Source organism: Dryobates pubescens, chromosome Z (assembly GCF_014839835.1).
Source record: "Dryobates pubescens isolate bDryPub1 chromosome Z, bDryPub1.pri, whole genome shotgun sequence".
In the NCBI taxonomy this organism is placed as follows: domain Eukaryota; kingdom Metazoa; phylum Chordata; class Aves; order Piciformes; family Picidae; genus Dryobates; species Dryobates pubescens.
In genome coordinates, this window is record NC_071657.1 from 41771687 (window position 1) to 41903127 (window position 131441).

A 131441-nucleotide genomic window follows, 5' to 3' on the forward strand; every position below is an offset into this window, starting at 1 on the left:
CAATGTGAATTAATAGGCAGCTGGCCTTGGCCCCAAGAGACTTCCTTCCTAATGCTTCCTAACCTGACATAATTGCTTTTTTTCAGGATCCTATGTGACAATGAGGAGTAAAATAATAAGGTGTTGACAAGAAAGTTTAAAATATGTTCCCATTGGAAACTAAGCTTTAATAGCAATAGAAACACCCAACCCCATCCCCTCCCCTCCTCAAAAGCCACCCCAAAACACCCACAAAAAAAAACCAAAAACCCTGGGCAAAAAAACCCAACCAAACACACAAAAAAAACCCAAACAAACCCAAACCTTCAGAAACTGCAGATTGTTTTTCTTGTGAGTATGAAAGATGGTTTGTGTAAAATACTGCGCATAGAGTACTTTCCTAATGTCAAGCTGGAGAATGACTTGCAAACAACATGGATTAATTATATAATTAGTCTTAAGTCCAAATCCCTTTGCATAGCTGCAGTTTCCTGTCATCTTCAGGCGATTGCCATATTTTTCTGCTTTAAATAGTCTTCTCATTAGTTACTCTATTTGACGTCTTTTATTCAGATTCTGCTCTGACTATGCATTTCCTGGACATATTAGTGATAAATACACTGGGAAAGCAGAGTATAAATTATCCTGTTAAGTGCTTTTTGAAGAGTTTGTGTTCACTGTGAAGTACAATATGGAAGTTTTCCAAGGTTCATGCTTCTTGAGATGCTGGCAGTTTCAACTATAAGTTACTGCCTGTAATTATTAAGTTTAATTATTTTTTAATGGTTATTTAAGTTGGTAATCTTGATGGGCAAATGTGTGTGTCAGAAAGAGGTAACCATGGATTAAAGCCACTTTTGTCATTGAAGTTTTTAATGCTGAGAAGATTTTCTGGATGGCAATTAATGGGCCCTCTTGGCTGTGGACAGAGCTGCTTGCCTTGTTATTTCTTGTCCCTGTGGCTCCATTCTTCCTGGTGGCTCCTACCTGCCCAGGCTTGTCTCATCTCTCATCTCATCTCTCATCTCATCTCTCATCTCATCTCTCATCTCATCTCTCATCTCATCTCTCATCTCATCTCTCATCTCATCTCTCATCTCATCTCTCATCTCATCTCTCATCTCATCTCTCATCTCATCTCTCATCTCATCTCTCATCTCATCTCTCATCTCATCTCTCATCTCATCTCTCATCTCATCTCTCATCTCATCTCTCATCTCATCTCTCATCTCATCTCTCATCTCATCTCTCATCTCATCTCTCATCTCATCTCATCGAATAAACCAGGTTGGAAGAGACCTTCAAGATAATTGTGTCCAACCTGTCATCCAACACCCTGGCCTGCATCAGGAACAGTGTGGCCAGCAGGAGCAGGGAGGTCATTCTGCCCCTGTACACTGCACTGGTTAGGCCGCACCTTGAGCACTGTGTCCGGTTCTGGGCCCCTCAGTTTTAGGAAGGATGTTGACTTGCTGGAGCATGTCCAGAAAAGGGCAACAAGGTTGGTGAGGGGCTTGGAGCACAAGCCCTATGAGGAGAGATTGAGGGAGCTGGGATTGCTTAGCCTGGAGAGGAGGAGACTCAGGGGTGACCTTATTGCTCTCTACAACTACCTGAAGGGAAGTTGTAGTGAGGTGGAGGTTGGTCTCTTCTGCCAGGGAACCAGTACCAGAACAAGAGGGCACAGTCTCAGGCTGCATCAGGGGAGGTTTAGGCTGGAGGTTAGGAGGAAGTTTTACACACAGAGTGATTGCCCACTGGAATGGGCTGCCTGAGGAGGTGGTGGGGTCGCCGTCACTGGGGGTGTTCAGGGCGAGGCTTGACAGGATGCTTGGTTGCATGGTTTAGTTGATTGGGTGGTGTTGGATGATAGGTTGGACATGATGATCTCGAAGGTCTCTTCCAACCTGGTCTATTCTATTCTATTCTATTCTATTCTATTCTATTCTATTCTATTCTGTTCTGTTCTGTTCTGTTCTGTTCTGTTCTGTTCTATTCTAATCAACTAAACCATGCAACCAAGCACCCTATCAAGTCTCCTTCTGAAGACCTCTAGTGATGGTGACTCCACCACCTCCTCAGGCAGCCCATTCCAGTGGGCAATCACTCTCTCTGTGTAAAACTTCCTCCTGACCTCCAGCCTAAACCTTCCCTGGTGCAGCCTGAGACTGTGTCCTCTTGTTCTGGTGCTGGTTGCCTGGGAGAAGAGACCAACCTCGGCCTGTCTACAACCTCCCTTAAGGTAGTTGTAGAGAGCAATACGGTCACCCCTGCGTCTCTTCTTCTCCAGGCTAAGCAACCCCAGCTCCCTCAGTTTCTGTCTCTCTGTTTGGGCAGTTCTGATTTTTAATTTTTTCAACCAACTGATTTAAAAATATAGATTATGTTTTCCCCAGAGTTGGTCCCATTAATTTCTTTCTGCCTTGCTTTGGTCGGGCAGATTTGAAAGTTGAGCATTTCTCCTATGTTACAAGCCGAGGAAGTTGAGGGAGAGGGGAAATTCACAGGAAGATACTTACTGCTTTTAGTTCAGATAACTGAACCTGTAACCTGACATTGTCTTGTGAAAAACTTTTGTGTCCAGTGGGGAGGACTGCTATTTTGACAATACCACACACAAGTCTGAGAATGTTAGAGCTCTTAGGGTTGGTCTAGTCTTTTGTCTTATTTTCCTCCATTAGTCCCATTTAGAACAATTGCTTATCAACAAATTTTATAACAGAAGGCTAATCTCATATGTTGACCACATTTCTGAGAGCTTTTATTTTAACTTTCCTTTAATTTTTGGAAACTTTCTTAATTGGACTAGTTTTCTGAAGTATTTACTTTTTCATATCTGCTTTCTCTTTGTAGTTAGTTTTGATGGGATTAAAAGTAGGTAGTGCTTTTACATAGAAGTAATTGGCTAAGGGGGAATTGAAAAAGCAAAGGAAGAACCAGACAGTTCACCTTATCTATGTGTATGTAAATCACAAAGGGCCTCTGCTGAGTGCCTCACCTGGGATCTGGCTGTAAATCAGTAGGGGGCTGTCTGAAGATAGCAGTCACTGAACACAGCCTGAACTTCAGAACTTTTAGGACAGAGCGCAGGCTTAGTAGACTATTGAATATTAACTTCTACATGCAGAGAAGTGAAGAGCCTAGTTTAAATGAACATATGATGTATGATGTAAGGGGGTTACACATGAAGGGGTACATGTAGTAGGCATATTGGGGAAAAAACTGTAAATCTCAAGTACCTTAGCCAATGGAGAAAGGGATAGGGAAATTCACGCCTGGGAATTTAGGATAAGAGGGAAGCTGTGCCTTCCAGCAGTTTGAGAGACCCCACAGAGAATTGTCTTGTGGACTCTCCCTTTATTCAAATAAAGTATTACAAGACTCCTCTGTTTCCATTGTGAACAGGAACTTCAGGTTATGTTTTTTTATTTCTAAGTTTTTTCTTTCTAAGTTTTGTGTCCTCTTTTGAGCTTTATTTACTTGTATCCTATTGTATTCTTGTCTAATACTGAATACTTTCTTCGCTTGAGCAACTGAGTTGGGGAAATCAATACAGAGTTAACTGCTTTATTTAAATTTAGAAGGTCATTGTTGAAAAATTTTTTGTTCAGAATGACCTGAACTTTTGAATTTGTGTTCTCATTAGATGGTTTTTGGAGCAAAGAATCCATTCCAAAGAATGGAATAGGTTTTCTAGTAATATGTAGGATTTCTTCTGTTTTTCAGTGTTAAGACCCTGCATGTTCACAGAAGGGCTCACTGTAGTTATTTTGGGTTTTGGTAAATATTAAAACTTTTTTCTTTGAATGATATTCAAATCATTAAGATCTCCATCTGTGTCTTGGTTCATCTTGTATCCCTGTCAAGACAACTTGACCTCTGTACAACTCAGTAGAATACATAGAATACATAGAATACATAGAATAAACCAGGTTGGAAGAGACCTTCAAGATCATCGCGTCCAACCCATCAACCAATCCAACACCGCCCAAGCAACTAACCCACAGCACCAAGTACCCTGTCAAGTCTTCTCCTAAAACCCTCCAGTGATGGCGACTCCACCACCTCCCCAGGCAGCCCATTCCAATGTGCAATCACTCTTTCTGTATAGAACTTTTTTCTAACATCCAGCCTGAATCTCCCCTGGCGCAGCCTGAGACTGTGTCCTCTTGTTCTGGTACTGCTTGCCTGGGAGAAGAGACCAACATCCGTCTGTCTACAACCTCCCTTCAGGTAGTTGTAGAGAGTAATAAGGTCACCCCTGAGCCTCCTCTTCTCCAGGCTAAGCAACTCCAGCTCCCTCAGCCTCTCCTCGTAGGGCTTATGTTCCAAAGCCCTCACCAACTTTGTTGCTCTTCTCTGGACTCGTTCCAGCAAGTCAACATCCTTCCTAAACTGAGGGGCCCAGAACTGGACACAGTACTCGAGGTGCGGCCTAACCAGTGCAGTGTACAGGGGCAGAATGACCTCCCTGCTCCTGCTGGCCACACTGTTCCTGATGCAGGCCAGGATGCCATTGGCCCTCTTAGCTGCCTGGGCACACTGCAGGCTCATGTTCAGTCTACCGTCGACCAGCACCCCCAGGTCCCTCTCAGCCTGACTGCTCTCCAGCCACTCTGACCCCAGCCTGTAGCTCTGCATGGGGTTGCTGTGGCCAATGTGCAGAACCCGGCACTTGGATGTGTTAAATCTCATGCCGTTGGACTCTGCCCATCTGCCCAGCCTGTCGAGGTCCCTCTGCAGAGCCTCTCTACCCTCCAGCAGATCAACTCCTGCGCCCAGCTTGGTGTCATCAGCAAATTTACTGATGATGGACTCGATGCCCTCGTCCAGATCATCAATAAAGATGTTAAAGAGCATGGGGCCCAGTACTGATCCCTGGGGCACACCACTGGTGACTGGCTGCCAGCTGGATGTGGCACCATTCACCACCACTGTCTGGGCTCGGCCCTCCAGCCAGTTCCTAACCCATCGCAGTGTGCTCCCATCCAAGCCATGGGCTGACAGCTTGGCCAGGAGTTTGCTATGGGGAACGGTGTCAAAGGCCTTGCTGAGGTCCAGGTAGACTACATCCACAGGCCTCCCCACATCCACCAGGCGGGTCACCTGATCATAGAAGGAGATCAGGTTGGTCAGGCAGGACCTGCCCTTCCTAAACCCATGCTGGCTGGGCCTGATCCCTTGGCCATCCTCTAAGTGTTGTGTGATTGCACTCAGGATGACCTGCTCCATAATCTTTCCTGGCACTGAGGTCAGCCTGACAGGCCTGTAATTCCCTGGCTCATCCAACCGGCCCTTCTTGTGGATGGGTACCACGTTGGCCAGCTTCCAGTCAGCTGGGATCTCTCCAGTGAGCCAGGACTGATGAATAATAATGGAGAGTGGCTTGGCCAGCCCATCTGCCAGCTCTCTCAGCACCCTAGGATGGATCCCATCTGGTCCCATGGACTTGTGGGGGTCTAAGCTGCTGAGGAGAGCTCCTATCACTTGCTCATGGAACACAGGGAAACCATGCAGCTCCCTGGCTCCCTCTGCCAGTTCTGCAGGCCAGCTGTCTGGTAGACGTTCTTTCCAGCTAGTAAAAACTGAGGTAAAGAAGGTATTAAGTACCTCTGCCTTTTCCTCATCCTGTGTTACAACATTTCCTTCCATGTCAACCAAGGAGTGGAGGTTGTCCCTGCCCTTCCTCTTGCTATTAATATATTTATAGAAGGACTTTTTGTTGTCCTTCACATCAGAGGCCAGTTTAAGTTCCAAATATGCTTTTGCCTCCCTAATTTTCCTCCTACATGCCCTAGCAACCTCTTTAAACATTCCATGGGTTGCCTCACCTTTCTTCCAAAGATTATACACCCTCTTTTTTTCCCTTAGTTCTATTAAAAGTTCATTACACAGCCAGGCTGGCCGTCTGCCCCGGCGGCTCCTCTTCCGGCACACTGGCACAGCCTGCTCCTGAGCCTTCATAAGCTCTTTCTTGAAGCAGGTCCAGCCCTCCTGGACCCCTTTATTTTTAAGGGCTTTGTAATTTGCTTGGGAAACATTTTTGAGTTATAGAGTATGTTTGTGAATGTTAATTGAATATAAAATCTATCTTCAATTATAATGGTGTGTATTCAGTTATTAGTAATGAATTGACACATAGGCTGTGCCCTTGAAATTGATCTTTGAGGTAAGATCTTCACCAAACATTACAATTATCTGTTTATTATTTTTTATTTGGTGTTGGGTGGTTTTATTTTTTGCTGTTGTGGTTTGGTATGGTGTGGGGTTTTTTTTGTGTGTGTTTTTGTGTTTGTTTGTTTTTTGTTTTGTTTTTTTTTTTTTTTTAGCAAATGGCTAGTAGTTGTCAAGGGCAGAAATTATCACTTGCTGACATTACTTTGTAATGCAAGTATGAAATTTCACATGTAATTAAATTGACATAGTCGCATCTAAAAATGACTTGCTTTGTTTCTCAGCTGCATTACTACTTCAGTGAAATCAGAGTCTGAACAGTTATGTCATTAGCTTGGTGGAGTATCATGTGGGTTGACCTTGACTGGCTGCCAGACCCCCACCCAGCTGCTGTGTCACTCTCCCTCCTCAGTAGGGCAAGGAAGGAAAATAAGATGGAATAAAAAACAGGAGATTGCTTGCCAATTACAGGCAAACAGACTTGAGTTGAGGAAGATTAATTTATTGCAAATCAAACCACAGCAGGATAGGCTCACCATGTGCTGCAATTTCATTAAGGTTATATCCACCACCTCCTGTGCCATGGAGCCCTCTACAGGTTGCAAGGCAGATAGCTGCTCTCCAGGGGCTGCAAGGGAGTATTTGCTCCAGTGCCTGTGTCCTGGTTGGACATGACTAGGCCCAAAACAGGTTTAGTAAGAGCCCTGAGGAGCTGGGGGAGATAGACAAAGGAAAACATGTACCAATAAAAAGCCAGCCAAACCTGTGTGGCAGGTATTCTGACCACTCACCGCTGTGTTGATGCCCAGAAGGTGATTGGCAAAGTTTCAAATCACTTTTCTGCCAGTGGTCAGTTTTGTTTCAAAACAGCAGTTAAATAGAGGGGTTCTTCAGTAACCCGGCCCCTTTTTTTCCTTTGGCTCTGTCTTGTCTCCTTCCAGAGAGGTGTGTGCTACTCGCCAATCCCCCTCCACCAGCATCCACCATGTGTACTCCAGTTTCGCTTTCAGTGTTGGGCAATGTGCTTGGATCCTATCTTTTTACTGTTCCTTGGCTTTACAAAATTATACCAAGAACAGAATTCTGGATTATAGACTTCCCTAACTGCTGCTCTCAACACCACATCTTGGACTGATTCGAAATCTCTGGACTGAATATTGCTTCGTAAGTGATTCTGATTATTGAATTCATAAAGCATATTTGGACATTAATTTCCTTCTCACCCTCTGCCTTTGCTCCACCAGGGAGCAAAGGGGACCAAATTAGTTACTGAATCAAGAATTGCGGCTCCTCGCTCTCCCTTTGACTGTGAGTTTGATATCAGGAGGGTAGTTACTCTAGATTGAATCCTTCCTCCAACTAAAGTGTTCACATCATTAGAATTACCAACATTTTGTGTAAGTGATTCCCCACCAGATACCCGAACCTAAACAAATTGTAAATAAGTTTATTAACATTTGGCATGGAAAATTGTTATTAATAAATTAATCCCTTCTGTTAATTGATCATCCCACTTATCAAGCGTTAGTAGCCTTATTTTCTGAATTAATTCAGTTCAGCCTGGAGCACCTTCAATCCTCTGCTAGCCTTAGTGTCATTAGGCCTGCTTTCATAATTTTCCTTCACTCCTCTCTCTCATACTCTGCTCTGAAGCATTTTCACCTTTATTAAATTTTTTTTTCTGCGGGCACCACCATCTTGGCTCAGAGGCTCTGCTGTGATTCCATTGGAACCAGCTGTGTGGGGCAACACCTATTCTTACAATATATGCAGGGACCTCTGGTGATCATCTTGTCTAGCTACCCTACTGAGGCCCACCTAAAGCAGGTTGCCCAAGACTATCCAGTTGGATTTTGAACATCTTCAAGGATGGAAGCACTGCAGCCTCATTGGGTAATTGGTACCAGTGCCTGGTCACTCTCACAAGTGATTCCTTCAATCCTTGAGTATGTCTTCCAGTTGCCATGCTGTCAAATATTATCAAGAATGTCCTTTCACTGACATTGGCCCACTCTCTCAGCATTCATGGGTGTATTGCATCAGGGCTCAGGAATTTACCTGTGTCCCACTGGCTTCAGTATTTGCTGACAAGATCAAGGATGTGTCTTCCTTGCTCTAGGCTTCCCCTGTGGCGGCCTTGCCTGGTATGTGATGATGTGGTATTTAGTATGGTACTTCCTCTCATTTTCTAACATAAAAAGAGGTCAAGAGGTTGGTTCAAGTAAGGCCCATTATTTACATTTACATGGACATGAAGCAATTTATGCAGTCATTCAGTGAATTTCATTTATTTCAGTAATGGTCATTGCTGCTGTTACTATTGGCTCCTGCTCTGGGTTAGGTTTCATGTAGCTGCAGTCAGCTCTCCACCTTGTAGTACTCTTTTTCTGTTTGTTAGTCTAATATTGACCTACAAGAAAAGAATACGCTTGTAATGAAAATGTGTTATTTAGGCTAATGCACATGCACTAGGCAGATGGACAGGCAGTTACTTCAACCCTTCCAGCTCTTGTCAGTTGCATTGTTACACAAATAGCTGAGTTACTCCTTGCCTGCTCTGTGATTTCAAGCATAAGCGTTGTTTGTGTGTATTCAAAGAATGTCCTCTGTTCCCAATCAGAGGAAATATTACTACAGTTAGGATTTTTGTCTTTTATTTAACATAGCTTCTTGAAAAGGAATGTTATGGGTTGCGTTGCATCTGATGCTGATACTTAGTACCATGCTGCTGTCATGCCAAGATGAAAGCAGTTGTGCCACACTGTGGACATGAAGAATCGTCATAGTTGGAGCATATTGTGATGATACTTTTACATGAATTTAAAATTTTTATCAAATTCTAGGTAATGTTGTTTTCTGTGAGTTCTTGTGAGTTGTTTCAAACTTCCCTTTCTCTGATTTTATTAAAATTTTATGCGTATCAATATATCTAGTATTTATTCACATTAATTTTGTAGACCAAGTACATAGGAATTCTCTGCATGTATTCTTGATCTCTTTTGCAGAAATTGTGGGTGGGGAAAGACATCACCAGAAGAGATGCGAGTAAGTAGCTTGGAACATCTCTTAATAAGAACAGGACTAAATATGCTGCCATGATTGCCACTTATATGCTGTGCTTGCATCATTATTTGCAATGACATTCTTACCTATCCTAACCTTGTGCTAGTCTTCAGTCATATAAAAATAAAGTGACTGCTTATTGGTTGACTTTTGTTCCTCTTGGAACCCCTACTTTATTCAGCTCAAAAGAAGCATGCAAAACCAGAGTCGGGAATTTCTTCTTCTTCTTCTCTTTTTGTGGCAATGCCAGCGACGAGCAGTGTGAGCAGTCTGGCAGTGCAGGCCTAAAGCCTGACGTGGTGGTAGGCCATGCTCAGCATAAGGGCAGAGCCAGCTAGCAGTGTACCAAACAGTGCTGTGCCTGCAGCATGTAACTAAAACAGACACTGGTAGCTATAAACATAGAAAGTTATCTTGGGACAACAGGACACGCACCTGCATCAACAAACCTTGCGTGTCGTTAGTAGTTGGACCAATAATCTATAATAGTGCGATGTGTGGTCACTCACCAGTGAGTCCATGCCAACAAGGCACTCCAAGTTTATATAAGTTGTAGAAGTTCCCTTGCTATGCACTTCTGCCTTTCCTTTCCCTTCTTCTTCTATGCTTTAATTTACTGTGCTATACTCGCACCACAGGCTGCACCATAGGCCTGCAATACTGGAACAATAAAGGAACAATACTCGATCATATTGGTCAGCTGTATTGACTCCAATCTCCGTTGTTGTCTATATCTTTTTTTTTTTTTAATTAATGTATACAAAACCCCTTGGCTGACAGTGTCAGTCTTTAATATCAAGTTAAACTACTGTTCAAGGAATGAACAAGTTAGGCTTTATTATTTTTTTAAAAAGCAGTCAAGTGAAGTAGCTTGAAATGGAACAGGAAGTTTAGAATTGTCCCAGAGAAAAACTTTTAAGTAGTTGAAAAAAACCCTGAGACAGTCACTCAGCAACTAAATCAAGGCCTTTAAGGTGATCGATTTATTTATTATTACATCCTATGAGGGGTTGAATACAATTTACTAGACATGCCTCTTCCCAAAATGGAAAGAAGATTGTGGGAGAGATGTTTTGGCTAAATGCTACATTACAAGCTCTATGTGTCATCTAGCAGTTTGAGAGTCTACATGCTTTTTCATCCTCTGTAACTACATTTTCAGCTTTGTAATTGAGAGATTAGTGCATCAGTTCTTAAAAGAGCTTTTTACGTTTGTCTTCAGAATGATCTGTTTAGATTTGGTTTTGCTTGGGTTTGTTTTGTATTTCTAATCATTCATTTGAGAACCAATTTTAGATGATAAACATCTTTGCAACTTTCACGTCCTGGCTTTAGAAGGCTTTCTAAGGAGAGTGAACTAGCTTGTCAGTCAGTTTCTAAAGGTACAATTGGCGGGAATAGATTTGGTACAGTTTTCTGCTTTGTTGAGCTACTGTTTGTATCTACACACCCACACCTAAGTGCAGTTAGGTGTGCTTTAGCAGCCTATTACCTGTCTCAACAGAGAATCAACAGAAGAATCATAGTTACAGCTTTCTACATGACCGTGGCTACAGGGAATTTGAGTTGTATGTATAGCTTTGTGATATAGACAGTTCTCTCTGTTTTCTGCTTCTGTTTCCTGGCTGGTTTGGGGGTTTTTTTGGCCCTATAGTGTGCATAGCATTGTATGCATAATACAACAGACTGTTAAGGAGAGCAGTACACTTAAGTTGGTTTTGAAGCCAGGTGTTTGTGGAGGAAGTTCCTCAAAGCAGTTTATGTAAGTGAAGTATTCGAAGCATTTTGCACTTGTATTTGAAAAGGGGTCACAGAGTGTGTTTCTTAAAAAACAAACAAACAAAAAACAACCAACCAAAGAAAGAACCACCACACAACAAAACCCCAACAAAAAAAAAAGAAAAAAAAATTTGCAAAATTTAGTCTGCAAGGTTTGTCATGTTGAATGACAGCTGTGGAAGTGATTGTCCATTCTTAATCTACCATCTCATGATGAGAGTTTTCATTCTAACTATGCAAAGTGCAGCTTCTTTGCAAGGGTTTGATTAATGTTAGAATTGAAACAATGACATTTATTAAGCAACCAATTTGTAGCATCTCTTCTAGGTACTAATTGTGTATCTAGAATCTGTGTGTTGTTAAGAAGCTGACATCAGGCTCTTGCATAGGATTGAATGTTGATTTCTGTAGAAAGAAATAGATATGTCTGTATTGTCAGGCTGCAGTCTAAACAAAACTATACACTTTAATCAACGTGTTGTCCTTGATACTGAGTGACAGTGATCCGTACGGAGATCAAGTTGCTGGCTGTACAGTTTAGCATAGTGTGCTGTATTCTTTTCCCACAGATACAGTATATGAACTGTCTCAGCTACCATATTAAAGAACTTGTGTAATGAATCATCTTATGAACTGTTTTATTATTTGGAATGGGTTTTCCAATGAAATTTTTAGACTTCCATGTATAGGAATTAATGAAAGCACTGTAGCATTACTCTTGCAAAACTTCATATATTGATACATTGACAGCCATCTTTGGTTTATAATTGGTTTGTGGCTCATCTATGGTTTATGTTTGTTTTGTTAGGTTTTTGTTTGTTTGTTGTTTTAATGTCTTAACAGTTGTGGGAAGGGGTAAGTTACTCAATAATCTGGTCTGGCCTTTAAGAGAAAAATGAAACTAATTTCGTAATTCTAATTTGCAGCTTAGAGCAGTAGATAAAATGATTGATTCTGTCTTTTCTGAGCAGATAGTTCACATGTAAAACAACTGTCAACTGATCATATTCTCAGGCAGTGTGTTAGTTGGGGAGGTGATGTGGGGAACATGAGTGCTTAGGGAATTAAAAACTGAAGTGTCTGCATCATTGTAATTTGGATCATATTTGTGTTAAAGCAATGAAACTGCCCTATCACAGTTAAGGCAGCCCTACAGAGAGCAATTTCCTCTCTTGTCCTTCAGAATTGAAACCTCAAAATTGTTGTAACTGAAAACTAAAGCACATATGACTTGGAAGATTTATGTTATATTTTTTAGCTTTATCCTCTATGTTTCCATTTTGATTTTGTAATTGATTTTTGTTATTTGAGTCATGAGTTCTGTTATTAGTCATGCAGTTATTCTTCAGATTTGAAAAGCCTAGCTTTTGAAAGCCTAGCTGAGCTATTGTTACACAAAATGAGAAGCATTGCAGTTTTCTGGAAAGCTCAGTCAAAATGTCTTTTTTTGCCTATCCATTGGCCATATATGTCAGCACTGGTAGTATCTATTTGAACTGTGTCCTTCATAACTGATGTATGGGCAGATAGTTACTGAAGTTGAGAGAGACATCATACCAGGATAAATGTTTCATTGTACAGCATGCCACTTTATATTGTACCTGAGCCATAGTATTAGGACTTTAGGTTGTGTTGTCATCAATCTTTGACCTTACAGTACAGAATACTTTATACTTAAAACTATGCTGTGACTTGTAGAAAAGAACCTCTCAATATGGTGATATTAATGTGTACAAATAGATAAAACAAAATAAAAATGCTTATAAAATTGCTAACTGATGGTATTACTTCTTGACCTGTGACTGCTGGCAGATTTTGCAGCTATCAGAAAATTTTAGTAATGGATTCAGGGTATGACAAATGCCATTTAGAAAAGTCACAATTAATCAAGCCAGGATTCAGTGTTTTGCTTTTTTGTGTTGTGGTTTTGGTTTTTGGTTGGTTTTTTTTCTGCAGCATCACACTCTTTGCCTCTGTGATAACCTTCATTTCCTTTTGAGCAAATGAAAGTCCTGTAGCACAAGCCTCAGGAAGCTGTTAAGGCTATTAGGGGCTTCTCTCTCACTGCACATTGCATGGTTACCATAGTATCCTCAGCCTCCCAAGTCTTTACTGATGATGTCAGTATGCTTACAGGGGCTATTCACAGCATCTACATGAGGATGATTTTGTCCTTGCAAAAGATCATAAGCAATTCTCCATATGTTCTATAATCTAGTGCTGTTTAGGGATTCACGAGACTGGAAGGTAAGTGGATTTTGCTTTGTATTTAATCATCTTTATATATCCTTAGACTGAGAGATGTCGAGGATTGTAGGGTGGGTTTTTTGTCCTATACTGCATTGTTCACTAAATGCATAATGTGTGTTTTGGCTGAATCAATTGCATACCTTGTGTAATTCAAACTTGGCAAATCCTGGCTAATCTTCAAGTATGTGAAAAAAAGGCAAACTAAAAATTCCTAAAGTTAAAAACTGGTTTACTAAGTAGCTGAAGATTATTTTTTTTTAACCAATTAAAGTTGATAGATCTTTTTTCTGGCAGATGGTTATATAAGGAAATGTGACTGTTTATTGAAGTCTGTTGTTAGGAAAACAGAGATGCAATTGTTTGACAGGCTGGACAGATGGGCAGAATCCAACGGCATGAGATTTAACACATCCAAGTGCCGTACTGCAGTTGAGAGATGGAGATGAAGCTTGATGCAAGCAAAGTGTCTACTTTATTGTACAAAGTCATTTCTTTATATAGGCTAACATGTTCAGAAGGCTCTGCAGAGGGACCTCGACCAACTGGACAGATGGGCAGAGTCCAGTGGGGTGGCATTTAACAAGTCCAAGTGCCGGGTGCTGCACTTTGGCCACATCAACCCCATGCAGAGCTACAGCCTGGGGTCAGAGTGGCTGGAGAACTGCCAAACAGAGAAGGACCTGGGGTACTGATTGACAGCTGCCTAAACATGAGCCAGTGGTGTGCCCAGGTGGCCAAGAAGGCCAATGGCATCCTGGCCTGCATTAGGAATAGTGTGGCCAGCAGGAGCAGGGAAGTCATTCTGCCCCTGTACTCTGCATTGGTTAGGCCGCACCTTGAGTCCTGTGTCCAGTTCTGGGCCCCTCAGTTTAAGAAGGACATCAAGACACTTGAACGTGTCCAGAGAAGGGCAATGAGGCTGGTGAGAGGCCTTGAACACAAGCCCTATGAGGAGAGGCTGAGGGAGCTGGAATTGTTTAGCCTGGAGAAGAGAAGGATCAGGGGTGACCTCATTGCCCTCTACAACTACCTGAAAGGTGGTTGTAGCCAGGAAGGGGTTGGTCTCTTCTCCCAGGCAACCAGCACCAGAACAAGGGGACACAGTCTCAAGCTGCGCCAGGGGAGGTTTCGACTCAAAATGTGGAGAAAGTTCTTCACTGAGCGAGTCATTCGTCATTGGAATGTGCTGCCCAGGGAGGTGGTGGAGTCACCGTTCCTGGAGATATTCAAGAGGAGATTGGACGTGGCACTTGGTGCCATGGTCTAGTCATGAGGTCTGTGGAGACAGGTTGGACTCGTGATCCTCAAGGTCTCTTCCAACCTTAGTTATACTGTGATACTGTAATATAAAGAAGAATACTTTAGCTGAGCTAAGTAAGCCAACTCCCCTTCCGATGGTTGTATCTATTACTTTCATACTAATTATTTTTTTTAAGAGTCCATTTATGTACTAAATGCAGTCTCCTCTTGGTTGCAGTGTAGTCCTTCATTTTATGGTTTCAGTGTCGTGCATCTTTTCAGTTTTTATCTAGGTTACTTAACAAGGCCAACAAGGTGCATAAATTGTTCAGGAATAGATAGAATATTTAACTACATTAACTATATCTAACTATTAGTAACTTTAACATAGTGAAAATTCTTTCCAAGATTTTGGGGGAAAAAAACCACCTATCCTGATGGTTCTGTAATCAGAGCTTTGAAACTGCTTTGGCTAAACATCCAAAGTTTTATATAATTATGCAGAGGAAATAAGGACTAAAGATTGACATAGAATTTCCCCTTTAAGCTCTGAAAAAGAGCTGGTTCTGTGGATTTTGCCAATTTTAATTGATTTTCATTTGAGCAGTTCCATAGTTAGATGTATGTATTATGTTACGTAGATTTTTATGAAGTTGAGAAAGTTAAATGAGCTTAAATGCAAACAAAGGTTATGGTCTGATATATTAGGAATACCATTTTTGAGCCATAGACTGTTTTCGAAAACAGGTGAAGATTTTGGTTAGGCTAAAAAGAAAGTGTATTTGGGGTACGTGGAGATTGTACATTCAGTTATATGTTTTTCATATATTTGTAAACTTTTTTTATTGAACACATTTCTTTGTATTCTTTTGGCCTATTGTTTTTAATGGGCCATAGCGAACCTGTACATACAGAGGTGATTTGCAAGTTATCAGATGTACAAACACCTTTTTTTTAAAAGGAAAATCTTATTCTTCAGAATAATATTCTAAATATGTCATAAATCAGTGTAATTGTTGCTTTCCAGTTAAAAATGTGTGCTTTATTATAGGAGGTGTAGCCTGTTTGCATCTCTTGAGTAAGCATTCTAAATGTGCAACAGGAAATAAAAATGCTATATACAAACATAAATCCTTTATCTTTGCTAGTACATTTACTCACTAATATTGAATACCAGCTATATAAAATGTAAAAGCAGCCTGTGCCAACCAGAAGTCAAAGTTGAAATAACAGTTGTTGAAGTGGGTTATTAAAATGAGTTATTAATCAAAATATCTTACTTGGAATTTATAATTTTGTCATATTGAATATATATTATTTTTTTCACAGCGTATTTTATCCCTCAAATGTGATTAGCAGCTTGCAAGTTTTTTGTAGTATATGCTAGAAGTAGTGAAACTGATATAATCTGTAGGTTTGTATTTCTTGTGCCAGAAGATACCATTTTTTGAATTACTGCTTTAAAGATTTGTACTTCCTCTCAAGCTTATGTGACTTTAACTATGGTCCAACGAAAAATAACCTACTATAAATTATTTTGAAGTTATCAAAATGACAGCTATTGATTGTTAATACCTGAATTTGTTTTTAAGCTGTTTTGACGGTGACATTTTGTGTATGCAAATAATGTTACATGGTTACCACTGAAGGGAATAAAGTTTTGTTTGTGTGTGGTTGGTTTGGTTTTTTATTTAAAAAGAAAATATCTTGGCTATTGGAGAGAATTTGCTGAAGAATGATTCTGCAAAGACTAATGATGCAGCCACAGATAACATTGACAGCTTTCTGATGGTATGGGTACTTAGATGGAGATTAAGTTTCAATTTTAGTTCATTTCAATTCTGCATAATTACAGCTGGAGTAGTTCATGTGACTTTAGAAAAGCAAAGAAAAGCAAGCTGTATTCAGCCAGTGTCTGACACCTTGCAATTCCTGTATTTTTTATATATTTTTTAAATTTGCATTTTAAAATTTTCTAAAATTATTTTTCTTCAGGAGTTCTTCCTGCTTTGTATCATGGCATAGGAGGAAGAATGAAATTCTGTAGCCAGTGAAAACTGTTCAGTTTTGAGGAGCAGTTGTAAGAAATTTTTTTTACTTTGGCATTTTAGACAGAACCATCCAGTAATACATGTAGCAAAAGAAAAGTCATTGTCCAAAGCACCACTGTTTCTTTAATAACACTTTCTAATGAAATAATAGTAGTTTGGTGTTGGGGACTTCTTTTTTTTTCTTTATTTATAGAGGGTCTTTTTCACCACCAGGGCTTTTGACTCTCTGCGCAGTTCACATTCAAACAATTCATTAAATAAACAAGAATCCTGTTTGTTCTTCCACTGTAATCTGGCTAGGTCATTTATAGGGATGCGTGTCTGGGTGTACTCTTTGTATTGTAACGCTTGTAGAGGTATTTGAGATCTTCTGTTACAATGGTGTAATTAATCACTGGCATGTTTTTGCCATTCTGAGAAGAAAATAAGCAGGCTTAATGGAGGACTAGAGTAAGGATCAAGACTACATTGAATAAATAAACTTTTTTTTCAAGTCTGTAGTACTGGCCATACAGATGGACATTACAGGATTAGAGGGAATATCAGAAGGATGTTGGAGATGAAGAGATAGAGATAATTGCTTTAAAAATTGACTGAAAATGCTGTTAAAGAAAAAAGGTGTGCATGATGGTTTGGCCCACTAGCATTAACAAAAACTCAACTCAGTCAGAGAAAGCAAATGGAAGCTATATTTACAAGCAAAATCTACAGTCTACAATGGTATGCAATGAATATGTACAAATATACAGTATTTACAATATTATACAGGTATTTAAAAGGTGAAAACAGCATGGAAACTTCCCCTGGATGGGGAAAACTGCCCCACTTTCCCCCCTAAACTTCCCTCCCTCTTTTCCTCTGTTTAATTAGAAGAAAAGAGAAAGAGATGTTAGAGAGTTCTGTTAGCTTAAAAAGCAATATTAGAAATTCTTATCTGGTCAAGGTCAGAATCATTATCTTCCCAAAAGCCGTGCAAGTAACAGCAGCAGCAGCGAGAAAAAGAGGAACTGAACTGGAATGCAAGATTGTTAGAATACGTCCCGCATATCTGACCAATGACATTAGTTTAGAATAATCTTCTGGTTTCCTTTTTACACCCAACTGTGGATTTGTTTATATTTCTCCACTCTTCTGCTAGAAAATCTGCAGCTAACTTTTTAAAGGCATAGCCTGAAACTGCCACAGTCTGGAAGACAGTAAATTTGGAACTCTTTGTAATATATAACAAGAGAACAAGATTATGTAAACTAATGCTAGTAAGTTTTGATGATGTTAGGTCAATTCAGTGTCTGGACATTGCTGAAAAGAATAGTCTTGCTCTTTTCTTATCTACTTCTGGTGCTCTTTTTGGTCTACAGCAGTCATAGAGTGAGTTCATTGAGCTGACTGATGGAATAGACTAATCTGTAACTAAACAAACAGGTTTTCCTCCAAATTGCTGAGATTAATTTACTCCACTTGAAGCAATGGATTCATAAAACCTGTCACAGTAGAGAAGATGGGATCAGCTGCCTCATAGAGCATGAGCTGTGAGCACATGCCACTGCATTAGCTTAGCCATGAAGTGGAACTATACCCTAAAATTGTGTTGGGTTGTTATTTTTTGTAAATCTCTGCTTAAAAGAAAAGAGTAGAGAAGAGCCAGCTGGTATAGGAGATTTTAGTTAATCAATTTAATTGCTTTAAATCAACAACCTGATCTCCTGCTATGATCAGGTGACCTGCTTGGTGGATGTGGGGAAAGCTGTGGATTTAGTCTATCTGGACTTCAGCAAGGCCTTTGACACCGTCCCCCACAGCAAACTGCTGGCCAAGCTGTCAGTTCGTGCCTTAGACAGCAACACTGTGCTAGGTTAGGAACTGGCTGGAGGGTCGTGCCCAGAGAGTGGTGGTGAATGGTGCCACAGCCAACTGGAGGCCAGTCACTAGTGGTGTCCCCCAGGAATCAGTTCTGGGCCCCATCCTCTTTAATATCTTCATTAATGATCTGGATGAGGGGATTGAGTCAGTCATCAGCAAGTTTGCAGATGACACCAAGTTGGGAGCAGATATTGATCTGTCAGAGGGTAGAAGGGCTCAGCAGAGGGACCTCGACCGACTGGACAGATGGGCAGAGTCCAACAAGATGACATTTAACAAATCCAAGTGCCACGTTCTGCACTTTGGCCACCACAACCGCATGCAGCACTGCAGGCTGGGGTCAGAGTGCCTGGAGAGCAGCCAAACAGAAAGGGACCTGCGGGTGCTGATTGACAGCTGGCTAAACATGAGCCAGCAGTGTGCCCAGGTGGCCAAGAAGGCCAATGGCATCCTGGCCTATATCAAGAATAGTGTGGCCAGCAGGAGCAGGGAAGTCATTGTGCCCCTGTACTCTGCATTGGTTAGGCTGCACCTTGAGTACTGTGTCCAGTTCTGGACCCCTCAGTTTAAGAAGGACATTGAGACACTTGAACATGTCCAGAGAAGGGCAACAAGGCTGGTGAAAGGCCTGGAGCACAAGCCCTATGAGGAGAGGCTGGGGGAGCTGGGATTGGAGAAGAGGAGGCTCAGGGGAGACCTCATTGCTGTCTACAACTGCCTGAAGGGAGGTTGTGGCCAGGAGGGGATTGGTCTCTTCTCCCAGGCAACCAGCACCAGAACAAGAGGACACAGTCTCAAGCTGCACCAGGGGAAGTTTAGGCTTGAGGTGAGGAGAAAGTTCTTCACTGGGAGAGTCATTAGCTGTTGGAATGTGCTGCCCAGGGAGGTGGTGGAGTCACCGTCCCTGGAGGTGTTCAAGAGGGGATTGGACGTGACACATGGTGCCATGGTTTAGTCATGAGGTCTGTGGTGAGAGGTTGGACTTGATGATCTTTGAGGTCTCTTCCAACCTTGGTGATTCTGTGAAGAGGAGACTTGGGGGACCTTGTCACTCACTAAGGTGGGGATTAGGCTCTCCTCCCAGGCAACTTTAGACAAGATGAGAGGGCCTGGCCTGAAGCTGCACCAGGGGAGTTTTAGGTTGGGTGTTAGGAAGCACTTCCTCATGAAAAGGGTAATTAGATGCTGGAATGGACTGCCCAGGGAGATTGTGGAGTCACTGTCCCTGAAGGTGTTTAAGGAAAGATTGTATGTGGTACTTAGAGACATGGTCTAGTCAGTGTGGTGGTAGTATGTCATAGGCTGGGCTTGATCCCGGAAGTTTGTTCCAGCCTCAATAATTTTCTGATTCTGTGATTCTGTAATCACTCCTTTTCCTTGTTTCAGGCACATAGAAATGCTATGTTGAAAACAGTACTGTTACAATCACCCTGCTAATTTTTGTTTGCTTGTGGTTTTGTTTAGATTTTTATTTGCTTGGTTGGTTTTTCTTTAATTAAAAATTTAACATAACTTGAAGACTTTTGCTTTTCCTGAGTATCTTTATTGAAGTGAGCTGCAGTTTACTCTAGTGCTTGCTTTCAGAAATTCCCTTAGGGAAGTGAAACATGGATTTGAAGGGCATAAAAGTTAATATTGCCCAGCCCAAGGAAGCAAGAAAGAAATTGTTTTGCAAACTAAATCTTATGGTAGATAACTCTCCAATGGAATTGTTTAGAACTATTGTTATTTTCCTTTTTACACCCAATAGTGATTTATTTACATTTTACTACTTTCTGTTCAAGATCTGTGAAAAAATTTAAAGGCATAGCCTGAAACTACTACATGGATTGAGCAATAGACCTTCTGAATGTGATTACTTTGTAGTGAATGACTAGACTGGGATGGGATGCATTTTTGTTTTCTTTCTCTTCCTATACCCTCCACTGCCACAGATAAATTTACTAAATAATAGTTATGAGTGAATGAGAACTTACGTGAGTAGATATTTTCAACATACATTTTAACAGAAAACTTTCTTTGCTTTCAGGAAGCTGTTAATTTTTTCCTATATTTCAATATTTTAACTTTTTTCTCTGCGAATAGAATAGAATAGAACCGAACCGAACCAGGTTGGAAGAGACCTTCAGGATCATCACGTCCAACCCATCAACCAATCCAACCCACCTAAACAACTAAACCATGGCACCAAGCATGCCATCAAGTCTCCTCCTGAACACCTCCAATGATGGTGACTCCACCACCTCCCTGGGCAGCCCATTCCAATGGGCAATCACTCTCTCTGTATAGAACTTCTAAATAGTGTGTAATGGCTACTCATGGGACATGTTCAGTTAAAAGAGCTTATTTTTAATGTTACTAAATTGTAGAGCCATTGGAGGTATAATAGATGGCTTTGATGTAGTAATTAAAAGACAGATGGAGCTCATAGCTGAAATCTGTTTGAGTGGCAGTGTTGCTTGATGATGAACATGAGTACCATCTGCCTTTGGCCTGATTGAAAAGGTGTTGTGAGGATATTTTTTTGTGTGTGATTATCACAAGGTAACTGCTTAGCAAAGTAGGCATCTCCTGCCTGAAAACAGTAAAGATAACTGGAAAACAAATGTACACTATTGGGTTAGTAATATTTAATTTACTAAAGTGACAATTTCTAGTGATGTCATTGGTCAGTAAATTTATTGTTGAATTCTTAGTGTCTCCTGCTAGTAAATGGAGAGTTTGTAGTATAGTATAATAGCTATGATGGTGTTTCTGGTTTTAGGTGATATCATAGACTACCTTTTGTGTATTGTCTAGATCTTTTTTTGTTTTGTCTTGCAGATAAACTCTGCAGAAGGCAACTTTTCTGCGTGTTTGAGATGATTTAAGATCAAGTTTAGACTGATGAAAAAAGACATTTACTTGTTTGTGTTATGTTTATTTTTGTTTTGTTGTGATTTTTTTAAAAAATTGTATTTAATTTTTTTTCTCTGTAGGGAGTTGTATCTATTGCCTTTAAATTTCTCCCTTGTTAGTTTTTTAATTAACATTTCATGTAGACAAATCTCAATTTTTGTTTTATGACATAGTATTAACATTTTCTGTCCCTTTTTCTGCTTTTCTGGATGTCCTTAAAAGTGGGCATTAATTAAAAACAATTCAGTCGTTAATGCTGACAACCAGAGACAAAAGATTCACTTCTCATTTCAAGCAATTTCTGAACTTACTCTGGGGCACAATATTTTAGACTTCAAAAGTAACCATTCTCTTGCTGATCAAAACAGACACAAAATAGTTGCTATAGGCAAAGGTTCACACAGTTGGCCTGCAATTTCTTCGTTTGAAATGCGCTTGGTTTTATGGATTTTGGCTTGTAAGAGTAGTCTGCTATCTGGGCCAGGAAGGCAGACCTGTTTGCTCAGGTGGCTTGACTTTCACAGCTCAAACAAACATTTAATTTGTTATGGGTGAAATACAGCAGTGTAAGGGGAATAAAATTATTTGTGACTTTTAATGGGAATAGTTATAGCAATCAGTGAAATACGTTTTAGAAAAACGTTTGTTCTGGTAAGATTGTTTTGAACAAGGAAACGACTTTTTAAATTATATTTTAGGACGTAGTCTTAGCATAAATTGCATTAATAGATACATTTCTATGAATAACTGGCAGTTTTGCTTTATAAATCTACTTTTAAAGAAAGGTTTTGGATTTTTGTTACTTTATAGGCATTATTATTTCTTTTTCTGAGTCTTCATTTATACAACATTATGACCAACAAAACTGGATTTATGGCTGCTACTGAATACCTGGTTTCCCACTATGTTTAATAATGGATTTTTATGACTATGCTTAAATAGAAAGCAAACTTCAGCTACTGTATCTATTTTCAGAGCAGTATGTTGGAACAGCAAGTGTAGTTGATATCTCTTTACTTAAGTTCTGAAACTATGGTAGAAAAGCACATGGTGCAAGTATATGGCAATGTAAATCAGTTGTCTGCAGCACATCAGTAGGTGCTTGAAGCTCCCTGGGAAGCTGTCATGGTGTCCTGGAAGAGGCATTAACAAGCCAGCTAAATCTGTTTGAGCTACTGCCCCTCTCTCCTCCCTCTCTGTTGCAGGGTCTGGGTTTGAGGTCAAGGAGCCAATAGGCAGGCACCATTAAGGCTGTCTGGAGGGGGTGGAAGCTGGACACCAAGCCTCACATTGCAGAGAGGCAACTGCACGTGTCAGGGGCTATGAGACAAGGTGTGTGCAGTTTTGCCCACTAGACAGCATTTTGAACTGATTGGTGAGATTTGAGTAGCTAATGTACCATTGGGCTGTTCAGTTTTCAAAAAGGGAATTTATAGGGGAAAATTTCAAGAGCCCACATGTTCCTTGTTCTTGTCTGTCTCTTGTCTTCTTTCCCCCTGTTGGTTAATGGGATTCAAGATGGTGACAAACACCTGCTTGTGCCTGTCTTCGCGGCAATTAGCTGCATTTGTCCTAGCAGCATAGTGCCTAGACCTTTGCCACAGCAGTGTGTATCCCTCCCTCTCTGCCTCTAATTTTGGATACTACCTTTGGATTATTTCTGCCCTTTGGATTACAACTATGAACTCACAGCATTGCTTCATTCAGCAAAGGTTTTGGTAGTTAACAGCTCAGTGGTTTGAGAGTAACTTACGCTAATTTACCTGCTTATTTCTAAGGTTTATAGCTTGTTTACCTGTTGGTTAACTCTGTTGTGAACTTGAGGTGGTCTGTCTCACCACCTGAGGCAGTACTGCTGATTGTTTTGCATGTATAATAAAATTCCAGTTTGTTCTCTGTATTCCAAGTTTTGATTTTCTAGACTGTTGTTCTACTGTTTATTAGCACCCTATTGTGTAATTAACCTATCATCAACCGGGCATACAAACCTGAATCAAATTGGCTTGGGAAAATAGTTTTTCATATTTAATAAATAATATTAATATTTTATCATATTTCCAGCTTATCAATTTGATTTAAAACTAAATCACAGGGTTTCTATTTAGTACTGCCAGTATTGTGGTGAAAGAAGGCAGTACTGGCTTTTATTCATGCAGTGCTAAATATAGCTTGTATTAACACAGATGTGTTTTGAGGTTTGAGGGTTTCTTCCTCCCCCAAAGCATCACAGTGACACCAAATTCTCTCAGCCACCTCTGACTGTTAAATAATGTAGGAATATAGAAAATGTTTTTCTTTGCAACTTAATGCAGGATCTGATTCAATTCTTATTAGTACAGCACCAAGAATGATAAATGATACAGTTGTTTTGTCTTCTGAAACATCTGATACAAAACACCTGTGAAACTACTAGATCGGTAATTATAGATTAAATAGAATTGACTGTTTTGAGGAAGAGATGGATACGAAGATTGAAATGTGGGGAAAGAAAGAAACAGTATTAGAAAAATTGCTGTGTGTTCTTAGACAATACTTGCACCACCCTGTGTTTCTGTCGTCCCTTTTAAGACCTCAATGGCAATTTTTTAAGAAGTGTTGAAATATGTTAAAACTGTTTGAAAACAGTTTTGAGATAACTCAGCTGCTAGTCATGAGTTTCTGGAAGGTTGTTCTCAGTGCTTAGTATGTGGCAAGGAAATGAAGGTCACCTTCCATCCACTTTAAAAGTGCATGAACAGCTTTAGTGTTGTTTTGTTTTTTCCCCCCTGTACTACCTTTATGCTCTGTGTGCTCTTTCTCTGCACTGCCCATCTGTTTATTCACTGTGGGCAATCAGTGCTCTGTGATAATTCTTTATCCTTCATAAACAATGTGACTTTAAATAAAACCTTGCTGCTTAAAAAAAAAAAAATCAGAAAGAGTATCCTATCTTTCCTAAGTTTGCACAGACCCAATTTCATATCCATTTCCCCTACAGGTATATTTTTGGTAGTAATGACATTTATATGGGGACTAATACTCACATGGTTGGAGGCTAGGGAAGGAAGCTGTTGTTTTCCATCTCTGATCTTTTTAGTTCTAAAGTAACTGAATAGCATTTTCCAGGCAAGAGTACTTGGTTTGCTCTACTTTGGAAAAGAACAAGCTTGAGTGAATTGGAAATGCTTTACAGATGTGTCCTGGAATTCCCCATTCTTACTCCAGAAACCAGGATAAGACACACTTCTACAAGGAAACTTTGTCAGGAGCCCAGAGCTGGAGGCTGTAGAGGGGAGGAAGGATGTCCTAATAGTTTAGGCGCTAGTCTATAACTATCTGTTTCCCCTTCATGCTTATGTCTCTTTTGGTGTGTTTTGTATAACAGATGTAGTAAATATAACAAAACTAATTATGATTTAATGCTGATGGGCAGCTCTGTGCCATCCAGTCCCTCTCTCACCACCCTCAGTGAGATAGGGAAACAATCGTAACAGTAAAAATGAGAAAACTTGGATTGAGATAAGAACTTTTTAACAGAAATACCAAAAGCTGCATGCACATCAAAATAAGGAAAATTAATTCGCTACTTCCCATCAACAGGTAGGTGTTCAGCCATCTTCAGGAAAGCAGGGTTCCACCATGCTTAATCGTTACTGGGATAACAAATAGCACAACTCTGCCTGTCCCCCAGTCCTCCTTCATGCTGTAATAGGGTATCACATGTCCTAGCTGTGTCCCCTACCAGCCTGCCTGCTGTTGGGGCAGTATGAGAAGCCTGGAAATCTTTGATTCTGTGTAAGCGCTGTTCAGCAAATACTGAAACATCCTGGTGTTTTCAACAGTATTTTCAGTATAAATCTGAAACATGTAAGCTACATGTAAGCTACTGTGATGAAAAGTAACACTATCTTAGCCAAAACCAGTACTAACTCCACCCATTAGTCCATAATGTTTATATCATGCTCAGGTCCCATGTTATCCAATGTATCCTCATTATTCACACCTCATCTTCTACCCCCATTCCTATCCTTTAATATATATATACCTGGATACAATTTCCTTAGTCTGTGAACCACCCCTGTAAAATGCCTATGAAATGTCCATTGCATTAATTTAGTCTATAATTTTGGGCTCCATCTGAGTGGTGATAATTCAGCACAGGAGAGGTGCTGTATTGTGTGGAATTACTGGGCACCAATGCCAGCTCAGGTGAGGCCACTGCTGCACTTCGGGTGAGGATTGTTTGCTGTTGGTTAAGGTAGTCCCTGCTATAGCACTTACTATAACATACAACTCAAATAATGGCTCACAACATTTAAAGATATAGATGGTCATTAAGACATTGTGATCTCCACCCTGGTCCCTTCTGGCCAGGTTAGGGTTTAACATTAACTTACAGGTTTTTAACATTAACTTACAGGTTACAGGGTTTAACATTAACTTAAAGGTGTTACCAGAGCCTAGTCACATTACATCCATGTTAGAACTACTGCCATGAAGAAAAAAAGACAGGTCGTCATCACAGGTGACTCACTTTTGAAGGGAATGGAAGGACCAATATGCCAACCAGACCCCCTTTTCATGGAAGTATGCTGTCTTCCCAGGACAAGGATGTAAAAAAGAGGCTTGCTACTGTAGTACTGCCCTGATTATTATCCACTGTTGATCTTTAAGGTGGAAAGTGATGAGGTAACCATGAGAAGCAAGGTGGGGGGGCAGCCTCTTCTCCCAGGTAACAAGTACTTGATATGATGGGAGGAAATGGTCTCACATTGTACTAGGGAATGTATAGATTGCATATTAGGAAGAATTTCTTTGCCCAGAAGGTGCAGAAACACCATGCATAGAGGTGCATTGCAGTCATATGGCCAAATGAGAAGTTGTTCCCATCCATGCTGCCATCCAGGGGAGAGGATACAACTGAGGAGATAGTCCTAGGGCAGGTTTACCTGATGGCAGGTAAGCAAGTCTTAATCAAAGGCTTCTTAAATCTTTCTATGTTAGTTTTTCTTCATACACATTTTTTTTTGTTTGTTTTGACTAAGCTTTCACTGTTTATAAAATTAACTACTCTGAAAGCTGATCTAATCATGTCTGCTCAGGCTTTGACCTTTGCTATTGGTGTGAAGCACCAGGATTAGAAAAAATTATTTCAAACTGTGCCAGGAGAGGTTTAGGCTGGATATTAGGAAATATTTTTTCACCGAAGAAACATTGGAATGGCCTGCCTAGGGCAGTGGTCGAGTCACTGTCCCTGGAGCTGGAAGATAGCTGGTTTGGGGTGCTATTTTCCTATTGATGCTTATTTTTAAAGAAGTAGTACATAATACATTTAAAATATTCTGATTTTTATTATGATTTGAAAATTTTTTTCATACAGAATTGGAATGCTCAATAAAAGTATTAGTATATGCCTTCAGTAATACAGTGCAATTTTCTAGCATACCTATAACAAACCTTAAAATTTTGAAATTAAAATATCACATCAGCTAAAATGGAGAATTAGAAATAGTTGAAGGAATGAGGAAAGCAGTGGTTTATGCTGATACAATTTTATTATATGAAAGGATAGAAAACTGGTTGACTAATATAAAGCAGTTTGTTACTGCAATATATAAAATACAATTTTTGTCTCCATTTTCTGAAGTGTCTATAAAATGTAGCTGAAGTACTTAAACATATTTTAATGACATAACAGTGTCAGGTTGTATTAAAAGTAAAATATTCTCCTAGCCTGCAATACGTGCAAAAAAAAAATTGGTAATAGTAAAATGTAAAAGCCTTGATTCATGCCACTTTGGTATTTGGCTCTTTTTTTTTTTTTTCCTCTGCTTGTAGAATATATTATACTAGGAATTTTATGAGTGAAATACTCAATACTTTGCCTTTTGCATATTGGGGAAAGATTTTTAGTTTCTTCTTCTGTTGTAAATTGTGCATTTTGTATATCAGTATGGAATGTGTCTGTTTCTCACCCTGAGTGAATGGGAGGGGAGGAAAAGAAGTCATCAACAGGCTGGGCACACTCTTCACTGGGTTGTGCTAAAGCTTCTAATAGAATTTACTAATATGTTAAAATGCCTCAAAAAGGATTTGCTGATGCTATAATGTGTTAGTCATCCTTTATCTTCTTCTGTTTTTACAGATTCTGAAGGATGACTGATGCGTGTTTCTGTGATGCCACTTGGAGTCTCTGGCACTGTGAATTCCTAAGAAACGTTCAGATTTAACTGGACAGCCTGGGGAGAAAGCATCAGAAGTGCTACTTCTTCTCAGCTCTTTAAGTGGACAGAAGTACAGCGTCATCTATCTGCAAGTTTCTTCAATAGATTTGTACAGCTAACAATAAAAACAGTGTAGCATCACACACCTTCCTGATTTACAGTGCATTACCTCCCAAGACAGACATTGTATCTGAAGCTGAAGAATGCCTACAGACTACATAATCATGAAGTAGTGAATTGATAACTACTACTACTACTGCTGCTGCTGCCTAATTGTCAAGATCAGAAGCAATAGAACTTCACTGTCCTTTTTCTGCTTGCATAGTCAGGCCAGAATACTACAGGGTGAACATGGCTGGCGTCATTAACAACCTGCTGATAGTGTTTCTTGTTTTTCAAAACACCTGTTTGGGTTACAGAAGCCCCCTTCCTCTCTTCAAGAGGTGGGTTATGCAGCAAGAGCTTATGTATTGAATGAATGTGTGCAGTCACTTACGATGCTATGAAAGTGTGAAGATGCATGTTCTAGACAAAAATATGCATATTTATTCAGTTTTGTTCACTTACTCAGAATTTTCTTTCTGCAGTTTTAAAATGGTACTCTTGTTCTACAGAAGTTGTTGTTTTATCCATAAGTTGCTCCGTAAAATCTAAGTTTAGGATGATAAAACAATGATTAATAGGTAACATTTTTAGATAACGCCACAGGTGTATTTGAAACACAGCATGTATTTCAGCTGCCTGAAGCAGCTTGCTGTTAAAAATGGTGTTTTAAAGAGCAAAACCTGGGCCATTGTAGGACACTTGAAGGAGTTTTGAATTCAAAATAACAACAGTAAATTTTAATAATTGTGGACATTTTTACTCTTTGTGAGGTAAATGGGACACTACAGTTACTGTATCACTTCTGTATTTTTGTATATATGTGAATATATGTGTATATATGTGAATATTTAAAATTTTTATCAATGTTGCATCATGTTTCAGATGTTTTACAATTTAGTTCTTTACATCTATAATTTTTTACAACTGGTTTAAATGTCACATTCAATATGGCCTTTAATATCCATGTGAAGTTGAAAATCTTAAAAGTTTACTTTCCTACTTATAATAGGAGTTGCTATAATTGTGATGTTGGAGTTAAAAATTTCTCTTTTACACATTATTTAAATTTAATCTGTACTGAATTATGCATCAGGCACATAGTTTTAAAATGTGAAACTGTCATGAATGATTAACACTACTTGACATTTTCTAGTGAATTAATTCTCTGTAAATCTGTGTACCTCAGACAGTTATTTTGATGATATGACAGGTTAGTTTTCAGCTGTTTTCCACACTAGTCTGTCTGATTGCTCAGTGGAACTCCTTCAGTAAGTGCTGGAAAACTAAGATGCTTCACCATGGCACAAAATTTCTCGATCACTTCTGTAGCTTTCAGTATTGTCAGACTTCTTCACTAGTTCTGAAGGCTCTTCTTTTTCGAAAAATATAACAGAAGGCAATATTCTAAAACCTCTTTCCTTCTTCTTTTGAAGGTATAAAGATAGTACTGGGTCTCCTTCCAGTGAATGCCTTGGAACTGACCAGCCAGTGATTTCACTTGGTCTGTCAGATTTTACATTGGACATTCGCATGCCTGGGGTGATGCCTAAGCAGGTGAGAGAAAAGCAGTTTTTCTTTTCACCACTTACTCTTTTTTTCATAAACAAGGACGATAAAGCTTTGCCTACAATATCACTCACATAAAATTGACAGAAGAGACAAGAAGACAGGGTAACTTTTATAGCTACATGTGTGTCCAGAACAATAGGAAACAGGAAAGTAATCTCAGATGAGAGAAAAATCTTTTAATCTGATTGATTTTATTTGTAAAATGTTAGTTTCATAAACTGAATTGAAGTTTATTAGAAGAAGGAATACTAAAGTGAAATATTTCAAGCTCTGTTATTGCAGTTCACACCAAATCTCAGATGATGGCTATGGGAATTTAGTTACATTAAATTGAGCACTGCTACTATGTTGACAAACTGAGAGAAAGCAACCAGAAAGCATTTTATAAGGGTAATACTTTTGATCTCGTATTTAAAGCCCTTAAAGTTAAAATTGTGTACTCTTTGAGGTTTGAAGTTGATTATCTTCTGCTAAGGTGAATGAGTAGAAATGAAAACTATAATGAAGATTTTTAACATCAGCACTAGCATTTTTAAGATCCACACAAAAGTCAGAGATTCTGCTGTCATTTTCATTTACTGTTTCATTAAGAAAGTTGAACAATGAGTAATTGGTTAGTTGTTGTTTTTTCAGTGGTGCAATGCAAGAAATTGTATATGTTACTAAAAGACTGTCTCTTTTAGAGGGCTGCAGATGCTTTGGAAGAGCAGGATGTTTTGCTGCAGTAAATGATGACTCATTGTTGCAGATAGCTTTTTCAAAAAATTCTGAAGGGAAAACAAGGTTTTCAGTTATTAGGGAGCACCACCCCTCTAGAACATACAATTTAAGTTGCATCATTCCAGTGCGTTCAAACCAGAAATGTAATTTCTACTAGATCTTATTTATCTGCAATGAAATATTAAACATCTTTTTGAGAAAGAGTGAAAAGTACTGTCTGTTCATCCAGGTGCACATTTGTTACTACACTTTATAGATTTTACCTGAGAAGCCCATTGGTTGAAGAGCTAGAGAGCTCAAGAAGGAGCAGACACTTCACATTGCTATTAAGAAGACCGAAATCCCAACACCAGCACCAAAAGGCTGTGGCAGCTAATAAAAGGAAAACAGTACTTTTCATATTCATGTGTACCTGTAGCCAATAGCCTTTATATACACAGTAAACTGAAATGCTGTGATCTAGAATAGATTTAGGGGGAGGGTAGGGGAGAGCAGCAAGAAAAAGCAGCTTGCCAAGTTAATTCCTAAAAAAAGTAATTGAAAATATTTGATACCTAACCTTATGTACTTCAAAGCCTAGCTTTTATTTTCTTCTCTTGACCTCACCAGTACTTCTCCTCATTTCCCTTCCTTTTTCTGCAGTGTCCTAGTACAGGCTGATGAGAGCATAAGCTGGGAGTCGGACTCGATCCTATGAGTCCCTTTCAAGTTAAGATATTGTATGATTCTTTTAACATACAGGTTTCTGCTTCTGGGGTCTATCTTCAAGTTTATCTCAGTTCCTGAAAGATGCAAAACCAAACTGATGAGTAAGAGGAGTGCCCTTTATTAAGGGCTTTCTGGACATGCATCACTATTTTGGTCATGGTTATGAGGTGATTTGCCCCCTTTACTCTTCTTTTGTGAGATCCCACCTTCAGCTCTGCACCCCTGACACAAGAAGGGCATGGAACTGCTAGAGCAGCTCCAGAGGAGGGCTGCAAAGATGGTCAGAGAGCTGAAACAGCTCTCCTGACTGAGAAAGCTGGGATTGTTCAGCCTGGTGAAGAGAATGCTCCAGGGAGACCTTATATCAGCCTTCCAGAAGGGGGCCTGCAGGATAGCTGGAGAGGGTCTTTTTTGCAAAGACATGTAGTGATAGGATGAGCAATCATGGTTTCAAACTGGAAGAAGCTAGACTTAGATTAGACATCAAAGAGAAATATTTCACCATGAAGGTGGTGGGACAGTGGAACACGTTGTCCACGGAACTTGTGGAAATTCAAACCCTGTAAGTATCCATGGCCAGGTTGGATGTGGCCTGGTGCAGCCTGGCCTAGTAAGAATGTGTCCCTGCCCATGGCAGGAACTAGATTAATGTCCCTTCCAACCCACACTGTCCTATGATTCTTGGATAATTGCAGTTCTTGAGTTCTCAAGCCTCAGAATTTGTCTGGGAGAGGCAATAAAAGGATAACAAGGTAGGGGAGCAGAAATTAGTGGAGAAGATGTGGATGAATTAAATTTTAGAGAACAGTCATGTATTACCTGAAACTGTTATTAATTTTGGGTACTACCAATAAGTTTGTGCATTTGTTATGAACATTCAGATTGTTGTTTTGGAATTGAATTCTCTTAATTTAGAGGCATACAGCTCAAACTCTTATAATACCCACCTGTTCACAGTGGAAATATGTACATATTTCCAAACTGGAGAAGGCAGCAAAAGAAGAATGCTGCATGGTTAGCATCTGCACAGTAATAGCTTACAGTGGTGGAGGTGGTATAGTTCTTGCTGGAGTGATCTGCATGTGGCTAGAGCCAAGTTTAATGTTTCTGCTTGTACTGGTAGGTTAGTTGCAAAAATTGCAATTCATGTGTGTGTTGTATTGTAAAGGCTATGGAAAAGGTTACCAAAAACCCTGCTTTTTTTTTAACAAAAGATTTTACTAGACTTGTAGTGACTGTGGGTGTTGTGCAGGGGTGACAGAGCACTGGAACAGGCTGCCCAGTGAGGTTGTGGAGTCTCCTTCTCTGGAGACGTTCAAAACTCACTTGGATGCATTCCTGTGTGATGTACTCTAGGTGATCCTGCGGTGGCAGGGGTGCTGGACTAGATGATCTTTCAAGGTCCCTTCCAACCCCTGACATTCTGTGATTCAGTGATTTGTAACTGCTGTTGCTCTGTAAATCAATAAGAACCAAATCCTTACTCAGCTTAGGTGTGCTCTCACTGTGAAGAGATGCCCCAAGTTGTTCACTTCTTCAGCATAATTACCAAAGAAGAGCATTCATATGAAATTATTCCAAGCAACACTTATGAACAGGGTCACTGAAGCCTATATTCAAGCAATGTGTGGTAAAATAGTTCTCCAGCTCAGTTAACAAATGAAGTTTATGTTCCATGGTGCTTTTGAATGGTGCCGCCTCTCATAAGTGGGGGAAACATTATTTGCTGTACTTAATTAGTATGTTTTTTACTTAATAATTTCAGTTACACAGTAGGGAAAAATGAAACTAACATGTCTTGAAGAATAATAGTGGTGTGCAGCTGAAGGGTGGAGGACATATAAGAGCTGTGGAGAGGTAGATTGAAGGGCTTCGTCAGTTCTGAGGGAAAAATTACATACCCATTCTTTTTACTTAATATAATTAGAAGAAAATTATGCCTGTGCATGATAAATTAGCACTATATCAATAATTATTATTTAAATGGGAAACAGTATGTTTTGTTTTCCAAGAAGGGATAGGAATCTCATTTTGAGAACTCTAAATATTGTTACTATGTTTAAGGCTGAACAAACTTTTCATTGGTAAATTACTTTTTGTACACATTGTCTGAGTTCTTAAATGTCCATGTGAAACTTCATAAATACTGATAAAGACAAAAAAGTGGTAAAAGATGCTCTTACTTCATCAGATATTGTTTATGTGGAGGAGTTGGATATTTTTTTGTTTTGTTTTGGTTTGTTTTTTGGGGGTTTTTGGGGTTTTTTTGACACTGCCTATCTTGAGCTTCTTCCAGTATGTCAGCAGGGACTTGTAATACCTGCGTATTCAATTCAATAATTTTAATTTTTCATTTTAAAGTATTTGGTTAAAATGTTGTTCTCATCTCCAGTTTGCTTGGGTATACCATTCCAGATAAGAATACGTAAAGCCATAAGGAAGTTTCGTCATTCAGATAGTCATAAATGGCTGGCACCTCTTTCTTGTCTATCGCTACAATAACCAAGTTGAGTTCTTGACCCAAGATCTGACTTCCGCTGGTTCTGAAGAAAGTGTGAATTACTTGGTTATTACTTTGGGTGAAATTCTGTAAAAAGTAGAATTTAGTTACTTACGTTACACACTGAATAGGCCATCAGGTTTAAATATCTGTACATTCTCCAGGAGAGGGTTCCTTGATCATTTCATACCTCAAGTTATCCAGTCTATGACACTAATCAAATGTCATGACCCAACCTCAGAATGTTCACAGAAGGTTCTTTATGGATACTGAAGGAATGAAAAGAGGCAAACTAACACTGAAATGGCTACAATGATTGTAGAATTTATTGATTACATGTTTGTGCAGATCACTTTGATTATATAGCTGCTCTTAAGGCAGGCAAGGCAATTACTTAGTATGTGCCAGAGGGAGAGAAGAGCGGACAGAAGAGAAAAAAAGGTGTCACCACTCTGAGTTCCAGCAGCTCTTGTGAGCTCACTGTCTTTAGTGATGGGTACACACACCAACATTTTGAGATGATGCCTTTTGTTCCTAAATTCCCCTTCATTTGCTTGGGGGCAGTCACTGGAAGTGTTCTTTTGGTAGGGCAGATCACACCACTGGTGTGATGGCACAGATGTATTGGTACCCCAGTTTAGCTGAGTGTGGTGGATTGAGAGAGAGCCTAGCTCTCCCTCCCCCACAGAGAAAGAAACCACAGCTAACTCAGTCAGAGAAGCAAAGCTATATTTACAAGCATATATGGAATGCAGGTTATATATAACACAGTATATACAGTATTTACAAAATATATACAGAAATATACAGCAAAGAAAACTAACACAACAAAATTCCCTCCTCGAGAAGAGGAGGGTTTCCCTCCCTGTAATCCTCTCTCTCCCCGCCCCACCTCCCTTTTTTCCCAAAAAGGGGTTAGAGAGAGAAAGAAAGGCAGTTATTAAGGAAAAGAGATGTTACTAGGCTTCAAAAGCACATGCAGGAATTAGTTTTGCTTATCTCAAGGTCAGCTCCCACTAGTTTGCTGAGAAGCAGACAGACAGGAAAGGCAGAACAGGCTGGAACAGCAGAACAGGCTGAAACTCAGAAAAATTCCAACTGCCCTAAAACTTAAAGTTGCATTCTGCCCATCTACCAATGAAATTCGTTTAGAATATCTGAGTGTTTTCATTCTGGTACCAAAACATTCAGCCAGATTGTTCTAACACTGTCGCTTTCTTAAAGGCACAGCCTCAAACAGTCATACTGAGTCATTCTTGAGGCTCCTGTGCATAGAGTTAAGGTGTTCGCAAAATGGGAAGTGCCCCCAGGTCACTGCTGCTTCACTTGGATTTATTCAGGCTCATTTGTGAAGGTGGTGACAACTGCCTTGAGTTGGCATGAGTGTAGTCACCCAAGTGGTGTTTAAATCACAGCATCCTGGTTCAGGAGTAGACTATTGGTGCTGCTTGAATACAAAGAAAAGGGATCAGAGAAGTAATCTATGTGAGACAAACCTTTATGACAAGGTAGCTTCCACAACCCTTTATCTAGCTGACAAAGATGAGACTAACTTAATTTTTTGTTTGTGTTGTTCACATGCATTTAAGAAATGTAATTTTATGCAGTTCCAATGATTTTTGGACTGCTTTATACAAAGTAAGAAAATTGTATTAAACATGATTGTCATATATAGGATTTACTGTTCTGAAAGACTTTTGTTTTATATTACAGGTTCTATCATAGTTATCCAGCATTCTTACAAAAGATGGGAAAACCTGGATTTTGTTTGTGGCCTTTGGTCTGAGTTGGTTTGCATTTTAATCCAGGAATGCTTACAAGAAGCATGTTGAATATTTTAAACCAAAAGTCTTCTAGGCAACAAAAGCAATTGTAGCATTATGGAGGGCATTCTTGTTATTTTCCCTGTAGTGTCCATTACACTGTATCTTGTGCAGAATATTCATTCAGTTGCTCCAGGGAAATGTTTGTCATTTGCAATTTGATAGTTACTAGAATTCCCAGGGAGGAATATTTTCAATTATCATAATGGAATAAGGTGGATGAATTAAAAGTAAATGTGTTTCTATGTTTGCTGCTACAGTAGCACAGCATTTTTACACATTGTGATCCAAGGGTGAAATACTGCTTTAGGTAGAAATCTATTTAACTGGGGAGTGTGGTGGTTTGAAAGGAAAGGCTCTGCTTTCCCTCCCCCAATGAGAAAGAGACCACGGCTAAACCCAGTCGGAGAAATGAGAGTCTAGAAACAGAATAGAAACAGAATATCTCAAGTGTCGTCAAGTACAACTCCTTGCTCCTTGCAGGACTACCTAAAACTTAACCACATGTGCAGACACTTCTTGAACTCTGACAGACTTGAACCCCACTTCCCTGGGGAGTCTGTTCCAGTGACCAGCCCTGCACTCTTATAGTGAAGAACATTTCCTAATGTACAATCTGAACTTCCTTACCCTTTCCTTATGTCCATAGACTGGTCACCACTCCTCCACTTCATAGATCATAGCAAATTTGTAACTACTGAGAAAGTAGTGCATAGCAAGCACAGAGAAGAGCAACAAAGTTGGTGAGGGGTTTGGAACATAAGCCCTACGAGGAGAGGCTGAGGGAGCTGGGGTTGCTTAGCCTGGAGAAGAGGAGACTCAGGGGTGACCTTATTACTCTCTACAACTACATGAAGGGAGGTTGTAGACAGACGGATGTTGGTCTCTTCTCCCAGGCAAGCAGTACCAGAACAAGAGGACACAGTCTCAGGCTGCGCCAGGGGAGGTTCAGGCTGGATGTTAGAAAAAAGTTCTATACAGGAAGAGTGATTGCCCATTGGAATGGGCTGCCTGGGGAGGTGGTGGAGTCGCCATGACTGGAGGTTTTTAGGAGAAGACTTGACGGGGTGCTTGGTGCCATGGGTTAGTTGTTTGGGCGGTGTTGGATTGGTTGATGGGTTGGATGCGATGATCTTGAAGGTCTCTTCCAACCTGGTTTATTCTATGTATGTATTCTATGTATTCTAATGAATTAGAAGCCCAGTAGTTCTTTTCACTCTATGTAGTACACTGATTAATTCTGTTTATTTGAACATCAAGAAGGTACTGTTATCCCTTCAAATTTTGAATGGGCAGGGAGGGGTTGGTGTTTATTAACCACGGCAAATAAATTCAGTGCTAAGGCTTTTAAGTATATAATTTTTATATATTAAGATTGTTCAGCATTCCCACATATATCTTCAGGAAGTGTAGAAAATGTTGATGCTTTTTTCTAGTAGTTTGATTTTAAATATGCCAAATTTAAAGGTAATTTGTGTTTTTGTGTCTTTTAATAGTCCGATACATACCTCTGCATGTCAGTACCCCTGCCAGTGGATGATGAAGCCTATGTAGGTGAGTATCAGTTCTGGGACAACCTAAACAAGCCATTTTTAAGACTCTCAACACTTTTTTTTGTTTCTTCTTTGACTTATACTGACTTTATCTTTGGCTGTCCGGAGTTTCCAAAATGCATTCACCATAGCTAAAGCAGAAGCAAACTAGAAGCAGCTTCTTAGAGTCAAGCTATCAAACCATATCTGAAGAGATTCACGAGTAATAGTAGTTGAAGAGCTGCATGCAGGTGCCTCTGGCAGTCCGTGCGAAACAGTTGCGTTTGTAAGGTGTTGGATTTCCATCTCTGATTGGGTGCTTGTTTCTACTCCACTGAGCAGACTGTTTGGCTGCTGCTACAGGCCTTAAATCCTTTGCAATTGTAATCGGTGATCGATGCAATAAGGTTTTACTTACCTCGTGGAAAAACCCCAATGTAACCAAACCATCTCATTTTTTAAATCTATTTTTTTATTAAATATTGTTACATGAATAAGATGGCAGGTAAGTAGAAGGTAATACTGTAATAGTGTATAAATGCTGGGATCATGTATATCAGCAAAACACAATCTGTTCAGAAAATCTCTGTGCTTGTGACTGAAGACGAGGAAAAGGCTGAGGTCCTGAACACCTTCTTTGCTACAATTTTTAACAGCAAGGCAGGAGTTCAGGACGAGTGGCCTCCTGAGCTGGGCGATGGCGTCGGGGAGCAGTGTAATGCCCCGGAAATCCATGAGGAATTAGTTCGGGACCTGCTGAGCCACTTGGACACCCACAAGACCATGGGACCAGATGGGATCCATCCTAGGGTGCTGAGAGAGCTGTCCAAGCCACTCTTGATAATTTTCCTCCAGTCCTGGCTCACTAGAGAGGTCCCGGATAGCTGGAAACTGGCCAATGTGGTCCCCATCCACAAGAAGGGTCAGATGGAGCAACCTGGAAGCTACAGGCCAGTCAGCCTGACCTCAGTGCCAGGGAAAGTGATGAAGCAGATTATCCTGGCGGCAATAACTGCAGACCTGAAGGATGGCCAAGGGCTCAGGTCCAGCCAACATGGATTTAGGAAGGGCAGGTCCTGCCTCTCCAACCTGATCTCCTTCTGTGATCAGGTCTGGTGGATGTGGGGAGGCCTGTGGATGTGGTCTACCTGGACTTCAGCAAGGCCTTTGACACTGTCCCCCACAGGAAACTGCTGGCTAAGCTGTCAGCTCGTGGCTTGGACAGCAACACTCTGTGCTGGGTTAGGAACTGGCTGGAGGGCCAAGCCCAGAGAGTGGTAGTGAATGGTGCCACATCCGGCTGGCGGCCGGTGCCCCCCAGGGATCAGTGCTGGGCCCCATCCTCTTTAACATCTTCATTGATGATCTGGATGAGGATATTGAGTCAGTCATCAGCAAGTTTGCAGATGACACCAAGTTAGGAGCAGATGTTGGTCACTTAGAGGCTAGAAGGGCTCTGCAGAGGGAACTTGCCTGACTGGACAGATGGGCGGAGTCCAATGGGATGGCATTTAACAAGTCCAAGTGCTGGGTGCTGCACTTTGGCCACAGCAACCTCATGCAGAGCTACAGACTGGGATCAGAGTGGCTGGAGAGCTGCCAGACAGAGAGGGACCTGGGGGTGCTGATTGACACCTGCCTAAACATGAGCCAGTGGTGTGCCCAGGTGGCCAAGACAGCCAATGGCATCCTGGCCTGCATTAGGAATGGTGTGGCCAGCAGGAGCAGGGAGGTCATTGTGCCCCTGTACTCTGCACTGGTTAGGCCACACCTTGAGTCCTGTGTCCAGTTCTGGGCCCCTCAGTTTAAGAAGGACATCGAGACACTTGAACGTGTCCAGAGAAGGGCAACAAGGCTGGGGAGAGGCCTGGAGCACAAGCCCTATGAGGAGAGGCTGAGGGAGCTGGGATTGTTTAGCCTGGAGAAGAGAAGGCTCAGGGGTGACCTCATTGCCCTCTACAACTACCTGAAAGGTGGTTGTAGCCAGGAAGGGGTTCTCTTCTCCCAGGCAACCAGTACCAGAACAAGGGGACACAGCCTTAAGCTGTGCCAGGGGAGGTTTAGACTCGAAGTGAGGAGAAAGTTCTTCACTGAGCGAGTCGTTCGTCATTGGAATGGGCTGCCCAGGGAGGTGGTGGAGTCACCGTTCCTGGAGGTATTCAAGAGGGGATTGGACGTGGCACTTGGTGCCATGGTCTAGTCATGAGGTCTGTGGAGACAGGTTGGACTCGATGATCCTCAAGGTCTCTTCCAACCTTAGTGATACTATGATACTGTAACATGCAGTTGTTCAGGTAGAGGGGAAGGCTTGCTGGTTTCACTGAACACAGTTTCACTATCAGAACATGCTATAAACCGAAATAAAACAAGATAATGACAGGTTAAAATGTCTCATGTTTTTCCTTCTCTTTCAGAATACTTGCACTTAACAATAAGTACAGTGGGAATCCTATGTAGTTTTTATTGTAGTGTGTTATGGAGACTGTTGTTTCCTTCAGAAATAGAACATTGTCTGCAGATTTTCATGTTGTGTTACGGTGTTATAGTAACTAAAAAAAAAATAGACTAAGTTTTCTTCAACGCTTTTCTGTGCATCTGTTTTTTAAAGAAGTCAGAACATTTTGACTCATGAGTTTTACCTGAGAAGGAAAAATGAGCATAAAATGGGAGTGAGCATTCATTCTCTGACAAACTCTCTTTGCTGTGTAGTGGGCACTCTACTGTATTTACAGACTCTACTGTATTTAACTGATTCACAGAAAGACACCCTACTATCCCGCTGTTTAAGCTTCACTGAGTTGCAAAATTGCATAATTCAGTTCTCTATTAAATTGCTCCACATTTGGTTCTGTCACTTGCTGTTTACATGTGCTTAAAGCCACAAGCTTTTTGCAGTTGTGTGTATGTGTATATGTAAAGTAAATTGCTTAAAAGTGGTATTTATGCAAGGTTTCAATGTGAATCATTCAAGGCAACCTTTTTTTTTTCCTTCTGAAGGCTGAGAAACTTGTAGGGTTTAGGTGTTCACATGTTCTCCACTATATTTTTATAGTATTTGGTCACCTTTCCAGTAATCACTGAGAAAAAAGTCTGGATAGAGAGACCATTCTAGTTGTGAGGTGGAGCTTTGAAGAGCACGAGAAGCTTGATGACCAAATTAATAAAACAACTTGTTCTGTGAACATAAAGGTTTCCTATACCTCATGTATTTGGAAGCCTTGGAAATAAAATTGTGTGCTCTGTTTATACATATTGGTGAAATATTGAAGAGAAAGTTTTTTTATAATGGTATGTGGGCAGTACTACATTTGTTAGTAAGTAGAAAATGTTTTTCTAATTTTTTTTCCCCATTTTTTAAAATTATATTTGTATTTGAAGACTGGAATTCAGCTTTACTATTCCCCTAAACACTTAAAAACATTAGAGAGTTGGGCTTGCTCAGGGACTGTCTCAGAGACACTGCCAGGCTGCTTCTGTGGGGAGAGTGCCCTCTCTATCCATAACAGGACTACATTTATACCGTGGGAGCTGCTGTGCTGTGGTCAATTTCTTAATTAGTCCGAGGGCCCTGAGGGGACAGCTAATGTCTGGGGGTATCGAGCTGATCTTTATCAGCTCCTAGCAAGCCTCAGTCCTTGGTGCTTGTGGGGGGGTAGTCATACCTGTCACAGGAACAAAGGGTATAGCTTCATACTGCAAAGCTAGAAGGGTACTATGCCAGAATTTACAAGCTTGTTTAGGTTCAGTTCTTAGACATTATCAAGACAGATCAAGCTTACTTGTGAAAAGTTACCGAGTAGAAGGAGTTGAGTAAGTTTTGTCCTAGAGGCCTTTCTCAGTGGTGCTTCTGGATATTTTTGCAGGCACTGTTAGTTTAGTGTATCATATTCTTCATTGGAGGGTCAGACTGTCAAGGCCAAGATTTCTGTTTGAACCACTTGATTTCTGTCCCAAAGGGCTGTAAATGCTGACAGATTGGGCTGTTTCTTTGTGGGGTGGACTGGTTTACATTTAGGTTAATATTAGGAAAATATGCTTTGCCCCTGTGAAGTGAAATGAAATGTCTGTGAGATTAATATGTAAAAATACTAATGAGTGAGGTTAATATGTAATTTTCCAAGAAAGTATTATTCCAGTTACATTTTAAATATTTAATGCAGTTTTCTTCTTCTGTCTCATGTCTATTAATAATTAGCCAAACGAGAAACTAGATTGAGACCTTCATGACGCAGGCATTGATGAAAATCAATTTTTGACTGAGTTATAGCAATAGTTAAAGGGTGCCTACATAAGAATTTAGTCTGACAGCAAGCTATTCAGCCAAGAAAACTGACTCTCCTCTTCACCTCCTTAGATTAATTCACATGAGTGACCAGTAACTAAATGTCTGTCTTATTTAGTGACTCCTGATGAGTCCCTATATGTCAGGTTGGTGCTGTAGAAATGAGATGGAGTCTATTACATTGAGCAACAAAACCTGAAATCGTGAGAATGTCTGTTACTTTTCATTGATATGTGACTCGAGACACTGTGGGTCTGTTCCTTTAGTATGGCATATATATAAACTTCCCTGTTGCCAAGTAGAGATGACTTCATTGTGCTGAAGGCCTCTAATGTTTCCTTAATTGCTAAACTGTGAGCACTGATATGATACTAAATTTATTTAAAGTTAAATCCATTATGGAGAAGAAGAAGGCTAAAAACCCTCGAAGGCCCTTCTTAGTCTTACGTGAAAAAAAAATTCCACTGCATTCCCTGCATCTGACGCATCATTTCAGTAGTAATGAAGGAAGTTAGTGTAGCTTGCTTTATTTCTAGAAATGCCATCATTGTACATTCATGGTTAGTATTACTACAGTGTGTTGTTTGTAACCTTTTTCCTGTGTTAAACAAGATCACAAGTGTTTGAGAATCCAACACAATATTTTGTTTGTAGCATAGGTTAAGAACAGCATAGGTTAAGTGCTGAGCATAGGTTAAGTGCTGACCTTTGTTTAATTCCATTCCAAAGGGTTTGACATTAGTTAGAATAAACCATAATTTCTTCATGGACCTGTTGTCCCAAGAAAGATTCAGCAAGAATGTAAACCAGGTGTAATACTGAAAGAAGATATCGCTAATTTATGAATTAGTTACTCTTAATTGCAACTTACTGTTTGTTCATGTTTTTGCTGAAGGAATTGCAAAATAGGTAGAAAAGTATTAATAAATTACAAGTGCAAATTTCAAACCTGCTTACAGTAAAATTTTGGAGTTTGGAATACACTGATATGTTTACTAAGTGTCATATTTAAATTTTGATTTAAAATAGCACTTTTGAGTGGTAACTTGGAATTTATTTTTCTTAATGACTAAGTGTTTTAGCTTGGTAGCCAGTCTGTTGAATGGGAATTTAAGGAAAGCTTTTAAATAGAACACAGCAGATAAACAATATGGAAACATACATGCCCTATTTGTAGTACTATGGAGAAAAAATGGCTTAAATTGTTACTTCTTACATAACTTCCAATGAGAATAAGTATAGCTTATCTGTTTTATAATTTTGTTTTTCAGTGGACTTTAAGCCTCATGCCAGCATGGACACTGTCCATCACATGTTGCTCTTTGGATGTAATGAGCCCTCTTCTACCAAAAGTTACTGGTAAGAGTAGCAGCTTGCTTTTGATACTGTACCTTTTCTTGAGACTGAACAATCCCAACTCCCTCAGCCACCCCTCACAGGCCTTGTGCTCTGGGCCCTTCATGAGGCTTTTTGCCCTTCTCTGGACGTGCTCCAGCACTTCTTTGCCTTTCTTATACTAAGAGGCCCAGAACTGAACACAGTGTTCAAGATGTAGCCTTGCTAGTGCCAAATACATGGCACCGTTTATTCGATCACCTCCCTATTCCTGCTGGCCACATGCCAGGATGCCATTGGACTTGGCTGCCTGGTCACACTGCTGACTCACATGTAGTTGACTATCAATCAATCAATCAATCAATCCCCCCAGGCCCCTTTCCAAGTTGCAGCTTTCCAGCCACACATCCTCAAGTTGTTGTGACCAAAGTGCAGGACCTGGCAGTTCCACTGTGAACTTCGTATAAGTAACCTTGGCACATTAATCTAACCTGTCTAGATCCCTCTGTAAAACTTCCCTACCCTTTAGCAGATTGGCACAGCTACCCAGCTTGGTGTGATCTGCAAACTTCCTGAGGGTGCACTCAATCCCCTCATGCATATCACTAAGACATTAAAGAGGAACATGTGCTGGTATTGAACCCTGGGGGACACCACTAGTGACTGGGTGCCAGCCAGATTTAACTCCATTCACCACCACTCTTTAGGCCCAGCAATTAATAATATACCTTCATCCAGTTTTTTATCCAGTGCAGGGTGCAATTATCCAAGTCTGGTGCCATGAGTTTCTGAAGGAGGATGCTGTGGGAGGCAGTGTCAAATGCTTTACTTAAATCCAGATTGACAACATCCACAGCCCTTCCCCCTCATCCAGTAGCTAGGTCACCTTGTTGTAGAAAGAGAGTAGGTTAGTAAGGCAGTACCTGCCTTTCATAACCCATGCTGACTGGGCCTGATTGCCTGATTGTCCTGTGTGTGCCATGTGGTGTCACTGAAGATGACCTTTCCAATAACCTTCCCTGGCACCAAGGTCAATCCTTCTGGCCCTTCTTGCAGATATTAAATGATGTCTGCATGGCTTAGGAAGATTAATAGTTTGAATGTCAAAAGAAACTTCATCAAAAGTATTTTCTCCTTTCTACCTAGCAACAGTTCTGATATTGGAAGTGGTGTAATCTTGTCTTGCAAGAAAAGCAGATGCTTAAAAATTACAGACAAAACCAAAAATATGAAGGCACAGAATTTCTATTGTTTTCCCAGCAGACAGCTGTGGGGGTTTGGTTGTATCTTAAATGTTAGAATATATATACCAATGTAAAACTGTTCCCTTTGTGGCCTTCTAAAACTAGTTTACATCTTGAATGTCCTGTATAAAACTGAGAAGATTGTACTTACAGTTTTTTTTCATATATCTAGAAGTAGTTCTGCTAGAACCTTGATATAATCCTCATGAGATAGAATTCTATAGTTACAGATTGATCAGATGCTTGCTTTGAGATGAAATTATGAGGTAATGCTGAAATCATATCTAACTAATGTTCTGAAGACATAGGTGAAATGTTTAGTTTCTGAGCTTCCAGATATGAAGAGATGGATCAAGAGCTGGAAATTCATAAAATCTTTCAATGACGAATCAGGCTGAAATCCTAGTCTTGACACTACAGTTCAGGTAGTTAGAGCTTGCTGGCTGCACTCTCACTGTTCCTGAAAAAGATCAATTGCCCAGCAGAAAACTTAACAGTGTCAGTCTCTGTATTGTGGCATCTAATGTCTACTTTATGTATGTGTATAGGCAGATACATGTGTATACATATGTGTGTATCTATAGAATAGAATAGAATAAACCAGGTTGGAAGAGACCTTCAAGATCATCATGTCCAACCCAACATCCTACAACATCTAATCAACTAAACCATAGCAACAAGCATTTCCATCAAGTCTCCGAAATTTCCATTCTATTCTGTGAAATTTGCCCTGGGTTGAGTTGAAAATGCTACCATGCTGCTGTCACACCAGCTACAAACTGTTGCATATTTTTGTAAGTCATTGCAGAGAATGCATATGATTTAAAATCAAGTTTTTTTCCTCCTAGTTTAAATTCACTAGAGGCTTCCAATGACTGAAGTTGATCTTGTTAAAATCATTGAAATGACTCTGTATTATAGTTCATAGGTGATGAAATATCTTTGTTGGTTTTGATTTTACTTTGTTATACTTTTTGTTGGCTGCTCGACTGGTAAGCAATGACTTCACTTGGTCTTCCATCTACCAGGTGTTGCCTTTTATTTTTACAAGCTGATTGCTTGTGGCAGGCAAAGACGACCTGGTCCGGGGGCAGGGGGTACAGCGGCCACACCCAGGCTGCTGGTCCATCGGCACACTGACACCAATGTGGTGGATGGCAAATGGCGTTTATTGCTGGTTGTTATCAGCTTTTATAACCTTGGAGTTACAATGTCACATCCGTCTGCTTACATCATGGCCTGAGTACCATAGGCTACAGAAAACCTTATCTACACGTACAGCACGAAATCTTCCAGCCGCTTGTCCCTAGCTACCACATTTCCCCCCTCCTTATGCTTAACTAAGTTAACAAAAAGAAATGTAACAATCCTAAAAACTCTATTCCAGTGTTAAATCCTTCCAGTATTAGTACCTTATCATAGTCTTAAAAAATATATGTCCTAAATCTACATAAAAATATAAAACACTCTATACCTAAATAAAAAAGGGTCTACAAGAAAATATAAAAAGTTGTAAAAATATAGTTTCACACAAGAAATATAAGGCACATCAGGCTAGTAGTGTTTAGTGCACAGCTAAAAATAGCCAAAATTGCTAACCAGTGCTCTTCTACAACAGTGCATAGCTGAGTATAGCTAAAAAGTGCTAATCAGTGCTTTTCTACAACAACTGTTGGGCTTCTACTAACATAATGTTGACCTTCTCCAAACAGCTCTTGACAAAAGACACGAGCCTGTTCAATATGCATGGTCTGAAAATCAGTGCCAGCATGATCGTTACAATTGGTCCTGCAAGGGTAGATACCAGGGTGGTTAACCATGGAGAATGATTAAACCATGAGTCAAACCACCCTTGTTGGGCTTCCCTATCTTTCTATCTTTCTTCCTCTTTTCTAAACCATCTCTGAGTTTGGACATGGAATCTCTGGCAACTCCAGTGTGATCTGCATACACACAGCACTCCTCTCCTAAAGCAGCACACACTCCCCCTTGTTGTAAATACATAAGATCCAGTCCTCTGCGGTTCTGTAAAACTACCTCCGACATCGATCTCAAGGACTTTTCAAGGGCACTAATTGATTGTTCAATTCTAGCCAAATCTTCATCTACTGCCGCCCTAAGAGCATAAAATTCTTTACTTTGCTGTACTAGCGAGGTTACTCCAGTAGCTACTCCTGTTCCCCCTAGAGCCATTAACATTGCTATTGTTAGTGCGGTAAAGGGTTCTCTTTTAGACAGGTGGTGGTCCGAAACGAACTGCACATCATAGATAGACTCTTCAGAGTGACAAAAAATTTTGGGGACTACTGCTACTTGTACACAAAATTCTAAAGTTTCATCAAAATAATCTAAGGCTAAACAAGGTGTAACTCCCACAATGGAACAGACCCACTTAGTGTTTTCAGCTGGTAATAACCATTTTGCAGGTCTTCTGAGCTTATCAGAACCCCTTCCACCATTTATACACAGTTTTCTCTTCTCCTCAGGAACCTTACCTACACATACCCCTCTCCCTCTCACATGCATTAACGTTATTCCTTGCCTCTCTACCTTCCATTTACATTGCGCCGGGTTGATATCGTTCGCGTACCGGACAGGTGTTGCTATTCCCACGGCTTCATAAAAAGGTGGCCTTATTCCATAGCACAGCCAACAATGTTCTGTAAGATTTGGATTTGATCCATTTAACACTAAATAACTAACCTGTATCAATTTCCACAAAGATTCCTCCCTAAAGCTCTCATCCGAGGCTGGGGCAATCAGATCTCTTACATGGTCTGGGGTGCTTATGGTTAGGCTTTTGGTGTTACTCTTAGATTCTACCTTCAAAACTTGGTTAGGACCTTCTGGCAAAGGATCATTTTCAATCGGTTCCTTCTTAATAGTAATCAATCCACCTCTGTCCTTCCCTGTTTCAACATACCGAAATCCCCAACTTCTCCCTACAAGCCAACTAGGGTTTGAAATTGGATGACATTCAAGCTCCATGTCTTACGATCCCGCACTATAGTGTGAACTCTTCCCTGTGCATCAAAAGCACAATACTCCGGTTGTGGTCTGCATCCGACAGAACACTGAGTTACATTTAAGTAAGGGTCGAGGGGCTTTGTAATCCACTTGGGGGCAATTGTCTCACAACCCCAGTACGCACAAAAATAGTGACCTGGCTGATTATAACAGAATTTTCCGGGACTGGAGCTAGGACACATGTAAAACGATGGAGATTTGCTGTCACATGCTCCCTTTGCGTTAACTAGCTCACATAGTGTAACCAGAAAGCTAGGACCCCCCACCGTTATTAAGGTTCTCACGACCGATCGATCCCCTCGAGACAGTGTCCATTTGAATGGTTGATGGGCCTGGTGACTGCGGTAATCTGATTCCGCCCGCCCTACAGCAATAGGTGCTAGAATCAAGATCACACAAAGGTATCGCAACCCTCTTTTGCAAAGGTTACTCTGCTGTTGTCTGGGTTCTGCAAGTGTTGGTCTCCCAGGCTTGGATGGTGTATCTGGTGGCTCATCGGGTTCTCCTGACAGCGGGATACGCAGGTCACGGGGGTGTCCAATGATCCAATCCTGTGAACAGAAACTCACAGTTTTCATTAGTTTTATTCTGAAGATCTGGTTTGATCATGTGGGACGTTGTAGAGGGAGCAAGTTCCCCACACTACTGGCGGACTGTCACATTTTACTGCCAGGGCCACTCTGGGGTCTCGTCACCAAGGGATGGTTCCTGCTGTTCCTGAAATGTAGGCAGGTTCAGCTGGGCTGCCGGTTGGGCCATATAGCTGGCTGCCTCCCTCGGGGGCAACGAGTTCGGGAAACATGCCATTACATTGGCCATTGCGGCCATTGCCGCCTGGATCGGGGCCAACTGTTCTTGTTTTACAACATGCTTAATCATGTCTGCAATTTCTCTGGTCACTGAGTTGCTCTGCTGGCGTATGCATTCCGCTGTGAGTGGACCCTTGGCCTCTGCAGGCAGGTCTGTTTCCTCTTCTTCTGAGCTATACTCTGATGAGTACCACTTGTTCCAGCCGGTGTCTGATACGTTCCACGAGCTCGACTGACTAGTTATGCTCCCGTTCTGCTCACTACCCCTCCTAGTTCCCTTGTGGGTGGGCTGTTCCCTCCTCCTTGGGCCGTCCCACCTCCTGCTCGGGCTCTGGTCCTGCCCACGCCCCTTGCGAGCGTGTCGGTCCTTCCCCCTTGGCTCGCCCCACCTCCCGCTTGGTGGAGTGTTGGCTCTCCGCCCCTCGTTCACGCCCCGGTTCCGCCCACTTCTCTCGCGGACGGGCCGCTCCTCCCATTCTGGCTCGCCCCCACCGCTTTCCCCCTTCTCCTTCTCCTCTCCCTCCTGCTTGTGCGTCCTTGATAGCTGTAACGCTTCTTCTGTTTTCTCGCCCCAGGCATCCCCTCCCTGCCCTTCTCTTTGTCTGTCGGCACCATCTTTGGGTGCATAGGGCAGTGGCCTCCCCCCAGCTCCCACCCTCCCAACTTCCTCAGCTAGCTCACCCCAGGAAGGCAGGGCGCACCCCTGATTGTCCTTATAAGGGCTGGCGCTTGGGTGTTTTGGGGACGTAGAGGGTGTGCAGCTCTCCCGCGGCTGTTCAAGCTCTGCAAAGTCATCGCCATCTGCAAGGCTCTGAGTCTGCGTAGCTGCCCTAACTCCCAGCCTTGGAGTATCTCTCAAATACTCCCTAGCTGCTTTCAAGGTTTCCTGGTTTTGCCTGGCTTTCTGTAAAGCCTCCTCAACCCTCCCCCATGACTTAAGATTTTTCCCACATCTGGAAGACTTTGCCTCCTCGGCAAGCACCTTAGTGCACTTCTCCCACGCTTGTGGGTGGAGGATATCTATCGGCTGATTAATGATCCCAAGTTGTAAAAGTCTCGTCACAGCGAGAGTAAAGTCTTTAGATTTACAATCAATACCCCACTGCCTGTGCAATTCTGATACGACCTGCATGAGAGGCTGCATCGTCATCGGTTCCGGGGAATTCGACTCTTCGCAAGACGACCTTCACAGGGGTTCCCGTCCCTCTGTTGGTCCTTGAGAACTTGTATTCTCGACTTCTCGCGGGTCCTGGGGGCGTCCCCCCTGCGGCAGTGGACTTCTTCTGGGGAATCCAAGGGTTTTCCCGGGTTTCGGCACCAAATGTTGCCATTTATTTTTACAAGCTGATTGCTTGTGGCAGGCAAAGACGACCTGGTCGGGGGGGGTGGGGTACAGTGGCCACACCCAGGCTGCTGGTCCATCGGCACACTGACACCAATGTGGTGGATGGCAAATGGCGTTTATTGCTGGTTGTTATCAGCTTTTATAACCTTGGAGTTACAATGTCACATCCGTCTGCTTACATCATGGCCTGAGTACCATAGGCTACAGAAAACCTTATCTACACGTACAGCACGAAATCTTCCGGCCGCTTGTCCCTAGCTACCACACCAGGGAAGAGAGTGGTTGTTTGAGAGCTGATATTTGTGAGTTCCACTATTGTGCAGTTTAATACAGAGATAAGCATGAGTGCCTCCTACTTGTTGGCTCATTTACAGCTTCCTCTCGCTTTCTATTTGTCAATAATTTTACAAATAATTGTAAATCTCAATTTTATATTACAGCTTTGATGTCTTGTAGGTTCTTTTTTTGTTTTACACATGATTCTTGTGTCTCTGTGCAGATGTGGCAGCTATTGTAATTTTACACTTGAGCTAATCCTGCTAAAAGTTCTCATGTGATTCATTCTCACAAAAGGGTCCTTAATTTTTTCATTATTGACTACTAGACTGGCAGGGACTACCAGAACTGTCTTTGGTTTTGATTCTATTTGTTTAACATTATTTTAAGGTGGAGGATGGAAAAAAAAGGGAAGATGGAGGATCTAATGATATTTGGGAAAGGAGTTCACATTGAAAGAACTTTTTAATCCACAGACATTGTAAAACATCTTCATGGATCTTAGAATTAGTGGGTTTGCTTGTAATTCATCTGCCCTTTTCTGATTTCAGAATTTAAAAATTATATTCCCTTTGGTTTTCTTTCCTTGTGTTTTTAGGGATTGTGATGAAGGAACATGCAAAGACAAATCTAATATTTTATATGCTTGGGCAAGAAACGCTCCACCCACCAGATTACCCAAAGGTATTGTGCCTTTAATGTGAAGTTGTTGTGTACAAGGGCAAAAGAAAGAAGAGCATGTGGAAGTAAGCACCTGGCATATCAAGGAACCTCCCGGAATATTTTTATTATGTCTGGTTGATAGAAGCTATAAATGTCAGCCTCCTAAACTATGAATATATTAGGGGGGTTTGTCATCCTGTTTGGTATAACATGGGTTTGAGTAAGGGGGAAAAAAGTCTTAAAGAGAGATAACAGTCATAATATAATGCTTATATTTCCTGCTATATCTTTCTGGAGGGTTACAAATTACATATCTTTCAGTAGCCCCCAAAGTATATTAGAATGTTTTGTGTGTTTGGGAAAGTGGAAACAAATTCAATCTAAACAGTGATTTTTCTTTGCCGTGTGCTTTAAGTATATGTGACCATTTTATATGCTTTTTATTTCTTAATGCTTTGATGTAGTAGAACAACTTATTTATATACCTGTTTTCTTTCATTATAGATTACTGCTAAATTCAATCAGAGTGTTTAAGCTATTTATAATTACAAGTCTGAAAGAAAGGGAGAAGTGGTTCTTTCTAATAACTGCTAAGGGTCCTAGAAATATCTACCATCTATGTAGCCTCAGTCTGAAAATACCTTGAATTCTAAAAACAATTTATCTCTTTCTGCCTCTTTTCAGTGGACAGTATCATGATGACGTTTAGTTTTAATAATCCATTTGCTTGTTTAGCAGCATGAATGTTACTTGATTTGGTTATCTGTATGTCAAGTGGAAAAAAAAATGGTATTTGGAGGAGTCCGTGGAAGCCTGGTATTTGCTTTGCTGTTAAACCCCAGCTAGTAATAATTTCCTTGTCTCTGAGCTGTCCATCAATACTCGGTTTGTGGCAAGGGTTCATAATGACATTACATTTGTTCAGAGAGAGGCTTCAGACCTATTTATTAGTAGGCTTTGCTGCGGGCAGTGTTTAGTCTAGCGGGATTCACTGACCAAATGGGAAGAAATTGCTTTCTATGCTGCTTTTGAAGAGTGTTCATTGTGGAATCAGTTTAGAGAAATCCCTTTTCATGATAATACTTTGCAATTTAATTATTTCAAATTACTTCAGATTCCCTCTTATTTTTTTATGTGCCTGTGTATTATAATAACTCCCCAAGTTATCTGAAAACCACCTCTTCCTACACCCATGCTTACTTCTGTCAACAACTAACATAGCTTTGTAATTTCCATACTATTTTTTCTGATACATTAGTAATTTACATCTCAAAATATTTTACTGCAGATATATTTTTTTAATCTTTTCATTCTCATTGTATTTTTAGCAAGATGGCAAAGTGGTTTGGTTTGGTTTTCATGTACAATTGTGCATATATATCAAATCCTTAGCTGTATTCTTGGTCTAAGAGAATTCTCTGGTTAAAGGAGATACCTGTTCATTAACAACTAAATTATGGTCCTAGATTCTTAGTCTATCTAGGAACATGTGTTTTCCCAGTTTTGAGGAAGTTTTCTTTACTGTTGTCTCAGTGAAATTTTATACTCTTTCACTCAAAGCCATTACAGTGATTTGTATTTTTTTATATAGTCAGCAGTGGTGAACCACCTTACATTTTATTGCTTCTGAAAACACTGCATTTTCCTTCTCTTAGGTGTTGGTTTCAGAGTTGGAGGAGAAGCAGGTGGCAGATTTTTTGTGCTTCAGGTACACTATGGAGATATTAGTGCATTTAGAGGTATGTATTTTGAAAATTTGTTCAGTAATTATATCAGTTACAGCATAAAAATATTTATACTGTCAGTAGAAAATTATTTTGCTGTTAGTGTCCCTCAAAGAGGTAAAGATCAGTGGTCATATTTGTAATAAGGTTTGTGTATTAACTTGAATTCTTTATAAACTTGATTCTTTATAAACCTTTATCTCTGTAAATGTTTGAAAGGTGATCAGATTTTTTTTTTCTTCAAAAAATGCAAAGCAAATTACTTAAATTAATGAAGAAGCAGATTAATAATTTCAAGTGTAGGAAGAAACTTGGTTTTTCCTATATAACTCAGTGTGTTCTTCAAGCAAATGGAAACAAACACCAATGAACACCCTTAACCTGTTGCCTTACTTGAATTGCTAGTGAGAAAGCTGACATAACTGTCCAGTCAATCTCAGTATCTATGTATAGAAAATGTTGTACCTAGTCTTTTTTTTTCCCCTTAAACAAACAAACAAAACCACTCATTTTGTTGTCATTAAGTGTTTCACAGAATCACAGGGTGGTTGGTCTTTGAAAGGACCTCTGGAGGTCACAGAATGGCTGGGGTTGGAAAGGACTTTTGGGAATCATCTAGTTCAATTCCCTGCTAAAGCAGGTTCACCTAGATCAGGTAGCACAAAAATGCATCCAGATGGGTTTTGAGAGTTTCCAGAGAGGAGACTCCACAGGCTCTCTGGGCAGCCTATTCCACTGCTATGTCATGCTCAAAAGTGAAAAAGTTTTTCCTTTTGTTCAGATAGAACTGTGCTCCAGTTTGTACCCACTGGCCCTTATCCTGTCACTGGGCACCACTGAAAAGAGTCTGGCCCCAGCTCTTGACACCTGCCTTTTAGGTATTTATCTGTATTTGTAAGATGCAGTCTGTCTTCTCCTCTCCAGGCTATATAGCCCCAAATCTCTCAGCCTTTCCTTGTCATAGAGATGATTCAGTCACCTCAGTATCTTTCTAGCCCTCTGCTGGACTCTCTCCAGTAGTTCACTGTCTCTCTGGAACTGGGGAGCCCAGACTAGGACCATGTCCAGATGGCTCCAAGGATGGAGACTCCATTACTTCTCTGGGCAACCTGTACCAGCGCTCAATCACCTTCACAGTGAAACAAGTGTTTCCTGCTATACAAAGGGAACCTCCAGTGTTTCAGTTTGTGTCTGTTACCTCTGCTTCTGTGGGCACCACTGAAAAGAGTTGGAGTCTGTCCTTTTTGTATCCTGCAAGTACATTTGTACATGGATAAGATCCCCCTGATCCTTCTCTTCTCCGGGCTCAATTCCTGTACCGTTGCAGTGGCACTTCAGTGGATTCTCTCCAGTATGTCCACATGTATCACGAACTGGGAAGCCCAGAACTAGACATAGTAGTCTAGGTGTGGCCTCATCAGTGCTGAGTAGAGGGGAAGAAGAATCAACTCCCCTGACCAGATGGCAATACTTTGGCTAATGCAGCTGAGGCTCCTCCCCAGGTGCAGGACTTTTCACTTCCTTCTCTTTGCTGATCTTCATGAGGTTACTTGTCCAGCATGTTGAGGTCACTCTGGATGGCAGAATGACACTTTCCAGTCTGGTATTACCAGCAAACTTGCTGAGTGCAGACTATCCAATCATCCAGCTCATTAATGAAGATGATGAACAGGACTGGTTCCAGTACTGACCTATGGGGTACGCCACTAGTTACTATCCTCCAGCTAGATTTTGTGCCACTGATCACCAGCCTCTTGGCCTACCATTCAGCCAGTTTATAATCCACCTTACTGTCTTCCCATCCAATCCATACATTACAAGCTTGAATTAATGGCATTTTCATTTCATTAATGCATATGAGATGCTGGTGATCTGAGATTTTTTGGGACAATGTTAATTGTTCATGTTTCGTGTTGTACTTTGCCCTTTAAACCTGAAATGCCTTTTTGGGACACTTTTGAGAAACATGAATTCTCGCTTTTAGTCTCTGAAACGTCCTCTGTGGTGTTTTTGGATTGGGGCCTTTACGGCCTTCAAGAACAAAAAAGCTGTGGATTGTCATGTTCTTGGAACTTGGCTGTGATACATTCATTACAGGATAGGAATTGAATGAGAATGTGAGGCTCCTCATGAGGTAAATGATAATCAAAATGCTGAAAGAAAAAGGGAAATTAAGTTGAATAATAGCAAAAACAAAAAGGGAGGATTATGCATTACAATAATAGTTTGAGCTGTGCCCATGGCCTCTGAATCTTTCTGTGTTACCATAGTAAATGATCTACAGATTGTACTTGGTTTTGAACACCAAAGTTACACTGCAGCTGACAGCTTCCCAGTACCATGCAGTCTCTCTTCTGTATACCTTTGGCCAGGTTTGGGCAGCACTTACCTAAAATTCTCAGTACTACTGTCTGAAGCTGAAGGTAATAGGTTTTACCATGACATGAAGATACAGTGTAGCAAAATGGCAATAATGGTAGCTGAGGAGGAATATGAATAAACTGAATGTACCAGCATCATTTACATAGACCTTGTATGTGAATGTGCACAACTGAAGTTGAAAGAAATTATTTTCATGAGACAGTTTAAATGAGCCTGTATAGCCCAGGAGATTCTATGCCTTCTGAAATCTTGAGTAATTACAGTTACAAACCTCTAAAAACAGCACGTTAGTTGAGAGCCTGCTCTTTATTATTGACTGGGGACAGAGAGTTCTGACTGTTAATTTTTGCTCTTAAGTATAGTTTATGTGTATGTAGTTACTAAAATGGAAACAAACAAATGAGGTCAGTCATTTCCATTGCATATTAGTTCAGGATGTGTTTGGAAATTATTTTTAGTAGTAAATTAACTTTGTAGTCAAAGATTCCAGTAGAAAAATCCACTTGCACACTTAGAGAAAGTACAATGAAATGTTATCATCTGAAATTAAAAATTAATTTTGTACCAACACCCCCTCCAGCAGTTTTTGCTTAGAGTATTTGTGCAGTTTGTATGTGAACACATGCAATTTTTGTAGTCAACAGCCAAGGACAAATGATGGGCAGTTAACTGGTCATCAAATAACGATCATTTAACTTATTATTCAGTGTCACATCAAAGGTGCAGAGGCATTTTTCATAGTCATAGTGTGACTGTAACAAATTAACATCATAGTATCATGGACGTACCTGCTTTTGTGAGGAGAGTGTGGTGTTGTGTTTACTTTTGAGTTTTGTGGTTGGGGAGAGTAATTAATTTTAGCCACCAAGCCAAAAAATATCTTAGAAATAAGTGATTTCTTCATAAGCATGTGAATTGTAAGCTATAATTTGAGTTCTAGTCTTATATGAACACTGGATTAAGTGCATTTCTCTTTAATATCCAGAAGGCTTACATAGGTGTCTTCCATAAAACTTCATTTTGCATATTCTCACCATGTTCTTTCTATGATATGTCATGATATCTTGTCTATGATATATCATGATACATCACGTTTCAGCAAATCAGTCATCTGTGACCTTTGCAAGGTATTTATTTGTTTAAAAATATATACTGGACATGGATCAACAATTATTTTTTTCTTTTCTATTTGGAAAGTAAGTTGTGAAAATTGTGCTGTGGAGTCTGTGCTTGTGTTTCGTTTGTCATGAACTGAAAAAAGGTGTGACTTTCATTTTATATGTTACTAAACTTTTTAAAAAGAATTTTCACAGGATTACAGCATGTGAAAGAGAACAAGAAGGGTTTCCTCAAATGTATCAGTAGTAAAAGGGAGAATAGGGAAAATGTGACCCCACTGCTGAATAAGGTGAGAGCCCTGATAACTGAGGATGCAGAGAAGACAGTGTTGCTAAATATCTTCTTTGCTTCAGTCTTTACTCCTAAGACCAGACCCTGTGAATTCCAGACCCTGGATGAAGTAGAGAAAGCCTGAAAGGGGGAAGACTCTCCACTGGTCAGTGAAGTCTGGGTTAGGGATCAGTTATGCAAATGGAATATTCACAAGTCCATGGGCCTTGATGAGATGCACCCAAGAGAGAGGTGCCTGAGGACTGGAGGAAAGCGAATGTCACTCCAATCTTCAAAAAGGTCAAGAAAGAGATTCCAGGAAACTATAGACCAGTCAGCCTCACCTGGAAAAACAATGGAGGTCCACTAGGCACTTGGAAGAGAAGGAGGTTATCTGGAGTAGTCATCATGGATTTAACAAGTGGAAATCATGCTTGACTAATATGATAGCACTCTATGATGTTGTAACTGAATGGGTAGATGCAGGGAGACCAGTGGATGTAGTCTGCCTTGACCTTAGTAAGGCTTTTGACACTGTCTCCCATAATATCGCTGTAAGTAAGCTCAGGAAGTGTGGGATAGAAGAACACACAGTGAAATGGATTAGGAACTGGTTACACAATAGAGCACAAAGAGTCCTGCACCTGGGAAGGAATAATAAACTGTACCAGTACAGGTTAGGAGGTGATCCAGTAGAGAGCAGCCCAGTGGAGAAGGACCTGGGAGTCCTGATGGACAAGAAATAATCCATGTGATAGCAATGTGCCCTTGTGGCCAAGAAGGCCAGTGGGATCGTGGGATGCATTAAGAGAAGTGTGTCCAGCAGATCAATGGAGATTCTCGTCATCTTCTACTCTGCCCTAGTGAGACCTCACTTGGAATATTGCGTCCAGTTCTGGTCTCCCCAGTTCAAGAGGGACAGGGATCCACTTGAGAGAGTCCAATGGAGGGCTACAAGGATGATGAAGGTACTGGAGTACATGCCTTATGAGGAAGGGCTGAGAGACTTGGGGCTTTTTAGTCTGGAGAAGACTAGAGGGGATCTGATAAATGTATACAAGTATATGAAGACTGGGTGTCAAAAAGGAAGGGACAGCCTCTTCTCACTTGTGCCCTGTCATAGGACAAGATGCAATGGATGTAAACTACAGCACCTCAACATGAGGAAGAACTTCTTTACTGTGAGGGTCACAGAGCACTGCAGCAGGCTACCCAAAGAGGTTGTGGAGTCTCCTTCTCTGGAGACTTTTAAGATCTGTCTGGAGGCATTCCTGTGCGACCTGCACTAGATTTTGTGGTCCTACTCTGACAGGGAGCTTGGACTGAAAGACCTCCAGTGGTCCCTTCCAACCCTAACATCCTATGTGTGATCCTGTGAAAGGAAACAGTGTTTCCAGCTTACATCTGTAGTTGTCAGAAAAATATTTAGCACTGTCATGGCTAAGTATAACCACAGACAAAACTGTAGTAGTTAGGATATTATTATTTAGATATTTCTTAAAATTTCTAGGCCACTGTATCCATGCATTATTTTACTCTTGACACAGAAATGCAGATCAGATTCTTGTACAGAACTATGGTTCTTCTATGTGATTAATGTAATTGCCTATTACAGTAGCAATAGTAACTTTCTTACTGCCTTCAGTTCATTTTGGAATTGCTCAATTTATACAGAAAAAATGATTTATTTATTTTTTCAAAACTCTGAGAATGTTCATAGTGTGAAGACACTATACTATTGGCAAACGGAAATATGTTTGAGTTGTTGCCCTTTTCCCCTAACACCATTTTAAAAAGAAACACCATGACATGGTAAAGGTTAGATTTTTCACACATGGCTCCTGTTTGGCATATGACAGGTTTGATTTTATTGTTTTGTGCTAGGTTTCCAGAATTTTTTAAAGGACAGTATGATGACCTTTACAACAGCGAACTGCAAATCTGAGAAATTTTTTAAAAACTTTATATTTGATCAGGTGATAAAGTAAAATGATTTGAGAGGAAGCTGGCATTTTCTAACTTCCATTAAAATTGTTGTAGTGTAAACTTTCTAACAATGTCAATAAAGCAGAGTTCTGCACCATCATCTCTGTTATATGAACAAAATTGTCATGAGAAAGGCTTTTCAAACATGTAGTGCAACTACAGCTACTATTTTTCCTTTTGCCTATAAAATGAAGACTTGCCTTTTTCATTATTTGTAAAGCTGTAACTGTGATTTACTAATCCAGATTTTTGAATGCAGAAGTGCTTGTTGGGACACGCAGAGTTGGAGAAACTGAGAATTCTCGGATGCCATGATGATAAGCATTATGAGAACCTAGTGAAATCAGCTTTGTAGCTTTTTACTTGCATGATGTACTAATTTATAAATTTTGTAAAAATAGTGACTTGCTTTTTTAACACATTGAACATTAAGTCAGTGGTGGTAAAACCCAAACTGACTATTACCCAGTAACATGAAATGTGGTGCAACTAAAATAGCTAATATTTGAAAAACTTTATAATCTGCGAAGTCTCACTGTTTTGCACCATTCTAGTTGTTATCCTCTATTCTGTTCAAATGCACTGCTTTCTTCAGTTTTCAATCTATCCACTGGTGGGAGGAAAGGCTCTCTCAAGTTACCATCTTTCAGCAAATCCATAGCTACTCTGTTCTCTTTCTTAGCTGGACTGTATACTGTTACAGGGTATTTTTTCAACCTTTTTCTGTATTTGCTTTGTAGTTATATTTACCTTCTAACTATATCTATTTTTGGTTAAAACATAAGAAAATTTTTTAAACAATAAAATTAAAAACAGAATTAACTGGGTTGGAAAACACCTTAGAGATCATCAAGTCCAACCCATCACCCAACACCATCTAATCACTTAAACCATGGCACCAAGTGCCTCATCCGGTCTCTTCTTAAACACCTCCAGTGATGGTGACTCCACCACCTCCCTGGGCAGCCCATTCCAATGGCCAGTCACTCTTTCTGTGAAGAACTTCGTCCTAACATCCAGCCTAAACCTCTCCTGGTGCAGCTAGAGACTGTGTCCTCTTTTTCTGCTGCTGGTTGCCTGGGCAAAGAGACCAACCCCCACCTGGCTACAACCTCCCTTCAGATAGTTGTAGACAGCAAGAAGGTCTTCTCCTCTTCTCCAGGCTAAGCATCCCCAGCTCCCTCAGCCTCTCCTCACAGGGCTTGTGCTCCAAACCCCTCACCAGCTTTGTGGCCCTTCTCTGGATACATTCCAGCAACTTGACATCTTGCCTAAACTGAGGGGCCCAGAACTGGCCACAGGACTCAAGGTGTGGCCTAACCAGTGCTGAGTACAGGGGCACAATGACCTCCGTGCTCCTGCTGGCCATACTGTTCCTGGTATAGGTCAGGATGCCATTGGCCTTCTTGGCCACCTGTGCACACTGCTGCCTCATGTTCGGCCTACCATTTCTGCCTGGCTGCTCTCCTAGATCACCAAGTACAACTGAGTAACTCTCATGGGGTTCAGTTGAATCTGCTACTGATATTCCGTACCATGCTGCTGTCACACCAGCTCCAAACTGAAAGTGCTGGCAGGAGCGAAGTATCATGGGGCTTGAAGTTTAGATGGTAACATGAGAAGTAACTGTTCCAGTTACTGTTTTCAGCTTCAGGATTTGGAGTATTGGTCCTTTTCTACTGGGCAGGCTGCAGCTAAGGGAGTGCAGTGCCTTTGTTGCTACTTCTACATTTTTCTGCAAATCCGATGAAGTAATCATGCATCTTATAAGCTCATTGAATTCTCTTTATCTCAGCGCAGAGTGGTTTTTGTTACTTTTCCTAGAGCAGGATGTGTTTTAACCCAGGACATTAACTAACAAAACAACAGTGTCTTTAAATGCCAAATATAGTAGACAATGTTCATACCGCACAGTAGCAGATGCTTGAACTGTCCTAGGATATTCACTGTTAAGCAGAAGCACTGTCTGTATTGGTATCTCAATTGCACTTGTTGGCTTTATTAAAAGGCGTTCTTGCTGGTTTGTTATTAATGCCTAAACCCATTGTATTTCCACAAATCTATCATGTTTCTGTTAAGATACAAACAAACTTTCTGCAATTGTAAAAATGATGCTTTTTCATCTTTCAGATGCTAGTTCATAAAGATCTCCAATTTCTAGTGATACAAAAGCAGTTATTTTTTCATCCACTAGTGTTTTGGTGTGCATTAGGATTTTGCTACAAATGCAGCACTGTGATGTTTAGGCTTTTGCAAATTTGAGTAAAATATGCACAGCATGAAGGTTTTATTTCAGAGAGTAAGAGAAAAACTTCTCTTGTCTTCTGGTAATTTTTATGTAGCAGGAGAATGTTATTAATGTGTGATTATTTTTCATGGGTTCAGTTGCTATTGATTAGACTGTTTTGTAATTTGTACAGATAAACACAAGGACTGCTCTGGTGTAACTTTACATCTGACTCATCAGAAGTAAGTATCTTTAAAAGTACTTACCTATTTTTTTCATCGAACATAAGGCATGGAAACCCCTCCTTTATATCCCTTTGAAACGCAAGTAATACATAATTCACAATACTAAGAATTTTGAAGCTAAGAAACTTGATTAAACAATGCTAGGAATACTGAGTTAATCCATCTTCAGAGCTTACTGTTTTAAACTGTGGAACAAGAATAGCAATAATGTAAATTATTGTTTTGTCCTCTTTCACATACTTTATAAAAGATGGTTAAAAAATTGTAGCCCAGTATGAAATGAAGGAATGAAAAATGCTACATAACGCATTTTTCCTCTGTAGATCAGTTTCAGATATAATCCAACACTTGGAAATTAGTGGTGTTAAATGATATTGCATATCATGTGAGTTATGTTTGGGTTTTACAAAGGACTTGTTGAGCAGAGCCTGGGTTTTGAATTTCAGGCAACCTTTGATTGCTGGAATGTATCTTATGATGTCTGTGAACGCTGTCATACCACCAGGTGAGAAAGGTGAGTTCTACAAAGGCAATTCTACGAAGTGATTATACAATTTCAGCATCTGGTTTATTTTTACTGCTTATTGCAGAAGAAAAATCAGCAAAGAGTTGCTGGATTGTAGATAGACAAATAAATTGCATAATTAAAAACATGATTTAAAAACTGTTCTACATTTAAATTTATATAATATTTTCCAATTACTACATTGGCAAAGGCAATCAATATTGTACAAAACAAAAATTATCTCTGTAGTACTAACATTTCTAGGATTCTTAAAAGTATTTCTTTGTTTTGTTTTTGTGTTTTACTAAAATAGCTCTACGTATCTTCTTGTTCCTCATCTCCTCTGAAAAAAAAACTATTTCTTTTACTCATCTGTATATATTATTCATGCTACATGTGATTTACTAAGAGTTCCATTTTAATAAACTAATTTCTACCAGTAAGGAAAGAACTTTAAAACTCTTTGTTCCTAGTTCATTAAAAGGTTAAAATACTGAAAAAAATATTGTAAACCAAAGTTTCCAAACATTTGCTGCTCAGAATCCTGGATTCTGTCTGGAAATCAGCTTGGGTAGTGTCAATATTATTTCACTAGATGCCATTGAGATGGAGATCAGGGATCATCAGGTTGAGTGCCTATGGGTGAGAATTAGAGGGAAGGCTAACAGGGCTGACATCCTGGTTGGAGTCTGTTATAGACCACCCAACCAGGAAGAAAAAGTTGATGAAGCATTTTTTAGGCAACTTAAGGCTGTCTCAAGATCGCCTGACCTTGTTCTTATGGGCGACTTCAACCTGCCTGACATCTGCTGGGAACTCAACACAGCAGAGAGGAGACAGTCCAGGAGGTTCTTGGAATGCATGGAGGACAGCTTCTTATCCCAGGTGCTGAGTGAGCCTACCAGGGGTAAGGCTATGCTTGACCTCCTCTTCACCAACAGGGAAGAGCTGGTGGGTGATGTGGTGGTCGGAGGCTGTTTAGGGGCCAGAGACCACGAGATAATTGAATTTTCAGTATTTGGTCAAGCTAAGAGGGGCAGCAATAAGACCTCCACTCTGGACTTCCCAGAGGGCGGACTTCAGGTTGCTCAAGGAACTAACTCAGAAGGTTCCTTGGGAAACAGCCCTTAGAAATAAAGGGGTCCGGGAGAGCTGGGACTACTTCAAGGAGGAACTCTTGAAGGCACAGGAACAGGCTGTGCCAATGTGCCGGAAGAGGAGCCGCCAGGGCAGACGGCCAGCCTGGATGGGTGATGAGCTTCTAAAAGAACTAAGGGAAAAAAAGAGGGTGTATCATCTTTGGAAGAAAGGTGAGGCAACCCATGAAAAGTTTAAGGATGTTGCTAGGTCTTGTAGGAAGAAAATTAGGGTGGCAAAAGCACATTTGGAGCTTAGACTGGCCTCTGCTGTGAAGGACAACAAAAAGTCCTTCTATAAATACATTAATAGCAAGAAGAAGGGCAGGGACAACCTCCACTCCTTGGTGGACACGGAGGGAAACGTTGTAACAAAGGATGAGGAAAAGGCAGAGGTACTTAACACCTTCTTCGCCTCAATTTTTACTAGCAGGACAGAATGTCTTCCAGACAGCTGACCTGCAGAGCTGGCAGAAGGAGTCAGGGAGCAGCACAGTCTTCTTCTGTTCCAGAATGGGGTAGTTGGTGATCTGCTTAGCCACTTGGATCCCCACAAGTCCATGGGACCAGATGGGATCCATCCCAGGGTGCTGAGAGAGCTGGCAGATGTGCTGGCCAAGCTGCTCTCCATCATTTTTCAGCAGTCCTGGCTCACTGGAGAGGTCCCAGAAGACTGGAAGCTGGCCAACATGGTGCCCATCCACAAGAAGGGCCGGTTGGATGAGACAGGGAATTATAGACCTGTCAGCCTGACCTCAGTGCCAGGCAAGATTATGGAACAGGTCATCTTGAGTGCAATCACACAGAACTTGGAGGATGGCCAAGGGATCAGGTCCAGCCAGCATGGGTTTAGGAAGGGCAGGTCCTGCCTGACCAACCTGATCTCCTTCTATGATCAGGTGACCCGCCTGGTGGATGCGGGGCAGGCTGTGGATGTAGTCTACCTGGAGCTCAGCAGGGCCTTTGACACCGTCCCCCACAGCAAACTCCTGGCCAAGCTGTCAGCCCATGGCTTGGATGGGAGCACACTGCGATGGGTTGGGAACTGGCTGGAGGGCCGAGCCCAGAGAGTGGTGGTGAATGGTGCCACATCCAGCTAGCAGCCAGTCACTAGTGGTGTGCCCCAAGGATCAGTGCTGGGCCCCATGCTCTTTAACATCTTTATTGATGATCTGGATGAGGGCATCGAGTCCATCATCAGTAAATTTGCTGATGACACCAAGCTGGGCGCAGGAGTTGATCTGCTGGAGGGTAGAGAGGCTCTGCAGAGGGACCTCGACAGGCTGGGCAGACGGGCAGAGTCCAACGGCATGAGATTTAACACATCCAAGTGCTGGGTTCTGCACATTGGCCACAACAACCCCATGCAGAGCTACAGGCTGGGGTCAGAGTGGCTGGAGAGCAGTCAGGTGGAAAGGGACTTGGGGGTGCTGGTTGATGGTAGGCTGAACATGAGCCTGCAGTGTGCCCAGGCAGCCAGGAGGGCCAATGGCATCCTGGCCTGTATCAGGAACAGTGTGGCCAGCAGGAGCAGGGAGGTCATTCTGCCCCTGTACACTGCACTGGTTAGACTGCACCTTGAGTACTGTGTCCAGTTCTGGGCCCCTCAGTTTAGGAAGGATGTTGACTTGCTGGAACGAGTCCAGAAAAGGGCAACAAGGTTGGTGAGGGGCTTGGAGCACAAGCCCTATGAGGAGAGATTGAGGGAGCTGGGGTTGCTTAGTCTGGAGAGGAGGAGACTCAGGGGTGACCTTATTGCTCTCTACAACTACCTGAAGGGGGGTTGTAGTGAGGTGGAGGTTGGTCTCTTCTCCCAGGCAACCAGTACCTGACCAAGAGGACACAGTCTCAGGCTGCGTTAGGGGAGGTTTAGGCTGGAGGTTAGGAGGAAGTTTTACGCAGAGAGAGTGATTGCCCTCTGGAATGGGCTGCCTGAGGAGGTGGTGGGGTCGCCGTTGCTGGGGGTGTTCAGGGCAAGGCTTGACAGGATGCTTGGTTGTATGGTTTAGTTGATTGGGTAGTGTTGGATGATAGGTTGGACACGATCTCGAAGGTCTCTTCCAACCTGGTTAATTCTATTCTATTCTATTCTATTCTATTCTATTCTATTCTATTCTATTCTATTCTATTCTATTCTATTCTATTCTTCTCGCTAGCATGGAATGTTCTATTTTAAGGAAGGTGACCACTGACTTGCTGTACTAGAACTCTAAATTTGCCCCATTGACAGCTGCTTTAAATAGGAGGAGATGAGCAGATGCTCAGCTGACTGCAGCTGTTCTGTGAACTCAGCAACTTGAAACAACATACTATTCAGTGTGAAAACTTATCCAACGCATCTTGCTCTCCATCTGAATATACTTGATCAATGCAAAATGATCCTTTTTAGTTGGGGGGGTGAAGGGAAATAAAAAAACTAGTTCTGTGCCTGTTGATAGCTGCCATCTCATGCTCAATCAGATGTGCATTTCTGAGGTAAAGCATACATTCTGCTACTAAAGGCATAATACAGATAGTTCCCAGATAGCTTCTAGAGAGGCATCAGCAGAGGAACTTCTGTGTTCTCTGTAGGCTCTTCCTTAGCTATTGTAACTGCACCTAACACAAGTACTAGCCTGCAGACATTATGTGTAGAGCACGTCTCTGCTGAAGTCTGCATCTAACCCTAAATATTTAAGAATAGGCTTAGAACTATAAAACCTGAATCAAGCCTTCATTATAAATGGTATCACTTCAAATTATATCAGTTTATTTTAATTTTCTTCTGAGTAGACTATTTACTGTAGCTATGTTTGTTCTAAATGTCCCTTAACATGGTCTGTAAGCAGATGTATTTCATTAAATATCAGTAGTATATGCTGGAAAACATTCTACCAAATTTCAGCCCTATTTTGTATGTACATCATCACAGAAAACAATTTTCAAGTGATTCACATTATATTTTACTAGTTTTTCTTTACAGCTATCTTGAGATAGACATTGCACAAATACAAGATACTGTATTTTTTGAAGTTGTCTGTTTTTCAGTTTAAGTATAATTGAATAAAGTACAGTAGTGTCACTTTTCTGTGATAAATAATGTGGTTTTATTTATTGCCATCATATTTTAACAGTGATTGATGCAGACATTGCTTGCCATTACAAAAGGTTTCCAATGCACCTTTTTGCCTACAGAGTCCATACACACAGACTAGGTAAGAGCTATAGTGTAATATAGGAATATTAAATAATTAAAAATGTTGTTATTTTATTAGCGTTGTCTCATACTCACATATATTGGTATGTTACAGGTAAAGTAGTTAGTGGATACAGAGTGAGAAATGGTCAATGGACATTGATTGGTAGACAGAGTCCACAGCTACCACAGGTTGGTTGAGTTTTTAATTACAAATGTAAATTTTAATTATATCTATTTAAAACTGAGAATTGGCAGTCATATACCCACAGATCTGCATCACGGTGTTTGTACCGGTATGCTTTGTGCCACTGGAACTTAATAGTGCCACGTATTGTCATGATTACCTTATGATGTACAACTTTTCTGAAATTGCTTTCAAATGTGTACCACTACCATTCTTGTCTGTGTATGAAATACTGTGAGGTGCTTTCACTGATTATGGTGAATTATTGTCTCTTTCAGGCATTCTACCCAGTAGAACATCCTGTAGATGTTAGATATGATGATATCCTAGCAGCTAGATGTGTGTTCAGTGGTGAAGGCAGAACTACAGAGACACATATAGGGTAAGTTTTCTCTCTTTGCTCCATTTCTTAACCATTTCTCCCAAGGTATTGGTTATGTGTAGAAATGTATTTGTTTCATGTCTTCTTCCAAAATAATTCTAAAAAACTGCTAAATTCTGCCAAAATGGTCTGTTTTGTCTGCTGAAGACTTAACTCTACACAATGTTTGTTGCCTTTACTTATGTGAATAATCACTTTGCTGGTGTTCAGAGCATTTCTCCAGTGAAGCTGTCCTGCCAAACACCTTACTCAGATGTTGGGCTGTTCTGCACTTAGATAAGGACTCAGATTATCAATTCTAAAAATACTTTTTAATAAGTTGAAGGTACTGACCTTTTGAAGCAAAATAATCAGAGTATATCTTCATTATTTCAGAAAGAAAACTTGTGGGAGCTGATAAATTCTGATAAATTTTAACCTATTGTAAAACTTAATCTTAAGAATTTTCCAATATAACAATATTCAGTGTTTTATGTAAAACAGTTGAAAAATAAATTACTACAAATTATAAGCAGCAAAATTAAAACTGTTTGTCAGTGATGCTATCTAAAGACAACAAACAGAGCTGTATAAAAACAAGTTACCAATACTACTGTGAAAATAAATGCAATATTAGTAGTCTCTTACCTGGCTCCAGTTCTCTGAATCATAATTTACTGTGTATGTAGAGATATAAAGATGCTCTGCTGAAATCTTTCTATTCTGGAAGTATGTGCTGCAGCACCCCAAGGGGTTAAGGATTCCACACAAATTGTTACCTTTCAGTGGGTAGTTAAGGACTAGCAGCTGAAGCAAAACGAATTGTAAAGTTTTTGCAAAGTTCATAACACTAAATCTATCCAAAACCATAATTCATCTGTGGACTTCTTTTTTTCCCACAAGTTCTGATACCCAAAGTAGTGCCTGACTGTTGAATAATCCTTACAGTATAAGATAATTATGGTCTTTTCTTTAAATGTACTAGTATACTTTCAATGGGGAAGTAATAGGAACAGAAATTAAAGAAATAAGCAGACCTTTATCTTTTTATTGCATAATTTCTACCTATTAACTTTGAAAATATATGTATATATAGCAACCAGCACCAGAACAAGGGGACACAGTCTCAAGCTGTGCCAGGGGAAGTTTAGGCTTGAGGTGAGGAGAAAGTTCTTCACTGAGAGAGTCATTAGTCATTGGAATGGGCTGCCCAGGGAGGTGGTGGAGTCACCATCCCTGAAGGTGTTCAAGAGGGGATTGGACGTGGCACTTGGTCTAGTCATGGGGTTTGTGGTGTCAGGTTGGACTCGATGATCCTCGAGGTCTCTTCCAACCTTGGCAATACTGTGATAATCATTTTAAGCAAATATTTAAAATACTACACAAAAACTGATTTATAATAAGGAAATACCCATAGTTGGAAAATAACTATCACCATAATATGAAATTAATAGATGAAAAGGAATGCAATCACATCAATGCTGGACATACAGAAAAATACAGAGCTGAAATAAATTGTATGAAAGTTCTTTAAGTCTTGGAAAGTATAGCTTGCTCCCATTCAGACTAGCTTGTTTGTCAAAAAGAAATGCTGAAGAACCTTTGAGTTGCAAGTACAAGCACTGAAAAAATGGGAAAGGCAAATGTGAAAGAGAAGATGATCTGAAAAGGATCAGATCAAGTCTGGATGTTCACTTCCCCAGTCTATATTTTTTTGTCCTGTGCTTTTGTTTTTTCTTAAACTAGCCCAAAATAGATCCTGAATTCCTGTTGTGATTTTAATAAACATATAAAGCAGGGCTAAAACAAATTTACAGTTTACTTCGTTCAATCACCTTCCAAAGCTGACCGGTTAAAGCTTAATCATTCATGATACATGCTAACTGTAGTTAAACATGACATAGTCTCAATGTTCTTAATTGTGTAAACATTTTTGTGATAGTAAGCTAATCACTTTTTGATGAATGAAGTATCATTTCTAGCCATGTCTATTACTTTGTATCTAACTTAGGAAAGGAGAACGAGTAGAATACAAAAAGGGAACAAGGACAGGTAGCCTGGAAGGAATGTAGAGAAATTGCTGAGCATCAAGGGATCAGGTTAGGAAAGCTAAAGCCCTGATACAATTAAATACGGCCAGGGACATCAAGGGCAATAAGAAAAGCTTCTGTAGGTATATCAGTGATAAAATGAAGACTAGAGAAAATCTGGGCCTTCTCCAGAAGAAAATGGGTGACCTAATTACCTGGGATATGGAGAAGGCTGGGGTACTTAGTGACCTCAGTGACCTAGTGAGGTACTGTTTTGCCTCATTCTTCACTGGCAAGGACTCCAGCCACACCACCCAAGTTCGCAGAACTGGCAGGGACTGGGAGAATGAAGAACAGCCAGCTTTAGAAAGGCAGGTTTGAGACTGCCTGAAGAACCTGAAGGTGCACAAGTCTGTGGGTCCTGAGGGAACTCGCAGGTGACGTTGCTAACTCCCTATCCACCATACTTGAGAAGTCATGGCAGTCTGGTTAAGTTCCTGCTGCCTGGGAAATAGGAATTTAGAAAGGGGAAAAAGGAAGACCCAGGGAACTACAGGCCAGTGAGTCTCACATCTGTGCCTGTCAAGATTATGGAGCAGATCCTTCTGGAACCTATTCTAGGGCATATGGAAAATAAGGAGGTGACTGATGACAGCCAACATGGCTTCCCTAACAGCAAATTATGCCTGATGTATTTGATGGCTTTCTGTGATGCTGCTACAGTGTTGATGGTTAAGGGAAGAGCCATTGATGTCATCTACCTGGACTTGTGCAAAACATGTGTCACAGTCCTGCACAACATCATTTGCTCTAAACTGTAGCAGTACAGATTTAACAGATGGACCACTCAGTGGATAAGGAACTGGCTGGATAGTTGCACTCAAAGTGTTGCAGTTGATGGCTCAATGCCTGTGTGACAAGTGACTAGTGGCTTTCTTCAAGGGTTAATATTGGGTCCAGAGCTGTTTAACATCTTTGTTGGGAACATGGACAGTGGGATTGAGTGTGCACTAAGCAAATTCACTGAAGACACCAAGCTTTGTGATTTGACCGACATGCTGGTAGGAATACCATCCAGAGGGACTTTGACGGGCTTGAAAGGTAGGCTACAAACCTCATGAAGTTCAATGGGGCCAAGTGCAAGCTCCTGTGTCTGGGTCAAGGCAATCCCAAGCACAAATACAAGCTGGGTGATGAGCGAATTGAGAGCAGCCTTGAGGAGAAGGACTTGTGGGTGTTGGTGGTTGACACGAGTCATCAATGTGTGCATACAGCCTGGTATCCAAGGCTGCATTAAAAGTAGCATGGACAACAGGTTGAAGGAAGTGATTCTCCTTGTCTACTCCATTCTCATGAGACCCCACCTTGAGCATTTAGCTTTGGGGGCTCCAGCATAAGAAAGATACACATGTGCTTGATTAATTCCAGAATGAGCCATGAAGATGGTCAAGGAACTGAAGTACCTTGCCTATGAGGATAGGCTAAGAGAGTTGGAATTGTTTAGCCTAGAGAGGAGAAGACTCTGGGGAGACCTTGAAGCAGCCTTCCCGTACTTAAAGGAGGCCTACAGGAAAGATGGGGCACGACTCTATCATTTAGCATAGTGATAAAACAAGGGATGACATTTTTGAACTGACAGAGTATAGATTTAGATTAGATGTAAAGAATAAATTATTTATTGTGAAGGTGTTGAGACACTGGAACAAGTTAGCCAGAAAATGTTGCGGATGTCTTCTCTCTGGAAGAGTTCAGAGCTGTGTTCGACAAGGCTTTGAGATACCTGATCTAGTGGAAGTTGTTCCTGTAGGGAACTGGTATCTGGCAAGGGTATTAGAATGAGATAATTTTTAACATCTCTTCCAACCTGAATTGTCCTTTGATTCCATTTTATGTTCTTTTTAAAATTTTATACCTTCCTGTCTGTGCTGGTTGTTTCTCTGTGGTCTTGGGAGTTTCTTGGGGCTTTTTGTTAGTTACACTAACTGCTTTCCATTGTCTTCATTAACTCATGATGCCCATGGTTAACACTAACCTTTTTCATCTTGCTTCCTCTGCTGGTCCAAGAAATTTAATAAAATACTGGGTCATCCCTCTTAAATACATAGTGTTTGGCAAACTGACCTGGTTGTGCTTCTGCCAATGAATACACACTATTTCCGGTAATTACAGGAGCACAGACTTGATGTCTTCGGTGTAAGAAGTTAAATCACGACCCATCTTTCAAAACTTTCAGAAATCATCCATTACAGTTAGCTGTGTTTCTCCTCAAGCTAAACTTCTGCAAATTAAAGTGTTCAGCTGTTTTTTGTCAAATATGGACATCAACTAGTCTTAAATTAGAAAACAATGTTTTGTTCTAATTTTTGCTATAGACCAGTGAGTTCTCCATGCAAGCAGCCATTGCTTGTAAAATGTAGTGGTATTTTAGAGTTGAGACAGTGTCAAGTAGTAGATTACCAGTATAAAGGATATCAAAGAACTGGAGCCCATTCAGTGTAGTAATTACGTCTTTGTAAAGGAAAGTGCCAGTGTGGCTGCTTGTTTTTCCAGTTGCAACATAATTATAGAATCATAGAATCAGCAAGGTTGGAAAAGACCTCAAAGATCATCAAGTCCAACCTGTCACCCAAGACCTCATGAGTACTAGACCATGGCACCAAGTGCCATGTCCAATCCCCTCTTGAACACCTCCAGGGATGATGACTCCACCACCTCCCTGGGCAGCCCATTCCAATGCCTAACAACTCTCTCTGTGAAGAACTTTCTTCTCACCTCGAGTCTAGAGTGTTGTTTAAAACAACAGACAGAAAATAGTGCAACCTGTATCTTTCCCTTTCAAAAAATATATTTAATGAGTATTGTATCATTAAAGGGAAGTGTGCCTGTAAGATTCTTTAACTGCATTATCTTGCTTTTTGATGTTAAATCCTCTGATTATTCTTCCCTGTGTACTGTTAGTATACCAAGACCTGAATATAGTTCTACATATGGTGCTACATGGTGTGAGGTAGTTAGCAGGAATTTTTTTACTTTATTTCATTTTAACTTGTGCATCATCTTTTCTACTAACTAAATTCATTCATAAAACAGAGTTTCTCAGGAGTTAAAATATCTGATGGAAGGATTCTGGATTTTCTGTGATTTACTAAAACTGTTGACAGAGGTTTTGTTTTTCTTTTGATTTTGAGTATTTGATGTTATCAACTTTGAAATGTTCAGACACAGTAGCGTGTCTCAGGTGAACCTGAGTTTGTGTGTGTTCCACATGCCCTGTTTTTACTGGAGTTTTATAGAGGAGGCAATTCGAGTGACAGGTATTAGGAGTCCAACAGTGACGTTAATGCTTTCTAAAAGCTTCAGTAAAACCTGCTAAATCAGAGTCTGATTTCTGTGGTCTCCAAGGGATGGTAAATTTTCAGTGCATGGAAAAATACCAGTTCCCTTTTTGAAACAGTCTCTTCTCCCATGTTCCCCCTGTCTTCCCTCTGGCTGGTGTCATTGTGGTTGCTATGGTGAATAAATGAGTGCTGCAGAGGATGTTGCTGGAAAACTCAGTGCTGACGTCTTTTGCAAACAGCTAATAGAGGCCAGCCCTGTATCTTTTTGTGAATGTGTGCTCAATGGTTAGTTTTGAAAGCTAATTAAAAAAGTCTTAATATAACCCTCTCTAATTAGTGAACCTTTCTTTTAAAGTCATAGTTACTAGCATTGTCTGTAGCTGTAAATAAAAGATACTAACCTGTATGTCACAGGAAAAAATAATTTTCTCATTCCGTTCTTGTTCCTGTGAAAGACAGGATTATGTAGCAACATAGAAGAGCCTCTTCTGTTTCAAGTATGTGCACATTTATCAAAGAACTGAATTTTTGCTGTATTCCTTACAGAAACTTGTGATCAAGTTACTCTCAAGATGGCAGTGCTGTCTTCTTTTCAAGAGATATTTATAGTATATTAATATTTAATGATAGTAAGTTTTGCAGCATTAGAGCCAGTGTGATTGACCAATGAGTAGATGCACTTGAACAGGGATACAAAAACCTGCCTTAAAAGATAGCTGTTGAAATAGACATTACTTGCAACATTTTTTGAATAGAAGAGAATAGAATAGACCAAGTTGGAAGAGACCTTCAAGATCATCGCGTCCAACCTATCATCCAACACCACCCAATCAACTAAACCATGCAACCAAGCACCCTATCATGTCTCCTCCTGAACACCTCCAGTGATGGTGACTCCACCACCTCCCTGGGCAGCCCATTTCAATGGGCAATCACTGTCTCTGTGTAGAACTTCTTCCTAACCTCCAGCCTAAACCTCCCCTGGCACAGCTTGAGATTGTGTCCTCTTGTTCTGGTGCTGGTTGCCTGGGAGAAGAGACCAACCTCTGCCTGTCTACAACCTCCCTTAAGGTAGCTGTGGAGAGCAATAAGGTCTCCCCTGAGCGTCCTCTTCTCCAGGCTAAGCAACCCCAGCTCCCTCAGCCTCTCCTCACAGGGCTTGTAAACTAGGTTTGCTCCAGACTGACAGAGAAACTTATGAATGGTGACATCATGAATGATGCACTTCTGTTGTTTCATCAGAACATATGCATAGTTGATGACAGACTGGAGACTTTGAGGAGCATACTGAGGAAATGAGAAGGAAAAGCACTTTAAAGAGTTGATGCAATTTTCTGTAGAAGCAAAAGACCAAATAGCTAAGAATTTCTATAATACATGAGGAGTCTGTGCAAACTGGTATTTTCTAGCATAAGTTGAGATTAATTTTGGATATCCACTGCAATTATGCTATTAAATGTTTTTGTGAGGAACTTCTAAACATTTAATTGCAACTTACTAATATTCTATTAAACAATTTAGACTAATTGAATGACAGATATATTTTTCCTAACTGCCACATCCTTTCTGTATTATGTAGGGGAACAGCCAATGACGAAATGTGTAATTTTTACATTATGTACTATATGGAGGCCAGGCATGCCCTCTCATATATGACCTGCACACAGAATATAAACCCTGAGATGTTCAGAAATATACCGCAGGAAGCAAATATTCCTATTCCAGTCCAGTCTAATATGCTAAAGATGACACATGGACATCATGAAGGTGAAAAAAACCCTTGTAATACATTTTATCAATGTCTTTCAATGCTCGCTGATGTGTTTGTCTGTATTGCTTTGGTATGCTGAATTTTCTTTAAAAGTAATGCAATTCTGAATAAAATTCAAATAGCTTCTTACAGACAATCACAGAATGCTGCGCTTGTTTTTGTTGGAAATGTCTGCCATGGTCTTTTATTCATCTATTGCTATAGTCTTTCAATTTCCAGCATATTTTAGTAACTACCTGAGCTGTGTACACAACAGATTTTCTATACCAAGGTTCAATACTCTAAATTATTGTTTTCTTAGTATCTGCTTTATATTGGATCCTATAAATCTGTATCATAACATTTCCAGAGTTTACTGATCCCACTGTTCTGTTATGAATGGAATCAACTGTTTATATTAAGCATTTGTAGGCATATAAGTTGCAGCAACAGTATTATACAGAAGTAATCTGACCGATATGTATGTGTAGCCAAGTACAAGTCTTTATTTTTTATTCCAGTTATTTTACTGCTGCACTGTTTGGTACAACTACGACAGATAGGTAAAAGTACCAAATGTTCTTTTCATAAGGGCTTTTTTTTCAGCAAGTAGGAACATACTGAGTTCCATTCACATGTGGAAGTTAACATCATATCCTAAAACCATTTTTCAGAAACCAAGGACACTGATAAAAGTTCTTTGCTGCAGCAGGCCAAAAATGAAGAGGAGGAGATTTTGGATCAGGGTATGTACTTGCTCATTTCTCTGTCAAGTAAGGGATTCAATAGTGTAAAAAAATGATAAATTGTACCCTGATTTTTAAGGAGTTGTGAAGTTTTTAATCTGTCATATCTGATCCAATTTGCAATGTCATGTGCCAGTGTGCTTGGTTAATGTGATTAAATGCTGTATAAGAAATAATTTTTAGAATAGACTAGACTAGAATAGAATTAACCAGGTTGGAAAAGACCTTCAAGATCATCAAGTCCAACCCATCACCCAACAGCATCTAATCAACTAAACCATGTCACCAAGTGCCTCATCCAGTCTCCTCATAAACACCTCCAAGTGATGGTGACTCCACCACCTCCCTGGGTAGCCCATTCCAATGGCAAATCACTCTTTCTGTGAAGAACTTCCTAACCAGCCTAAACCTCCCCTGGTGCAGCTAGAGACTGTCCTCTTTTTCTGCTGCTGGTTGCCTGGGAGAAGAGACCAACCCCCACCTGGCTACAACCTCCCTTCAGGTAGTTGTAGACAGCGAGAAGGTCTTCCCTGAGTCTCCTCTTCTCCAGGCTAAACAATCCCAGCTCCTTCAGCCTCTCCTCATAGGGCTTGTGCTCCAAACCCCTCACCGGCTTTGTGGCCCTTCTCTGGACATGTTCCAGCAACTCAACATCTTGCCTAAACTGAGGGGCCCAGAACTGGCCACAGGACTCAAGGTGTGGCCTAACCAGTGCTGAGTACAGGGGCACAATGACTTCCCTGCTCCTGCTGGGCACACTGTTCCTGATACAGGCCAGGATGCCATTGGCCTTCTTGGCCACCTGTGCACACTGCTGCCTCATGTTCAGCCTACTATCAACCAGTACCCCCAGGTCCCTCTCTGCCTGGCTGCTCTCCAGCCACTCTGACCCAAGCCTGTAGCACTGCATGGGGTTGTTGTGGCCAATGCATAGAACCTGGCACTTGGATGTGCTAAATCTCATGCCGCTGGACTCTGCCCATCTGTCCATCCTGTCAAGGGCCCTCTGCAGAGATCTTCTACCCCCTAACAGACCAACACATGCCCCAAGCCTGGTGTCATCTGCAAATTTACTGATGATGGACTCAATGCCCTCATCCAGATCATCAATAAAGATGTTAAAGAGCATGGGGCCCAGTACTGATCCCTGGGGCACACCACTACTGACTGGCTGCCAGCTGGATGTGGCACCATTCACCACCACTCTCTGGGCTCAGCCCTCAAGCCAGTTCCTAACCCAGCATAGAGTGCTGCTGTCCAAGCCACAGGCTGACAGCTTGGCCAGGAATTTCCTGGAGGGGACAGTGTCAAAGGCCTTGCTGAAGTCCAGATAGACTACATCCACAGCCTTCCCCACATCCACCAAGCGGGTCACCTGATCATAGAAGGAGATCAGGTTGGTCAGGCAGGACCTGCCCTTCCTAAATCCATGTTGGCTGGGCCTGGTCCCTTGGCCATCCTGTAAGTGCTGTGTGATTGCACTCAAGATGACCTGTTCCATAATTTTCCCTGGCACTGAGGTCAGGCTGACAGGTCTGTAGTTCTCTGGCTCATCCAGCCGCCCCTTCTTGTTGGGCAGCTTTCAGTCATCTGGACCTCTCCAGTGAGCCAGGACTGCTGAAAAATAATGGAGTGCAGCTTGGCCAGCTCATCTGCCAGTGCTCTGAGCACCCTAGGATGGATCCCATCCAGTCCCATGGACTTGTGGGGATCCTAGTGGCTGAGCTGCTCTCTTAACTTCTTCCTCCTGGATTACAGGGGAGCTCTACCTCTCCGTGACGCCATCTGCCAGCTCAGGAGGCCAGTTGTCTGGAAGACAACCTATCCTGCTATTAAAAATTGAGGCAAAGAAGGTGTTAAGTACCTCTGTCTTTTCCTCTTTAGTTACAATATTCCCCTCCATGTCCACCAAGGAGTGGAGGTTGTCCTTGCCCCTCCTCTTGCCATTAATATATTTATAAAAACATTTTTTGTTGTCCTTCACAGCAGAGGCCAGTCTAAGCCTTGGATGTGCTTTTGCCTCTCTAATTGTATTCCTACATGACCTAACAACAGCCTTAAACATTTCATGGCTTACCTCTCCTTCTTCCAAAGATGATACACCCTCTTTTTTTCCCTTAATTCACTCAGAAGTTCATTGCCCATCCAGGCTGGCCATCTGCCCCAACAGTTTTGTCTTCTGGCACATCGGCACAGTCTGTTCCTGCACCTTCAAGAATTCTTCCTTGAAGTAGGTCCAGGTCTTCCACACCCCTTTGTTTTTAAGGGCTGTTTCCCAAGGTATGTTCTGAGTTAGTTCCTTGATTAACCTGAAGTCTGCCCACCAGAAGTCAAGAGTGGAGGTTTTGTTGCTGCTCCTCTTAGCTTGACTGTATACTGAAAACTCAATTACCTCATGGTCACTGGACCCCAGACAGCCTCCAACCACCACATCTCCCACCAGCCATTCCCTATTTGTAAAAAGAAGGTCAAGCAAAGCCTTACCCCTAGTAGGCTCATACAGCTGCTAGAATAAGAAGCTATCCTCCATACACTATAGAAACCTTCTAGACTGCCTCCTCTCTGCTGTATTGAGTTCCCAGCAGATAGCAGGCAGGTTAAAGTTGCCCGTAAGAACAAGGTCTGGTCATCTTGAGACAGCCTTTAGCTGCCTGTAGAATAATTCACAACCTCTTCATCCTGGTTGGGTGGTGTCTATAACAGACTCCAACCAGGATGTCAGCTTTGTTGGCCTTCCCTCTAATTCTGACCCACAGGCACTCAACTTCATCATCCTCAATCTCTAGTGCCATGGTGTCTAGAGCCTCCCTGATGTACAGGGACACCCCTCCACCCCTTCTCCCTCACCTGTCTCTCCTTATCTAGTCTTGTAGCTAGAATTGATGTGCTCTTATCACATTTTCCTGTTCTTGGTTTGATTTGCAAAAGAAAGTTGTAGTCTATCTGTAAGTGTGATCCTAAAGAATGGATACAGAGAAGTAGTCCATAGTGCATAACTAGTCTATATCCTGTATGTAACTGTCTGCTGTTAACTTTTCACCTGTTTATCCATTTGCATTGCTGTGTATGACTGGGGAGTAATACATTCTTAAATATTGGTTTTACGTGCAGGGGCTTGAGTACAAGTAATATTGAATACTGAGGGTTTTTCTACTTTATATATATATATATATATATATATATATATATATATATGCATATACCCATAACAACTGATTGAAAAATGTTTACAGTGTTTAATTGCAGGATGAAATCCATGACTGTTATAAAGCTTCTACAAAAATACTGGATGTTGTTTCTGGTTTTGTGATATGTTTAAATAAGACTGTGCTTTCATGTTCTTGTGGGTCATGTGGTATTAGATAAATATTGGTTTAGTATCAAATTTTTCTTAATACTGAAGATCTCATCAGCTACAGTTTCATACTATTGTCATTGATGTATATTGAGGTTCAAGGGCCAAATAAATAGAAGGCAAATTTTCTTTCATCCTTAATGAGAGGAAATATTAGGCCAGTGTTTAGAATTTTTGATAACATCTCCCAAAGCGATTAGATATTCTCTGTACTTTGCCGTTTTGCAGAGTTGACTCAAATAGTTTTTATGTTACTCTAACTTAATTACCTTCTGTGGTGTAAGGGAGTCTTGACTGAAAGTACCTTAAGCTCTGTGACCATCTGAGGCTGTGCCTTTAAGAAAGGGACAGTGCTGGCTAAATGTTTTGTAAATATATTGTATTCTAAATGAATTTCAGTGGTAGATACGTGGGAGTACAATCTTAAGTTTCAGTGCAGCTGGACCTTTCGGCAGTTCGCTTCCTTTCACTCGCCCCTTCCAGCTGTCTGCTTCTGGGCTTCTGGCCAAATAACAGATAAGCATTAATAAGCATTAATCCTGCTTTAGGCCTCTGCCTCGTTAACTCCCCTTTTCTCTTTCTAACCCTCTTTGGGGAAAAAGGGAGGTAGGGGGGTTAAGAGGGTACAGGGGGAAACCCCCTCTGCCAGGGGTCTTGTTCCTTTTTTTGTTTCTTTGCTGTATATTTCTGCATATATTGTAAATTTTGTATATTTGTGTACATAAATTCCCTGAGTCCCAAATTGCTTTTGTAAATACATCATTCCCTTCTGCTTCACCGGCTGAGTTAGCTGTGATCGCTCTTTATTCCTACTTAGTGGGGGAGGGGAAGCTGGGCCTTCTCTCTCGACCCACCACAAACTACTATAGAGAATATTTACAATTCCATACTTGAAACTTGCCTTAGTCAATTCAAGATGGAATTTTTGGAAACAAAATGCACTATTAAATTTTAAGCCCATTCCAGAGCAGAATGAACTAGCTACTTACAAATACTTATGCTGACAAGCTGCTTCACCCTCATGTTACTAGTAAAATTAACATTTGGTTGAGGACCTTGTTATCTGTGTATTTTACTGAATTTGTTTATCTATGAAACAAAATGCTGAAACAAGATCCTATTTTTAAAATCTTTCTCATTTGTCTTTGAAATGTGGTGGTTGGAGGGTATTTAGGGGCCAGTGACCATGAGATAATTGAATTTTCAGTATTCAGTCAAGCTAAGAGGGGCAGCAAGAAGACCTCCACTCTGGACTTCTGGAGGGCAGAATTCAGGCTACTCAAGGAACTAACTCAGAAGGTTCCTTGGGAAACAGCCCTTAAAAACAAAGGGGTCCAGGAGAGCTGGGACTGCTTCAAGGAGGAACTCTTGAAGGCACAGGAACAAGCTGTGCCAATGTGCCAGAAGAGGAGCCTCCGGGGCAGACGGCCAGCCTGGATGGGTAATGAACTTCTAAAAGAACTAAGGGAAAAAAAGAGGGTGTATCATCTTTGGAAGAAAGGTGAGGCAACCCATGAAAAGTTTAAGGATGTTGCTAGGTCTTGTAGGAAGATAATTAGGGTGGCAAAAGCACATTTGGAGCTTAGACTGGCCTCTGCTGTGAAGGACAACAAAAAGTCCTTCTATAAATACATGAATAGCAAGAGGAAGGGCAAGAACAACCTCCACTCCTTGGTGGACACGGAGGGAAACGTTGTAACAAAGGATGAGGAAAAGGCAGAGGTACTTAACACCTTCTTCGCCTCAATTTTCACTAGCAGGACAGAATGTCTTCCAGACAGCTGACCTGCAGAGCTGGCAGAAGGAGTCAGGGAGCAGCATAGTCTTCTTCTGTTCCAGAATGGGGTAGTTGGTGATCTGCTTAGCCACTTGGATCCCCACAAGTCCATGGGACCAGATGGGATCCATCCTAGGGTGCTGAGAGAGCTGGCAGATGAGCTGGCCAAGCCACTCTCCATCATGTTTCAGCAGTCCTGGCTCACTGGAGAGGTCCCAGAAGACTGGAAGCTGGCCAACGTGGTACCCATCCGCAAGAAGGGCCGGTTGGATGAGACAGGGAATTACAGGCCTTTCAGCCTGACCTCAGTGCCAGGCAAGATTATGGAACAGGTCATCTTGAGTGCAATCACACAGCACTTAGAGGATGGCCAAGGGATCAGGCCCAGCCAGCATGGATTTAGGAAGGGCAGGTCCTGCCTGACCAACCTGATCTCCCTCTATGATCAGGTGACCCGCCTGGTGGATTTAGGGAAGGCTGTGGATGTAGTCTATCTGGACTTCAGCAAGGCCTTTGACACTGTCCCCCCCAGGAAACTCCTGGCCAAGCTGTCAGCCTGTGGCTTGGACAGCAGCACTCTATGCTGGGTTAGGAACTGGCTTGAGGGCCGAGCCCAGAGAGTGGTGGTGAATGGTGCCACATCCAGCTGGCAGCCAGTCAGTAGTGGTGTGCCCCAGGGATCAGTACTGGGCCCCATGCTCTTTAACATCTTTATTGATGATCTGGATGAGGGCATTGAGTCCATCATCAGTAAATTTGCAGATGACACCAAGCTGGGGGCAGGGGTTGATCTGCAGGAGAGTAGAGAAGCTCTGCAAAGGGACCTTGACAGGCTGGACAGATGGGCAGAGTCCAACGGCATGAGATTTAACACATCCAAGTGCCGGGTTCTGCACATTGGCCACAACAACCCCATGCAGTGCTACAGGCTGGGGTCAGAGTGGCTGGAAAGCAGCCAGGTGGAGAGGGACCTCGGGGTGCTGGTTGATGGTAGGCTAAACATGAGCCTGCAGTGTGCCCAGGCAGCCAGGAGGGCCAATGGCATCCTGGCCTGTATCAGGAACAGTGTGGCCAGCAGGAGCAGGGAGGTCATTCTGCCCCTGTACACTGCACTGGTTAGGCCGCACCTCAAGTACTGTGTCCAGTTCTGGGCCCCTCAGTTTAGGAAAGACATTGGCTTTACTGCTAAAACCACTCCCCTGAAAGCTCAGACTCTGGAAGTAGGAAGACTCTCCACTGGTCAGTGAGGATTGGGTTAGAAATCATTTGAGTAAGCTGAACATACATAAATCCATGGGCCCTGATAGGATGCACCCATGAGTGCTGAAAGAGCTGGTTGATGTTGCTCAATCCTTTCCATCATCTTTGAAAGATTATGAGGAACAGGAGAGGTGCCTGAGGATTGGGGAAGAGCCAGTGTCACTCCAGTCTTCGAAAGGGGCAAGAAGGTGGACCCAGGAAACTGCAGACCTGTCAACCTCACCTCCATCCCTGGAAAGGTGATGGAGCAGCTCGTTCTGGAAGTAATCTCTAAGCACTTGAAGGAAGAGAAGGTTATCAGGAGTAGCCAGCATGGATTTACCAAGGGAAAGATGAAAAGTCAGTGCCCCTCAGCAAGTTTGATGATGATACAAAACTGGGAGGAGTGGCTGACACACCAGAGGACTATGCTGTCATTCACTGAGACCTGGACAGACTGGAGAGCTGGGCAAAGACAAACCTAATGAAGTTGAACAAGCATAGAGTCCTGCACCTGAGGAGGAATAGCATTGTGCACCAATACAAGTTAGGGGCTGACCTGCTGGAGAGTAGCTCCACAGAGAAGGACCTTGGAGTCCTGGGTGATAAGAGCTTACCCATGGATCAGCAATGTGCCCTGGTGGCCAAGAAGGCCAACAGTATATTCAGGTGCATTAGGAAGAGTGTGTCCAACAGTGTGTGTCCAACACTGCAATGTGTTTGGGCCAGCTACAAATCACTGCAATGTGTTTGGGCCTGGCCTATGCCTCTAGAACTCTTCTCAGTGCTCATACAGAAGAAAAGGAGGTCTCTGGGCCTACAAACAGACCAACAGGTACGGCAGCTACCCTTGTACAGAAAAAGAAATACACAAGGAAAACAGCTTGTCTTGCAGAGGCCGGGGCCATGATGGGAACAAGAGGAAAGGCCAGAGGCAATCACTTGATCTTCATCTCTGGGCAAGCTGTCAGACGCATGGACGGGCTACAGCCACTATCCCGGTGAGCCCATTATCACTTGGCTGTTCCGATGCTGGGATAGTGGAACCAGTGGTTTAGAATTAGAAGGCAAGGAAGCCAAGCAGTTGATATCCCTGCCTAGGGAAGGGGGCACTGACAAGGTTATTGAAAAATGGGTACAAAACCTTAGCCTCTGGAGATGACTTCTAGCAGGTGTAAGGGATAGGTACCCCTTCAAGGAAGATATGAATCATCTGGAAAGATTGATGGAGAAAGGCATCCAGCACTTCAGTGAACTAGGTGTTCTGGAACTGCTCTATAATGACACTAATGACAATGCTCAGCCTACGGCCCTGAGTATGTACACCAGCCATGTGGAGAAAATTTCTATGAACTGCACAACCATTATACGCCAACTCGCTGCGGGCAGCACCATGGGTCACGAAGGATGGCCAGAGACAAACAGTGGATGAAATGGTTAACCTGGTTCAGCAATATGAGGGAAGTTCTTGTAATGTATGGGCTTGTGTTTCAGTTGTGGAGGAGCTGTCCTAAAGGGTCCACTGAATCTGAGAGAACATGTCCTGCTCCCCTGTTCAAGAGAGAATCTGGGAAGTACATATCATGGCATATCCTCTGGTTTTACGTGCGTGACCAGTGGGAGAACCTGAAAGAGTGAGATGGAAATTCCACTTCAGCCCTAGCTGCACAAGTTTGTGAATTGCAAGGAAACCCTTCCAGAGGAACACTGCCACAGTTTCCAGTGAAGACATCTCCAAAAAAGAGCAGACAGATTGACACGGCTTCTGATCATCTTGATGAGACCTCCAAGGCATTCCTATTATATGCAAATGATTCTGATCAGGATTAGAGGGGGCCCTGCCTCTAACCAGGTAGAGGAGAGGGACAGCCAGATCTATTGGATCAGATCTATAGATCAGATGGCCTGGTATGTCAAAATGACAAGAGTATAAAGCTTTAGTGGATACAGGTGCACAATGTATTTTGATAGCATCAAACTATGAGGGGGTGGAACCTGTCTATATTTCTGGTGTGACAGGGGGATCCCAACATCTGAACATGTGAGAAGGTCAGGTAAACCTGAGAGTGAATGACACAAACACCTCATTGTTATTGGCCCCAAGGCCCTGTGCAACTTGATACAGACTAATAGGGATGATGGATGGGGGTGTCCCCCTCTGCCAGCCAGCCTGTGGCACAGACCAAGCTGGATCTTAAACACATTCATAAATAGAGATAATGAAATAGAGACATTAAAAGAAGTCTTTCTATTCAGTTGAAACACTTGTTCAGTAGTGCTTGGAGAGGGATTCTTTGAATGAGGTTAAATATAAATACATTTTATGCGTACTGATTATGAAGAGGTTCCTTTGTAAAAGAAAATTAACAGCATAATCCGTATAAAATGGGAGCTGAATTATGGTTACACATAATTCTGCCAATGATTACATGTTCTATGCCTAACTCATCTTTTATTTAGTTTCAGTTGTTGTATGATGTATTTGCATGCAAGTGTGAACACACACACATGCAGATATGTTTGTACAATGCACTTGTTCCACTGTTAGAAATACTTTGCTGGGTGTATCTGAATCTGTGCATTGAGAAACTGAAATGTCTGTTTGGTGGTGTGAGGGTTTTTTGTTTACTTTTGCATTTCTGTGAAAAGCTTGTTACAATAAAAAATGTACTGAACAAAGCTTGTTTGTAATAGAAAAAGGATTGAAGTGAAAGGAGGAAGTATAGCTGCCTCATTTCTTTTGTTTCCTTAAAGAAAACAATGGGGGCGGGGGGGGAAGAAAGAGGAGGAAATAAGAAGGGAAGCTTACAATTTTTTGCAGAGTAGGTGTTTAGGAAGAGGAAAGGAGAATCAGCGTGCAAACAGGTCATTGATTTTTCAGGTAGTTAAGTGTAGTGTGTTTCTGTGATGGTGTTTATTACATGGCAAAACTGGCAGAAGAGTCAACCAGTAAGACTTTATTTTATATCAGCATATGTAGCCATGAATTACACTACTTTCTAAAATAGTTTTGTCATCATTTACCTTTGCTAGTTTGAGTGTGGTTGTAAGAAAAGAGATGAGTTCAATTTGCTAGGTGGTTAACATTTCTTGGGTTGGTGGGCAAAGGATAAGCCTTGAAACAGACGAGAGAGATTGATGTGGCATGACTAGAATGGAGTGTTAGAGACATTTTTAGAATAAGGCCAGACTTGAGAAAATGCTTACTTGTTTTCAGGCTTAAGGTAAATGTTTTGTACTGAGAGATCATATGAGGCCTCTTAAATAGAGTACAGAAGTAAGAAAAAGTAGCTGAATTACACTTCAGAAGAAACAGATACTGGAAAGTTTTGTGAACTCCTTAGAAAATCTTTGAAAGCAGATACAGTTCTTGTTCATCAAATGTGTCAGTTTAGCTATGCCACAAATTCTAGTCACTTTATTTGAAAGGCATTTATTCATGATGACACCGTCTCAAAGGTGATACTTGCAGACATATTTCCAGTTCTTCATCTGAAATGCGTGTTCTGTCGTAGTATTATTGTAGGCATTATCTGAGTCTTAAGATGGGGCAAAGTAATAGTTGGAGTCCCTTTCATTTGGACCCTGATTTCAGTACTTATGAAAAAGCAAAGCACTGACTATTTTTCCCTGAACAACACATTTAAGCAGAAGCACATCCTGATAAGACAGAAACATGCCATCTCAGAATACACACTGTTTTATTCAGAAACAAAGTCAAACTAATAAAAAAAAAGTCAACTAATAAAAAATGTCTTACTGCAGTCACAGTAAGACTGAGACATGAGTTTGGAAGGACCAGCATACTGGCTCCATGCCAGGTCAGACATGCTCAAGGACACTTTTAGCACAAGCATACACACAAACTGAGCTGCAGCAACACACAGATAGACTTCACAGAGGACTGCTTTCTAGATTTTTGCTTACCTGAACTATCTCAGTGAAACTATACAGGCATTATGACACAAATATGTAGTCTGGAGTGAGAATTCTCAAACACGACCAAAATGATCTTTTTATCTAAAATGCAGTAAGATTAATTTTCATATACATAACAGCTGCACATTCCAGCTTTCTGGATCTCATAGCTTGATCCTGCATCACCATGGCTAGATAATTCGTCCAGACTGGAAACTGGTGCTTAGAATCTTGATGCTGGGTAAAGACCATGCACAGCAACTGGTTGTTGCATACTAGGGGAATTGGGTTCTAGCGCTGAAAAAAATACTAATTTTTTTGGACATGAATAAGGCAACACTGTTAGGATTCTACCCTGACCTTGGTGGTCAAAAGTGGAACCTTTTTTATTAGCTTTAAAATAATCTGTCCTTTAATATCAGGTGAGGTTCATTTCACAGTTTACAATGAAATCACCAATGTTATGATTTTATCTGTTTGTATTGCAGTTTTCCAAAACACTGTTCTGTAAAAGAATTTTCCTAATGTATGACCACTGTATTAATTAAGTTTAAAATTACTGGTATATGCTTGTGCATTGTTTCATGCTGGAGATGTTGGTCCTGACAGCTATCACTTCTTTCAGAAGTGAATAAAATGTAGGTATTTGTAATCAACCATGTTTTTCTGTATCACATAACGAGAAGTGTCCTGATAGCTTAGACATAAGAAGTGCATTTTACTATCCTTTTTTCTTTCTGAAACTAACCTTATCAGCCATCTTTTGTATGACTGGTCTTATAGACATCAGTTATTTCAACAAAAGCTAACTGTTCATTCACCTGTGTCTTTTTCTAGTAATTTCTAGGCATCCTGAAGTCCAAGCTGTTTGTTTTGTTGTTTGGTTGTTGTTTTTTTTTAATCAACACACAATATTTATTCAGGGAGTAAGTCAACTAACTGTATTGCAATTATTGCGCAACAGAAATAAAATGCAAGAGTTGTGAGTTAGGGACCTGAAACCTTTATACAAACTGTAGCATACTCTTGTGATCAAGAATTACAAGTAAATTAATCAGATTGTTGAGGCAGACCTAGGAAAGAGTGACCTGGGCAAAGGTCACTGAAGTTGTCTTTAAAAGGTCTTCAATTTAAAATAGCACCAGACCTCCTGGCTTTGGAAGACTCTTTGCAGTTACACTGGACAGAACACTGCTTTTACCATTCAGATCTTTCTGCTGGAAATGATTCCATATAGAGAAGTCTGCGGGAGTCTACGGGCTTTGCCCATCTGCAGATCTCTAGCCATGGATAAACTCAAAATATCTGGACACAGGAAACTTGTTTAATGTTTTTAATTATGCAATAGTACAGTTCGGGCCAGTGGGGAGTATCTTCATACTCCATATTTCCTAAGGAAATTCCATATGCATTCATGCATCAGCACCAGTTCTTGGATGTTTTAAGTAGAGGCTGCTGAACTTGATTAATGCAATTATAAACCTTTCTCAGAGTAAATATTGTTTGAATCCAGAACTTCTCTTGTATCTTACTTTTTGAACAGTTGGTTTTCTTCTGAATCAGTGGTGGGATGCAAAATTTCATCTGGGAAATTTAATTTCCAAGTGCAAGGAATGGAATCCTACCCAAATAATTGAACCAGGACTATTTATAAACATGACAAATCTTCTAAAGGTCATTTCCAAAAGATTCGGCTTCTTCTGTGCCAGGCTGCAAGTGATGATTTCTGGTTCTGGGTGGAGTTTATATTGTTGAAAGCTTCATTACTTCTAGTATTGCTTTCTAAAAAATGCCTTATATATCCTATCGTAATACAAATTCTTAACTATGAGTGATTTGTACTAAATAGAAATATGTCTACTTGTATTAAAAGTAGTATATCTACTTCCATAAATATTTAATGCCTCTTTCCCCTGAAATAGTACAGTTGTATTTAACAGATCTGATAATAGTTTCTCACAGACAAGATACTTGTTTCTAAATTCCTGACAACTGCAGAGACTGTGGGTTAGCAGAGAATCCAAGGAGAAGCATATACTTGTGATTATGCCACAGCTTTATTCAATCCTGCAAAAATAATTGAACACTGACTTCATCAAAACCTGTTCAAGTGGTTTGAATATTTTGTTAAGAAAGTTCTGGTTCTGGAATTTGCATATCTGATTTTCAGTTCTTTACTTGAGCTATTTATCTTGAGTTTACTGAAGTGCTTGCTGGTGTCTAAAAAAGCTGTAATGACGACTGTGTTGCTAGCAAGCAGCTTGAGAAAATACTGTTCTCTGCAGTGCCAGGTGATACTGTGACTAAGGAGTGTTACAGTCTGGAGTAAGAAGAGGGGTAGGACACCCCATTCTGCTAGTGTGCCTTCTTTCTACAGTATGTGCTATAGAATCTGTTTGCAAATATGAAAGTTTGTTTTCTAACAGCCACACTTTTTATGTGACGACAGATTATTTTTAAAAAATGCTTTTAAATGTATCATGACTATTGTTGTCTTTGTAAATGAAAAAAAAAAAAGAAAAATCGTAAGTGAAAAAAATGATAAAACTATAGAACTTTTACCTCTTTGTTTTATAAAACTAGAATAAGTTTGCAGTAGCCTATCAGATCCACAAAATGCCATTGTAAATATTATTTTACCACAATTTGCACTCTTTTTTGTTTATTTGTATGTTTGGGGGGAGTTGTTTGTTGTTTTGTTTGCAGGGGTAAGGGTGTGGGTTTGGGTTTGTTTGTCCCCAAGAACATCTCGGCAGAGGCAATGATTTTTTGATGACAGAGGGAACATTTATATGTAAATTAAAGTTGATCAAGATTTGACATTATCGTCACTATCTTTTCACACTAGAGATTTGATGTGTTCAATTCTTGAGGCTGCAACACATTCCTCTTATACTACTTTTTACAACGTTTGAATAACTTTGTTTACATTATACTTTGATGAAGCTTTCTAAAACTACATGATCTGTTATAATTGCTTTTTCCCTCCTTTCCTCTTATCTTTTCTCTTTTCTGCACAGGTGATTTCTATTCACTCCTTTCCAAGCTGCTAGGAGAAAGGGAAGATACTATGCATGCGCATAAGCAAAACCCTGCAGAAAAGGCAGAGTCAGATCTTGTAGCTGAGATTGCCAATGTAGTCCAAAAGAAGGATCTTGCCAGAGAGATTACAAATCATGATGAGAGGGACAATACTATTCTCATCAGAGACAGAATTCACAAATTTCACAGGCTAGAGTCTACCTTGAGGCCAGCAGAGAGCAGACATTTCTCTTTACAAGAGCCTAAACATGGCGAGGGAAGCTGGGAAAAAGAACATACAGGAGGTGGGTTAGGGGTTAATTTTATACAATGAAATGCAATTCAAGAGCTGTGATCCACATTAGCAAAATCTGAAGGGAATATCAGTTGGTGCTTGGAAGTATTTTACATGATGCTTTTCCTAATTATGGAAATGTTCTCCCTCTGTTTTAGAGGTATTTCGGTGGGGTTCTTTCCTCTTCCATGGGTTAGAAGTAATGTATGCCAATGGCACAATATTAGTACATTCTTGGAACATGGAGAATTTTTCTATTTTCAAGACTTTCCATTAATTACGTGATATCGATTATGCTAAAAAAAGTAAACACAAGATGCAGTAATGATGGGAAGTGAAGAATTTCCTTAATACAAGTAACTACTATAAAATGGTCACTGACATAATCAGTGCATGTTATGAGTTTTCTGAGTACCTTGGTTTTTCAGGTACAGGATTTTACAAGATTTATTGTTGTAATCCTGTCAGACATTTATTCTCTCATTCAGGTTCATCCTAAAAAAAAATTCTAGAACTGAAATTTTCTGTATATTTATTTCAAATTGGGCATGGCTATCTGAACATTCTTTCACAGGCTCTTGTATTATATTAGAATTATAATTCATTCCCTTCAGGTTTCTATGACAGCAGAAACCCTGAAAGTGTTGTGTTTGTTTTACTTGTATTTTGGTCTCTGTGATATTGATTGTGCTTAGTCTTATTTGCTAATGTGGAAAGCCAGTTAAATGCAGCATGTGATGAGTATCTCATGAAAGAAACTGGTATGTCTGCATGAAAGTCATCTGTATGCATAAGCTGTAGCAGCACATGCTTGCATTTATGTTGCAAGCAGCTGGCTTGATTTTTCCAAGTACTCTTGTACACATGCATATGTCATTCATAATCTATTTGAGTTTTATTTCCATTCAAAATATCTTCACTTACATGGTATTCTCTCACAGTATTCAGATTCAGCAAAATTTGGGTTTGTGTTTAAAAAAAAAAAAAAAAAAGAAAAATGAGGACTTTCCAGTGTTGTGTTATGCTAGTCAGTTAAATGAGAATCTGTCAGATTATTGGCATAGAGGCAAAAAACCCAGGTGAGATGTTGCAGTGTGCCTGATGTAAGTGTAAGTAATAAACAATTCCATAAGTGACACCTCAGTTAAACACTTGGAAGAGTAACGTGTACATCATTTCTGCAAAAAGTTTGTTCAATTCAGACTAGTACCATGTGGTATACAGAGGTGAAAAAAGAAATTTCCTTTCTGTTTTAAGTCATCCAGAGGAGTGAGTGTCAGTGAACCAAATAAAAGGTTTAGTTGGCACACCGTATCACATGAATTCTAACTACAGAAAGCATTTGGTCAGCTACTTCAGTAGCTGCATATTAATTTTAAGGGAATTTATTAGTCAAATACTAATTAATAAATGGACTCTCATATGATGCAGTTCCGAGTCATAGCAAGAAGGAAAACTGAAATTATCCTAATTAGCCTTGTCACAGAATCCCAGCATGTTAGGGGTTGGAAGGGACCTCCTGCAATCATCTAGTTCAGCCCCTTCACCTAAAGCAGCCCGGACCCATCCTATTGACACCTGCCTTTTAGATGTTTACATGCATTGATAGGATACTCTCTCAGTCTTCACCAGGCTAAAGAGCCCCAGGTCTCTCAGGCTTTCCTTGAAGACAGATGCTGGTCAGAACCAGACACAGTACTTCAGAAGTCACCTTACCAGGGCAGAGCAAAGAGAGATGGGAACATCCCTTGACCTGCTGGTCATGCTTTTAGTAATGCATGCCAGGATACCATCAGCCTTGTTGGCCACAAGAGCACACTGTGGGTTAGGTTGTTTTCAACATTTGTGATTCTGCTAGCTACAGAAATTCTGAACTGCAAAAGCATTTCAGCTTCGCATTTGGCAAAAGAACCTTTATAACAATAAAATATTTAAACACATTTAGTTTCTGTTTTGGGAAATGTATACAGAGTAGGAGAACAAAACCTTCCATAACAGAATTTTCATCTTCAGGTGAAGAAATGGAACATAAAGTGTTTTAACTTCTCTTGATTTAATAAAAAAGTGTATGTCCTTCATAAGATTCTTTATTATACTGACTTTAAAAAAGTATCAATATGTCTTAAGACTGTAGTTACTGTTAATTTCATTTAACTGTTTAAAAAGTATGAAAAATAAAATAGTTTAATATTTTTAGTCTTGTAAATATTACAGTTTTTTAACATGTAACTAGCTTGAAATAGCAAGTGACCAATACATTAAGTAAGGTTATTACAAGTGTTACAACTATACTGCTTTTCCTGCACTGCCTTGTTACCCTGAGCCTAGTCAGTAATCAGGCAAGATGTTCAGCATTACTACAGCCAGCACAATTACTCCTCCTAAATAAGGCAAACTGTAGTTTTCCAATTTTTAAAACTCCTTTTGTGCATTACTTACTTAACATTTGTCCAGATTTAAATGACTGCTTTGGTGCCAGGTAGTAAATGCAACAGACTAAAATTTGTGAAGTTAAAAATAGGCAAGAGCTTTGAAGGATTTCTGCATAGTAAACTGAATTTTTTCCCCAATAAATAAGGCTTTTTTTCTTTAGCATAGAGAGAGATTAGAGGCTCATTTGCATGTTCTACATTTATGTAATTCTATATAGGCTTATCAATGAAAGGAATTAGTCCAAATTCCAAGGCAGAGGATCTGGTATTTAGTTTAAAAATCTCAAAACTGGTAGATTTTCTGGTTGGTTTAAGTTGTAAATCACTTTAATAGAGAAAAGTAATTTGCTTTAACTTCATCTGTAAGCATGGACCAATTAGTTTGTAGAGAATTAACAGCCTTAGATAAGTGAAATCTAAGTTTATTAAGGACATTTTTTAAAATGTTGGTCACCTTTTGAGAGACTGAATTTAACGAGGCCAAAATGAGGGCTTTTTGTGTTTAGCTTTTTTATTTTTGTAGCTTTTTGGAAAAGGCTTAGAGGCTGAGTGGCACGGTAACATTAAATGTACATGAATTTTATGCAAGTTAATTTAAAACTGAGATGGGATGAGCAAATGAAGAAATAAACCCTGAATTGCCAGCCATTTGTTCCTTTCAAAATCCTTACATCCATGCACATGTAAATTACTGAACTTTCTGTGACCAACTGAATGGTACAGAACTATGAATATGTGTAAGGTTTTTTTAATGGCTATTCACTGAATCACAGAATATATCTGCTTGGAAGAGACCTCAAAGGTCACCCAATCCAAGCCTCAACCCAGCACCAAAGTGTCAAAACTAGACCATGTACCTAAGCACCATGTCCCTAAGCACCAGGTCCACACCTGCTTTAACACCTCCAGGGATGGTGACTCCACCACTGCCCCAGACAGACCATTCCAGCATTTCATATCCCTTTCAGTGAAAAAATACTTCCTAATATCCAGGCTAAACCTCCCCTGGTGCAGCTTGTAACCGTTTGCTCTAGTCCTGTTGCTTGTCCTCAAGAAGAGGCTGGCCCCCTCCTTGATCCAACCTGCCTTCAGGTAGTTCTAGAGAATAAGGTTACCCATCAGCCACCTCTTCTCTAGACTGAACAACCCTGGCTCCCTCAGATACTGCTCATATGTCATGTGTTCCAGGCTGTCACAAGCCTCACTGTCCTTCTCTGGACACACTCCATCACTTCAATATCCTTCCTGTAGTGAGGGGCTCAGAACTGTATGCAGTGCTCAAGGTCTGGCCTCACCAGTGCTGAGTACAGGGGGATGATCACCTTCCTGTTCCTGCTGGCCACAGTGTTTCTAGTACACGCCAGGATGCCACTTGCTTTCTTGGCCACATGGGTGCACTGCTGACACATGTTCAATTGACTATCAGCCAATACCTGCAGGTCCCTCTCCAAGTCGCATCTTCCCAACCACACATCCCCAAGTCTGTGGCTTACCATGGGGTTGTTGTGACCCAGGTGGAGGACCTGGCACTTGGCCTTGTTGAACGTCATACAGTTAGGCTTGCCACATCGATCTGACCTATCCAGATCCCATTACAAACCTTCCCTACCTTCCAGCAGATTGGCAGAGCCAGCTTGGTGTCACCTGCAAACTTCCTGAGGGTGCACTCAATCCTCATCCAGATCATTAATAAAGATGTTGAAGAAGAGGACAGGCCCCAGTACTGAACCCTGGGTGACACCACTAGTGATGGGGCACCAGCCAATTTTTTTCCTTTAGCTTTGAGCTTTTGTTCAGTTAAAATTGCTACAGCATAGTTTCTTATTTTAGAATTTTCTGATTGCTGTCTAGGATTCACTGCAGCTGCTGATTGTCTTAGGCTTGTGTCTTAGCCTAAAAAGGTTCTCTGGTGCCTGCTCTATGTACAAACTACAAAGGTTAAGTATCTCCTAGCCTGTGGTAGGTTTTCAGCAGTGATTTTATAGTTCGCAGCAAATGTTTTTCCCTCCATTACATCCTTACAGTTACTCCTGAGACTATGTCTTGCAAGTGAAATGGGAAGCAGGGGTGTGGGGTGCGGATGTTTATTGGAGCAGATGGGTTGCACAGGTGACCTGAAGATTTGGGGCATTGTTTCCCTTTTCAGTTCTCCTTTCAGTTAAAAGTTCAATTGTATCTGAAGCCTCTAAAACTCTTTTGTTGCTGTGTGTTAAGGTCTGTTGTCTGCCTTGTTTCAAAGCACTGATGCCCTGGTGCTTTGTGAATGGGGATACATATTTCATCTGCCTAGATGGTACCTCAGTTTAAGATCTCAGGAAAACACACAAACTTTGAGTAAACTGAAAGAACTGCAAAGCACAGCATGATGCTATTGTACACATTGAATTATAGTGAGACAGCTCCAGTTTCACATAACTGCAAAGAAATTATTTTCTATTCACCTTCAATTTGGGTATACGTACCTATATAGAAAGTCTGCATTAGGAATACCTGAATTATGCTGAACAAATTAATTTCTGAAAGGAAAGAGTGATGGATTTCCTAACATGTAGAAGGCATTTTAAGATTTTTTAAAATTTGGACAGTATTGTCCAAATGTCTCAATAGAAGCCAGAGCAGCCCAGACCAACCTCTTCCAAATAGCATTTAAGCAGTCTATGTTTGGCAAAAACTAATCCTTGTAGCTAGTGCTCTGTAACTTTTGAAATTTTGTTCATGCCTTTAATCACTGTAAGTCTATTTTTATATAAAACAGACATCAAAATAAACATTTCTGTATTTTTAACTTTAAGTGAAATCCAAATTTGTGTCCCTTAATTGGGGAGTTTCTAAGACAAACACAAGAAGGATCTGACTTTTTAGTTTGCTTACTGAATCCTTTGCTGTTTAGTGTGAAAATCAGATTTACATTATTCAAAAACTATCTATTTTTCTTAAAAACAATGTGTTACAGCATCAACAATGGTAATGTTACCCTTTTATCTCATTCAGATTTAGACATCTATTTCCTATTCATGCCTATAGTATTTGGATTAGGATAATACCACTACCCAGAACTAATGCATGTGTTTGCCATAAGAAATGTCATAGGCAAAGTTCACTGAACTAATGTTTTATTTGCTTCTTGTTCCTGTTTATCTAGCTTCCTTGTTTTTATTTTCTTAGTCTTAAAAAACTTTAAAAAAAAAAAGTCATGGATCAGCCACTTCTGATCTGTAGCTGTTTTAGTGATTCATAGTCTTGATTTTGCATTTTTTGCAAAAAAAACGTAAATACTTAAATTTGCCTGCTTATTTAGGACATTAGTTATACATTTCAGCAGTCTTTCAATGTGCAAAGTATTCACAGATCTCCTAAAAAAAGTTTGTGTTTGTATCCTTATAAGGAGGGGGAAATAATGGAATACATCAGTTTTTAAGTTTCTGTCATGCTGTATGTAGCAGGATGTCAGTGCTTGTGCATGCTTTAATGAAACTATGTTTCAAATTAAAGTGCAATGCATTACTGGAAATACTGCATGTAGGAAAATGTCCCAACAGTCTATACCAAATGCCAGTTAACCATGGAGTTTTTTTAATAGATAAGCTACATAAATTTATGTCTCTTGTTTGTTTTTCTCTTTCATCAGATTTTCACATAGAAGAGGTTCTGGAGTGGCCTGGCTTAGACCTCATATTAGGCCAAGTTTCTGGGTTGGCGCTGGATACTGAAAATAACCTAGTTATCTTCCACAGAGGTGATCACGTTTGGGATGAAAAGTAAGTAGATACTCTGCCACAGTGGTGAGTGTTATTTGTATGTCTTCTCCAGAAAAGACAGACTGCAGTTGTTTTTTTCATTTAATTCTTTGTCCGAAAGTGCCTTTGAGAGACTTCTAATAGAACTGGTATTTCAAGATGATGGGCTTGCTTCATCTTTAGACCATAATAATGTTTCCAGAGAACAAGAATATAGTACATTAGGCCCTTAAACTGTATGAACGTGTTAGTATGATATTCAAGGAGATTTAGTTATCTCTGCTTTTCCATGTTTTTTTCAGCAGGACAAATTGGCCTGGGAGAAGGATTTTTTATTATGGCATGCTACTATTTACACCTAGGTTTTAAGACATGCAAAGCTAGTTCCAGAGTATCATCACTCTTTTTTTTTTTTTGTTTATGCCCACTGAACGAAACCAGGTTATTGCAAGTTGCTCTCTAAACCAGTCTTCATTCTACTAATTTGATAAAATATACTATATTTAGTGTCACCGAGAACAAGAGTGCAAACTTCAGAATGACCATTTTTCTAGTGTTTCTATTATTTTAAGAACATAAGATTCCAAATAACAGTTTGTGTCCTCATTTGTGTAGCATCTTTGTGTCTTGGAGATTTAAAATAGAATCACAGAATCACCAAGGTTGTAAGAGACCTCAAAGATCACCAAGTCCAACCTGTCACCACAGACCCCATGACTAAACCACAGCACCAAGTGCCACGTCCAATCCCCTCTTGAACACCTCCAGGGATGGTGACTCCACCACCTCCCTGGGCAGCCCATTCCAATGGCGAACAACTCTCAGTGAAGAACTTTCTCCTCACCTCGAGCCTAAACTTCCCCATGTGCAGGTTGAGACTGTGTCCTCTTGTTCTGGTGCTGGTTGCTTGAGAGAAGAGACCAGCTCTCTTCTGGCTACAACAACCCTTCAGGTAGTTGTAGACAGCAATAAGGATCTTCTCTGAGCCTCCTCGTCTCCAGGCTAAACAATCACAGCTCCCTCAGCCTCTCCTCGTAGGGCTTGTGCTCAAGGCCTCTCCCCAGCCTTGTTGTCCTTCTCTGGACAAATAACACATCTGATTAGGTGGGCACTTGGAAAAAAATCCATGAGATTGTAACAGAACACTGAAAGGCACTAGTATTAGCCAGGAACAGAATGTTTTGTAGTACCATTTTTAAATGTGCCTTTTTGACCTTCTTCTCTCTCTGTTTTTGTTTTCTATGTATATACTTAGAACAGTAGGGTTTTTTTCAACTCCTGGTGAATTCATTCTAAGATAACATAGTTTCTGAAAATTAATGGGGGCAGCTTTCTCAACCTTATAATAATATGGTTAGAGTACACTTTCATGAAAGTAAGCTTGCCGTGGTTTTAGCTATATACTTTAATACAACAGATAAGGCAGTCATCTGTGTTTTGTCCATTATAGCAGTGATCTCTCCAGCTGGACTGTATAAATACAGACTATAAAATTTTAAAAGATGACTCATGTCACCACTTGTATGATTAAGGCTTCAAGTAAAAGCTGATATTGATTTGGATTATTCATCCTACGCATGAACATAAGTGCTGTTCTTCGTATCATTGAAGAAAGCAGGCTTGCAGTTGTATTCATTTTGTACTTCTGAAATATGTATATTTGAGTGCCAGCTGATGTATACCCACAACTCAGAGCACAAAACTGGAATTTGAGACCAGGCAGTATTTGGAGAACATGCATATTTTAAACAAAACACAGGGCCACTAGTATTCCCTAAAACTGCAAATGAGCATATGAATCAGCCATGTCTAGAGACAGTTTTTGCGTCAACTTTCCTGTGATGTGAGTACAAACTATCACAGAGAAGACCTTCCAGATTATCAGGTCTGATCATTATCTAACTCTGCCAGGGCCATAACTACACCATCTCCTTGAGCACCATATCTAGATGACTTTTAAATACATCCAGGGATGGTGATTCAACCAATTCCATGGCCAGCCTGTTCCAGTCCTTGATAACCCTTTTTTTACAGAAGTTTTCCTGAATATCTAACCTAAGAAGGTGAGGAACTATGTGGGACCTCTCCATAAGGAAAATGGAGACTTGATCATGACAGATATGGAGAAGGCTGAGGTACTCAGTGACTACTTTGCTTCAATATTCACCAGCAAATGCTCTAGCTGCACTGCCTAAGCTCCAGAATACACAGGTGGGGAGTGGGAAAAGGAAAATCCACCCCACCATAAGTGAAGATCAGGTTTGAGACCATCTAAAGAACCTGAAGATAGGCCAGTCCAGATTCCCAAAAAGATCCACCCACAGGTCCTGAGGAAGCTGGCAGATGAAGTTACCAAACCGCTGTCTGTCATATTCAAAAATTCATGGCAATCTAGTGAAGTCCCTGACTGAAAAAGGGGAAACAAACCTCATCTTCAAAAAAGTAAAAAAGGAAGACCCTGGAAAGTATAGGCCAGTCAGTCTCACCTCTGCCTGCCAAGATCATGGAACAGATTCTCTGGACATCTCTGGTAAGGCATACAGAAAATGAAGAAAACGTAGTTGGTGGTAACCAACATGGCTTGACTAAGGACAGATCATGCCTGACAAATTTGGTGGCTTTCGTTGATGGAGTTACAGCATCAGTGGGTAAGGCAAGAGCAACTGATGTCATCTTCCTAGAACTGTGTAAAGCATCTGACACCATCCTGCATGACATGCTGGTCACCAAATTGGAAAAGAATTGACTTGAGGGATGGACCATTTGCTGTATAAGGAATTGGCTGGATGGCTGCACTCTGAGTTGTGTTCTATGGCTCAGTGTCCAAAAGGAGACCAGTGACAGGTGGCATCCCCCAGGAATCCAGTGTTGTGTAACATTTTTGTCAGTGATATGGGCAGTGGAACTGATTCCACCCTCAGCAAGTTTGTGGATGACACCAATCTGTGTGGTTATCATTCTGAAGGGAAGGGATGCCATCCAGAAAGACTTTGACAAACTGGAGAGATGGGCCCAAGCCAACCTCAAAAAGTTCAAAAAGGCCAAGTGCAAGGTCCTACACCTGGGTGGGGGCAGTCCTGAGCACAAATACAGGCTGGGTGAGTGGCTCAAGAGCAGTTTTGAAGAGAAGGACTTAGGGGTGCCAGTTGATGAAAAACTCAACATGAGCCAGCAATGTGTGCTTGTAGCCTAGAAGGATAAACCGTACCCTGTGCTGGCTCAAAAGAAGCATGTCCAGCAGGATTCTCCCTCTCTACTCTGCTCTCATGAGACCCCACCTGGAGTACTGCATCCAGTTCTGGTGCTCCCAGAATAAGAGGGACATTGAACTGTTAGTGTAGATTCAGAGGAGGGCCACAGATACAACCAGAGGGCTGGAGCACAGGCTGTAAGATCTGGGACTGTTCAGACTGAAGAGGAGGCTCCAGGAACACCTTCGAGCAGTCTGCCAGTACCTGAAGGGGACCAACAAGAAAGCCAGGAAGGAAATGTTTTACAATGGTTTGCAGTGATAGGACAAGAGGGAAGCTTTAAGCTGGAAGAAGGTAGATTTAGACTGGATATTAGGAAGAAATTCTTTACAATGAGAGTGGTGAGCCACTGGAACTCTGGGTTACGTCATGGATGGCTCCCTCCATGGAGGTGTTCAAAGCCAGGCTGGATGAGGCCTTGAGCAACATGGTCTAGTGGAAGGTGTCCATGCCTGTGGCAGGAGGGCTGTAAGTAGATGATCGTTAAGGTCCCTTCCAACCCAAACCATTGTATGAATCTATGATCTGTGCTGTGCTTACAGGGCAAGTTCAGTGTGATTTAACGGATGTGCAAAAGCATTTTATGCAATGGCAAGCCCTATAATCCGGTACCAGCTTTTCAGTGGCTATAGCATTTGTTCTGTGCATTTTTTAAAAAAATTTTTTTTAAGTAAGTTAGGTTCTTCTACAAAATGTCTCCTCAGTTTCAGAATTGCCTTTGCTACATGTAGCATGTGCTGTTCAGAATGAAAAAAACCAGAATTATTCAGCTTGCTAAGCAATTAATCAGTTTGGAGTTATTTTGCACTTTGTGAAGAAATTTGTAGAAGACATAATGATGCATTCTTAGCCATCTAGGCAGCATAATTTAGGTCAAGCACAACACTGCAACAGTCGTAGGTATTGGTCAAGAATAGAGCTCAGGGTTGTGCCTTCAGGAGTTATGAGATCAGGTGGCTTGTCTAAATTTCATGTGTAGACCACCAGAAGGAGATTAAATTTATCAATAATTTTTATTAGTGTGAAGTGGCCAGCTGAAAAGTAGAAAAATAGTTGGGGAATTACTTAGCATTTGAAATTAGAAGTAGTGATACGCAGCATATTTTAGTTGTCCATTGATACCAAAATGAAGAATTTGTTAAGAAACTATACTGCAGAGCAATATAACATACAATAGTAAGGTCTTCAGTTATTTTGTTCGATTGTTTCCGGTCTTGCCTTTTTTTAAACAATAGTCAGCAATGTTTATGTCTTCATTTAACAATTTAAACAAAGGAATACTGACTGACAGGGAAATTGGTCTCAAACATTGGGAAGAGTGACCATGATTCTGTAGCATGCAAATCTTCCCCCTAGAAAAGGAAATTTGACAGGAAGAAAATGCATGAAAGATCACTCCCACAAATTTGTTTCGAAGTTCACTAGGCTTCCTTTGCATGCAATGCCATATGGCCTCTTTATCTACACTAAAAACATGTTCCTGAAAGAGCTGGGTAGTTGTTAGCAGGGCATACTTCATAGTCTGGACAAGCACTGGACCAAAGTCAATATTATTTTTGATAAGTTGTCTACATAGGCAGTTCTCCAGAGCTGTAATCTTGTTTTCTGTGTTGTTGGGTTTTTTTCTACAATACCTACTGTCACTTAGACTGTTAGGCTGTGCTGATTAATAATAACATTAGTTCAGTCTGTCCATTTGGTTCTACAGTTATGGTCATCCATATTCAGAGCAAGTCCTTACAAGCATTAGACAGATTTTTAAATAAAAATTTCAAAACCAAGAGAACTTGTGCAAGACTACTGTTGGTAATGGTACAGAATAAAACAACACATGCTGAACCATGGTCAAACAAGCACATTGTCCTGAAGGGACAAAAGCCTCAAAAATGCCCCAAACCAGACAATGGGGCAGGAGCCAGGAGGTCTGTTTTTCAGGAGATTGCCCAGGCTTGTCTGAACATGCCCTGGGGTCCAAGTGGGACAGGTGTTTGTGCCTTTGTCCACGTTTAGAGAAAACTGATTCTATAGGTTAAAGTATCAGGTTTCTATGTCTTAATCTTTGTTGCCATTGGCCATCATTGTCTCAGGAAATCTATAAATACCAGCCCAAAGAGTGAGTGCCTTGCCTTGTCTTGTCTAAGATCTGGGAGAAGCAACGAGCCTGCAAGCCCAAGAAGCCAAGCCTTGCTTGCCTTGCAATTTGGAATCCAGGCTGTGGTTCAGTTTACCCAGAAAGACTGCAAGGCCCCTCACTGTAAAGCGTTGTAAAGCCCAGGAGCAAACAGATGTCTTGCTGGGCTGAGAGATGAACCCCAGAGGAGCCAAGACCCTGGGACAGTTTTGTTTTATTGGAAGAAGCAACAAGAACCTCTGCAAAGATTGCAGCTGAAGAACCTCTCCAAAACAGGCAAAGCTACAAAGCTGACAAGCCCCGCAAGCCTTGGCAGCAACTTCTTTTCTACAAAGCTTTCGGCTATAAAGCCTTCAGAGATAAACCCTATATATGCCTCAGCAACAAGCTGCAGAATCCAACAGAAAGTGAAACTGTGTTCCTGCAGCTTTCACCTGTTTGACACTGTGGTGAAGGCATATTATGCCCAGATACTGAATCTCGTCCCAGCATGTGGGCAAGCTCCCCCTCCTTTAGGAGGAAGACAAAAGCCAAGGCATTATCCAGGCCAGCACGCACCCAGCGCATGCTGTGCTTGTGCAAACACCAAATATGGGAGAATTCTAGCTTCATGCTTTCCCATAGGCTGAAGCTAGTTGTTTATGAGAGTGCCCATTGGTCAAACCCAGCCTCGAGGGACCCTGTAAGTATTACCCCAGCTGGTAATACCGTTGCCCTCCTCTTCCACTTTGTTTCTGTGCTGGCTCGAGAGTGTAACCCTTCGAGCAGCGGCCTCTGCCATTGAGCTCGTTGTCTAGCTTCTGTCATACATGCACGCATACTAAAAGCCTCCGCATCGTTAGACGCAGTTGGAAGATTATTTCCACAGAGGAGGACGCTGCGCTGAGCTGAGGAGCCAGCGTCACCACAGCCAGTCGTATCGACCGGGAGAGCCGCACCATGCCACCGGAGGACTGGATTAACCCCCGAGGGTAAGATCTGCCCAGTTGCCGGGGAGAAAGGACTTGACCAAGTCTGGTAGTCCGCACAGTTGCCTAGCCCTGCTATAGTGGGAGAGAAGAGCGCCACGTGTGCTGCTCTGAGCCCTGTTAAATCTCAGGACAAGCCAAAGCATCGTTCGTGCTTATACTGCACCTGAACCCAGGACCACTTCGAGGGTCCTGCTGTTCCTTTAAGCTCAGTAAACGAGAGGAGCCGCCGCCTGACGCAGCCACATTCTCTCTCCAAGGCTGCATCCCTCAGCCCCGGGAATCTGCTGGCAACCGTCGCCCCGCCATGCTGTGCGAGTCGACTCTGAGGGCCGACTCCGTCCCGGGAACAGCCCTACCAGCCCCACGGGCTGGCCCTGCAGCTTCGTTGCTACTGTGTTCCCCAAGTCAGCCTGCCAGCAATCGTCGTCCCGCCCTGCCGTGCGAGCCTGACCCTGCGGCCCGGCCCCGACCAGGACCAAGCTTTGTCTTCAACTCGATCAGAAGCCGCCCGAGTTCCGCCGAGTCGCCATCTAGTGACCAAGCGGCGGAACTGCACCCTTCTTGTATATAAATACAGAAATAATTTGTAATTAGTTCAGTTAAGTTCTAATCATAATACTAAGCCATTTGTGGAATCTATTTCACGAACGTGCACTAGAACACATATATAAGTTGGTGATTCATAGGTTATTGATAATTCTATAATTAATAAAACTAATATTTTCATAATTCATATTTCATAATCCATAAATTAATAACCTCTTCACCACAGACACCATTTTGGTTTTGTTTAAATCCCCACGTGTGCTGCATGGTACCATCATCTGTGGATTATAAATGTTGTAACTGAATGCACTAGACTAAAGTGATTTGCAATGAGTAATCTACAAAACTTTATAAGCATCTATTAAAAGATTCATCACCCTATAGAATTCTAGAGTCCCCCCACCTTGTGGGCAAAGCTGGCATGTTGCCAATGTTCTTCTCTGTTTTTTGGTTTTTTTCCTTTTCAGTTTAAATTACTGTTTGTTGTTTCTGGATTTTTGCTAATGTTTAAATTGTTACATGTTCCTGCTGGTGAGGTATCTGATCCACAACTGAATATTTCGAACCAGTAAATAGGTTTTATTAATATTTTCCATGGGATATTTTTATTAATAAAATTACTGATACTTTTATTAATTTTTCTTCCTATTAAATATATATAATAACCACACTTTCATAACACACATACACTTCACTAGGCCATTGTGTGCCAGTACCCTGTATCTCCATAAAGCATCCTGGCACAATGTTTGGGTGACTTAGTAGAGTTTTAATAAGTAGTAAATATCACTTTGTGTGGAATCGTAGAATCATAGAAACAGAAAGGTTGGAAGATACCTCAAAGATCATCCAAGTCCAACCTGTCACCCAAGAAATCTTTCATTGTGAAAAGGATTTATTGATTTCTATCAGAAATTAAATAGTCACAGATAGTTACCACACATAATGGCAGTAACTAAATATTATTTTGTAATTGTAGCCTGACTAGAAACTTAAATACATCCATAGATTTTTCTGATGTATATGAATGAAGCATTATTTTCCACATTAAAAATTCTAGCCTTATAAATGTTTAATGTTGCAAAGAGAGGAGGCTGCTAGGACTGTACAATATACGCTTCTAATAACTATTAATAACCTTCTCTGTGACTACTAAATATATTCTATTTTACTAAGTTGTATCAATTGTAGCCAGATTTGTTTGGGGATTAACAAATGAAATGCAAAGGCTGTTGATGTAGTCTACCTGGACTTCAGCAAGGCCTTTGACACTGTCCCCCACAGCAAACTCCTGACCAAGCTGGCAGTCTGTGGCTTGGACAGCAGCACTCTGTGCTGGGTTAGGAGCTGGCTGGAGGGCCATGCCCAGAGAGTAGTGGTGAATGGTGCCACATCCAGCTGGCAGCCAGTCACTAGTGGTGTCCCTCAGGGATCAGTTCTGAGGCCCATCATGTTCAATATCTTTATTGATGATCTGGATGAGGAGATAGAGTCAGTCATCAGTAAATTTGCAGATGACACCAAGCTTGGGGCAGGTGTTGATCTGTTAGAGGGTAAAAGGGCTCTCCAGATGCTTGACAGGCTGGACAGATAGGCAGAGTCCAAGAGTATGGCATTCAACAAGTCCAAGTGCTGGGTGCTACACTTGGGTCACAACAACCCCATGCAGTGCTACAGGCTGGGTTTGGAGTGGCTGGAGAGCAGCCAAACAGAAAGGGACCTGGGGGTCCTGGTTGATAGTAGGCTGAACATGAGGCAGCAGTGTGCCCAGGTGGCAAAGAAGGCCAATGGCATCCTCGCCTGCATCGGGAATAGTGTGCCCAGCAGGAGCAGGGAAGTCATTGTTGCCCTGTACTCAGCACTGGTTATGCCACAGCTTGAGTCCTGTCTCCAGTTCTGGGCCCCTCAATTTAAGAAGGACATTGAGACTCTTGAACGTGCCCTGAGAAGGGCAACGAGGCTGGTGAGTGGCCTCAAGCACAAGCCCTGTGAGGAGAGGCTGAGGGAGCTGGGATTGTTTAGCCTGGAGAAGAGGAGGCTCAGGGGAGGCCTTATTGCTGTCTACAACTCCCTGAAGGGAGGTTGTAGCCAGGTGGTGGTTGGTCTCTTCTCCCAGGCAATAAGCTGCTGAACAAGGGGACACAGTCTCAAGCTGCACCAGCGGAGTTTTAGGCTTGTGGTAAGGAGAAGGTTCTTCAGAGAGAGTTTTTAGCCATTGGAATGTGCTGCCCGGGGAGGTGGTGGAGTCACTGTCCCTGGAGGTGTTCAAGAGGGGTTTGGATGTGGCACTTGGTGCCATGGTTTAGTCGTCATGAGGTGTTGGGTGACAGGTTGGACTTGATGATCTTTGAGGTCTTTTCCAACCTTACTGATTCTATGATTCTATGATTCTATGAAATGGGTTTTAAAAAGGCATTTTAAAAGGTGGGATGGAGGAATATGTCTTGTATTCATACAGTTTTCACCCACAATCAAATACCATTTTCTAACACTAATAATTAAATTTTGTCCTAAAATTCACTCTATTTACCTTCACTAAATGGTGAATTTATATTTCAACAGGTTAGGATAATAGCCAACTTCTCTGTAGGGTACAGGCAACTACATATTTTATTCTTTGTTAAGCAGATGGTAATTTTATACCTAGTAAATGTCTTCTGGAAAGTTAATCCTGGTTCTTAATGTCTGCAGTAGTGACATGTTTGAATGTTGTTTATTAGTATATTCCATGTACCCTGAAAATTGAGCATCAAATTGTGGGGGTAGGAGAAAAGCACATCATATCCTAGTCTTCCACAAGCACATTCTTGAGAAGGATAAGAACCTTAAGACCTGAATCTTACAATAATAATCTTGAGGAAAATATTGAGTTGTATTTGAGAAAAATAACTTTAAGTAAAAAGTTTTTGAAAAGAGTAAAAAAAAAAATTTGCACTTACCTAGATCATGGTTCCAGTATTCTAAAATATACCTCTTACTCTCAGTTCTATTTATTGCAGCTGTTTGCTCTACCTTGTTTCACACAATGAACTCTTTGGAGTAGACAGTATGCAAACATGTTAACCAAAGGAAGAAAGGTCTTCCAATACTATCCAAACTAGTTGAACTATTTTTACTAAGAAAAAAAGATTAGTGTACAGTTATACGCTGCATTCTGTTTTATTAAAATAGATTAAAACAAGAATGGGATTGGGGGGCAGGGGAAGGACAAAAAAAAAAGACATGCAAACATGCACACATTGCCTTAAGCAGAACAAAATATACCTGCTACCTCACAACTGGCAGTTATGCTCTGGTGATTAGCTGTGTTTTTATTTAGGCTACCCTGTTTGATTTCAAATTTCTGATTTGCCACAGCAAAGAAGAAACAAACAAACCAAAACACAACAAAAAACAGAAGGTTTTTTGCTGTCTTACTTTAGAACTGTCCTAAGTGTTGCTCTGTTGGTTTGGTGTTCCCTGAGTTTGAAAGTCAAAACCTTGGTAAGAAAGGCAGACAATGAACACTCTAACGCTATGATCATGCAGTAATATAATAAGGCTTTTTTAATGGGGGGAGTAAAAGTCACTAACCCTGCACTGGAATTAAACTACAAAACTCAGTGTTAATATACATATGTATTGTTGATCAGTGGAACTTACTAATGCTGCCTTTCTATTCTAATATTCTTGTGTAGTTCCTTTGACAGCAAATTTGTTTATCAGCAAAGAGGACTTGGACCAATTGAACAGAACACAATCCTTGTCCTGAATCCAAGTAATGCACAACTGCTTCATTCCACAGGCAAAAGTCTGTAAGTTATCTTTTGCTTTTAGCAATAGAATTAACATTTCTGTATATTTTACTCCAAAAAGTCCAATCCTCACATATGTTGAATACTACATTATGTGATCATAGCCTCAGAATTTATTTAAATTAATAAGTAAATAATTTACAAAATCAACAATTAGTGAAAGTAATCTCCTCTGCTTTCTAGCAATTCGTACAATTTCATCTACCAGACAAATTAACAGAAATGCAGAGCTCATGAGTGTTGTGTGTTGTCAGCGGTCAACTGAATTTAAGAGCTGAGATGTTCTTTGTTAAGCAAAGTCTATTCTGTGATGCTATTTCATTAAATACTACAGGTAGCTAGTATGTACAGCATTTGTTGATCTGTAGATAAAAAGTGAAATTTTCACACCTGAGCTGTTCTACCCCAAAGATGTTTTTAATCTGATTCTTCTACATTTCTGCTTGCAGATTTTATTTACCACATGGTTTGAGTATAGATAAAAATGGTAACTACTGGGTTACTGATGTAGCTCTTCATCAGGTATGTTTTTGAAGCTTTAACAGCAGGACCTTAGTGTTTTGCCAGAAATAAAAGGTTTTGTTTTCCTAGAGATTTGGCATAAATTATTTAACTAGACCAGTTAAGATAAATATTAAGAATATGCCTATAGAAATTGAGCCCTGTGGCCTTCATGGAATATAGTTGTGTTGAATAATTTGCTACATAGACATAATATTCTGTTTTAAAACAATTATTCTTCTGAAAAAGAAAAGACTTTTTTGATCCATCATTCCTTATCAGTTCTCCTATGTAGTTGAAGCCATAATATGAAATTAATTTGTTTGCTGTAATCACAGGAAATTTATATGTTGGGCAGAAATCTCCTAGAATCAACACTGTTGAAAAACTGGTAATAGGTGTCATAGTCAATATCTTAACATTATGGCTAGTATATGAATTTATTTTATACACAGTAATAGATACTTTTCCATAAGCAGTCTTCCCTCTTACAGTTCACCTTCCATAATTTGAAACCTCTTCTTTTTTTTTCTATTGCCTGGAAAAAAAGGTTTTCAAACTGGGAGCAGATGACAAAGAACCATTACTGACCTTAGGAGTGGCTTTGCAACCAGGCAGTGACAGAAATCATTTCTGTCAACCAACTGATGTGGCTGTAGATCCAATCACTGGAAATATTTATGTCTCTGATGGCTACTGTAACAGTCGAATCATTCAGTTCTCTCCAAATGGATTGTACTTGATGCAGTGGGGAGAAGGCACAGGTCAGAGCTCTTGGTACTTTACACATACTGCTGTTACTGTGGACTCATTGTAAACCATGAGATCGCTGATGTTACTATTACATTTATTTATAAATTTCTATTACTGGCCCTAGCTGTATTTCAGCCTTTTCTCTATTCATGCAGCTACTTGTAGTAGTTATATATTCACTAAAAACAAAAAAAAAATGAAATTTGTTAGCATGCTTTCAGTAGAAGTATTGGTATGTCATATCTTACAAAGAAAATGTTCTGACTTTAAAAAAACCCTTCATTATATTATTGAACATTTAATCAAATAGTATAAGCCCTTACCAATTCTGCAAGATTTATGCCATGATCCCACCTACTTTGAGTTCTGTGAATAATTACATTTCAGATTTATGCACCAGACATTAAACTATGCCAAATATTGCCAGGAAATGGTGAATTCATAAATTTAGGATTTACAAGGACTACACAAAAGACTACCACAGTTTACATAGCTAACTAAGAGAAGAAAGCAAGTTGTTTTATTCTTACACGATGTTGTATTGCATTATGTGCCACACTGCCATTTCTGTATATTTTAACCCAAACATGGATATTTTGTTTTGCAGAGACTTTTTCAGGCAGAGCCAGACCTGGACAATTTCATATTCCTCACAGCTTAGCCCTCATTCCTGAATTCCATCAGCTATGCGTTGCAGACAGGGAAAATGGCCGCATTCAGTGTTTCAGGTTAGAAACTGGGGAGTTCATAAGAGAGATCAAGCACAAATCATTTGGAAGAGAGTTGTTTGCAGTTTCTTATGTTCCAGGTAATACTTTCTTTCCTCTTCTATGTGGCAGTACACAGTATTATTTCATAAAGGCTGCTGTGATGTTACCTTAGGTGAGATATTTATTCCATTTCGAAGTAGATTTGATGTAATGGAATATTTTAGAATTGTCCTGGTTTCCTACTTGCAGGATGAGGGAAGCTTGCCTGTAATCTGTGCTTCTGAGAAGTAACTCTCTAAATGCAATAGCAACAAGGAGATGGTCTTTCTAGTAACCACATAGTCTATAATCTGGTAATGTTTTAAAATACTTTTTTCAAGCTCCATTGAAGTCAGCAAAATAAAGATGTTCCAAACTATCGAGAAAATTTTCAGTTTCATAAATAATCTGAAAGCAAACATTTTGACAGAGTTGTGGGTTTTAATATTGCAATGTAGTTAACAATTACTGTATTAAGACTATTGCTTAGATTTTTAATAATGATACTGACGGTAAACATAACGAACTGGACAATGAACTCTGGCTTGTCAGGCTTCTGACTCTGTAACTGGTACTTCATACTTATAACTCTGTCTCTGACAGCAGCAGCAAGAGAGGCATTCTTAAATAGAATGTGTAAGCCTGGCTACATTTTTGGTCTATACCTTTCCTAGTCCCCATGCGTCCACAAGCATTTTAAGAGTGTTAGAAGGCCTTTACCTCTTCTTCCTAGTGACTTTCTACAGACCTATTGCCTGTGAGTTTTCCTAGCCTGATTGTGAGCTGATTTGTATCGTCTGCCTTCTTGATCTTCTGCAGTTATGAGCTCCAGAAGTTTACTACCCACTTTATTTTTTTAGTTTAAAAAACTGACCTAGTTTCACAGAGTACTTCTCAGTCTCAGTATTTTGGGAATTGGTGAATTTTGGAAATTCCATACTCACCATATCTGTTGCCTCTCAGCCATCTCCTCCAAACCAAAGAACCCATTGCATCTTAGCCTCTCCATCTGCCATTTAACTACATCAGCCCCTTGACTACTGTAGTTGCCTTTCTGTGCTAGCATTTTTATTAGCACCTTCCTGAGATGCAGAGAGTAAACCAACTCTCAATATTCACGATGAAGGCATGCTAAGTTTTTGCATAGTGGCAAATCTGTCCTCTGCAATCCTAATTCTCTTCCTGATGATGCCTGACATTCTGTAAAAGTTTTGTCTTGTCACCATGAATGGAGTCAAAGCGTGGGTGTTTGCTAGGTTACTCAGCTTGTCCTGAGGTCTGTAACTATACATTTATCTTCCTTCTCAAGTTGAGTGAATGCCATCCAAATCATTAACCTCCAACTAGTCTGGCATGTTTTGTCCACCTGCTTCCAGCCGAGCTAGCTCCTCTGACCTCTTTGATATGAAAAATTGAGTGTCAGAATCTCCCCAACATGTTCAACAGAAATAAAATGACTAAAAATGAGCTTCTCTGCTACAGCATGTCACCCTTAAGTCCCCCTTTCACAACTTTTTGTCTTCTTGTACTGATTCCCTAACTGACTTTCTGCATTTAATGCATTTAAATAACTTTGTTACCAGATCAAGCATCCTTAGCAAAGCATTCTTCAGATTATTTTTCTGAAAAATTTCACTTTCTTTCTGCATTTAACTTAATTGGCAAAATGCTGTCTTGTTTGTTCTTCTCCCTTGTACAAACTGTGCATCTCTTAAATGCCAAACATTCACCTGTTATATGTTGCTTAACTGTCCTTTTGTGATTTAGTGTCCTACTCAGTTACCTTTCTGTCCATCTTTCTCTCAGACAGTCTCTTTTTGTATGTACTGTTAACAATTGATCTTCATTGTAGTTAGCTATGTGTGCCTTTGGTAAGCAAACTTAATGTTGTCACAGGTGGTCTCCTCGTGGCCATTAATGGAATGCCTTATCCTGGAGAGGCAGAAACAGTTCAAGGATTTGTGATGAACTTCTCTACTGGAGAAATAATTGATACTTTCATTCCACATAGAAAGGTAGAGTATTGCACAGAGTGCCTGGTGAGAATGCTGGTAACAACCTAGTTCTCCAATTTTATTAAAAATATTACAGGAAATAAGATGGTTTATGATGTAAGGTATTCAAAAGGAATTCTTTATAATATTAACTTAGTAAAGGCACTAGAATTTCAGCTCTTAGTTGCTACATGTGGTACACATTTGAAATTATACTACCCTCAAGATGATTCCTGCTGATAATACCTTCAATCAGGATAAGCTTACTCTGTTGCTGTCAAGCAGTTCTTAAAAAGGTAATTTAAGAGAAGAATTAGTAACTCAAAATAGTTCATATATTTAGATGCCAGTAGTTTGTAAAAACATAGAGTATATTTGTAAGCAGAAAAAGTAATTCAGTTGTGTGGTTACAACCTTTCTTTACTAAATATTAGTGTAGAAGTTAAGGTTAAATGTTTTTCATACAGTATTGAACAGTAAAATTATGTGTTGGCTGGTTTTTTTTAAAGTTTCCATAGATTTTCTTAGACTAAGGAATTAATCTTAAGATTCATTTGGGTAACATTGTTTTGGGTAACACATGTACAGTGGTATTTGCAGTCCAGTTTTAAAATATATTAGATTTTTTTTTTTCTGAGTATAACAAATTGCTCTGTTGCATGGTCTCTGACAGTAAGTAAATATGTGGGCTTGAAACCAAGATTTAGGCATTCACACCAGCAGCTGCTGTGTTTTCCAGTCTGAGGACTGAATATGACCAGTCTCAAGTTCAAGGTTTCGTAAGGCCTTGTCAATGTGTAGACACTTAAGAGTAATCTGTGACTGCTTATCTTCACAGAGTTTTGAGATGCCACATGATGTTGTTGCTTCAGAAGATAAAACAGTATTCGTTGGAGATGTTCATGCCAGAGCAGTGTGGAAGTTTGCATCCACAGAAAGTATGTTCTTTATGTGCTTAATATCGCAGCTTCACATGTTTTATCTTCAGATCAGTACAACTTACCTGGTACTACTGGACAAAAACCTGGTGGCTTAATGAAAATGCTCAAGTACATTACAAGCTCTGCCTGTGAAAGTTGTGTGCTACTGCTCAGTTTTCATTAAATGACCATTCTTCAGCGCTGCTGCATGCTCTGTCTCTGAACACAAGTTCATTTGTCACAGGAGGAATCAAAATGCATTTGCCTAATGATGGATCTATCCCTTGTCATGTCAGTACCTGCTTGAGCAAAAGCATGACTCTTTAGGTTTTTAGTAATTTTAATGTATCATTTGCTGACAAGTCAACTGTTTCTTTTGAGGTTATCATATAAGAAACTCTCAGAGCTGAAGTAAAAACACAAGTCAGCTTAAAATTTGTAATGCTTTCATTGGGAGTATTTATCAATAGAAGATTAATCTAGCATAATTTGAAGTCCTATGGAAGTGCAAACACTTCTCAGTTCCAATCTAGTAACCCCCAAGGCAAGCAGCCTGACTTAAGGGAAAGGGACAGGGATTATTCAGGCTTCAATTTAGTTGGATTCAGAGAGATTAGATATTTCACAGGAAAAAAATAGAATCTACTGTTACATCATATTGGACTAAAAAAATTGTATGAGAGAGATAAATCCTCTGGCTTCAGGGTGTTATTCAATCAGACAGATTCTGCTGTTGTGAATGAACTTCTGATGAAGTTAGTTATTCCATATTTGTTTATAATTCATGGACTTTCCTCTGGGGTGTCTCATATCAGCTGCTCCTAATAACAGGAAACTGGACCAGATAAATGGCAATTAACTGGATATGGCTTTTTCTATATATAGTAACCTGAACAAGAATACTTCTGGATTTTATTCAATGAGATAAAAAATAGTATTTTTCATCATTTACAGGTTAGATGAGAAAAGTCCATGTGTTCTATTTGCTCTTTAGCTTTTGCTGCAGTAAAAGTAAGTTGAAGAGTCCTGATTCAGCCAGCCTTTAATCCATCATGATTTTGAATATCATGAACAGTTTTATTTTTGAGGGACTCCCTGAATCTTTACATAGCCCATAAAACCTCTTTGTGGCATGAGTTGATTATTCAAGCTCTTTTTTTTTTTTCCCTGTGGCTTGGTGAGGGCTATTGAATGGTTTGCATTGACTCCCCATTGTGAAGTTCAGATGCTGATGGGATTACTGTAGGTTTGTACTGGACATTTGAGAAAGCTAGCAGAAAAATGTCACTGAGTGCTTTTGTGAAATGTTAGTTGTCCTGAAGAATAATTTTGTTTTACAGAAATGGAACATCAGTCAGTTAAAAAGGCTGGTATTGAGGTACAGGAAATAAAAGGTTAGTCTAATTCTTAATAGAAATGAAGGAACCAGTATTTTCACATAGATTAGGACTCTTTCTGCTAATTTGGAGAGAAAATGCTAACTAGTTGGACTGTTTTATTTTTCACCATCATTTCATACAGAAAAAATGAGCTGGCATAGGAAGCACTAGAAAGCAGCTTGTAATAGTGTAGTAGATGCTATTTTACAACCAATCTAAACATTTCATTTCCAGTGATGACAAGTGCTTCAAATACACTAAAGTAATAATTTAACTAGTGGCTTAAGTCTGTGCCACCATCTGGTATTGTCTAGATTGGTATCTGTGTCAGCTCGCTTAGATGCAGAAATAGCTTTGAAGTACTGTTATGATAGTTATTCCCAACACCCCTCCCCCTGCCCCACAACCCTCGATCACCCAAAAAAGGTTATTTGAAATGGCAGTTGACATATTCTTCTGCATAGTCTTTCAGTATGTACCCTTGCCAGTCACACCATATGGCAAAACATGCTTTCTATTTACATTAATTTCTCTAGATTTATTGCTTGCCTTTTTTAATTTATCTGCATGAAAAAAGATATAAAAGAAAATCAAAAGTGAAAAACAGGTAGAAACTTACTGTGAGGAGATAAAGAAGTACATGTAGAGAAGACTGAATGGGCTAAAACAGGAATTCAGAAAGTAATTTTGATCATTTATATTCTGTTACATAGGTCTTTTGTGATGACAAGCAAAAGTTCATTTCCATTTCAGAAAAATAGTAGCAGCCTATGGAAATGTTCAGATGTTCGTAACTTTTTCTGTGGTTCATTTTGGCCATAGATAGAGGAAAATATCCAAAGATCCCAACTGCCAATTGCAAGCATATAGAATAAAATACAATAAAGAAGGCTGACATTATAAAACAATTAAATACTTGTTGCCAAAACTGTTATCCTTTTATTTTATCTCTGCTGGTACATCAGTGCTCCTGAAGCACTGAAAAGGGAAGGGTTGACATTACAGTATGCACAGCAAGTCTAGGGATATAATTACATGTTTGGTTTCCCTGGGGAAAATAAAATGGTGATTCTTCTAGTGTTACAGAGAAAAATGCAATAGTATTACCAGGACAAGAAACATGTTTTAAGTAGCAGTCTGAAACTACTTATGGTACATAGAATGAAATTTATATCTTTCAACTGTACTTGAAGAAAACAGATAGCAAATGGACTTTGTGCCATACTCTTCTTAAAAAATGGACAGGAGTGATTGCTTGTACTGCTGTGGAGGAATATACATGGAGCTTTACCCAAAGGTGGGCAAGATGGCTGAGGAAAATTGCTCTTGGCTTTAACTACTGTTTGAGCAGACAGCATGATAACATGACTATTATGGTTATCATTGTATTAGTGATGACCATGATACTATCATTACTGTATTAGTGTAGAGTGTAAACTGAAGTATTTGCTATTCTTTCAGAGTAGAGCATCATTTTAAGTTGTTTGGTACAGCATCAAAACATGGTTGATTCAGTGTGTTTCTGACAGCCACTTCTTAAGACACGCAGTGAAGTCAGACTTCAAAATACTTAGCTAGACAGTTCTACTCATTGAAAGTTATCATACAGCATGTGATCCTTTATACACACACAAATCAGCATAGAGGGTTTTATTGAAATGGTTTTTCTCCTTGTAGGTGAAGAGGTAATAAATTAATCAGGAATCACTGGATGCAGTTTTCAAAAGGTCTCCAGATCTATAGAGCCAAAGCTCTTGCATGGGATGTAGCAGTTTTGGAAATGTCACCCTTTATCACAAGTTTATTGAAAAGAACTTCAAATGTTTTGCTTCTTGTTATGATTTTACAGCATATACTGGATTCTATGATCATGTGACCCACCTGGTGGATGTGGGGAGGCCTGTGGATTTAGTCTATCTGGACCTCAGCAAGGCCTTTGACACAGTTCCCCATAGCAAACTCCTGGCCAAGCTGTCAGCCCATGGCTTGGATGGGAGCACACTGCGATGGGTTAGGAACTTGCAGAGAGTGGTGGTGAATGGTGCCACATCCAGCTGGCAGCCAGTCAGTAGTGGTGTGCCCCAGGGATCAGTACTGGGCCCCATGCTCTTTAACATCTTCATTGATGATCTGGACGAGGGCATTAAGTCCATCATCAGTAAATTTGCTGACGACACCAAGCTGGGGGCAGGAGTTGATCTTCTGGAGGGTACAGAGGCTCTGCAAAGGGACCTCAACAGGCTGGACAGATGGGCAGAGTCCAATGGCATGAGATTTAACACATCCAAGTGCCGGGTTCTGCACATTGGCCACAACAACCCCATGCAGAGCTACAGGCTGGGGTCAGAGTGGATGGAGAACAGCCAGGCAGAGAGGGACCCAGGGGTGCTGGTCGATGGTAAACTGAACATGAGCCTGCAGTGTGCCCAGGCAGCCAGGAGGGCCGATGGCATCCTGGCCTGCATCAGGAACAGTGTGGCCAGCAGGAACAGGGAGGTCATTCTGCCTCTGTACACTGCACTGGTTAGGCCACACCTCGAGTACTGTGTCCAGTTCTGGGGCCCTCAGTTTAGGAAGGATGCTGACTTGCTGGAACGAGTCCAGAGAAGGGCAACAAAGTTGGTGAGGGTTTTGGAACACAAGCCCTATGAGGAGAGGCTGAGGGAGCTGGGGTTGCTTAGCCTGGAGAAGAGGAGACTCAGGGGGGACCTTATTACTCTCTACAACTACCTGAAGGGAGGTTGTAGACAGACGGATGTTGGTCTCTTCTCCCAGGCAGCCAGTACCAGAACAAGGGGACACAGTCTCAGGCTGCGCCACGGGAGGTTCAGGCTGGATGTTAGGAAAAAGTTCTATACAGAGAGAGTGATTGCCCATTGGAATGGGCTGCCTGGGGAGGTGGTGGAGTCGCCGTCATTGGAGGTTTTCAGGAGAAGACTTGATGGGATGCTTGGTGCCATGGGTTACTTGTTTAGGTGGTGTTGGATTGGTTGATGGGTTGGATGCGATGATCTTGAAGGTCTCTTCCAACCTGGTTTATTCTATGTATTCTATGTATTCTTATGTCTTCTGGAAGTGTTATTATCGAAAGGAGATACTTAATTTATATTACATAACATGCCTATTTGTAAAAATAGGTCTTGTGGGGAAATTCCTGTATTTTAAGTGATAGATACTTGTAAGACAAAACTCTCCCTAACACCTCTCTGTTTCCCAACTGAGAATATGGGAGAGTATCTTTGCTACTGAGTGATAACATTGAGACTCTGTATGCCTTACATTTTAGCTAACATCAGCAAGAGCAAAAAATGTCCCATAACTGTTTGTCTTTTGTTTCCTTGTTACTTAACACTTCAGGTATTCTAGCTTGTTCATTCCTTTAGCATCTTATGTGTTTCTTGATCCATATGGATTACATACTGAAATTGTCTTCTTTTTCAAGAATCAGAAACGGTTGTAGAAGCCAGATTGAAAAACAACCCAGAATCAACAGACCCTCTAACGAAGCAGGAAAACCAACATTTGGTCCAACAGGCCAGCACTGGAGTTTCCTTTGTCCTTATTACAACTCTTCTAATTATTCCTGTTGTTGCCCTGCTGGCAATTTTAGTATTTATTCGGTGGAGGAAGACAACTGCCTATGGAGGTAACTATGTAACTCTAGAGAATAGGCTTTTATTATTCCAGTTCAAAACACTGCTGAAGCACTGAGGGATGAATGTATGAAGAGGAGAGATGCTTAAAGTCCCTTTACCCTTCCAAACAATTGCTGTGATGCTGCATACAAACTAAGAATCAGTGTACACACAGCAGCTGCCTCCCCCTGTGTCTTTAATACATTTCAAGCCACTCCTTTCCAGTTAAACTTCAGTTGGTGTAAAGCTGAAAGTTGTTATCTCAGAAACATGTAGAATATATTCATGTTATTGTCTAGAATGCATACATTTTAATACTTGGAGCATAGTTTTAACTTTCAGTTTGGGTGAACAAATGACTCTGTGAGTGTTATAAATGTATAAGCAAAATGCAAACAGATAACATTTACCTTGTTCATTTTCTAATTCAGACTTTTTTTCATAACACACCTGTTCTTAATTCATAATATATAATACTATTTTTGAGAACCTGGGAGGCTGTTGTAGGATTTTGATCATTACAGTTGTTACTTTGTATCATATAAATAGTTTTAGCAACAAAAGGTACATAGAATAGACAAATAATACAGTTCTGCCACTGGCTAAGACATACTACAACAAAGTACATAATTCAGACAATCTAATATTGGTGTGCAACTGAATTGGATATGTTTTACCTGAAGATTGAATGTACAGCTTCCTGACTGTTTGTGTTCAAACATGTTTAGCACATCAAACATGCTAACACTCTAGACTACTGCAGTACTGCTGTTAATGGATATGATCTATAATAGCATCTTTGCATTCCCTTTGGATTCAAGCAGTGCTTGAATTCACTGTGTCAGAGAGCATGATATATAGTTACATCGGTAACAGTAAACTTGCACAGGTTTATTTAAACTTAGTAGTATGTAAGGAAAAGACATTTTAAGGCTTTTTTAATTTCTTCAGATGAAGAATGGAGAGAGTTAAGAGTTTGGAGGATATAGTTTATGAGGGGGGATAAAAAGGCCCTCAAACACACATGAGGAAATTGTCTTCCAGAAAGCCAGTCTTTTCTGAAGGGAACTATGCCATTTAAAGTGTCAAACTGTATTTTGCACTGTGCTGGTATATAGTTGAGCTCATTATAAATAACAAGGTTCTTGTTCTTCCTGTAAACTCATTACAATATGAGTGAACAGTAAAGGAAAACAAATTCTCAGAAATAATTTGTATGCAAATCTTTTTAGATGCTGAATTGGCATAAAGTGATCATTCATGGTATGATAATTTTGTTAAGAACTATAATTTCACTGTAATCAAGTATCAGTTTGGCTTCTTAGAGCTGCTGATCAATCTGTTGAATGTCTCTGCTTTGTTTCAGAAAAAACATAATTATCACAGAATATGATTTTTTTAGCTTATTTTTGAAATCTACCTTGTTTTTCAGCTGATGGGGAACACAAACTTGATTCAAGTTCAGGCAGAATTTTAGGCAGACTTAGAGGTAAGTCTAAATCATTGAAGAATTTTTAAGAATGCAGAAACTAAGGGTTGTTTTTTCTGTTTTCAATACTAGCTGAATAACAGATTTGACTGGTTGTGAGGCAAAACTCAGGTGTTCTGCAGAAATGTCTTTTATAACACCTTTCATCCATCTTTATCTGCTGACTGAAGAGGATGTGTCACCATCAGTGGGTGTGCACTAGCTGTTACAATGAGTTATCTGTGAATATCGTGAATAAAGAAAGCACTTCAAAACTAAGGGCAAACTGGTGGGAACAGAAATAGTCTGCACACAGACTTAAATGTTGGGAAGAAATAGTTACAAACATCTACTTCAAAGGCTAATTTCATCTTTTATCTCTGTACATTGTGGCTCATATGCTGCTCTTTGGAAACAGTTTCTGGAAGGGCACTTGAAATAATCTCCTCCATACTGTTGAATGAGTAGATAGATTTTTATTCCCCACCACTGTACAGTGTAACAAACCTTATGACAAGCTTTTCCTTTCTGCAGGGAAAGGTGGTGGTGTCCTTAACCTTGGGACCTTTTTTGCAAGTCACAAAAGCTACAGCCGAAAAGAGTTTGACCGACTGAGCACTTCTGAAGGAAGTGATCAAGAAAAAGATGAAGATGATGATGGCACAGATTCAGAGGAAGAATGCTCTGCACCTCCACCCCCAACAGCATCTTCATCATCCTGAAAACAGCCTTTGAGTTCTTCATTATAAAACTCCACCTAGAATGTCAGATTCCTTTTCCTCTAAGCATGTTTCAGATTTTGTGTATTTAATTGTACACTGTACTAGTCTGTGTGGGGCTGTACACTGGTTCCTTTAATTTTTGTTTGGGTTTAGGTTTGGTTTTTAGGTAGAGAAGTGCATGGAAATTCCATATCAGTGCCATTGTTTTTTGTGAACATCTTAAAAAAGCAAGCAGTCTTCTGATTGCTGCACTGATTTAAAGCAGTAGTACCTTCTCATCTGAACTTGGGGATCTTGTAAATAAGTTTTACTATCTGCTTCATCAAAATATTTTTCCCTTAACCAGTCAGTTGCCAGTTTCTGTTTTGTGCCTTTCCTCTTCAATGTCCTTAACCTGTTGCAGTACAGAGAAAACACAGTGCCACATGAAAATGAAGCTGCTAAATCTTCTATTTTTTTAAAATCACTAGCATTATATTGCATTGAAGAAAAGAAAAAAAAAGTATTTAATTTTTTTTCCTTCTCCCTAAATTGATGTGTTTCTGGAATGTCTTATTTTTAGATGGTATCACTGTTAGAACACTATTTTCAGAAGCTGAATGTAATTTGTGTAATAAAGTATTCACAGAGCATTAGCTGTCAGAGTGTACTTTGGAATTTTTGCATACTTTCAAGTTTTTGTATACAACTTTGTAAATGTTACACAGACCACTGAATACAGGTAATGTCTTCTACCAGCAGAGAAAAAGTGCCATTTTGTATGGAAGGGGATTTTTTTAAAGACTAATAATTTACTTACATGTACAAAGCCAAGCTTAAACATTTCAACAGGAATTTTACTTGTATTATAAAACTGCAGGGTATTTAATAAAACATGGTCACAGCTAAGAGGAAACTTGTGTCTCAAATTAAATTAAATATGCAAATTAGTCAGGGTAGGCATCTAATACAAGGTGATTTATAGTATCCGTTTTGTTTCTCCACAATTTATTTTTCATTAATATGATATGAGTTCTCAGTCTATAATGTGCTTAGTCATTGCACAGGAGATTTGCAGAAGACCTGCTAGATAATTGTCCTTAGGTCATCTGAAGTGTGAACTATTGTGTGACATCATCATGATTCATCAGCTTAGTTTGAGAATCAGACCATGATTAATCTCCTTTTAAAACCTGTACTATCATAGAATTGTTAGGGTTGGAAGGCACCTCAAGGGTCATCTAGTTCCAAACCCCCTGCCATGGGCAGGGAGACCTCACACTAGATCAGGTTACTCAGTCACATCCAGCCTGGCCTTAAAAAGCTCCAGGGATGGGGCTTCCACCACCTCTCTGGGCAGCCTCTTCCAGTGGCTCACCACCCTCATGGTGACAAATTTTTTCCTAACATCCAATCTGAATCTATCCATTTCTAGTTTTGTTCCATTCCCCCTAGTCCTATCACTACTCAACATCCTAAAAAGTCCCTCACCAGCTTTCTTGTAGGCCCCCTTCAGATGCCAGAAGGCCACAATAAGGTCTCCTCAGAGCCTTCTCTTCTCCAGACTAAATAGCCCCAACTCATAGAAGAGGTGCTCTAGCCCTCTGATCATCCTCATGGCCCTTCTCTGGATACCCTCCAGCATGTCCAGATCCTTCCTGTATTAGGGACTCCAGAACTGGATGCAGTACTCCAGGTGGGGTTTAACCAGAGTGGAGTAGAGGGGGAGAATCATGTCCCTCAACCTGCTGGCTATGCTTCTCTTTATGCAGCCCAGGATGTGATTGGTTTGCTGGGCTGCAAGTGCACACTGCTGGCTCATGTTAAGCGTCTCATCCACCAGCCCCCCCAAGTCCTTTTCTTCAGGGCTGCTTTCCAGCCAGTCACTGCCCAGCCTGTATCATTGCCTGGGATTGCTCCGACCCAGATGCAGGACCTTGCACTTGGTCTTGTTGAACCTCATGAGGTTCTCATGGGCCCAGCTCTCCAGCCTGTCAAGGTCCCTCTGGATGCCATGCCTTCCCTCCAGCATGTCTGCTGCACCACACAGCTTGGTGTTGTCAGTGAACCTGCTGAGGGTGCACTCAATGCCACTGTCCAAGTCACCGACAAAGATGTTGATCAAGACTGGTCCCAGTACTGATCCCCAAGGGACTTCACTTGTCAATGGCCTCCACTTGGACATGGACCCACTGACAGCCACTCTGGGTGTGGCTGTCAAGCCAGTTCTTTATCCACTGAATGGTCCATCCATCAAACCTATACTGCACCAGCCTGGAGACCAGGATGTCATGCAGGACAGTGTCAATGGCTTTCCTCAGGTGCAGGTAAATGACGTTAGTTGCTTGACCTTCATCTATTAATGTTGTGACCTTGTCATAGAAGGCCACCAGGTTTGTCAGGCAGGTTTTGCCCTTGGTGAAGCCGTGTTGATTGTGATCAATCACCTCTTTGTTACATTCTGCCTGTGCTGGCTTACACCCATCCTGGGGGAGAGCTGTGAGAGCCCTGCTTCCCCAGGGTACAAAAGAAACCTGATCCAGGTGAACAGAGATGGTCTTGGCTTCCCCCTCCCACGGGGAGGGGTCCCCTGGGTTAAAGGTGGTCTATTCCACTCCCCATTCCTGTCCAGCAAATCAATGAAAAGGAAGATGCTGAGGACATTTGCTCTTTTTGCTTCTGCCTTGCCTGTTCAAAAGGACCCTCCCAGTTACTAATATATATATATATATTTTTTTTTTTTTTTTGTTAAAAAAAAATTAATTCTATTTCCAAACCAGATTATTTTTTGGTAGATTTGATGAATAGAATAGAATAGAATAGAATAGAATAGAATAGAATAAACCAGGTTGGAAGAGACCTTCAAGATCATCACATCCAACCTATCATCCAACACCACCCAACCAACTAAACCATGCAACCAAGCACCCTGTCAAGTCTCCTCCTGAACACCTCCAGTGATGGTGACTCCACCACCTCCCCAGGCAGCCCATTCCAATGGGCAATCACTCTCTCTGTGTAAAACTTCTTCCTAACCTCCAGCCTAAACCTCCCTTGGCGCAGCCTGAGACTGTGTCCTCTTGTTCTGGTGCTGGTTGCCTGGGAGGAGACCAACTTCAACCTGTCTACAACCCCCCTTCAGGTAGTTGTAGAGAGCAATAAGGTCACCCCTAAGTCTCCTCCAGGCTAAGCAACCCCAGCTCCCTCAGCCTCTCCTCCTAGGGCTTGTATTCCAAGCCCCTCACCAACATTCTTGCCATTCTCTGGACATGCTCCAGCAAGTCAACATCCTTCCTAAACTGAGGAGCCCAGAACTGGACACAGTACTCGAGGTGCGGACTTGAGGTACAGGGGCAGAATGACCTCCCTGTTCCTGCTGGCCACACTGTTCTTGATACAGGCCAGGATACCATTGGCCCTCCTGGCTGACTGGGCACACCGCAGGCTCATGTTCAGCCTACCATCAACCAGCACCCCCCGGTCCCTCTCTGCCTGGCTGCTCTCCAGCCACTCTGACCCCAGCCTGTAGCACTGCATGAGGTTGATGTGGCCAATGTGCAGAACCCGGCACTTGGATGTTAAAACTCATGCCGTTGGACTCTGCCCATCTGTCCAGCCTGTCGAGGTCCCTCTGCAGAGCCTCTCTACCCTCCAGGAGATCAACTCCTGCCCCAAGCTTCATGTTGTCTGCAAATTTACTGATGATGGACTCAACGCCCTCGTCCAGATCATCAATAAAGATTTTAAAGAGCACAGGGCCCAGCACTGATCCCTGCGGGACTCCACAACTGACCTGTCCATCTGCTGGATGTGGCACCATTCACCACCACTCTCTGGGCTCGGCCCTCCAGCCAGTTCCTAACCCATCGCAGTGTGCTCCCATCCAAGCCATGGGCCGACAGCTTGGCCAGGAGTTTGCTGTGGGGGACAGTGTCAAAGGTCTTGCTGAGTCCAGGTAGACTACATCCACAGGCCTCCCCACATCCACCAGGCAGTCACCTGATCATAGAAGGAGATCAGGTTGGTCAGGCATGACCTGCCCTTCCTAAATCCATGCTGGCTGGGCCTGATCCCTTGGCCATCCTGTAAGTGCTGTGTGATTGCACTCCAGATGACCTCCTTTCCTTTTTTTGTACCCCCTTTTTCCTCTTTTCCCCTTTTCTTTCCCCCTTTTTTTTTTCCTTATTGGGAAAAACGAAGGGGGAGTGGGGAGGAATTCTCAGTTTTCTACCATCTGAACTCTTGAATTCCAGTTAAGGCTCAAACCACTACACAGCCTCAGCAGTGCCTCCAGGAGGATCTGCTCCATGATCTCAACAGGCACAGAGGTGATACTAACTGGTCTATAATTCCCTGGGTCATCCCTTTTTGAAAATGGGTGTTATGTTTCCCCTTTTCCAGTCAGTGGGGAACAACCTGGACTGCCAGGACTTTGGAATATAATAGAGAGTGTTTTAGCAACCTTGTCCCCAGGTTCCCTCAGCACCCTTGGGTGTATCCCATCAGGTCCCATGGACTTGAACACTTTTAGGTTCTTCAGGTGGTCACAAACCTAATCTTCACTCACAAACCTAATCTTCACTCACAATCTTCACTTCTGTTATTCTAGGAGTGTGGCTGGAGCCTGTGGTGGGTTGAAAATTCTGCCCCCCTCCCCCCCCCCATCATGGAATTTTCCAGGCTGGCTCAGTTAGAAGCAAATGAAAGCTGTATTTACTAGCAAATCTATGAGCTACAATTAAATGCAATTAATATGTACAAAATATACAGTATTTCCAGTATTTACAATTAACAAACAGCACAAGGACCCCAGTGGCCAAAGACCAGGGGAGCTAATAGCTTATTCCTTCCCTGCCTCCTTTCCTACCCCCCTGTACACAAAAGGGACAAGAGTAAGGAGAGGCAGAGACATTAATACCAGTCACATCAAACCAGTGCAGCCAAGGTCAAGAAGAAGCCAGTTAGTATCTCCCAGCCCAAGGAAGTGAGAAGAGAGATAGTTTTGTACAACTAGTTTAAATCTGTTATCTTTCCAGTGTGATTGCTTAGAATTATCTTTATTTTCCTTTATTAGAATTATCTTTATTTTCTTTTTTAAAATTTTTTTATTTACACTCTACTACTTTCTGTTCAAGATCTGTGAAAACTTTTTAAAAGCATAGCCTGAAACTACCACAGAGGCCTTGCCAGAGAAGGTGAGGGTAAATAAGTCATTGAGAGCCTCAGCCTTCTCCATGTCACTTGTCACCAGTTTGCCTGCTTCCTTTCTGAGGGGGCCCATACCTTCCCTAGTCATCTTTTTACCAGAGTGTGCACAGCTGTAATTCCACAGGTTTTTATGAAACAGCTTTCATTGTCATCATTGCCTGTGCTGTAATAGGTTATTGATGGAGCTAAGCTTGAAAAATAGGCTGTAAGTTTCTTCTATAGGCAGGTTTTGCTTGATGTTTTTAAAGGGAATAAGCAAAAAGTAAGATTCCTTCCTCCAGCAAGATTTTATAAATATTTATAAATATTTTTCTGTAACAAAACCTGAAAATTCTTGGCAGCCTATTTTTTTCTCATGTATAGCAAAATCTCCAGGACAGGTTTCTAAAATGCCAGAGCACAGAATTAGTTTCATGTTACCTATGTTGAATGCATCCTAAATAGTGCGAATTAGTCGCTGCTTCTGCTGATTTCAATTTGCCTAATGTTACAAGGAGAGAGGCCTGTTTCTGTCTTGCTTTTGAAAGCAAGGCAGTGTTATTTTTAGCTGTGGCCTTGATGCCTTTGTATATCACATAATCACAAAATGGTAAGAGTTGGAAGGGTATGTGAAAAAAATAAGGTAGTTGGGAAGGATCTTCTGAAGCTGTCTGTGAAGAAGACAAGTCATTAGTTTATGGAAAGTTTTGAATCCGAGCAAATAAACTGTGGTGGCACTGCTATCATAGGTGGTGTATATGGCATCAGTTCTAAAAGATAAAGGCTCTTCTTGAAAATTGATTAGTAAGTGCATTTTGTTCTAACATTTAGATAGGTCACATGATGTCCATCTCATGTTGGGTTTTCTCTGCTTACAAGGTATTATGTTGATGAAGACAAAATGCAACTGCCTCCTTCCTCCTTTCCTTTATTTGATTCCTTATTTCCAATTAAACAGTAGCCAAATAGTGCTTTAGTTGAAAACACAAGGTAAGACAGCTTAATTCAAGGTTAGTCATAACCTCTGATCTCAGCAATTCAGAAGTCAGGCTCTGCAACAATCCTGGGCTGCATAAAGAGAAGCATGTTGAAGTAGGCTGTCTTTTGATCACACCAGGAGTACTGTGTTCAGCTGTACAGTCTCCAGTACAAGACACAGACCTGTTGGAGCGAGTCTAGGGAAAGAAAATAAAAAAGAGGCAGGGAGGTGGAATACCTCTCCTGCGGACAGAGGCTGAGAGATACGGAGTTGTTGACCTGGGAGAAGAGACTCCCTGAGACCTCATTTTGGCCTTGCAGTAGTTAAAGTGAGTTTCTAAGAGAGGCAAAGTATTTTTACCAATGCCTGTAGTGATGTGACAAGGGGTAATGATTTTAAAGTAAAAGAGGGTAGATTGAGATTGGTTATTAGGAATCAGTTATTTACTGTGTGGGTGCTGAGACACTGGAACACGTTTCCAGAGAAACTGTGGACTCCCTGGAAATGTTCAAGGTGAGGGTGGATGAGGCTTTGAGCAACTTAATCTTGTGGAAAGTGTCCCTGGCCATGGCATATTTGTTGAAACTACATGGTCAGTGTGCGTTCCAACCATTCTGTGCTTCTTTGACAATTATGTTGACAGGCAAACAACTACTTTTCAGACTTCATTACCTCAAGTTGTATGCTCTAATTTCATACAGGTACAATGCCAGAAAATCTGAACCTGCTTGAAGGCATGAATGTCCTTTATCACAGTATCACCAAAGTTGGAAGAGACCTCAAAGATCATCAAGTCCAACCTGTCACCACAGACCTCATGACTAGACCATGGCACCAAGTGCCATGTCCAATCCCCTCTTGAATCCCTTCAGGGACGGTGACTCCACTACTGCCCTGGGCAGCCCATTCCAATGGTGAACAACTCTCTCAGTAAAGAACTTTCTCCTCACCTCCAGCCTAAACTTCCCTATGTGCAGCTTGAGACTGTGTCCTCTTGTTCTGGTGCTGGTTGCCTGAGAGAAGAGACCAGCTCCCTCCTGGCTACAAACCCCCTTCAGGTAGTTGTAGACAGCAATGAGGTCTCCCCTGAGCCTCCTGTTCTCCAGGCTAAACAATCCCAGCTCCCTCAGCCTCTCCTCATAGAGCTTGTGCTCAAGACCTCTCACCAGCCTTGTTGCCCTTCTCTGGACACGTTCAAGTGTCTTGATGACCTTCTTAAACTGAGGGGCCCAGAACTGGACACAGTACTCAAGGTGTGGCCTAAACAATGCAGAGTACAGGGGTACAATGACTTCCCTGCTCCTGCTGGCCACACTATTCTTGATACAGGCCAGGATGGCATTGGCCTTCTTGGCCACCTGGGCACAAAGCTGGCACTGCTGGCACTGCTATCTCCTATTAAAGCTGCATTTCTACGAAAAAAATTGTCAGAGACCTCATACTGCAATGGAATAGTCATGTAGAAAGGGAGACATAATCTTTCCATAATCACAGCTCTAATTTTAATAAGCCAGTAGCCCATCTCCAGCTTGCTATGTGCTAATATTGTTGCTTATGTCTTAAATGTTGAATGCTGGTTAGTCAATCTCAGCTAGTGTATTTGGAATGCATATCTTTAATTTAGTTTAAGCAGTTGTACCAGTTAAGACTATGCTTTATAATGAACAATATGGTCATGCATATTTTAAGACTTCAGAGCTTTAATGATCTGATGATTAATCTTTCTTTTAAGCCTTTTTTAAGATGGAAGAATCTCAGCTATTGTACGGATTGAAAATAGGCTGATGAAATATCTATGCACCTTTCCCTATGTTAGTGCTGTATCAAGCATTGCCTTGAGTAGTCTTTATAATGTGGTGGGTTGAGAGTCCCCCTCCCCCCCTACATTAACTTTGCCAGACCAACTCAGTTAGAAGCAAATGAAAGCTGTATTTACAAGCAAAACTACACTCTACAATAGAATGCAATGAATATATACAAAACATACAGTATTTACAGTATTATGCAGATATTTACAATTAGCAAACAACATGAAAATCCCCCTGGTAAAAGAGACCAGGGAAGCCATTCCACTACCTCCACCTCCCCCTGTCCCAAGAGAGAAAGGAGCGGAGAAAAAGCAACGGGTTAGACTTAACTAAACAACGCAGCCAAGCCAAAGTCAGACATAAGCAGGTTAATCTCTCCCGAGCACAGCAAAGAATTGTTTTGGTACACCCTGTCTTATAGCAAACATTTATCCAATGAATTTGTTTAGAATAATCTTTTGTTTTCCTTTTTATACCCAGTAGTGATTTGTTTACATTTTTCTACTTTTCTGCTTAAAATCTGTAACTAAATTTTAAAGGCATAGCCTGAAACCACCACAAGTCTGATATGCTGGAAATCTTTCAGAGTCATGGGAAGGTGCTCCTATTCATGGCAATCAGTGCTGGGCAATTTTCAGTAGCTTGCTGTGAGGGCAGAGGACAACTGCAAGCTGTCATGAGATGGATGCACTAAACTAATGTGTAGGTGGCCACTCAAGTCACATGAAGGTGTCTAATTAAACTAAATTATCCCAATTAAGCAGCTGTTCTTGCCACATGTATTGGATGCAAACTGACTCCTTGGGAAGCTGTAATGGGTTGGGGCAGATCCCCTCCCCACCACAGGCAGAAATATTGACTCCGGCAAACGGATTGCAAAAGTGATGGAAAGTTTAAATAGGAAAACAACAATAAACAACAATGATAGTTTTACAGAGACCCACAAGCACCATGATAAAGAGAGAGATCCCAGAACATACCCAAGAACATCCCATCCCCACCTGGGGGTACAACCAAACCCCCCGCCCAGGGCTCTTTCCTCCCCCCCCCCAACCCAGCCTTGGGCCTGGGCAGGCCCAAGGGAGGCAGCTCATGCCATGTTACCTAGGCAGCAGCAGGGGACGAAAGAGGAAGTGAAGACCCCGCATGGACTTTTTATAGGGGAGCAGGGCATTATGGGAATGGAATACCTGGTCCCTGTGACCACCCCCTGGGCTGGGCCCACCCCTTGGGACCTCCCAGGTGTGGCCTGAGCAGTGGCATCTGGGCCAGCACCCAGCCTAAACCACCACAGAAGCATCTTCATGAAGTAGTTTTCTAATTAACTACTGTAGTAGTTAATGAGGATTTATTGATCAGTGTAGTAAACGGCAACAGCTTGTTGCTTGCCAAAACTGGAGCTGTTTATAATTAGTGCTCCTAGGTCAGTACTATCTGTCATGCTACAGAGGATTACAATTAAGTGTGGGTCATGCTACCTCTGTACCATGGGGACTTTCTTTTCTATCTAGCCATTCAAACACATGTGGGAAAGACTATGAATGTATTAGCAATACAAATTGTGGAGAGCAGAGCACTGGTAAGCAACTTTATTATTTAACTGCACATTAGGACATACTTTTAAATCGGCAAGACTAAGTAATGATATAGTGTACAGTTTGTGTGGATTCGTGTCATGGACTAATAAAAACCCCAGAACCAAATGTCCAGGTCAGTTGACATTAAGAGCTGAAATTAAGCCACTGTATTTTCTATATAAAATAGATGCTATTTAAATGCTATAGTTTTAGCACCCTGACTTGCCTTTACCTGTTTTTTAACTGTTAAATGTGAAGTCTGTGAATCTCCAAAATTTACACTGTAACTGCTTCCACAGGCCTCCCCACGTCCACCAGATGGGTCACCTGATCATAGAGGGAGATCAGGTTGGTCAGGCAGGACCTGCCCTTCCTAAATCCATGCTGGCTGGACCTGAGCCCTTGGCCATCCTTCAGGTGTGCAGTTATTGCCGCCAGGATAATCTGCTCCATCACTTTCCCTGGCACTGAGGTCAGGCTGACTGGCCTGTAGTTTCTGGGTTCCTCCATCCGACCCTTCTTGTGGATGGGGACCACATTGGCCAGTTTCCAGTCGTCTGGGACCTCTCCAGTGAGCCAGGACTGGAGGAAAATGATGGAGAGCGGCCTGGCCAGCTCATCTGCCAGCTCTCTTAGCACCCTAGGATGGATCCCATCCGGTCCCATGGACTTGTGGGTGTCCAAGTGGCTCAGCAGGTCCCGAACTAATTCCTCATGGATTTCTGGGGCATTACACTGCTCCCCGACCCTATTACCCAGCTCAGGAGGCCACTCATCCTGGACTCCTACTTTGCTGTTAAACATCGAGGCAAAGAAGGTGTTCAGGACCTCAGCCTTTTCCTCATCTTCGGTCACCGTGTTCCCCTCCAGGTCCAGTAAGGAGTGCAGGTTCTTCTTGCCCTTCTTTTTAGCGTTGATATATTTGTAAAATTGCTTTTTATTGTCTTTCACAGAGGTGGTCACTTAAGTTCCAACTGGGCCTTTGCTTCTCTAATTTTTTTCCTACATAATCTAACAACTTCCTTAAACATACCTCGAGAAGCCTTCCCCTCCTTCCAAAGGTGATACAGCCTCTTTTTTTCCCTTAATTCCTCCAGGAGCTGCTTGCTCATCCAGGCCAGTTGCCTTCCCCGCTGGCTCATCTTTCTGCACATGGGAACTGCCAGTTCCTGTGCCTTCAAGAGCTCCTGTTTGAAGTAGGTCCAACCCTCCTGGACCCCTCGGTGCATGAGGGTTGCTACCCAGTGAACCTTACAAATATGTTTCTTAAACAGGCTGAAGTTTGCCCTCCTCCAAGGTAAAGGTTTTCTGGCAGTGGTGTTATCAAAGTCAAATTCCAGTTTTACTGGTTCAGCCTTGGTGACACCAGGCTTTTCTGCAGGTTCCCCTTTGGAGACAGCCAGCTCTTCTGCAGGCTTTGACTCTTCTGTGGAGGCTTTTTCTGCTACTGAAGGTCACTTTACCCTGAGAAACACACTTCCATAACTACTATGTGGTTACAATTTTGCTGTAATCATGTAACAATTTTGCTGAAAACATGACTAAGAAAGAGTGACTGAGAGAAACAAGGCTCTGGGAAGCTGTTTCACAAAGCACTGCTGTGGCAGTGGGGTCAGCGCTGGGTGTGCAGGGCTTGCTCCTGTGGGGGCAGGCTGCTACCGTGTGACTATCAGCAAGGAACCAGAGAAAGCCAGGGCTCAAGTGTATGCTTGAAAGTAAATACCTAATAGTTGCAGAGTTGAACCTATTAAAGTTGAGACTCTAGAAACTTCAGTTTGCCAGTTTATCATAAGCACATGCTAAATTCTGTCCAGTTACTATTTATTCTGATTTCCTTTTCCTACATCTTTAGGGGTGATTGATGATGACTCTGATTAGACACATTCAAATCGACTGGCTGAGGAACCCCATGTATTATTTACTGTATATCACTGAAATTCTGCATAAGATATAGAACTAGTTTTCTTATGGACTTTTCGACTGGGTTTTTCATCACTAGGCCTGCCAACTTTGTGTACAAAGTGCACTGTGTTACCCAAGGAAGTGGTGGAGTCACCATCCCTGGAAGTGTTCAAGAAATATGTGGATATGGCACTTCAGGATGTAGGTTAATGGTCAATGATTGGACTCAATGATCATAAAGGTCTTTTCCAACTAAAACAATTCTCTGAGTCTCTGCCTGGGAACTGGCATAGTGCACTTTGTGCAGAAGGGGGAAATGAGATATAAAAGACATAAATTATTAAAAAACCCTAAACTAAACTAAACAACAAACCAAACCAAACTATTTGTAAGTACTGAATTTGTGAAATCTTCTTCCTTTTGGAATCCTTACTTAGATATGACTTTATATTCTTGCCACCAGCTGCACCTCTGAGTACTTGAGCTTCACTAATAAAAGTTAGAATAGAATAGAATAGAATAGAATAGGAATAGAATAGAATAGAATTAACCAGGTTGGAAAAGACCTTCAAGATCATTGTGTCCAACCTATCATCCAACACCACCTAACCAACTAAACCATGCAACCAAGCACCCTGTCAAGTCTCCTCCTGAACTCCTCCAGTGATGGTGACTCCACCACCTCCTCAGGCAGCCCATTCCAATGGACAATCACTCTCTCTGTGTAAAACTTCCTCCTAACCTCCAGCCTAAACCTCCCCTGGCGCAGCCTGAGACTGTGTCCTCTTGTTCTGGTGCTGGTTGCCTGGGAGAAGAGACAAACCTCTGCCTGTCTACAGCCTCCCTTAAGGTAGATGTAGAGAGCAATAAGGTCTCCCCTGAGCCTCCTCTTCTCCAGGCTAAGCAACCCCAGCTCCCTCAGTCTCTCAAGCATCCAGAAAAGGATGGAGTAACAACTGGTAAAGTCATATCTAAGTGATCTTGGACCATTGCACTAACAATCTGTAGCAGGGAAGCACTGCTTGGCAGACTGGGAATGCTGTTTTCTACAGCCTGTCATGTTTATTGGCATACCTATTTCTGCTACCAGTGCAGGAAGGTTCCTGTAGATCCCTTAGTCACAGTAATACTTTGCATAGCACCAGGGTAAAATGGGCTGCACATAACTGCAGCCAGGAGCCCTGTGGCAAAATAAATATGTGAAGTAATGCTGATTACAATGGATCAATCAAGTAGGCAGCTCAGGCAGCCTGAATGCAACTACAGTCTTTGTGCATAAGTAGAGAGGAGGAAAGGAGAAATGACTGGGTGTGGTGAAGGCACATTATGCCCAGATACTGAATCTTGTCCCAGCATGTGGGCCAGTTCCCCCTCCTTCAGGAGGAAGACAAAAGCCAAGGCATTAGCCAGGCCAGCACGCACCCAGCGCATGCTGTGCTTGTGCAAACACCAAATATGGCAGAATTCTAGCTTCACGCTTTCCATAGGCTGAAGCTAGTTGTTTATGAGAGTGCCCATTGGTCAAACCCAGCCTCGAGGAAATCTGTAAGTATCACCCCAGGTGGTAGGCAAGTTGCCCCCTCTTCCACTTTGTCTCTGTGCTTACTCGAGAGTGTAACCCTTCGAGCCACAGCCTCTGCCATTGAGTTTATTGTTGTTTAGCTTCTGTTATACATGCATGCATACTAAAAGCCTCTGCATCGTGAGAAGCAGTTGGAGAATCATCTTCACAGAGGGAGGACGAGGAGCCCAGTGTCACCACAGCCAGTCATATCGACCGGGAGAGCCCACCGTGCCACCGGAAGACTGGACCAACCCCCGAGGGTAAGACCTGCCCAGTTGCCGGGGAGAAGGGACTTGATTGAGATCGAGTCCAGAGTGGCCTAGCCCCGCCGTAGCGGGAGAGGAGCCGCCTGACGCAGCCGCATTCTCTCTCCAAGGCTGTTTCCCTCAGCCCTGAGAATTTGCCATATCTGGGCTGACCCCACAGCCTTGCCTGCTGCCGTGTCCTCCAAGCCCGCCTGCCGGCAACCGTCGCCCCGCCCTATCGTGCGAGCCAACTCCTGAGGGCCGACCCTAGAGCCCGACCCCAACCAGGACTAACCCCTGTCGTCTGGAGGGAATCGACTGAGTCTGAAGGGAACCTGCTTCTGAGCTAAGCTCAAGTTCCATTATTTTCCTCTCCACTGCTGCGGAGAGAGGAGACAGTAACCCAACACCACTGTGTAACTCGACTAGGAATCAGTCCAGTGACAGTCGCCTGCTGGACCCCCACTTTGCTACAAACTAACAGCTACAAAGTATCTTCTACGTGGTTTCCATCCACTAGCACTCAAAGTATCTGCGTCTGGCAGAGTAATCGCTGACATACAGAAAGATTATAATACTGCTGCGTGTGGCCAGAAGCCGCCTGCGTTCCGCGTCGCCATCTAGTGGCCAAGCGGCAGAACTGCACCCGTTGTTATACTTGATAGAAATAATTTGTAACTAGTTCAATTAAGTTCTAATTATAACACTAAGCCATTGGTGGAATCTATTTCACGAACATGCACTAGAACATGTATATAAGTTGGTGATTCATCAGTTATTAATAATTTTATAATTAATAAAAATAACTTTTTCATAATTCATATTTCATATTCATAAATGTAATAACCTCTTCACCACACTGGGTAATGCATCTCTCAGGATTAATAGTTCCTCAAACAAGTGTTTTAAAACTAAATTGCTGTCTGGTTACTTCTATCTGGAAGAGCCTTTTCAAATTAAAGTCTTTTCTGTACTGCTTTACATTCCAAGTATCTACATAGGTTGATTACTAAGATTTAAACAGTAGACCACTAGGTCTTCTAATAGGTATAGAAAAGTCTAATATCCATTTCCTGAAGATGCTGCTAAATCCTGTTCATGTGTGTCAGTTTTAGCCATCTAATTTAAAAGTGTCCAGTGCTCTGATGCAAATATGATGACAGTTGCTGATAGGTTTTACACAGTTTCTACCACTTGGTGAGACTCTAGAATTCACATTTTATTTTAAGCTAGTCCAGTAACTGTACTGAAAGAATCCTCTCCACTCCCCAAAAGTACTGTATTACAGATTTTGAAAACACCAAGGTTATTAAGCTGTTTGACATTGGTTCATTTGAGTAACCATATCTGCTGCAAAAGGTCATTGATAGAGATGGTGCACTCATAAGTGGTATTTCCAGAAGCTTTGTTAAATGCTTGCTGTGAAAAACAAATAGTGACACAGACATCCCACAAATGCAGTTCTAGGGAAAAGAAGGTGGAAAAAAGAAGTCTGTAGCAGAAAAGCAAGGACAACTTAACACGGAAGAGGTAAATGATACACAAAACTTCAGGAAGTATTCTAACAAGAGAAAGATGGTTTTCCTTCCACAAAAAAATACTCTTTTCAGTAGCAGGTATTTTTTATGGTGTTTTTCATCAGCCTGTGAGCAGGTAGGTAGAGATTCTACCAGTCCCAAAAGATAAACATTCCTAGCTCTCTGCTGAGAGGTATAATGAAATTTGCACTTTTTCTTCTATTCCTCCTCTCTAAACAACTTGCGCTGAGGGAGCACAAGCTCTAGTGTAAAACAGAATTTCTAAGAATTCTGATATGAAATAGTCTTTTGCTCTTGTCCTACCATAAATCAAACCTGTATGCCAGTGAAAAAGAGTACAGTTGGACATTTGTGTATTTATCTGACTTAAAATACAACCCAAAAGAAGGCAGGTGTCCTGAACAGTCAAACCCCCTAACATGCCTTAGCCCAGTCAATGGGTTAAGCACCTGTAAATGTGCAAACCTGGACACTTCCTGGGGTCCAGATAAACATGTAGCACATGTAATTAACTTTGCATGTGTAATTTACTTTGTAGCACAGCTGTGAAATGTGTGTGCCTCTGGCCATCTTTGGATACGCCCAATCCTATAGGGTCAGTTAACAGGTTTCTCTGCTACCAAAGGGGATTGTCTTGGGACAGTATTTAAACCAGGCGAGAAGGTAGGCCTTTGCCTTGTTCTTACCATGAAAGAGACATGAGCCAAATGCTGCCAGAGTAACAGAAGAGTCAGTCTTAACAGGCAACAAACTACACCTGGGCCTCACACCTGGACCAATGCAGAAAGGGGGAAGCTCCAAGAGAACTGAATCCCAGAAGAGCCACAGCCCAGCAACAGAGCACACAGGAAAGAGAGGCCCCTAGCCCTCTCCAAGCCAAGGGAAAGCTCCAGACTGTGAACTGAGCATGAGAGGAAAGAAGCCCCTAGCCCTCTCTAAGCTAAGGGCCATTCTAATTATAGTCACAGTGTCTGGGAAGACACCAGACAGAGGAGCAAGCAGTGAGTTCCTGGCTAATCTACTACAGAATCCCTTTAGTGGAAAACCAGACTGCAGCACCTTTATTTCCAATTTGAATCACTGGAAATTCTTAGGTCTGTGCTTAAATCATTTAACTGTCTTCATATGTGGAATGTAATACCCAAAACCGAATAGTAGAATCTGTAAATATACTTTGTAAATAAGTTACAGTGGTGTTTGAAGGTAACACTGCCAGGAAATATTTAATATATGAAAATATACATTTTATTACAGCAGGTCAGTGTGGGAACTGGGCCAGCAGTACCAAAGTCCCCTTTAAGAGATCAGGCAGGTGACAAAGAAGATATAAGTTCAAAGCCATAGGATGCTGTCTAAAAGAGGAGCTGTCTCTCTACCCTGACTTTGTAGATAAGGAAGCAGAGATGACCCTGGGAAGAGAAAGAATGTCTGCTTGTTAAGCATACAGCTGCAGTTTTTG

At 41.0% G+C, this 131441-nt stretch overlaps 1 protein-coding gene across 1 annotated transcript; it reads left to right on the top strand.

Annotated features, from left to right (window-relative positions):
• Positions 1–27488: 27488 nt before the first annotated feature.
• Positions 27489–116089, top strand: PAM (peptidylglycine alpha-amidating monooxygenase). Its single transcript, XM_054179011.1, has 25 exons — positions 27489–27939; positions 29035–29155; positions 36418–36475; positions 42007–42094; positions 49370–49455; positions 51090–51173; positions 59336–59384; positions 59834–59901; positions 64142–64222; positions 64319–64395; positions 64669–64772; positions 71699–71886; positions 72544–72615; positions 85925–86230; positions 92281–92410; positions 102966–103082; positions 103532–103604; positions 104134–104347; positions 104944–105144; positions 106982–107100; positions 107918–108017; positions 109340–109393; positions 112821–113024; positions 114446–114502; positions 115016–116089. The coding sequence occupies exons 1-25, from the start codon at positions 27848–27850 to the stop codon at positions 115201–115203; spliced, it is 2931 nt and encodes a 976-aa protein (XP_054034986.1). The 5' UTR covers positions 27489–27847; the 3' UTR covers positions 115204–116089.
• The last annotated feature ends 15352 nt before the right edge of the window (positions 116090–131441 follow it).

Bases quoted from the DNA above. Each gene is read 5' to 3' on its own strand.
- PAM (XM_054179011.1), top strand. From the start codon at position 27,848: ATGGCTGGCGTCATTAACAACCTGCTGATAGTGTTTCTTGTTTTTCAA. The intron at 64,773-71,698 runs GTAAGTTTTCTC...TGTATTATGTAG, and splicing joins ACTACAGAGACACATATAGG to GGGAACAGCCAATGACGAAA. The intron at 113,025-114,445 runs GTAACTATGTAA...CTTGTTTTTCAG, and splicing joins GAAGACAACTGCCTATGGAG to CTGATGGGGAACACAAACTT.